The 142,388-nt window shown below is 47.3% G+C and overlaps 1 protein-coding gene across 7 annotated transcripts; it reads left to right on the top strand.

The window, feature by feature from the left end:
- The first annotated feature begins 4,044 nt into the window (after positions 1–4,044).
- Positions 4,045–98,537, top strand: Arhgap12 (Rho GTPase activating protein 12). Of its 7 annotated transcripts, none has more exons than XM_060380632.1 (19): positions 4,046–4,216; positions 20,949–20,985; positions 23,113–23,869; positions 58,504–58,764; positions 62,316–62,456; positions 63,651–63,731; positions 66,326–66,451; positions 70,768–70,839; positions 76,152–76,213; positions 81,048–81,129; positions 86,033–86,134; positions 87,662–87,760; positions 90,047–90,149; positions 91,352–91,468; positions 93,171–93,269; positions 94,684–94,761; positions 95,036–95,170; positions 95,401–95,503; positions 96,279–98,537. In XM_060380632.1, the coding sequence occupies exons 3-19, from the start codon at positions 23,195–23,197 to the stop codon at positions 96,451–96,453; spliced, it is 2,511 nt and encodes an 836-aa protein (XP_060236615.1). In that variant the 5' UTR covers positions 4,046–4,216; positions 20,949–20,985; positions 23,113–23,194; the 3' UTR covers positions 96,454–98,537. The 7 variants fall into 7 exon arrangements, with proteins under 7 accessions (XP_060236617.1, XP_060236618.1, XP_060236615.1 ...); XM_021664407.2 differs by having other exon boundaries at positions 4,047–4,216; positions 90,044–90,149; XM_060380634.1 differs by lacking the exon at positions 62,316–62,456 and having other exon boundaries at positions 4,045–4,216.
- The last annotated feature ends 43,851 nt before the right edge of the window (positions 98,538–142,388 follow it).

Below are 142,388 nucleotides of genomic sequence, written 5' to 3' on the forward strand. Positions count from 1 at the left end.
CTGCCTCTGCCTCCCCAGCAGTGGGATTAAGGGTGTGTACTCTATACCTGGCTTTTGAAAAGCAACATTTTAATGGCTATTTAGTGCCTTTATCTGACTTATATGTAAAACTACAATGTGTGTGCTTTTAATATAAAGGGCACAGCAGAGCAATTTACCAATGACTCTACCTCAGAACTACTAGCTGGCCAAGCATTGCTTAAAGTTGAAGGCTAATTACTAATTTTCTTTTCTTTTTTTTGTGTGTTCTTAGTTTTGAGAGAGGCAGGCCTCCTGCTTCAGCCTCAGATTGCCAGAATTAAAGGGAAGTTTTTCTACACCAACTTTCCTTCTGCAGCCCAGGCTAGGCAGCTTTGGAAACAGAGCTCCCTGCAGCAATTTACAAAGCCAATTATGTGAGTAAAAAAAAAAAAGTTAGGGAAATGGTGTTCTGTTAATTTAGTTACTACTGTACCCATAATCGTCCTGAGAATTTTAGAAATAAGTACAGTCAAATCTGAAACTGTGTAACCATGGAAACAAGAAGGCGATACTGCAATGTGGGTGAGAGAACAAATACTCAAAGACACACAGGGCCTTGGAGTTTTTCCCAAAGCTTTTTTTTTCTCTTGACCTTAATTAGCAGACCAAAAAAAAAAAAAATGGTCTGTGAAATTTTAATGTTAATGTTTACATCTGAGGAGCCAAGCAATTAAAACTTGTTTAAACAAGGCTCGGCTTAAACACTTGTGCAAACTTCGAGGGCCTGGGACTGAAGTGCTATGCCAGAATCCTTGCCTTCCTTCCATGGGCTCTAGCGCTTAGTCCTAGCAGTGGGAAAGAAAGCAAAGAAGTGAGAGAGCAGGGTCGGACACAGCCCCTGGTAGGCAGCCGGTTAGGGAGAGGGGCCCGGCCTAAGTAACAAAGGCGGTGAATTCCCACGGTGGCCAGCTTCCTCAACCTCTGTCTTAGGGTTTTTTCTATTACTGTGACCACGAAGCACTTTGCCCAAAAGCAAGCTGGGGAGAATAGGTTTTATATGGCTTAAGCTTCTAAATTACAGTCCATTACTGAAGGAGGTAAGGACAGGAACGCAAGGAGGCAGGAACCTGGAGGCAGGAGCTGATGCAGAGGCCGTGAGGGTGCTGCTCACCGGCTTGCTCAGCCTGCTTTCTCATAGAACCCAGGACCGCCAGCCCAGGGATGGAGCAACCACGCGGGCAGGGCCTCCCCATCAATGCCCTACAGACCGGCTACAGCCCAGCCCTGTGGAGGCATCCTCTCAGGGGCGGCTTGCTCCTCTCTGATGGTTCCGGCCTTCTGACTTGAGACAAAAGTCTCCCTGCTGCGCAGAGGGTCCATCTGCTTTTCTCCAAGCCTGCTTTGTGCCTGTTTCCTCAGCCTCAGCAAAAGCCTTCCTTTAACTGCTGATTCCGTGCGCTGAGCTGGAGAGGCCTGCGCTTTGTAATTCTTTAGCTGGCAGAGAAAATGAGCCTAATCAAGACCCCCGACTGAATCAGAAAGAAGGCACACGTCTTTACATACATTTGTTAAGAGACATACCTCGTCTCAAAAGTAACTGTAGTTTGTTTACTGAGTTAGCACACCCCAAATAAACTCATTCATAAACTGTACTATTTCTGCATTTTCACTTAAAAATCTTAGTATTAAACCAAAAAGAACTTTTTCTCTGCCGCAACAATGCATGTTAACTTCTCCTCATTATGACAAAATACAAGAGACAATTTAGGAAGAGAAAAGGTTTGTCTTTGGTTCCAGTGTTGGGCGTTCTAAGACACGGTTGGTCCTGTTGGTTTGAACTTGTGATTAAGCAGCACACCTGGCTGGAATGTGTGTTGGTGCAAAAAGCTGCTTCTTCTTATGTTTAGAAATATATCTTTCCAAGTTCACATGTGTTTGTAATTTTGATTCTGCCAGTTCCTGTTTCACTCGATCCTGGCCACAGTGGTGATACTGCACAGACAACGATGCTTTTCAGTTAGAAATGTGCCGGCTAAGTAGGCTTCTCATGAAAGAACTAGCAAGAAACTAGGACAGGTATATTCAGTAATTCAATTAATTTTCAGTCAGAAATACATCCAATAGAAATTTCTTTTGAATCTAACCCTTGTCAAGAGCTTTTAGGCACTTGAGATATTCATACACACCAACAATTCAAAGCCACAAAGTTCAAAGTTCCTGCCTGTGTTGGAACTTGAGTTCTACATTTTGAAACTCTTTGCTGCTTCTTAAGAAGACAGTTAAATGTCAAAATCCTGAGAATGATTTGTTGAGATTCGCCACATGGGAGCCAGACATAAGCTACAAAGTGTTATTTCAAAACCAACTGGGGCCATGGTTTCATCACTCCACCAGGTCCTCTTTCAACAACAGGCAAAGCAGAGAGCTCTTTTTATCCGACTCCATCTGCTGTTGGTAGTGATCAGCATACCGTGGGCACTGCGGTATCAGCTGAGATTAGGTTGTGAAATAGGAAGTGGAGTTACAAGCAGATTTGCAAGTGGATGCGAACTGTTCCCTTCTACCTCTTGCTGAAGCTATGGGTGCCGAACTCAGGTTTGGGAGTAGGCAAGATGGGCTGTCAGCGCATTCCTATCCAGGCACAGGCACCTCTTTGCACACTGTCCTTGTTTTGGTTTTGGAAAGAGATCAAAAGGGGATTCTACAGAAAGTAATCCCAGAAGCACACGACATTACTATGTATGGTAAACAGCGGCAGATTCTGTGTATGCTGAACAGGGCCTGGAACAGGGAACACGTTAGAACCTGGGGAGACCGGAATCATCGTGAAAGCCAAGTGAAAGAGCCAACAGCAAGTGCGAAGATACAGTGTAGTCTTGTGGTTTTAGTTTAAATTCTCATCTTGAGCATCTAAGGGAATTTCTTAGAATATCAGCTCCACCAGATCTAATAAGGACTCTAAGCTACAGCTGTTAAAAATTTTCCCAACATTCCAGTGGGATTTGTTTATCACCACTCCACAAACAATTGAGAGTTCGGCTGTGCTAAAGCCGCGAGCTCGAACCCTCTGCGGGCTGTCCCTCTTCACCGCTGTAATTGAAATCTGACCTGGGCAGCATAAATGGCACAATCAACAAGTGGTTAATGAAGGATTTCTGATTTCTTTTTTTTTTTTTTTTTTAGTCAACAGTCTTCACTTGACCGTGGAGGTGCAAAAGAAAAAAAAAAAACCGGTAGGAGCCAGGCCTCTGAGGATTCTGCTGCCAGCTACTCCCGCCGCAGGATCAAGCTCTCCCAGCGGGCCACTTCCGGGCGCCACGCTGCTACATCGCACCGGGTTGACTTTGGACAATGACGCCCGGGTGGCCCGGTGATTGCACACAGCAGGCCGGACGGAATCAAAGTCCTACATACTGCTGGGCCAGCACCGAGCCAGGCTCAGGCTCCCGCTGGCTGCGCACAGACCTGGGAACCCGCTCAGACTCCGCGGAGCTCCATTTCCTGCTCTCTCCTGCGTTCCCTGCTCTCAGTGGGGCTGCCAGGCTGTGGACCCGGGGCGCCACTGAGCCCAGACGGCCGCGAGCCTGCCGCCGCAGCCCTGTTCTCCATTCCCCCGCATCCGCACCGGCGTTTTCCCAACACTTCCCACTGGATGTTTACAAGGTGTCGACGCCCACTCTGCCGCCGGCTTCCGCGCCCTCCCCGATTCCTCCGCGCCGCCCAGCCGGCCCAGCCAACCTCCCTCCACCCCGCCCGCCCTGGAGCCCGCGGCCATTTCGCCCCGCGCGCCCTCTGCGGCCCGGGGCCTAGCGCCCCGCCCACTCCGGCCGTCACGTGACTCTCCCGCCCCTCGCTAGGTGCATTTGCCCCGCCCCTCCTGTCACGTGCTTCACACCGGCCCACCCACGGCACCTGCTCCGCCTCCTCTCGTCACGTGGACGATCCTCCCCGCCCCTCACTGGCGCCTCGCCACGCCCTCTCTCGTCACGTGGACACTTCGCCCCGCCCTTCCCCGGAAAACGCTCCGCCTCTCTCGTCACGTGACAAAACGCCCCGCCCTCTGCTTAGAGCCCGCCCCGCCCCCGCGCCGGCGCGCTCCGACGTGCCCTGGAACTTACCCTCCCTCGGAGACCAGCCTGCGGGGACGCCGGGCAGCGGCGGCCGCCGAGCGAGCGCTCCTCGGGCGGTCTCTCGGTCGCTCGGCCACAGCGCCGGGGGAGGACGGGGCTGCCCGCCGCGAGCTCTGCGACCCTCGGTAAGGAGGCCGGGCGCGGGTGCCCGCGGAACGCACAAAGGCGTTCGGGGGCGCGGACTGTGCCCGCCGAGGGCTGCGCCGGGGAGGGCGGCGGCCGCCCGGCCCGCGGGGCGAGCAGCTTCCGAGACCCTGCCCTCGGCCTGGGCTCGCCCGCTTCGGCCGGCGCCCAGCGGACTCCCGGCAGGCCGGCCCGCCCCCGGCGGGCACACCTGCCACCTGGGCCGCGGCGCGGACGGCGGGCGCGCCCTCCCGGCCCCGGGAGCGCCCGCTGCCCCGGCGCTGCCCCGAGCCCGCTGCCGGCGCGCCGCCCGCCCCCGTCGGCGGCGCCCGTTTTGTCTTTCCGCCGGGGCTGCCCTTGACACTGTGTCTTAAGTTACTGCAGACCCTCGCAGACAGAACGGCCACAAGGTGGTCATTAGGGAGAAAGGCACGCCCTTCACTTTCAGGGGCGGGTGCTGGGTGCTTTTTTCCCTGCAGCAGCACTTTAAATGCTTTGCAGAGATGAAAGCAGAATGCCTGCGATCCCTTTTTTGAAAGTTGGGATGCCGTTGCTGGTGAAGCGCCACGGGTGAGGGTTTTCAACGCCGCTTCCCAGGTTGGCCCTGTGTGGGTCGTGTTGACACGCGGAAGTAGATTTTATTGACCGCTTAGGCACACATTCCTGAAGGGAGGTGCAGCGGAGGACGGAGCGTTACCCAGGAGTCACCCGCGTTCTGGTTCAGAGCCCGCTGTCCGGCTTACAGGACTCGGACGCAGCGGTGAGAACCGCCCCGAGTGTCTGGCCCGCAGCAGTGCCTCTTTTGTACTCCAAAGCCGAGGAACGGTGGCCTGGAGGTGTGTGTTTGCGCACGTCCGGTTCTGCTCACCTGAGCTCCTGGAGGGTGCGCCGGGGAACGGATCGGCTTTCGATCCTCCGCCGCCCGGCTGCAGGTGCATTGTTTTCTGTGTTAGAGTCGCTCTGGACGCCTTTCCGAGCGGTTTCTGGAACGCAAAGGAGCAGTAGCCAGGAGGGGATCATGCAGCTGTGAGTTAAGCCGTGCCACGCAGTTAGGCCAACACGGCACACATAACTTTCCATCTTTCTGGGTGTTTTTCTGTCCAGGAAACAAAGCATAATTCATATTCATCCCCTCACCCTGTGTGTGTGCGCGCGCGCGCGCGCGTGCATGCGTGTGTGTAGCCCCTAGTATTTATTGACAGTCTCCTGTACTTTAGCAGCCGTGGGGGTTGGAGATTGCTTGCTATGACCCCGCTTGTGTAGATTAGTTGTGCTTATGTACTTATCAATACTTCTGGTTCCAGTTGTGAGGGATAAATGGACTATGTAAACGCTGCAGAACAGTTCATTAGTTGTAATCATTTGACTTTTTTAAATTAGAAAATACGTATTCAGTGCTTTTGAAAACTGGCCTGGTTGAAAAATGAGCTTTGCTAATTCAAGTCCTAAAAGTGCAAATGACATTACTGAGAGTAGGATAGTAATTTTATTTATTTGCTTACTTATTTTTTTAAAAATTGTGATAGGACCTCACTATGTAGCCTTGGCTGGTCTGAAACTCACTGGGTAGATCAGGCTGGCTGTGAACTGCCAGATCCTTCCCCTGGTGCTGGGATTAAAGGTGTGCACCCACCATGCCCACCTGAGAGTAATAATGTTAAGTGGACTAAAGTGAGAGAGTGATCTGTAAAGTCACTAAATAGTAGACACATTACTTATCTGAGAAAATGGACATTGCAGTTTTGTAGTAAACAATGAGAGAAAAGTGAAATTCAACTTATCACGCTTTGTATTTAAGCGTTCTAATCTTATTTGTGGGTGTGTGCTGCTGGAAATCAAACCCCTGGCCTTGGGGTGCTGGGTGAGCACTTTCTAGTCAAACCAAGAGCCCAGTAAATATTAGTTGTGATTGTAAAGATGTTCTTTTCTGTAGAGGAAGCCAGCAGTGGAAGTGAAGGTGTGTGACACGGGACTCACTGTACCTCAGGTCACCTTCACTTGAGGACCCCCTTGGGCTACCATCTTTCTTTGGTTAGCTGGTCTAACCATTGGAAACATGTGACTGAGCCATAGCCTTGTTGCTTTCACAGACAGTGAGTGTCCTGTGGGCTCAGGGTGTGGTGATTTGCCAGCAAATGCTGAGGCTTTATCTGCAAGATCCTCACTCCTATTGATATTCTATGGCTCCTCCTATCCTGAAGGATGGGGTCACCTGCCATTCTAGTGTGTGTCCTGTGATCTGCAGTCTGCCATTGGTGTGTTAGAAGTGCATTGCCATTACCTTGTGATCTTAATTTCTAGTACACATGCTACAAAAAAACAGGTGAGCAGAGTGTATAACATAAATTTATTTAGCCTAGCACATTAAAAACATTTTATCATACAGCTAACGTGAAAATGTTCTCATTGTTTTGATAGCTTATACTCGGAGCACCTTATTCTGCCCACATTTCAAATTTTCAGTGGTCACATGTCATTGGTGGCTACTGCGTTATAGTATATACTGTTGTTGGTCAGTCTGAACTCTGTGTTGGTGTGTTTGAGACAGGGTCTCATTATATGGTTCTGACTGGGACTCACTGTGTAGGCCAGGCCTGCCTCTGCCTCCAGTTGCTGGGATTAAAGCTTTGTGACACTTTGCGAGGCTGCTTAGTCTGCTTAGTCTGCACTCTGAATACGCTGTCCTAAATATGTTTGCAGGTTAGCAGAACAGTGTTGATCATGAAGTGTAGATTTGGGGGCATCAACTTCATGCTGTCATTAAGATTTCTAGAACCTGGGACTCAGTACTCTATGGCTGAAACCCTTTGCAATGACTGTGGACCGTCTGTGGGGTGGGATCCCGGATGAGGAGGGTGGGGCGAGGGTGGTAGGGAAGAACTGGGGAACCTGAGCCAAGTGTGCACGCTGTTATGCGCCAGTTGACTCTGATATTGATTTATCCAGCAGGAAAGTATGCCAAATGTAACATTTAATGAGGCAAATTGAGTCCGAGGCTCATGGGAACCCATCAGCACTATTTTTGTAGTAATTCAGTAAGTCTTTTTGAAACAAGGTTGTATGTAGCCCAGGCTGACCTTGAGCTTGCTCTGTAGCTGAGGGTGACCTTGAATTTAAGATCCCCTTGCCTCCACCTCCCAAGTGCTGGCCCTTGGTTGATGCTGGGAGTGGCAGGCAGGGCCTCGCGCATGCTGGCCGGCACTCCACCTGAGCTGTGGCCCGGACCTAATCCTGTGTCTTAAACTCTTCTAAAAGAGGAAATGTGCTAAAAAAAGAGATGAGCCTTCCCAGCCTTCCATTGCTCCAAGCGTGAGAGTCAGTGCTTTGAGCCCTGATGACTTGCCCTTCGCAGCTTGGATGGCAGAATGGAATTAAGCATTTTTGCCAGAGGAGATAAAATTTAGGAAGGACTTATTGTACTGAGTACCTGTGCATTTAATTCTCCCCAAATCTGGTCTGTGTTACTAAGCAGCTTGATGTGAATCTTGAAACAGGCTTGGAGACGTTCGCTGCCTTCTTTTAGGTGGCCGCTGACGAAACAGGGAGTTTCACTGTATTGGGTTTTTCTGCTCTTGACGTGCTTTCTATGGGTGTTGTGTATCATGTTTTAATTTACAAAGGTCTCTTTCTCTTTCACAACGATCTTTTGAGATTTGTTCTCTTTCTCCCTCTCTCCTTCTCTCTCCCTCTCTCGCTTTCTCTGTCTCTTCCTCTCTCCCCCGCCACCTTTCTCCCTCTCTCTCCTCTCTCTCTCAACGCTAGCATAGCCCAGGTATAAACCTTAGGCTCCGACCTTGAGTTCTGTGCTTTTTCTTTTCTCTCACACAGTTTAGAGTGCTATTTTTAGAGTGGTATCTTTGAAAAGTGGATGAGAAGCCCTTGTGCTTTGTTATGTATCATTACGTTTTTTTGACTTCACTTTTATTAAGGTAGAGTATATACACACTAACCCATGTCCTATTCTATAGAGCAAGTCATGAGTGGGAAGGAATAACTGAAACACTGAGGCATACTGAACCTTAAGTCACCTTCAGTTGAGCACCTGTCGGGCCACCGTCTTTCTTCACCTTTCTTTGGTGACGTGGTCTGATTGAGAACCTAGTGACTGGCCGCTGCCTTGTTGCTTTGGTCGAGCTGACTGTCTGCAGTTTCAGTTCATAGTCTTACTAAATCCTGAGGTCTGGATGGCCCTCCGCCTTGTTGCTAATCTAGGCTTCTCCAGGCCCGAGGAACAGCGGAATCACCTGCTCCCTGAGTAAGCCCCAGGTTGTGTGTATGAGGCGCCTCTGCCAAAGTTGAACTTGCTTTGACTGAGGTGTGATACACGTGCATTGGAAATACATGTGCTCAATGAAAACGAATGAGCGCATGTGAGTAAGTACAGTAACGCACATGCGCTTTGGAAGCATTATTCTAGATGAGGCACAGGGAACACACAAGGCTGTTTCACTCCCTGTGAGTTCTTTCTTATTTTTATTTTTTTCTGTGACGGCTTTTGCATCTTTGGGCAAGCAGTGACTAATGGGTACTCTCTGCCTTGCTTTTTAAATTAGTAGATACATTAGCGCACATTTTATCTTTCTGTTAGAAACCCTTCCTGCTTGTTCACTGTTTTCTAGAGGGGTGTACCAAAGTTTATTTAGGCATTCAGTGGTTGATTGACAAGCCTTTCTGTGGCCTGACATTGCCGCATCTCTTGGGCGGGTTACCGGTTTATACAGTAAGCATATGCTTATTTTCATCAGGAACTGACAACGTGTTTTATAGAAAAGCTGTGTGTTATTTTGTGTTCTCACAGTGATGAGTTGCTGCTGTCCTTAATCTTAAAGAATACTTTTTTAAAAGTGTGCTGGAACGTACCTTTCATCCCAGCACTCAGGAAGGAGGCAGAGGCAGGTGGAAGTGTGTGAATGCAAGCCAGAGTGGTCTACACAGTTTTAGGCCAGCCAGAATTACACAGTGAGACCCTGTCTATAAGAAAAAGCTAAGTAAGTAATGACGTTTGGTTGTTTGACTTAAAATGGGCAGATTGATGAGCTTAGTAATATATATGCATGTACCGTGGACACACTATAGTTTGAGCATATTTGCATTTGCCCGTGTTTTGGAGCTGGTTCCCAGTGTGGCAGTGTGGCAGGAACTTGTAGGTGTCTGCACCTTGGGTTGCAAGTGCCCCCAGAAGATAAGCTGTGGACCGGAGCGTGGTGGCGCACGCCTGTGAGCCCAGCACTGAGGAGGCAGAGGCAGGGGCCCTCTGAGTTTGACGACTGTCTGGTCCGGAGACCGAGTTCCAGGACAGCCAGGGCTACACAGAGAGACCCTGTCTTAAACAAAATAAAAGACAAGCTATGAAGGTGGCCTAAAACAGAATTGTAGTCTGACTTGAAACAAGATGCTTTGGGTGTGTGGTTTTAAAAATTCAGCCCCACGGTTGAGTGTGACCTCTGCAGCTGATGGCATCTGGTGGCAGTGATGGAAGATTGGAAGGTAGGGCCTCTCTTCAGCGCACTGCCTTCGGGAAGAATTCTCCTTGGGCCTGGCTAGTCTTGGAGAGCAAGCCTGGCTCCTCCTCAGTGACAATTTGGTTCTTATTCTGTGGTTTCTCCTTCTGTTCTCCTTCACCACGTTGAGGCTGTTGGTTACCGTCTTTGTCCTCAGCCTCGCCAGTGCCAGCAGCGCACCACAGCACCGCATCGTCTTAACTGCAGAGCCATGAGCTAAGGACCCAGCCTCAGTTACTGACTCAGGCATTGCTGCTGTCAAGACTGAGCATGCCTCCCGCCCCTCACTCTGCATCTTGACTTTGTGTGCCTGGCTCGCTGGCACCCCTCCCCCACTTTCTGTCACTACACGTGGTTTACATTTTCTGGAGTCTTGTGCAGATGGCCTCTCATGCACAGCCTTGGCATTGCCTCAGGACAATGACGTGGATTCACCCAGCTTGTGGCGGTGGTACTGGTTCCTCCCTCTTTATTGGTGAATGGCGTTCCTGAGGTGGGCGTCCTGCAACCCATCCATGCGCTGTTGACTGGTCGTTGGGTGACCAACTGTTGAGAAAACTGCTGTTGAGAAATGGAAACTGTGCTCTCATTTCTCTGGTAAATCCCTAAACGTGGAGCCTGTGTCATGTGTAGTTAAATTTTAAACACTACCTAAATGTAACAAGTATTTTTTCTTCTTGCCATCTTACATCCTTACCAGCAGTATAAGTCCTGCTGCTCCACATTCCCAGAAACCTCAGTGTGATTTGACTTAGCCCAGTAGATGTGTAGTGGCCTTGTTTTTTAAAAGTTTTGTTTTCCTGGTGGCCGACAATGTTGGTTATTTTTTCAGGAGCTTATTCAGTATCTGTAGAACTTTGTATATGCCTGCTAAAACTTTTTGCCTCATTTTTTGCTTTGTTTTGGTTTGATTTTTGTTGTTGAGATAGTCTCACTGTACAGCTCTGGCGGCCTAGAACTGTATTTTGCAGTGCACACCGACTTTAGATGCACAGGGATCTTTCTGCCTGCCCCTGCGATTATGTCGAATTGTCTGCTCATTAACTTTAAACTCAATTTCCCAGGTGAAGAGTTCTTTGTTGGAATATGTTTTCAGAAATCTGTAGCTTTCCTAATCAATTTTTTAGTGGTGTCTTTTTTTCTTTTCTTTTTTTCTTAAATGTACAGTGGGAAGTCTCTACAGTATGGTGACTCTTGGGATGCACTTTGCCATTGGGAATGATGGCCTTAAATCAGTAGAATAGACGCTAGCACAGGCAGTTAGAAAGTAAATCAGGAGAGTGAAGTCTGGTGGGGGAGCGGCGTTGAGTGGGACATCTTGAGGGTGGCCCGCTGCTGCAGGCAGCGTCACACACAGGCCAGAAGTAACGCCTCCTCCTTCACAAAAGGCAAGGAGACACACACGCCGGGTTCAGGGCAGTTCATCTCCCTATCCTGCCTTTGTCGCCGGGACTGTTGCCACATGCTGACTTACCCAGGAGAGCTCTAGCGGAAGGCTTCTCACTGCTGAAATCCAACTTGAATGTTGGCATTTTGCTGTTTTTGTTCATTAGAAGAAACTGCTGATGAACCCAAATGTCGTTGTATATTCCTGTAATTCCAGTAGTTGAGAGCTAAGGATGGTGAGTTTGAGACCAGCTAGGGCTACATGGTGAGACCCTGTCTCAAAAAACTCACCAAAAATCAGAATAAACCTTTGCCAAACCAATAATCAGTAATATTTTCCCCATTATAAGCTTTTTAAAGTCTGTGATCCATTTTGTTTTCCAAGAAGCATATGGTATAAGAATGCTATATGATGCCAGGCAGTGGTGGTACACACCTTTAATCCTTGAATTTGGGAGGCAGAGGCAGGAGGATTCTCTGTGATTCCAGAGCTAGTCCAGGACAGCCAAGGCGACACGGAGAAACCCTGTCTTGAAAAAACAGAAACAAAAAACCTGACGCTTGGATGTGACCGAGCAGGTCAAGGTGTCTGCTTCAAGCCTGACAGCCTGTCCGAGTCCTAGGACCCCTGCAGGGGGGGAGGGGCACCCTGTTCTGAACATCCCATACCAGAGTAGTGTAGTTCTTTTGTTTTGCTTTGAGACAGGGTCTCTCTCTATAGCTTTTGTTGTCCTTGGAACTCATTATGTAGATGAGGCTAGCTTCAAACACAGGGATCCTCCTGCCTCTGCCTCCTTGGTTCTGAGATTAAAGGTGTGTGTACCATGCCCAGTGGTCTATTTCTTAAAAATCATCGAACCTACTTTGTTGTGATCCCTGAGCAGTAATTATGTAAATAGAATTTGGGCAAATATAAGATGTTATATTTATCGGGGAGAGATGGCTTAGCGGTTAAGAGCACTGTCTGCTCTTCCAAAGGACTCAGGTTCAGTTCCCAGCACCTACATGGCTATCTGTAACACCAATTGCAAGGGATCTGACACTCACATTAAAGCACATAAAATAAAACTAATAAATTTAAAAAAGATGCTATTTATCCAGTATTACAATAAAATGCACCGTATTTTCACTACTCCAAAATCCCAGGTTCTACACCTGCTCTTCTTCCCTTCTCCTAGCAATGACAACTCCTGATTGCCTGATCTCCACCGTCTCTGTAGTTTGCCGTTTTCAGGCTGTTATACGGGTGGACTCATACTGCATATTTCATTTTCAGCCTGGCTCCTTTTAATTGACCATGATTCCTCCATGCCTTTGTGTGGCTTCATAGCTCTTTTTTTGTGTGTGTGCCGAAATTACATTGTACTAAAATTACTCTTGAGGCTGAGGCAGGAGGATGGAGAATTTGAGGTTCTGTCTCAACAAAACAAAACAAATTACATTACAGGTATCTCAGAGTTTGTCCACTTCTCTATGGAAAGGCGTTGTAGTTGCTCCTAGGTTGTAGTAATTATGGAAGCATGTGGTCGTCACTTGTATGCAGGCTAACTTCCTGTAGGTAAAATTCAGGAGCTGACAGGGCGGGGGCACATACCTTCAGTCCCCACACTCAGGAGGCAGAGGCAGGTGGGTCTCTGAGTTTGAAGCCAGCCTGGTTGTACAGAGGGAGTTCTAGGACAGCCAGGGCTACACAGAGAGACCCTGTCTTGAGCAACACAACAACAAAACCAACAACATAAAAACTCAGGAGCACAATTGCCGTGGCAGAAAGTATGCGTGTCTAGTTTTGAAGGAAACTGCCAGAGTGTCTTCATTGTCACTGTATCATTTCACATTCCACCAACAGTGAAGGGACGTTCCTGAGACTCCCTCCTGTCTGGACATTGCTGCTCTAATAAGTATGTTAATTTTAATGTGTGTTTCCTTGATGGCATGTGGTATGGATCTTTTGGTGTGTTTATTTTGTATCTGTATATCTTTGGTAAGGCACCTGTTAAAATCTGGCTGTTTTTATTTTAAGATTAATGTTTAGTTTTATGTCTCTGTGTGCACATGAGTGTAGATGCCTTTGGAGGCCTGTGCATTGGAGTCCCTGGAGCTGAGGTGATGTAATTGTGAGCTGCCCGACATGGGTCCTGGACACTAAGTGTGGGTCCTCTGCAAGAGTTGAAGTGTTCTGAACTGCTGAGCCATCTCTTGCCTATTTTTTAAACTGAATTTTTGATTAAATGGATTGTATTTTAAGCTTTTTATTATTTTATTAAATGTGTGTGGATGTCTTGCTTGCATGTAGGTCTGGATACCATTTGTGTGCCCAGTGCCTAAGGAGGCTAGAAGGCAGCCTTGGGATCCCCTGGAAATGGAGTTAAGTGGTCCTCAGCCACTGTGTGGGTGGTGCTGGGACTTAAACTGGGGTTCTCTGAAAGAACAAGCTGGTGCCTTGCTCCTCCTCTTCTGAGCCTTTTCTCCAGCCCGAATTGATTGATTTTTAGGTGTTCAACTTTGTACTGTACTTGGACTCATAGGTTATAATTGGGAAATGTTGTTAGAAGGTAAGCGTGATGGTACGTGTCTGAGTGACTGGATTTGGAAGGTGGGGTCAGGAAGATCAAGAGTTTGAGGTCAGCAGGCAGAGGGAGTTCCAGGCTAGCCTGGGCTACATGCGATGATGGGGGATCCAGTTTGCTACAGTTGGATTAGCAATTTTTATATCTGTATTCTTGGATGATAGTGGGCAGCACTGTCATTTTTTTTTTCTGTTTCAGTGTGTTTTATGTTGCTGAAAGTATAATGCTAACTTCATAGAATGAGTTTTTTTTATTTTTCACATTGATCTTTCATGAATTTTTTTGTAGAAATGTGATTTTTCTTTTCATTTTGAGTAAATTCACCAGTGGAACCATTTCAGCCAGGAGTTCTTCTGTGGTCAGTTTTTAATACTCACATTGTGTATGTCATGTATGTGTGCTTGTGTGTGTGTGCATGTGTGTGGAGGCCAGAGGTCCCAAGTTTTGGTTTGTTTGAGACAGTTTCTCTGGCCTGGATCACAGGATTAGGGTAGGCTGGCTGGCCTCCTGGCCCCAGCTCTCGGATTGTAAGTGTGCACCCTTGTGTTGTTTTCTAAATGGGTTCTGGGAATTTTACTGAGGTCAGATTGTATGCTTGGGCAACAAGTGACAAGCGCATCACCAGCTGGGCAGTCTTGACAGCCTGGGGCTAGTCCTTAAATAATTGCTCAGTTTGTTGTGGACGTTCAAGATTGTTCAGGATCTGTCTCTTCCAGAGTAAGTTGTGGTATCTTTTGTTTTTTAAGACTTTTGTTTTTGGGGCTGGAGAGATGGCTCAGTGGTTAAGAGCACCAGCTGGTCTTCCAGAGGTCCTGAGTTCAATTCCCAGCAACCACATGGTGGCTCACAACCATCTATAATGGGATCTGATGCTCTGTTCTGTCATGCACATGTACATGCAGATAAAGCTCTCATGTACATAAATAAATATATTTTCAACAAAAAAACCTAGTTTTATCGTAGTTATCAAACATACTGGTATAAAGTTTATAATAATTCTTTTATTTTCCTCCAGGTGTCTTAGGAGCAGTAAGTGTATGCCTAAGATCTTTTTTGGTTCTGTTCTTGAAAAGTGTGATTTCAAGATTTCAAGATACTAGTTTACTGCTTCTAAGAACCAGAGCTGGTTTTCTGATTTCTTCTGTTTTCCACTTCCTGTTGTTGATTTTTGCTGTGCTCTTTATCGAATCCCTCAGTTGATTTTGCATTCCATTAGCTTTCACTAGTTTCTCAGTGTCGTTTAGTAGAGATTTAACATGTTTCTTTTGTAGTAGCATTAAATAGTGTAAGTGTTGGGTACTGTTTTCACTTTGTGCACAGTTGAGCTCAGTTCAGACTTTCTGTCTGATTTCTTCTTTGAGGGAGTTATTTGGAAGTGTATTGTCTAAATAGCAACAACTTTACATTTTTCAACCAAAACCAACCACCACATGTACACCCAAAACACTGGCAGAGGACTGTGGGTAAAGGACATGGAAGAGCAGTTGCCAGAAGGCCTGGCCTCCCACGGGGTCACAGTCCTCGTTATCAGTCCTCGTTATCAGGATACACAGGCCAGAAGTCGTGGCCACTGCTCCCCGTGACTTTGATCACGATGACAGTGTGAACTGGGAAATCAGGAGACCCCAGAGGAGGCTGTGGTGTGATTTGGATGCAGAGCATGCGAGGAGGAGCAGCCTTGGTTGGCTCCTCAGCCCGCGTCTGCAGAGTGACGCCTCACTGACTCGGGCTCTCTTCCACACTGGGACCGAGCGCTCATCCGCTGTGAATGTGCTGCACCTGCTCTTCTCTAGTGGGTTTTGGTTTACATGCACTTCCGGCGATTGTGAATCGTGCTGCTGTGAGCATGGGTGTGCGGACACCTGAGTTAGTGCTTTCAGTTCTTTTGGGCGTGTGTCCGGAGGGGCACTGTTGGGTGGCGGTAATTGTGACGTTATTTTTGGAGGGGCTGCCACACTGTCCCCAGCTACACTTCCCCACCAGCTCGCAGCAGCCCCGACCGCTCTGCTTCACCAACCAACTGTTATTTTTAAAAAGTGTTATTACGCTGCGTGCCTGCCGTCCGAGGTGGGCTCGCCTTCACCACGTGGGTCCACAACAGTGATTTTCAACCTGTGGGTCACGGCTCCTGTGGGGCTGCAAATCAGCTGTTTACCTTACAGGGCACCACAGCAGCACGATTACAGGAGTGAGGTGGCAATGCAGAGATCCGTGCTTGGGCCAGCAGCGTCAGGAGGGCTGAGGCCTGCTGCTCCAGCAGCTCTCCCCGCCCTGCTCTCCCCAGCCTGCTCTCCCGGCCCCCAAGCTCTGCTAACTGCTGCTCAACAGCTTCCGCACCCAGCTCTCCCCACCCTGCTCTCCTGGCCCCCCAAGCTCTGCTGACTGCTGTTCCTCTCTCAGTTCATGTAAGTGAGGTCATGTAGGACTCATCTTTTTTTTTTTTTTATTTCTGGCTAATTTAACATATGTCTTGTGAGTTCCAGTTCATGTTGTCAGAAAGGACGGAATGCCACCATTTTTATGGGGAGCTACTTTATGGTTAGACAACATGTGTTTGTCATTGGTGTTGGTGGAAGCGGGTTGGCTGCTCCCCCTGGCCGTTGTGGATGGAGCTGAATAAGAACAGGATTGCGGCTGCTTCTTCAGCGCCTTTGAACAGGCTTTTAATGTTAGTGAGGTCCATTTTTTCTCCCTCGTGGAGTATGAACTTGTCACATGCTAAATCCCAGCTTGTATTCCAGTGTGTGTTGGATGTTCCCTCCAGCACATGTGAACTAAGCCTGGCACGTCCTGGACACCCTGATTATGACACAGCTCTAGCCATGAACTACAGCCAAGGAAAAGTCACTGAGATGACCCTGGTTTCTGTCTTTCACGGCACATGGGTCTCCAGTTGCCCCCCACAAATTTTCTCTTTTACAGTTTTAATTAACTTTTTCCTCCTTTTTTTGAGACAGTGTCTCATATATCATGAAAATTTATCGCGAAGACCAGGCTGGCCAGGCTGGCCTCGAACTCAGACATACTCCTGCCTCTGTTTCTTGAGTGCTGGGATTAAAGACTTGGTTGACACATTTCCTTTTTATTAAAATATGCTCATTTCCCCAAATACTTCTTTTGCTGATTCCTCGTTTTGTTTCGGTCTTGCTGTTGCATTTCCTTCTGGGTCTGCTCTGCTGCCTCCTTTACCACTTTACAGCTATCAACTTATTTCCTGTGTTCTATTTTTTCTCTTTTCTTTTTTTTTCCACGGCCAGAGTGGCTCATGGCATTTGCCTTTACTTCTTTACGATGCCTGTTTCAATTCATAGAAGTGTTTTTATTGTGTATCTGTCCATGCTCAGAAAGCCAGGATTATTCATTAAGAAAAACTTGGCTAATGATTAAAAATGTGCAACAGAAAACTGCTTGGTGGAACACTCTTTTCTGCTGGTACCTTTGTGGATTTTGTCGTCATGCTCGTTAAACTATATCTTATTTATTAGGTACTTGTTTAGGGATTGTTTTTTTAGTCTTTTCTCATTTTGTGGTGCTGCGGTACATTCTAGGCAAGTAAGCGTTCTACCAACTAAGTTACATCTCCATTTGTTGTTTTTTTGTTTTAAGAAATTAAAAATTGACTGACTTTTTGACAGTTTTGTACACGCATGGAGTATATTCTGGTCACACTTGTCTCCTCTTTCTTATCCCCACCACCTCCACTAATTCCCCAACTCCAGATAGCTTCTTAGTTTTTTGTTTTGGGGCCTCACGCATGTTAGAGAAATGTTGACTACTCAGTTGTAGCCTCATTATTATTTTAAAAACTGTGCAGAACATAGTGCCAAGAATTAGTGATTCAGCTGTGATGTTTTTAGATGACTTAATATTTACATGCTTGAGGCACATTGGCATGTTACCGGTCTGAGCACTAGAGCTTCAGAATGTGTTGTGCATATCTAGGCGAGTCTTCAATTACAGACCTCTTAATTATGGATGTGTTTACTCAAGTTTTTGCTTTTCTTAAGCTTTTATTTCTTATTTACTTTGTTTTGCATGTATCTAGTGAGATGTAGTTGGTTAGAACAGATGTCCTGGGGGAGGAAGGTAACATTTGCCGGGCTGTGTAATCTGTGGTAGGCTTCTTAGGAGTTTACATGAGAGAGACAATTAAAAAAATTAACAGATGGGAAAAGAGGTTATCAGATGATAAAGTAGCCTGGTTGAGTGCGGAGTGTGAGCAGGCTAGAGCACGAGTAGGTGTGGCGGGGCTCATCCAGGACTCAGATGGGAAACCTGTTTGGTTCCCAGCACCCACATAAACAGCCAGGCCTCATGGGGTACGCTTGCAAGCCAGCCTGGGGAGATGGGACTGAGGTGTACCCTTCTGGCCTGCTGGTCAGCCATCCTAGACTAAGTGCTGCATTCCAGGCCCCGGAGAGCTCCTGTCTCCAAAAAGAAAACAAAGCCTGGTGTGGGCCTTCCCAGCTTTTATCGGAGGCAAAGGGAGGAGGGTTTGAACTCTCTAGAGTTCAAGGCCAGCCTGGGCTGCATAGCAGTTCCAAGACAGTCCGAGCTGCTCAGTGAGACTGACTCAAAACAAAACAAAGTAGCAAGATGGAGGCGCCTGAGAATACCTGAGGCTGTCTTGGGTCTCCGCACAAGTGTTAGGCCCATCATACCAAAGGTGTATGTGTGTGCTGACACATAAAGAGGACGTGATTGCAGCAGCAGAGGAAGAGGACTTGGCCAGAGGCCTGAGGGCCTCATGTGGACATTTAAAATGCTGAGAGAAGCAAGGGGCCTCTTGAGCAGTAGACAGGGCAGCTGAATGTTCTGGCGACTGGGCGCTTAGTCGGTGTTGAGGGTGAGCTTGGTAGAGGCCTGTGGTGAGAAGCAGGGACTAGACTCCACTTCAGGAGCGTTCTGGTGAGTGAGTTCTCTAGTTAAGGAATAGAATCCTATGGGAAGTTATCAGAGTAAACATCCTTCGACCTAATCTAAGGAGAGGAGGAAGAAACAAATCCAAATCAAAGTAAGCCTTCATTTTAATATAGCTTGTTCTTAAACAAAATAGAATAAATGATTCACACAGTTGTCTATGATTTCCATTTAGATCTGTCTTCATCTCTCTCATTGTATACTTTATAATAAGACTTAATTTTACCCAAGTTTTCTTTCTTAGACTTGTTTGTAGTGTATAAGTCTGCTTTGTATGTTTCTAGACATTTCTCACTTTAACGATTATCTTAGGGCTTTCCAGTTTCGTTTCCACCTCTTACCTTGCTTTCACTAACTAATAGTTTATGTGTAGCGTCTGCTCTTCATTTCCAGGAGTCTTCTTGTTCATTTTTATTCTATACTTCCCTGGGAAAAGGAAAAACCCAAGTTAAAGGATAAAGTATAGTTATGCTTCATGTACCAGTAGAATTGTGAGAATTCTAATGGTTTTTGGCTGGTTTCCTTATTGTTAGAGTGTCAGTGTGTTTACACAGACCGGGACGGTCACTTTCCGTGGTCTCTTGTTGCAGGAATGATGCAGTAAACACAAGATGTGTGGTAGCTCTGCCAGCGTGGCATGGCACACTGTTGTAGAACCTGTTAAAAATAGAAAACTGGGGTTGGAGAGGTGGCTCAGTGGTTAAGAGCGCTGTCTGCTCTTCCAGAGGTCCTGAGTTCATTTCCCAGCAACCACATGGTGGCTCACCAGTCTATACTGGGGTCTGATGCCGTCTTCTGTGCTCATATGCATAAAACAAATAAATAAACCTTTAAAAAAAATAGAAAACTGTGTATGAGATGGTGGCTTCCAGAATACCGGGAATACAGTGTGAAACACGCGGTAATAGTCATTTATTATCACCTGGTATGGTGCCCTGCACAAGAGTTTATATTATGTCTTTTATTACCGCAGCATGATAGGTGTGTATGTATGTCAGTATTACTACAGACGTGAGGAATGTGCCACTCTAGGATGTTAGGACACTGTGACACTGTGATATACTTATTGTCTGCATCTGGTGTTTGCACTGCACAGGACTGATTCAGTATGAACTGGGTTTTTTTTTATGCGTGTGTGTGTGTGTGTGTGTGTGTGTGTGTGTGTGTCCATAGAAGCCAGAAGGGGGCATTGGATTGGATCCCTTGGCGGTCTAGATGGTGAGCCACGCAGTGTGTGTGTGTGCTCTTCTGAAGTTGGGAATGCTGGAGGAGCAGTGAATGCTCTTCCTTGCTGGGCGTGTCTGCACGCTCAGGATGGACTTTGAAACCTTGTGAAGACTTTGACTCTTCAGTGAGGGTGACCGCTGCCCTCATGCATAGGAGCAGAGGCGGAACAGCTGGAGAGGTGGGCGCTCTCTCTGCCGTCAGGATGTGGGGGTGTAGTTAGGACATAGTTTTTGGATGTGGTAAATTTTAGGTACTTCTGACCAACCAGTTTTGCTTATAAAAATGTCTAATCTTGAGGAATTTCTTCCCTTTTTTTTATTTTCATGACCTGAAGAGTTTAGTTCTGTCGTCTAATGGAACTAATGGAATGTCTCGCTTTCTGGATTCCTTGTTCTCTAGTAAATGTGTGAAGTGAAATATGCTTTTTTTTTTTTTTTTTTTTTTTGAGACAGGGTCTTACTGTATAGCTCTGGCTGTCCTGGAACTCACTGTATGGAACTCACTGTGTATAGACCAGGCTGGCCTCAAAATCCCCTGTGTCTGCCTCCCCAGTGCTGGGATTAAGGGGCGTGCCGATGTGCCCGGCTGAGCTGTCCTTTGGTAGGAAGCATAGATGACTGTCTGGCCATAGGTGTGTCTCCTCTTGGTATCCTCTGTCCCACCATTTGACTGAAAACCTTGTAAAGAAGCATTGCAGCTGGGTGCAGTGGTGTGGTGGCCACACAGAGAGATCCTTTCTCTGGAAAAAAGAAAAGCATTGCAATGTCTGTTTCTGTTTTTGTAGAGTGAGTAATCTGTAGGGAAAATGTGTCAGGATTCCTAACAGCGGTAAACATGTGTCATCATTCTCAATACTATAAGCGTAAAGAAACATTTTCTCAAATTTGTTTATCATATTATCCAAAAATGAAAAAAATCTTCCTGTGTATCAGAGTAAGAATAAGGGCTGTTGAGATGGCATACGTGCTCTCGATGGCCCCAGGTGGTTTTGTTAGAGGCTGGCCCTGAAAAGTCACTCCGTGGTCCATGTCACTGTCACAAACATTCTGCTTCCAGAATTCTGCAGTGTTAAATGATTAGCCTCTTAAGGAATCTCGGCTAGAGATAATAAAATTTTTTATTTAATTTTATAGGTTTAAATGAAACACCAGATGTTCGCAGCTTTCCAAGGTAAGTTTAATGTTTTCTGTTTTTGAAACAGTGTAATTGTGTGTATTAACTTGAGGAGCGTGTTCAGAAATGAATTGCAGTTACTGAAATTGTGTTGATAATGAATTTATTACCACCTCAGCCTACTGCTTTATCTTCAAGATGGTAGGCTCGGGGGCACAGTTGTTTCTACCCACCATGTACACTCAACACCTGCATCTGTGTTCACACTGACCCGTCACACGGGACCCTGCGTGTCGTTTTCCACCTGTGCCACGTTAGTGCTCCAAAAGCTTCAGGATATTTACGCGCTGGGTCAGGGAGACCCATGCTGCACTGCAGGTGGGTGGCCTTAAACAGCGGCCTTAATCTCTGTGCTCGAGGCAGGCAGGTGTCAGTGAGGTCGGCCTGGGCTATGTGATGAGAACCTTGCCCAGAAGTGTCAGGGTTAGTGTTGCCAGTGTTTGTCCTCTGCCCACCGTAAGAAGATCCTGCCTTGGCTAATCTTAGGTTCTGACGGCTGCTGGGAAGCCCTTGTCTCCTGTCTGACTCCTCTGTTTCCTTCTCTCCCTTCCTTCTTTGTCCCTTGCCCCCGAGTCAGGGTCTCTCATAGCCCAGGCCGAGGACAGACTTGTATGTACCCTGGGATGTGAGTGAAATGAGGATATGAGCGCCTCTAGGTACGGTTGAGGGAAGGACTTTATTGTAGACCTGAGGGGGAGCTCAGCCAGAGACATCTGGAAGGTCGAGACTGGACCATGCTGTGAGAGGAGAGAGAGGAAGAGAAGAGAGGACAAGCTGACCAAGAGCAGAGAAGAACCAAGGGAGCCCGTGGCCCAAAACTCAGATTTATGTAGGAACCAGGGCTACGCCAGCCCCTGGGCTGGAGAGCCTTAGGGAAGTTGGGAGGGTGTGCCGAGAGGAGCCACAGGTACTGAGTGAGCCTTGGCCTGGTGTCTTTGGGACCTGGCAGGGTGAACTTAAACTTCTCATCTTTCGGCTGCCCTCTTCCAAGTGCTGGAGTACAGGTTTCTGCAAGCACGCTTGGTTGATTAGCTGCGGGGAACCGACTCCAGTCCTTCCTTCGTGCTGCAGCACGTGGCCTCTGTCCCTGCTCCCCCACTCCCTCGCTGTGTTCTAAATCTGTAGCCTTCCTCTTTAAAGACATGGGAGGGGACACAGCTGGAGGGGGGAGAAGGCTGACCTGGCAAAGCTCCACAGTGGAGGACCAGAGTTCAGGCCTCTAGCCATAGGTAAGGCTTCTGCTGCGACAGCCTGCCTGTAACCCCAGCACATGGAGGTGTGCACAGAGAATGCTCAAACAGGTGGATTCCAGACTAGCCAAACCCCTGGGTCCAGTGAGCTGTCTTGGACAGTAACAGAGAGAGACGGATACCTTGAGATAGCTATGCAGGGTGCAAGCCACAGGTGAGCTCAGACACACGACATGCAGACGCCAGAACACACACGTGCGCTGAAACAAAGAGATACCGACTCTTAACAGACATGGCTGTCTTAGGGCTCCTTGGCTGTGAGAAGACGCCGTGACCACGGCGGTGCTTATAAAAGAAAACATTTAATTGAGCTTGAGCTCATCGTCTTCGCGGCGGGAAGCGTGTTAGCACGCAGGCAGACGGGGTGCTGGGAAGGTGGCTGAGAGGTCTACGTCCAGATCAGCAGAAACTGAACCCCTGGGCCTGGCCTGCGCTCCCGAAACCTCAGAGCCTACCCAGTGACACACTTCCTTTAATAAGGCCACACCTATTCCAAAGAGGCCGCATGCCCCAACCCTCTCAAATGATACCACTCCCTGCCTGCCCGTCGGGCTGTTTTCAGTCAAGCTACAGCAGCCTCGTCTTAGCTTTCCACCCGCGAAGACCATTGCTTTTAGGGAGGATGTTTTTAGGAGTCTGAGGTGAAGACTTGACTATGCCGTCTGTGGCCATTTATACAGTGCGGCCTGGTGGACCATGGGTAATGGAACACTTAGAACGAGGGTGTCTTAAACGGAGGGTGATGTGTGCGTTATTAGACATGCTTGTTTATGGGGCTTAGAGTTGAGGGTTGTGCTCTTTAAATGGTATGTTTAGTGTCTGTGAACATCAAATCTAGACCTGTTAATTTTACTCTCTCCTTTCTCCGTTTAAGTGGAAGGGTTGTGCCAGTGCAGCCAGGCCCCGGCACAATGAGGCGCGGCACCTGTCTGGAGAGGGGGCGCCACTGAGGGAAAATGGCGGAGAGGAGCGGGAAGATCGCTGCCGGCCAAGCGTACATCGAGGTGGAGTATGACTATGAGTACGAAGCGAAGGACAGGAAGGTTGTCATCAGGCAGGGCGAGCGGTACGTGCTGGTGAAGAAGACCAATGACGACTGGTGGCAGGTCCGGGCGGATGAGAGCTCCAAAGCCTTTTACGTGCCGGCACAGTACGTCAGGGAGGTGGCTCGCAAAGCGCTGATGCCGCCGGGGAAGCCGCTGGCCGGCCTGCCGGGTAGCTCCGGGAAGACGGTACCGAGCGTGCACCTGCAGAGGCCGACGGAAAACGTCAACAAGATGCCTGAGCTCTCAAGTTTCGGGAAGCCAGTGTCCTCTGCTCAAGGCACAGGTCTTATTCGTGATGCCAATCAGAATTTCGGACCCAGCTATAACTCAGGCCAGACTGCTAACCTCAGCCTGGACCTGAGCCACAATAACGGAAAGTTCATTGACTCGCACTCTCCCAAATCGGCCAGCCAGAACAGGACACGCCTGTTTGGGCACTTTCCTGGCCCGGAGTTCTTGGATGTAGAGAAGACCGGCTTCTCCCAGGAGCAGGCCTGTGACTCCGCTGGAGAAGGCTCAGAAAGAACACACCAGGACTCGGAATCCGGAGATGAGCTCAGCAGCAGCTCCACCGAGCAGATGCGGGTAAGAGGGGCTTGTGCCTGCACGCTTGCCTCAAGAGCCATGGCACTGTCCCTAAGGCCGGCGGGTTGCGAGGTGCTTGTTTTGCTTTATATGTTCAGAATGCATGGATTCTACTCTGAATTATAGAGCAGGAGAAAAAAAATGTGAACCAGCTTGTGACATTCCTAGAGAGGTGCCGTGCGGTGTCCAGTGAACACGCCTTGTGGGGCTGGAGCCGATGTGAGCTTGCAGAGCTCTCCTGGTGTGCCCTGGGAAGCGTGTCTTTAGTGGTGGCCGAGCCTCGCTCTGTTTCTAGCAGGTGCTCAGGTGTAACGTGTGTGAGGAAAGATGCCCTGACATGTCATTGGCCAAAGCTCGCAGCGCTGGAGCAGGATGTGCACGGTGACTAAATGTGCTCGCAGCCGTGTGCGCGTGTCCCAAGCATTTCCCCTGATCGTGAGGGCCCACAAAGAAATGCCTCGGTGGTTTGCTCTTTCCTTTTCCCCTGCCTGGCTTTCCTTTCAGATTGTGTTTGTTTGCTGGTTTATGTTTCAAATGACGTCATTTAAAAGCACATGTATGAACTTGAAACCTTGTGTATTTGGGCAATTCTGACTTTTAAGTGAATTTTTAATTTTAAATTTAAAAGTAACTATTTGGTTTGAAGTTGTGTTGCCCTTTGAGTTGTTTTTTGTTAGTTTGTGATGAAGAGAACCTCCCTTCCCCCTCTCCCTCTCCCTCTCCTTCTTCCCTCCCTCTCTCTCTCTATCCCTCTCTTTCTTCCTCCCTCTCTGCCTCTCCCTCCCTCTCTCTCTGTCCTTCCCTTCCCCCTTCCCTCTCTCTCTCTCTGTCCCTCCCTTCCTCCTTCCCCCTCTCTCTGTCCTTCTCTTCTCTCTCAGTGCTGAAAACTTAACTCTAGGTCTTGGGCTTAATAGGTATGTGCTCGCTGCCGAGCTAAACTCCTAACTCCTGTGATAAAATTATCCAGGTCAAGCCAGTAATTAGGCTGCTTGTGGGTATGGTCTAATTCTGTAAATTGTGACTCTGTTTAGAGCATTTTTGGAGGCTATAGGAAAATAGAAGATTCTGTCAAGAAACGTCCAGTGTTTGCAGTGAAGGCATAAAGTAGCACTTCTGTGGGCTCTTCAGTCTTACTGTGAAACCCCAACTCTGATGTCCAATGTGGAGTTTTTGCTGAGGCTGGATGTGGTGCGTGGCTTGAATCCTAGCTCTGGGGAGGCAGAGGTAGGCAGATCTCTGAGTTGAAGCCGGGATGGTCTATATAGCAAGTTCTATACTACCTAAAGCTACATAGTGAGACCCTGTCCTTAAAACACGAGTATATGTTTACATGTATACGTATTTACACACTTACATATATATGGACAGAGATCTTTCTGAAATTTTGCTTTATGTAGTTCCTTATGGAACCTGGAAGCCTTGGGAAAAGATGTGTTTTCTATTCCATCCAGCCATAATCATTGTCTCGCAGCTAAAATTATATTTTATATTCATGGTCACAAGCAATCCAGTGTCTTCTGGTTATAATCATCTTAAGTTCTCTGCACTGGAAGTTCATGGCTCTTGATCCCTCCCAGGCCTAGCACTGTTTGCAAGTCTTATAAAGAGTTCTTTGGCAGGCTCTTAGCTCTCCATGGCAATGCACTCAAACCTTTTGCTTTTTCTTCTTTTTGCTGATTCACTTATACTTTGCTTTGCTCCTATCAGATCACTTTGCCGTATACTTCACAACAGAAAGTAAATTTCAAACAAAACACAAAAAAGCGCGGTATAGAAATAGAGAGCTCATCTGCATAGTAGTCAACAGCACTGGCTTTCATTCTCCTCCAAGGCCAGCATTGCCAGCTGTGTGGTCACTGGGGAAATTGGCTGGTTTGACTCATTCTGTGATGCTCAGGGTGAGGCCTGGCCTTCCTGTGTCCTAGGCAAACACTGCCCTGAGCTATAGCCGAAACTAAGGGTATTCCATTTATTTCATGTATATGTATGTACATGTGCCATATGCATGCACACCTGATAACTGCATGAAGCTAAGGGTGCAGAGTGTTTGTCCTGGGAACAGAACCCTGGTCCTCTAGAGCTCTTAACCGCTGAGCCGCCTCTTTAGTCCTGAGGGGAGAACTCCGGAACCTGTGTTGAGTAGTCACAGGGATGTGGGTGTGTAGTAGGGCCGCTGCGTGTCTGTTCCTACTTATTCAACTACCAGGTTTGCCCGCCTGCCTTTCTCTGTGTTTGTGGGTCAGCACATCAGAGGAAGCTTGGCATCCCTTGAGGCCGCAGGCCTGGGCCACACTGAGATGAGGAATTGCGGGCAGTGGTGCTCAGTGTGGCGAGGTAGGCTCCTCACATGTGAGTGGAGCAGCACACTTCCCCAGAAGGCTCGGATGAGCAGGCGAGCATGGGGAAGCCTGCTGATGAGGCAGCCACCCCTTCTGTTTACGCGCCCCGGGGCTGAGTAAACAGGAGTTGAGGGTTAGTGAACCAATACCGTGGTGGTGTGTTAACAGAACTGTGAAACACACTTGCCCCCATGATTCTGATTATCTCTCCTGTTGCTCCCACCACCAAATCTGTTGACAATTACCTTTCTGCTGGTACAGTGGAAACATTTCCTATTCTGTTAAAGTGTACTCATCTCAGACTTGCTCTGTACTTTTCTGTGAGCTTTTGCAAAATACGATGTTATGTTCATCACAGATTCACTGTTAAGTCTTTTCTAGAAACATCATATATTAATATGTGTACATATGTATATATACACACACACTATTATAGTGTGCACACACGTGTGTGCATGTGTGGCACCCACATGCAAGGCAGAGCACCCTCAGCTGCCTTGCTTGCCTTACACCTTGTGTTTGAGGCAAGGCCTCTTGCTTACCGCTACCCTGTGTGCTAGCTTGCCGTAGGAGTGTTCTGGCATAGCAGATACTGCTGCTGCATCTAGCTTTTTGGTTGGTTTTTCGAGACAGGGTGTCTCTGTGTAGCCTTGGCTGTTCTGGAACTCCCTCTGGCTTTGAGCTCACATCACCGCCTCTGCCTCCAGGGTGCTGGGATTACAGGTGTGAGCCACCATTTCTGGAGCTTCTGTGTGGGCTCAGAGGAGCAGACTCCAGCGGTCTCAGGCTGGGCAGTCAGCGTGTTACCTCAGAGTGCAGATTTGCTGTGTTTTTCCCATGTTAGTAACAGTCTGTAAACGCTTTTCCTGTGCTGGTTCAGTGCTCTGTTCTTTACTGGCGGAGCCGTCTCCCCAACCCCTTTCCACTTTGCATTTCTACTGGGATTTGGGAGTTGGTACTAGTCTACATACTGAGTCACCTGTCCTGTAGATGCTTGCAGGGATTTCATCCCGTTGTTAGCTTTCCTTTACCCTTTGCTGGAGTCTCCCAAAACCAGGCTCTCATTTCGATGAGCTCCAGGTATCAGTTTTTTATGTGAGTCATGCTTTGTTTCAAGAGTAGGAGCTCAAGGCATAACAACTTTAGGTGTATTTGGAGAAACAAGCACTAGTGTGTGTGTGTGTGTGTGTGTGTGTGTGTGTGTGTATGTGTATGTATATGTATGTATATATGTCTATCTTCATAAGTACACAGGGATGTATTTTAAGCACTTGGTTTGCACAGGCATACAGGCCTGCAATTTCAGAATCTGTGGATTTCCTGGCACGCTGACACTCCAGGAAGAGTGTTGCTGCTCATGTGGTTGTTACATGCAAGAATCCATTGCCAATTATGAGATCATGAAGAATTACTCTGTGTCTTGTCTTCTCCTGACATTTTTATAGTTTAGGTTTTAATCATTTTGAGTTACTTTTTATGTAAAGTGTGAAAGAAACACCCAATTCCCATTTATTTATTTATCTATTTATTTATTTGTTTATTTATTTATTTTAACCCTTCAAGGCAAGGTTTCTCTGTGTAGCCCTAGCTGTTTGTTTTGTAGACCAGGCTGGCCTCGAACACAGAGATTAGCCTCTGCTGCCTGAGTGCGGGGATTAAAGGCGTGGCCCACCACGGCCAGTCTCCAGTCTCCTTTCGAAGGTGACTGTCTGGTCCTTAGTGCAGTTTGTTTAGTGACAGCTGCTTCATCCAGTAGCTTAGCACCCTTGTGGGAAATCCTTGCTCACACACCCGTGGCTTGTTTTGCTGTTCAATGCCGCCTGCTAGCTTACACTTCACACCCACGGGCCAGTCTGAGTGCTCCGGTCTTGCAGCACTTCAAAACTGTAGAGTGTTAGTCTTCTTCCTTTGTCCTTTTCTGAGAGTCGTATCTTGTCAGTTTAGACAAGTAAACTGGCTGGGATCCTGACAGGGCTCCCACAGTCTTTGAGGCTGTAGAGCTGTGTGCTCCTCTTTCCCCTCAGGGCTGGGGATTGAACGCCAGGCTGAGATCCTTGAGTTACTGGTTCAAGAAGAGGTTTTGGGCCGGAGGTTGGTTGCACAGGTGGGATCGCTGTCACGTGATTCACAAGCATCTGTAACTCCTGCTCCAAGGGCCATGACAACTCTTGTCTCCATGAGCACCTGTGCCCACCCGCACACACCACACACAGATACACACATACATAATAAGGCAAAGGCTAAGAAGACAGTATTTATGCTTCATGTTGATATGTGTTTTAGGTACAGAAATCTGGTTTGTTTGCTTTTTTGTTTCAAACTTTTCTTGTTAGCCTGGTTTCTGGAGAGAAGAATAATTCTTGTCTTTGTTCCTCTATAAAGATTTTTTTCTCTGTTGTCTCTCAAGATTTCCTTTCATCTTTGGGTTTTGTTTTTTTTTAAGATTTATGTATTTTATGTATATGAGTGTTCTATCTGCATTTACATCTGCCAGAAGAAGGAATCAGTTCACATTATAGATGGTTGTGAGCCACCATGTGGTCGCTGGGAATTGAACTCATGACCATTGGAAGAGCAGACAGTGCTCTTAACCACTGAGCCATCTCTCCAGCCCCTCATCTTTGGTTTTTATAGCTTGAATATGATATGCTTATATGTAGGTTTTTTTGGTCCTCATTCATTTTCAGTTTGGAAACCTTGTATTGGCATATCTTCAAGCCAGTTCTACCCCTAGCCATGTTTGGTCTCCTTCTCATACCGTCAAAATCATGTTCTGTTTATGTTACAGGGTTTTCATTTCTTGCTTGCATTAGATTCTTTGGTAGGAGCTCTCTCTCTCTCTGTCTTTTGAGACAGGCTTTTCTTATGTAGCCTTGGCTGTTCTAAAACTCACTTTGTAGACCAGGCTGGCCTTGAACTCACAGAGCTCCCCCTGCCTCTGCCTCCCTTATCTTTAGTTCCCTGTCTGGTAATTCTAGCATGTGTACTGTAGCCAAGTTTGATTGTTACTTGCTTTTGTTACTGTGTTTTTTGTTTGCTTGTTAGTTTTTTCTAAACAGGGTTCTCTGTGTAACCTTGACTCTCCTGGACTCACATTGTAGAGCAGGCTAGCCTCAAACTCAGCCATCTGCCTGCCTCTAGCGCCTGTTTTTAGAATTGGACTTTATTTGGGGTGTTAGGCTTCTACCTCCCTTCCAACCCCCAGCCCTAGGTAGGAGAGAGAAGGTTGCTGGGGAGAGGGGGCGCAGACCCCTTCACGTCCCCTGGCTGTCTAGAGTCGGTGGGACTTTGGGGCACACCAGTCTCTGTCAACAGCAGCCAGCATGCTCGTCCGCCACTGCACCTGGAGGGGAAGCGTTTCTCTGCGCCAGTCCGCCACAGTGTCCGTCAGTCTGGCCCCTCTACACTGATAAACGCTGCAAGACTACCCCGCACAGCACACCATCCCTTTCCAGGCTCCCATGGTTACAGGCTCAGAGCCCTAGACCGCGCCCCTCTCCGAGCCAGCTGGCAAAGGCCATGCTCTGCACGTGACAGTTATCACTGTGGACAAACTATAACCCAACTAAAACCCCACGCTTGGGACTAAAGCAAAAACATGTTTACATAACATAACTGAGTTTACAAGAAACCAAAACTTCACCACACATGTGTCAGAGAATAGTAACTGGAGTGAATAGGTTTGGTAGGGTGAGTGTTAGGCAGATCTGGCCAGAAGTCGGTCCGTGTTTGTTGTTGTAGTTGTCACAGACCAGACGTCTGAGGTTCAAGCATCTGTGGTTTTGGTTTTGTTGCTTTTGGGATTTTGGGGGATTCTATTCTTCTATGATGATGATGATGATGATTATTTACAGTTTATTCACTTTGTACTCCCCACCCTCATCTCCTTTCTTCCCCTCACCCCCAGTCCACTGACAGGGGAGTTCTCCTCCCCTACTGTCTGACCCTAGCCTATCAGGTCCCATCAGGACTGCCCGGATCTTCTTCCTCTGTGGGCTGGCTAGGTTGCCCCACCAGGGAGAAGTGACCAAGGAGCAGGCAACTGAGTTCATGTCAAAGACTGTCTCTTCTCCCCTTCCTAGGGACCCCATGGAGACTGAGCTGCCATGGGCTGCATCTGTCAAGGGACATAGTCCCAGTGTGGCCCACAGTGGCCCTAGACTTGCAAGACTGGCCCTGAACTTCTTGCTTCCCTCTGCCGTGTGAGGGCCACGGTGGTGTGGCACTGTGCCTAGTCCCTTGTAACAGCCCTTCTCTTGTGTACTTGCTTCCTGAGGTCTTTCCTCTGTGTACCACTGAAGCCCACAGCTGGGCGGAGTCACAGTGTTCAGTAATCCTGGGGTCAAATCTCACTCTTAGGCTGCTTGCTGTTGGGCAGTGAATCCCTGTTTCTCTTAGTTTTACTGTTCCCTTAGGGAAGACCAGATGCCTCTTCAGAGGGCCATGGAGTATGGGGAATGCTTTCTCCTGGCTGGATAAGCTCTTCTCGTTTTTGTTTTTTAAAAAAATTATTTATTTTTATTAACTACAGTTTATTTACTTTGTATCCCAACTGTAGCCCCTTCCCTTGTCCCCTCCCAATCCCACCTTTCCTCCCTCTTTTCCTCCCATGCCCCTCCCCCAGTCCACTGGTAGGGGAGGTCCTCCTCCCCTTCCATCTGACCCTAGCCTATCAGGTCTCATCAAGACTGGCTGCACTGTCTTCCTCTGTGGTCTGGTAAGGTTGCTCCCCCCCAGGGGGAGGTGATCAAAGAGCCAGCCACTGAGTTCATGTTAGAGGCAGCTCCCGCTCCCCTTACTAGGGAACCCACTTAGAGACTGAGCAACCATGGGTTACATCTGAGCAGGGGTTCTAGGTTATCTCAATGCTTGGCTCTTGGTTGGAGTATCAGTCTCTAAAAAGACCCCTGGGCCTAGATTTTTGGTTCTGTTGCTCTCCTTGTGGAGCTCCTGTCCCCTCCAGGTCTTTCTATCTCCCCTTTCTTTGATAAGATTCCCTGAACTCTGCCCAAAGTTAAGCTATGAGTCTCAGCATCTGCTTTGATACCCTGATGCATTGTTTTTGTTTTTGTTGTTTTTTCTTAAGACAGCAGCCTGTTGTTAGCAGGATCTACCTGGACTTAGGTTACTGGGTCACCTTTGCTTGTCTTGGAAATAAATCCCACCCAAGTTCAAGGTCTCTCATGGAAGCTGTCCCTATGGTCCATTAATTCATGATTCTGTCATGTGTTCCAGCCGTGTATAACTCTAGGAGTTTCTGTTTAGTTGCATCTCCTCTGCAGCTCAGGGTTTACTCCCCCAAATGTCAGGTAGTAGTTTGCCATGAGGCCCTGCTTGTCTGATGGAAAGCATGAATTGTTTGCGTTCTGGTTTTGTCTTGATGTTAAGAGAGTAATGACTTTGACATTTTCTGTAGGTTAGAACTAAAACTGGAACTTGATACGATTGTGAGTAGAAACAGATTAGAATTATTGTGTGTGTTGAGTGTGGGTGTGTGTTGCGGTCAGGACGCTGGTTTCCTCTTGCCGTTAGTCTAGGGGTCACAGTAGGTAGTCAGGCTCTTGTGGCAAGAACTTAACCAGTGCGCCATCTTGCGTCTTGTTGCTATTAATATTGTTGTTATTAATATATCATATCTTGGTTGATTTTTGAAAATTGACCATTCTTCCTAGATAATACCATTTTTGGTCCTGGTCACATGAATGATATACCTGGTTAAGGGTGTTATGCATTGCTGAAATCTATCTAGTACGTTTTCTTTTGCATTTGTACTAAAAAGATGTTTTGTGCTTGCTCTGTTGCTCATTGATCAAGATACCAATAGAGTAATCGGGGAAGTGCTCCCTCTGGTGTGTTCAGTGGGGGTGTCTAGTTTTGATAGTGTTCCTACAGATCCTCCCAGGTATTGTGTGTGTTTCTTTAGTAGTGTTGGAAACAGTAATCTTGGTATAGGACAAGGGAACACAGCAAAATGTATATGCGGCCTGGCACGGCATTGTCTTCTTGTAAAAAGGGGCACACAGCCTAGGCTAGTGAACACACCTGCAAAGATGTCTTTTTATCCCAGGTGGAGGTGTGACTGCAGCTCATCACGTGGGTGGGAGCGTCACAACGAGTTTATGCTGGCTGTCACTGCAGAGGGAAAGGCTCGAAAGCCCAGGGCTGGGTCACTTACTCACACTGGCCATTAGTGCCAAGGAAAAGGCTGAGAAAGCCCAGCCCTTGCTGGGTCACTTATTTTTCATAACCAAGGGGGGGAGGGGAAGGAAAAGGAAAGAATATTTCTTACAATAGTTACTGGGGTATTAAAGTTTATCAGTTTTATCTTTGGGAGATCAGGACATTTTAAGGAATTGTTAAATTTTATTGAAGTTACCAAATTTCTTCTGGCAGTGCTCTTTCGTTGCCATTTCCCTACACACAGTGTCTTCATTGATTGTATGTATCTTATTCACCATGTTTGTTTTTCTTTCTTTCTCTCTCTCTCTCTCTTTCTCTCTCTGTTAGTGTTGCAAGGGGTTTGCCACTCTTTCAAGCAGCCCAGTATTTGTTTCATTGATTTTCTTTATTTTCCTGTTACAAATTTCACTCTTTGTGTTTTTTGTTTTGTTTTGTTTTGTTTTGTTTTGAGACAGGGTTTCTCGAGCCCAATGACCTTGAATTCCCAGTCCTATGAACATTAGGCATTTCTCACCTTACCTAGCTACAGTTGTTTTCATTGCTGTGATCCTGTTCTGTTCCATGTTCTTGAGGTGGAAGCTCAGCAGATTGGTCTGAAGCTTTGCCCATTTTTAATAAGAGCATTTGTTGCTGTATATCTCCCCCGGCACTGCTTTAGATATCTCCAGGAAGTGTGCTGTATTTGTCTTCATACCATTGAATTCAGTGCATTTTAGAATTCTCAACACTTGCCTTGTTTGTTTATTTATTTTTCGAGACAGTTTCTCTGTGTCCTGGAATTCACTTTGTAGACCAAACTGGCCTAGAGCTCACAGAGATCCTCCTGTCTCTGCCTCCCAAGTGCTGGGATCAAAGTGTGTGCCACCACTGCCCAGCTTAAGATCTGCTTTTTATGCTCAAGGGATGTTTGGGGAAGTATCTTGTTTAGTTTCCAAGTGCTTGAAGATTTTTTTTTTCACTTTTATGTTACTGGTTTATGTTTTGGGTCTTTGTTCTTGGGTAACAGTCAGTCTTTGACCTAATTAAAAAATTGTTGAGAGTTGTTTAATGCCCAGGACACTCAAATAGTGTGTTACGTTGTTGGTCTGTAGTTTTGATGAGAGCCTTAAGTTTGGTGGTGTTGACTCTTTTGCAGTCTTGCTGATTTTATTGCTGCTTGCTGAAGAGTCCTGGTGGGTGGATGTGTCTCTCTCAAAGCTTTGTACTTGGGTTCATAAATTTCAGCATCATTTCTGCAACATACACTTCTCAGATTGTTACGCTTTCCTGTATATTTGCTGTCTTTATAAGCGTTCCCCTCAGTTTTTGGCAGCTTTCTTTGCTCTAAGATCTACTTTATCTGTTCTTATGGAAACATAGATAGGCCTTTTAAATTTTTTCTCTTTATTCTGCCATCCTTTGTCTTTTAAGGGCCACACACTGTTAAAATGCATACTAAAATATGTATAAATATATATTGACATATATAGAATTATTGATGTTGATATCAGTTACATATTGAAATATATATTTCAAATATATATTGAAATATATTTCTATATATGTATATACTTTTGACTATATATGCATATATGTAAAACTTAGTGGTTATACCTAGCTGTTATTGATAGCTCACCTTTACACCTGCCAGCTCACATTTATTTCCTGTGTCTTCTTTTACTGGCTTTCCTGTGGCATTTTCAGAGTTCTCTTTTGGCTGTTTCGTTGTGTTCCTGACATGTGTGTAGATGTTAGTGTTTGCTCCAGTTGTTGTATGCACTGGCATGGCTTGTCATTTTGCTGTTGTCATGGTGCAGTTTGAGTAAGCCGTGAGTTCGCACTCCCTGGATTCTTGTCATCTCGCCATGTGTCGCTGTCCGAAGCACGAGAGAAGCGCTCACACTGCATTGCTTTTGTTGCAGCTGTTAAACACAGCCTGGAGACTTGAGAGGTGAGCTCAGATCCCTCCTTGGCCTTTCAGGTTCCTCTTTTCAGCATGTCCATTTTGCGTAGAGAACCAGCATGCTGAATTATCCATTTAGGGCAATTTTTTCGTTTTCTGTCCTGAGGATATTTAGATTTCTCCATTGTTCCTGAAGAATTTTTGTTTGTTTATCTTTATAAATATGCACTTCTGGGTAGCTTTTCTTTTTAGTCAGCTTTTAAAAAATACTCAAGCTTTCTGGCTTCTGTGATTTTTGCTCAGTTTGGTTCTACAGGCTTCTCTACCCACAAGTTTGGTATGTTTTTGACATTCTACACATTTTTCAGCCCTGCACACACACACATACACATACACTCTCGCTCTCTCTTTCTTCCTCTCTCTTTCTTTTCTTTCTTCTCTCCTCACTTTTAAAGCTTTCTTTTAAGGATTTGTTTTTATTTGTTCATGTGTGAGTGTGTGTACATGTGTGTGCATGCCTGTGGAGGCCAAAAGAGTGTGTTGTATGCCCCGAGCGGTGGTGACTAGTGGTTGGGAGCCTTGTGAGTGGCACTGGGAACCAGACACCAGTCCCCTAAAGAGGAGCGGGCGCTCCCAACCCTTAAGTGCTGAGTTGTTTCTCTGGGTCTTTGCTCTCCTAACAAGCTTGCTTATTCCTGGCTCCTGTAGCACATCCTTTCACGGCAGGCTTCCCCTCTGCCTCATGGTTTCCTCTGTTGTGCGCATCACAGCTGTGATGGGTTTCTCTTTCTCCTGTCTGCAATCCCAGTCACATTCGCTTATGCATGTAGAAGGTGTTTCTAAGGTTAGCGTCTGGTATTCCTGCTGTTTGGCAGGTTTCAACCCCAAGATTGAGAGAGAAGTTGGAGACCCAGATGAACACCCCTTTTCTCTGCTTGGGGCACAGTACTGTAGGAGCATTGTTAGTTTATGTCACTTCTTGTGCGTGTGCCACGGTACACATGTGGAGATCATAGGACAACTTGTGGGAATTGGTTTTTCCTTCCACCATTTGGATCTTGGGGGTCTGGAGCAGGCACTTTAAGTCACTGAGTCATCTTGTCTGCCTGATAGCACACACGCTCTGAAGAAGAATGTTAGATGGAAATTGGGGGAAGAATTGCAGTTGATTGCAGAGATCACAGATCCTAGATCACAGAATTCATACTGCAAGGACTAGCCCAGGGGGCGCCTAATGTTGCAAGGCCCTCATCCCCACCCTCAGACACAGAGGTCAAGGCAGGGGCCCTAGCTGGCTGCCCTGCAACACACCTGGGCACAGATACACCATGTGTAGGTCTCCACAGGCTAGTGTGTAGGTCTGTGCAAAGTTCGTGCTGACGGAAGGGATGAGGATGAAACAGAAGAGAGGCCTGCTGGTGTGCCAGAGACCGGGTCAGGGTTGGGCTACATGCGAGCGCTGTGTCAGCCCCAGCACCACAGGGAGGATCTTGTCCCAGAACAACACAACAACCAAACAGAACAACCCTGAAAATAATGGTAAAAAATACATGTGTCCCCGTGCCCCTCATATTCTCACTGATACGCTAGTTGCTTACCCAGTCTTTCCAGTCTGAACAGTGCAGTATAGGCTTCCCTAGGAGGCTGGCAAGGTGCCAGGAGGACTAATGACTGACAAGGTCATATTTGGGAGGAAGATGGAAACACTATAAAGCTTAGAATGAGGCTGTTTAAAAATCTCATTCCAGAAGTCTGTAAAAAGACATTTATCCAAGTAGAATTTCCATTTAAACTGTATGAGGGATGTGATTTTTTTCAAGCTAGTTGCATTTAAAAAAGTAATAATGTTAAAGTCCTTTTTGTTTCAGTGTTTTAAAGATTTTCCCCCTAAGTCTGTTTCCTAGATCAGTGGTTCTCAACCTGTGAATCATGACCCCTTTCAAGGCGTGCATTTGTGCGTGAGTGAGTGTGGGAGGGTGGTGGCGGTGAATTACCTTTTCACAAGGTGGCCTAAGTTCATCAGAAAACAGAGATGTTTAGCCAGGTGCGATGGTGCACACCTGTGATCCCAGCACTTGGGGAGGCAGAGGCAGGTGGATCTCTGTGAGTTCAAGGCCAGCCTGGTCTATAGAGTGAGTCCAAGACAGCCAGGGCTACAAAGAGAAACCCTGTCTCGAAAAAAATGATAGATAGATAGATAGATAGATAGATAGATAGATAACAAGCTATTTATGTTGTGATTCTTAGCAGTAGCAAATTTTGCAGTTTTGAAGTAGCAAAAAAAAAAAAAATAAGGTTATGGTTGGGGGTCTCCACAGCATGAGGAACTGTGTTAAGGGTTGTAGCATTAGGAAGTGGAGAATGCTGCCCTGGTTGGTGCTAAATCTGACACCAGGTGTGCATTAGATTTGCGTAACTACAGCACGTAGTCTCCTTTCATGACAGTCCTGTTCTCCGCTGATCTTAGGTTCTCCCCACCAGGCTGCCCAGCTCAGTGGAGGCTCTTAGCTTTCCCTCAGTTGGTGACATGCATGTTGTCACCTGCCCGGCTTCACAAACTTGCTGCTTAAGGGTGCCTTCATTGCTTAGAACTGGTCCCAGTCAGGACTGTCAGCCTAGGACAGGGCTGCTGCAGCGCTGCTCCATGGTTAGGACGGGGCCGCTGCAGCTGCTCCCTGGCCCTCCTGTAGCACGACTTTGCTCACTTGATGAGTTTGTTTGAAGACCCAAACGTGGCATGGATGAGGTGATTTTGGTGCTGGTAAATTGCGGTGTTTCTAAGCTCTAGTTGTCGTTCTTAGGAAGCAGCCTGGTTAGAGATCGCAGTTGTCTCTTGAGCACGAGTGTAACTGCTGCACAATTTTCTTTTAAACTTAAGACAGAATGGTGTGTGAATCGGGGTAGGAGAGATGCAGGCTTTGGACATCATACTGCTTTGAGATACGACCTTCCACAAGCCATATGATCTCAGAGCCTCAAGCTTTTCTCCTCCAGAATTGAAATTCAGAGTTGTTACCAGCTTTAGCTGGGACCTGGTGTGTGGGTCTGGTACAGAAGGAGCTCTGTGCCATAGTGTTATTTCTCTTTACTACTCAGCAGTGTGCACATACTGACTGCAGTGTGGACATAACGACCAAGCGCAAGTGAGTGTAAAGGTCTCACTGCATAGCTTTTCTGTAAGGGGGTTACTGGTTTAGAACTTCTGACGTTCTCGGGTTTTAGAAGGGAGAAGGTAGGACTCAAGTGCAAAAGTGAGCTTCACATTCCACCCTTAATTAGAGCAGGCTCTGTTGCATGATGTAGCTTTTGTAGAGAAACTGAGGGAAGATGGCTCAAAAAAGGTGCTGTTTGGCTGGCAGAGCCTCGGGCAGCCGGTGCGGTGCTCTTCAGCCTGCAGGGTAGCTGTACGGTTGCCCTCTTGCCTGTCTTCAGTCACGCTAACTGTACTTGGCTCTTTAAAAGGTAGAAACAATTTGATACAGCCCTGCTTGTGCCTTGCATCTAGAGAAAGGAAAACTGGAAAAGCTGGAAACTAGAACTGGCCCGACATTTACTTTTTGTTTTTAAAAAAATAATGTACATTTTTGTTTGTGTGTGGGACTGACAAGAGCACCTAGCTGCCGGGCACGTGCGGAGGACAGAGGACGACATGCCGGAATTGGTTGTCTCCCCCACCACATGGGCCGTGGGGATTGAACGTAGGTCATAAGGCTTGGTGGAAATGCCTGTACCCACCAGGCCGTCTCTAAGTCACTAACAAAATAAAATACTCTAAGAATAAAGATGTCTGAAACTGGAGGTGTTTGCAGCAGGCCTTTAATACCTGCCTCTGTGAAAGAAAAAGCATTAATGTGCAGTCTGAAGAGGAATAATAAAGTAGCTTTGAGCTTTTAGGGTTTTCTTCATTAATTTTTCCACTGTTCTTTAACTGCACCTCTGAATTAATGTGGATGTTTGGCATTTAAATCCTGTTTCAGTGTCTGTACTACTTCTTTCTTTGTTCATAGAAAATATTAATGGGGGGTTAGGTGGAAAGAAAAAATCCATGATATTTCACAAGAATGTTCATGGTTTCTGTGCAATGAAGAGTTGGTTTTATTCAAGTTGAGTCTTACTTGAGTGCTATTGTAGTGAAACCTGAGACTAACAAAGTCAGTGATGCTTTTTTGTTTATTTTACTGATTTTGGTTTATAAACCAACCTAAGTGAGATTAAGCAAACCACATTAAGACAAATGTACTTTCCTCTTTGAATGTCATCTGTTATGGGTTTATAAAATTTATTATTGATTTATCTTTTTTAGTTAAGTAGTGGTTATTCCTAAACCAACTGTGTACCCAAATCACCACACAGAGATTGGGATTTACTTAATTAACCTAGAGCACAGTGCTGGGCAATAGCTACTCCATCCTAAACCTCCAAGCTTGCATAGTTTCCTACCATTCAGATTTTACCCATTATACTTTTAGTCAGATCTTAGGTCCAGTTCTTCCCTCCTTGTGGTTCCAAGTCCTCTCCTGCTAATCTTTCTCTTCTACTTGCTTCCTTCTCCTCCCCATCTGGACCAGGATGTCCCACCCTCTTCTCACCATTGCACAGCACTGGCTGGTTGTTTAATTGACAACACAGAGAACAAATGGTGGCATGTTTATACAAACTTGAGACAGGTGATGCTTAGACTAAACATCACAATGCAGTGTCTGGATTGAAACCAGATAGTGGGATAAAGAAATCAGCATCTGAATGAACAAGGGTGAATTCCATGAGAGCGTTATACCTGCAGTCATCCTGGAGATGCCTATTCTGTTTTTGTTCTGGACTGTAGGCATCTTCTGGTCAGATCTTCCTGCTTCATTAAAACAAGAAAGAACAGAAATTCTTAGGTTTTTATTTGGCTGTGTATCCAGAACATCAGAAAGCTTGACACTTCATGAAAACTGTGAACTGTTTCTCTGGAAATTCACATTTATCCCACAGACTACTGTAGTTGCCAAGTGTCCAGAGATCCAAATCAGTGTGATCTGTACAAAGTAATTACAGCAAAACCAGGGAAATCATAGAAGAGCAGGTGGAAGGAAGTTTGAGGTGGAGGAAGGCAGGCTGGATGGGGAAGCTGGCTCAGCTGGAGGGTTGTGCCCCTTTGGCAACACCCTTGCCCGGAAGAGTGCCTGGACAGCAGCTGTTCCCCCCCACCCCGCCCCCGCTAGGACTGGGGTGGGTGGGGAGGAAGGAGGGGAAAGGAGAAAACGCTTCCTTGCTTCCTTGTCCTCATGTTCCTTCCTCACTTGGTTTCCTAAGGTTCCTTCCTCGCTTTTTTTAGTGTCTAGCACAAAGCTGTAATTGTCTTTTTTATTTTTATTTATTTTTTAATATTCATTACAGGTTATTTACTTTGTATCCCAGCTGTAGCCCCCTCCCTTATTCCCTCCCAATCCCACTCTCCCTCCCTCATCTCCTCCCTGTCCCTTTCCAAGTCCACTGCTAGGGGAGGTCCTCCTCCCCTTCCATCTGACTGACCCTAGCTTATCAGGTATCTTCAGTACTGGCTGCAGTGTCCTCCTCTGTGGCCTAGTGTAATTGTCTTTTAAGTGTGTGTGGTGTGTGTGTACGCCTGTGTGCATGTGTGTTATCTGGTTTTATTAGTTCACAATCCACAGACAGCTGCCTGTATTCTCTCCCACCTCCTCACCTGTTGGTGGTCAGTGTCCCCTGCTTTTACCTCTCTCCAGCGTTCCCCCATCTGTTCTTCCATGCTCCTGGGACAGTTCTGGCTGGCCCTCAGCGTACCCCTTGGCCCTGGGTTTGCTCTGGGGCTGCATGTGTGTGCCCACCTGTGCTCTCTGCTGAGACGAGCGCGCTCTGCGGTGTCTCTGCTCTGCCCCTTTCCTTTAGCTTTCCAGGTGCGGTTGGCTTTCTTTTCTGTTTGCGCCCCCACACCTGGCTTTTCTGTTGGTGAACTCTCAGAGTGCTCACTAAAGATTGGATGCTCTTTCACACGAGTAGCTTAAGTCAAGGGCTATCTGACTTCTGAGTGAGCTACAGCAAGGGTGTGCCCCAGCGTTAGAGGGGTGGGCACAGGGCCCCGGCTCCAGGCCACAGCTGTCTGTCCGTGACACTGTCCTTCTTCTGAGTAGACTCGGTCCCCGTAACTTAGAGGCTGGGTGCCAGCCAGTGCCAGGTTCACCCTGAGTGTGTCTGTCTGTCCCTCAGTCTGAGGTAGCAAACCTGGATGAGCCCGGCTGGGCATGACTGGGGACAGTGCTTGTTGTGTTTCAGTGGCCAGGCCTCTGGTGGACATCCTGGGCATGGCTGCACGGGTCTTGGGCATGGCTGACTGCATGGCCTGAGAAGGAATGCCCTGAGAACCCGTGGACAGGCTCTCTGCAGAAAGGAGCGGGTGGCGGCGCCCTGGTCCCCGGGCGTCCTCCCCAGGCCAGGGTGACCCTGACGCCAGTGCTGACGGCAGGGAGAGCATGGCAGGAGGCAGGGCCCGCTTACTCTGCTTCTCACGGCAGCTTTTGAAGAAGTCAGTGCTGTAAAGTAAGAAAATAAAGTAACATGATCCGTTTGGATGAATTTGCATGTTTCTGTCTCCCCAAGTTATAAGTTTCTTGATGCCAAGTTTTGTGTTGTTTCCATAGTCAGTATTATAGAAAATAGCTCTCCTGTATAAAAGCAACATTAGTTAAAGCACAAGCAAACAAACCAACCAAAAACCCAACCTGTCTGGCTGAGGAAGTGGCCCTATACATTTGTGTAGGGACAAGGGCCAGAGTCAAGTGTGTGTGTGTTTGTAACCTCAGCACTGGGGAGTGGAGGAGGCAGTGTCCTGAGGCCCACTGGCCAGCACCAGGCCAGCGAGAGACTGAGTGCAAAACACAGGAGGGGAATGGTGACTTCTGAGTGTTCCCTGGCCTCCACACACAGGCACATACGTGCGCACACACATGTATCCACACACACAAGCACACACACACACACACCTTACTATGGCTGGTGTAATAGTTGACAATGAATAAATGTGATAGTTTTCTGTGCTGAGCCTGCTGGGCCACACTGCCCAGAATTTTTTTTTTTAGGAAGTTAGAGTCCCTGTATTTTTTAAAAGACTCACATCAGAGCCCAAGGGTGAAGGGCTGTCCAGGTAGTTTGGTGCTTTGTTATTCTAGATGTTTCCATGAGGTGTCTCCTGTGTGACAGACTTACAGATCTAGACTCTGAGCACACCGGGCCGGCCTCCTGCTGTCCGGGCAGCTTGGATGCTTGGGCAGAACAGAGGGTGATGCGGCCAGAGGGAGTTCCTGGAACTGAACCCCGGCACCCAGCTGCCAGGGCCTCCCTGGGCCGCGTCCGGCTGAGTCCTGTGGATCTGCCCAGCTTTTGGTCATGTGAGCCAGTTCCTGGAAAGAAACCTCCACCCTGTTGTGCATATTTTATGCGCGCGTGTGTGTGTGTGTGTGTGTGTGTGTGTGTGTGTTTGTGCACGCACATCCAGAGTGGTAAGCCGGAGCTGTCAGTGTGCTCGGCCTGCCTCCTCCTGTGTGAGAGCTCACAGCCGGAAGCTTTGTGTGTGTAGATGCCTGTGCAGCTCCTCAGGTGAGGCCACCGTGTGCTGGACGTGAGTGATCACTTACAGCTTGATTGCCGTGGTACACCTGACACTTGAGGGCCGAGCGGTACACAGTGCCGAGTGTGGCCTGCCGTCCAGGAAGGAACTGGCTTCTGAGGGCCGTGGGCTCTGGCGGGCATGCTGTTGGGCACTCGACTTCTGAAACCTGACAGGTGTGGTGGAATTGTGGTTTGTTTTTTTGTCCCGTCACAGCAGCATTCAGTGACTTGAAGTTGGAGTTGGGGGTGCAAGTTTGTGATCCCAAAGCTTGAGAAGCTGAGGCGGAGGGTCCTTGCTGTGAGGTGGAGGCCAGGCTGAGTACCAGGCCCGCCAGAGCTGCACAGCAGAACCAGTCTCCTGCTTTCCTCTAGACAGACGAGCTGTTAGGAAGGCTGGATGGGGACAGCAGGGCCAGTTAGGAGGGCTGGATGGGGAGAGACAAGCCCGGATAGGGAGGCTGGACGGGGACAGCAGGGCCGCTTGGCTTGGAGGCATACACTGATGTTGGGATTTGGTGGCTGCTCAGCGCTTTGGAGGGAAGGGACCCTGGCTGTTTTACCCTGTTCCCAGGGCAGAAGTCAGGAGACTTTGCAATTGGACACTTGCTGTTTGAACTGGGAGCTAAGCCAGCCGTTTTGTTCCGAGTGCCAGTTGTACCTGAGAGGATGACTGACAACCTGGCTATTTAAAACAGCACATTTGACACTTTCTCAGAAATGAAATACAGCTGCCACCTCAAAGAAGACAGTGACTTCTGTTAAATTATACCAATCAAGCCTTTAAGTGGAAAAGTAGAATTTCCTTTCATTTCTTGAGACAGGGTCTTACTCTGTGGCTCCAACTGACCTGGTAGATCAGGCTGGCCTTAAATTCACACTGATCCACCCGTGTATGTGTGTGTATTTGTGTGTGAGGGAGAGGTGGGGTATACGGGCACCCGTGACGGCGGGAAGAGTATGTGAGTTCTTGCCTCCTTTACACTGTGGGGACAAGTGTGCTCCACACAGGGTGAGCATGACTCTGCTTCTTTCAGTGGGCAGTGAGGTGGGGAGTGACCCTCTGCGCTTTGGAATGCTTTTGCAGCTTCCCGGTGAGGAGGGACAGACCCGGCTTTTGAGACAGTTGGCAAGTGAGAGTAGCCTCAGAGCAAGCATTTGATGACCCTGACATCGCTTGTTGGTTTTGACCTGAGTAAAGGAAATGAACAGGAAAAGTCAAGGCTTATGAATTGTGCTCCGAGATTTTTAAAAGAGACTTTGTAACTACGAAGCAAGTGTTTTCTGAATGTGTACTTTGTAAATTAGAATTAATTAATTCATTCATTCCTTCATTTTTATAGTAGCAAAGATTGAGTCTAGGACCTTACACGTGTCAGGCAAGCGTGCTACCATGAAGTTATACTCCAGCCACTGCTTTGTATTTTATTTTGCAGTAGAGCTTTGCGAAGTTGCCTTGCCTAGCTGAGAACCTGTGGTAATCCTCCTGCCTCAGCCTCTGGGTGGCTGGGATCACAGGCGTTATTTCCACACCAGGCTATCTTGTTGGTCACAGTGTGTTTGGTGAGCTCGTTGGCAGGCCGTGTGCTTTATGGGAAGGACACTCTCACTTGGATGCTCAGCATGTGAAGTGCGGGATGAGCTCGTCATTGCAGACTTCTCGAGGACAGGCCTTGGGTCTGCTACTTCATTCTTAAATTCAGGCCGGGATGTAATGGATATTGTTCAAATGAGAGGGGAAATGATGCAAGGAGTGAATGAACATAAAAACGCCACTAGTTTGTGTCAAGAGACACAAACTGCTTATTTTTCTTGCCCAAATAATGTATACTTAAACAAGAAGATTGTTTTATTTCCTAGCTGAAATATTTATGCTCTTTATCTAGTCTGTATGATTTTTTTCGAGAATTTGTAATTGTGTTATGTTTTACTTCTCATATAGCTTATAACCACCTTTCCTAATCACTGAATGTTAATTTTTATATTAAATTTATGGCTTTAATAAGCTGTTCATGCTTCAGTGAAGTGCTACAGGCAGGCTAGCATTTGAAAGATGGGGGACACGGACTTTGAGTCAGATGGCCTGATGGGTCACTTTCCAGGTTTCTGGCACTGGACAAGTAGCTGAACTCTTCCCAACTCTCTTTTCTTGTCCGTGTAATGGAGCAAATAGTGACATTTTCTGTTTCCGTTTCTGTAACTCTCCTCTTGCTGTGATGAACACCACTACTAGAGGCACCTTGGGGAGGAAACGGCTTGTTTCACCTTAGGCTTCACACTCCGTCACTGAGGGAGGTCAGGGCAGGGCTGCAGCAGGAGCTGAAGCAGGGGCCGCAGGGAATACTGCGTACTGTTTGCTCCCATGGCTTGCTCATCCTGCTTCTTTATATTTCTTCTTCTTTTCTGTACATGGGTGTTTTGCTGCTTTCTTGCACACTGAAGGACCAGGAGTGACAGCACACACAGTGGGCTGGGCCCGCCCGTGTCAGTCATTAAGAAAGCGCCCTGTAGCCTTGCCCACAGCTAGTCTGCTGGAGGCAGTTGCCCAGTTGAGGTTCTAACCAGCTGACTCTACTTTGTATTCAGCTGACAAAATCTAACTAGCACATGCAGTTTGGATGACACTAAATAGCGTCAGTTCTTTAAAGTGCACAGTAGAGGCTTTCTGTATTCTTGTTTCATATGTACATACACTTTTTGTAATGAGAGTCCACCATAAGGCACTACTAAGATATTCTGTGATATTCTTCTGTTTTTGACATTTTTTAAAATTGAAAATAAAGAAAGGAATCGTAGCTAAACTGTCAGGATCATGTTCACTCTGGACTCTCCCAAATGTCCCTGCCTCTGGCTGTGCTATCCCTTTTTTCTAGATAAACTTTCTCTTCCCTTTTTCCTCCCTCCCTCCCTCCCTCCCTTTCTTCCTTCTTTTCTCTTTCTTTTCATTCAGAGTGTGTATATGAATGTAATAGCTATAGGGTTTCGGTTTTGTATTTGATTGTTGGAGACACTGAGTATTTGGTGTTTGACATTAAGAACCGTGAGGCTGTTGTCTTAGTGATGTGAATGACAAGACAGTGTTGAAAACAGAATTTGCATGCTCTGGTTGGTGGTTCAGTCTCTGTGAGCCCCCATGGGCCCAGGTTAGTTGGCTCTGTAGGTCTTCTTGTGGAGTCCATGATCCCTCCAGCTCCCTCAGTCCTTCCCCTAAAGACTCCCTGAGCTCTACCTGACATTTGGTTGTGGGTCTCTGCCTCTGTTTCCATCAGCTGCTAGGTGAAGCCTCTCAGAGGACAGCTATGCTAGGCTCCTGTCTGCAAGCACAGGAGAGTATCATTAATAGTGTCTCTCCCGTGGGGGGAGGGGCCTCAGGTTGGGCCAGTCATTGGTTGGCTGTCCCCTCAATCTCTGCTCCATTTTTATCCCTGCCCATCTTGTGGGTAGGACAAATTTTGGGTCGATGTTTTTTACCAGCGGGTTGGTGGTCCCCTTTCTCCACTGAAGTCCTGCCTGGCTACAGGATGTGTCCACTTCAGTCTCAGGATCTCCGGCTGCCAGGAGTCTCAGCTACGGTCACCCCAGATCTTCCCAGGAGTGCTACACCTACGCCATTGTCGCCATAGTAGCACAAGCTACAGGGCGGGGGATATGCTTTCTCTGGAAATACGCCCCCTGGAAGGTCCCTGGCAAACTCATCCCACTTGGAAAAGAGACGTGTCTGAGATTTTTACGCTTCTTCAGTTGTGGCTCTGGGGCTGGAATAATGATTTCTTTGATCTTTCTCTGTGACACCTGAAACAGCACAACTAATTTTATAAAGAAATTTATTATTAGTAGATTGTTAAAGGCTTTAATAAAAATAATAAGTTTAAGGAAAGTAATGAATTAGATTTAGTATTAATAGGCATTAAAATAGTAAAAAAATAATAGGCTCCTTCTTAAGAAAAAATAACATGAGAAGTACAGCTGGCATGAGTTTACCCCTCCCTTCAGTGTCTTGTTCCTAGGGAAGATCATAAATCTTTAGCAGGACATAAGGGAGGATGGTTGACAAAGGTGTGTTAGACTTTGGCAGGTATTCGACTTGGCTCGGAGGACTATTACAGCTCCTGACTTTCCTCTTCACTAGTCAGTGATAATGAAACCGTAGTTTGAGGTTTTTGTTTCTTGTTTGCGTTGATCAGAAAGTTTCTAGGCAAAGATTTCTTGTGGGCACTGCCCTATGTTAAAACATAAACTTTGTATCCTTGGTAAAAGTCTGAATGTTCTGGAAAGCATGCCAATTTTAAGGTGCTTCCTTGTGAGATCACTATAAAAATACTAGCTTGACTTCAGTAAAGTTGCAGCAGGGTCAAAACCATCAAGGTGTCTCTGTCTGTCAATTCTTCGCCGAAACCGTGTCTTCCTGTCCAAAGCCCTGTTTTCCCGCGGATAATGGGAGCCCAACTGGGCCGGTCCATGGCACAGGAGCTCCCCCACCCCAGGTCTCCAGCTTGTCCCAGAGAGGCCCCAACACCAATTTCTCCAAGCCCTCTCAACTCTCATCCCCGCTATCCCACACCTGATCCCCCACCCCGTTCCCCTCTCCACCCCATCTCTCACCCAGTTCCCTCTCTCCTCCACTTCTGCTGTCCATGGTGTCTGTTATCTTTCCCATTCTTAGTGGGCTTCCGGCATCCTCCCTTGAGCCCTCTTTGTTACTTGCTTTCTTTGGGTCTGTGGTTCCCTGTACTGTGGCTGATACCCTCCATGGACTGGTCCTAGCCCCCTGTACATGTGACTCTGACGGGTGCTTGGTCCTCAGGTGGGTCCCTAACAACGGGAGCAGGGCTGTCTCTGGCTGGACTCTATTTGCCTCCCTCTTGATTCCGTTTCACTATCAGAGCTCCTTTAGCCCCGATGCAACTTGATGTGCCGGGGTGGGTGGCCCCCGGAGGTAGGTGGTCCCCGGGGGAAGGTAGTGGTGGGGCCAAGGGGGTTTGGGGGAAATGGGTGGGAGAGGAGGAGGAAGTGGGGTTGCAGTTGGGATGTGAATTGAACAAATAAAGAAAACAGAACCCGCACTCTCTTCCCCATATTTCAGAAAAGTTTGGTCCCATCAGGGAAACAGTTTTTGTTGTTGTTTTTGGAACTCACAGTCTATTGAGCACTGGGATTATCTGCATGTTCCACTGTGCACAGCAGGAAGCAAAAGTTTTGAACACATAATGTGAACCAAAGGTTTTAAGAAAACTGTTAGTTTTTTTCATACATTTGTTAAAATATTTTAATGATTTTTTTATATTTGGAAAGGAAGAGGGAAATAAAGCATAAGCCGGTTTCAGATTTATTTGAATAATTCATTACATAAATATCTGTTGAACACCAGCTGTGTACTTTTTGGGCCTTTTTTATTTTTATTTTTTGTGAGACTTGAGTTCTCACTGTGTAGCTCCAGCTGGCCTCCTCTTATATTTTCCTGTCCCTGCTCCCTAGTGCCGACTTACAGTTGGGGACCATCAAGCTTGGGAGTAGTTCTCTTTAGGTTTATTTATGTGGAAGTATTTTACCTGCATGTGTTTGGGTAACACACGACTGCCTGTGGTCTGCACGGGCACTGGGAAACGGCCAGGGTACACTTCCGGATGAGGAAGCACTCCAACCTCTGAGCTTGAGGGTACAGAGTAGCCTCTTAGAGAAGCTGGGCTGTGGGTGGCTGGAGCCTTAGGAAAGTGGACTATGGTGCAGCTTGCTGCTAGTCTTCCCCAAGGGAAGCACTGTGGGATTGCTTGGGGATGGGCATCCTAATTTTTACATCTTAGAGAGCAGAAAACACAATTTCCCACGTGCAAAGCAGCCGAATGGTCACAGCACCCGGAGACGTGTGCACTCTGAGTCCTGTGCTGTGTTCCGCCTGTGCAAGGTGCGTTGGGAGTGTCTCTGTGACATTCTAAAAGGCAAACTGAACGCCCGAGAGTGCTCTGTCTAAACCGTCTCCTCAGTCAGCTGTGATTATATTGCCATTTAAGATATCAGCAGGAGTTACACTAGAGTGATGGATTTCCGAGTTACTTGAGTTCTCTGTGTTGTCTAATTTGTTTTGCCCTTTGTGTATATATTTCTTACTTTTACAGAAAAGGGTGATGCTGCAGGCAGCTAATATATCGTTTTTTTCTAGTCATGCAATTGTGGCTTTAAATTTCGTTGTTTTTATTTAGATATCTTCTTTAAGCATCCAGACTTTCCTGCATTTTATTTTGAGTGCTGGTGTGGCTGAGGCATGGCCCAGGCATTGAGGGTGAGAGCTCGTGTTGCACGAGACTGGAGTTGTTTTCCCAGAACCTACATGCGGCAGCTCACAACTGCCCAAAACTCCAGCTGCAGGGAGCCGGGGCTCTCCTTTGGGCTCTGCAGGCACCAGCGTGCACACGGGCACACACACAGACAGAAACAAAGATGTTTATTTTGAATGCTCACTGTGAGAGGCCGTGTTAGATGCCGAATCATGGCTAGTAGTTGATGAGAACCCAGGGTGTGCACACACGGCTCACCTGTAAGGGAAGGACGCCATAACATTGCGTCACTGTCAGCCGGCTTCTCCTCTGTAAAGCTTTCTTTATGGTTTTAGAGACAGGCTTTCTCTGTGTAGCCCTGGCTGTTCTGGACTCACTTTGTAGAACAGGCTGGCCTCGAACTTACAGAGCTCCGCCTGCCTCTGCCTCCCAAGTGCCGGGATTAAAGGCGTGCGCCACCACACCCAGTTTAGGAATATATTTTGATGAGAAAAGGTGGGAAGGAATGTGATCTTGCGATCATCTGTCTAAGTTTAAAGACAGAATGGAACTTGGTAGGTGTTGGTGTCTGCTTAGTCATGACACTCACACTTGGGCGTGCACGGCAGTGTTCCGCTTCGTGCATCATTTTCATGCTCGTGCGCTCATGGGAAAGACTCCGGGAACTGGAATCGGAGAAGCAGGGGTGCTCTTTCCTGTGCGTGGCCTTTCTTCCACGGAGGAAGGAAGGAGCCGGGTGTCGTCTGCTTTTCCGAGTTCTGCATTCTACAGGGCAGGGGCGCCCCGGAGAAACTCTGGGCAAGCAGAATCATGTCGTAGCGGAATCTGGGTCTCCGCACAGGTTGAACCAGTGTGGTCCCGGTGTGTGCCTGGGCACCCGACTCGGCTGCTCTGGAACAAGCCAGCCTGTAGCTTGACTTAAGAATGTCTTTCATGACAAACATGGTATATACTCGCTTATATAGACCTACAAGAAATGATAAACATAATAAAGTCTATACACCTAAAGGAGATAAACAAGAAAACAGACACGAGGTAAGATGATCAATCCTCACTTAGAAAGACAAATGAGATGTGCATAGGACATATGACAGGAGTCTACTGCAGAAGGCATCTGAAAGACCAAGCAGCATTTCAAAATAGATACTAAGACTCATAACCAAACCTTCGGCAGAAGGGGAGCTAGTATGATGGGGAAACCATAGGAGCCCCACAAGGACCAAATATATCTGGGCACAGGGTTTTTTTCTGAAACTGTTTCTCCAACCAAGGACCATGAATGGATATAACCTAGAACCTTTACTCGGACGAAACTCGTGATAGCTCAATAACCAATTGGTTTCCCATAGTAAGGGGAACAGGGACTATCTCTGACAGGAACTCAATGGCAGGCTCTTTGACTCCCCACCCCACAAGGGAGGAGCAGTTCTGCTAGGCCACAGAGGAGGACTTTGCAGCAGGCCCTGAAGATACCTGATAAAACAGGGCCAGACAAAAGGGGAGGAGGTCCTCCCCAATCCGTGGATTTGGAAAGGGGCAGGGAGAAGCTGAGGGAGGGAGGGTAGAATTAGGATACAGCTGGGATACAGAGTTAATAAAATGTAACTAATAATAATAAACAAACAAAAAGAATGTCTTTCATATTTTGGACTCTTTTTTCAAAAAACCTGATTTAAGGGCCTTTTTTTTTTTTTTTTTTTTTTATGAGAAAGGAAGCTTGTAATAGTCCTAAGAAGTGAGTGAAGGCCTTGGGAGTTTTCTGTTTTGAGCACACACGGCTCCCTATAAGGGGGAGTTTGTGTGTTTCTTCACTTTCCCCCTGAGTGGAGGGGGTGTGAAGGGTTAAACAGTCACGTTGCCGTGTGTTTGGGGTGTGCTTGTGTGGAGGCAGGAAGTCCTCACCCTGGCTTCTGCCTCCGTCGCTGTCCCTGCTTTTCAGAGGTTCTCAGGGTGGCCTTAGGAGACCTTCCTTTAAGACCGCTACCCACACGTCCACTGTGGAGTCAGCAGCTCAGCAGCTGTGGACAGCGCTCCTAAGCACACTTGTTCATGAATTGGCGCATGTGCTATCTAGAAAGCCGTTTGCAAGCTTGAAGTAAAAAGTTTTTCTGTTCTTTTCCTTATAGATGATTGAACATTTTTGTTGTTTCAGAATAGTCTCAAAAAACAAAAGAGATATTGTGGACAGAAAAAGAGAGGACCTGTGGCATGCCTGGCATTTGAACCCATAATAGAAAGCTAGATTAATTTAGGAGTTTATAAAATTATGGGTCTACCAGAACCCCCGACTTCTAAGCTTAGACTTTCACAGGCACTGAGCCACTGGGATATCCTCCTGCCCGTTATTAGTCTTTAGTCTCCGAATGCTGATTCCAGAATTACCATTCAGATCTGTGGGTGGTAGAGCTGCAGTTGTGAATAGCGGGACCAGGCTTTGTCTCTGCCTCATCAGCAGAAAACAGCAGTCTTGCCACCTCTGCAGAATGTCCCGTTGGAGAATTGTGTGTGCTTTGCAGACCAACAAAGACAGCTTGTCTGAATGTGCTGTTTTAGCCTATCAGTGATGAAATTTTGTGTGTGCTTCTCCTTTGCTTTTCTTTTTCATATTCTAAAATACTCTATGGATTTTGAAAACAGTAAAGGAGAAAGTAAGGTTCACTGAAGTCCGTTACTTCTGTGCGTGTGCACATATAGTTGTGGGAGGTGTCACATCACAGCTCGCAGGTGCTCGGAGGACAGGCTCACTCAGTTTGAACCCGGGTCTCAGGCCTGCTTGGCTTTACCCACTGGCTTCCACCTTAATTTTTAAATTTTACTTAATCTAAGCTCATTTGTTGGGAAGTTAAGAATTTTGATTAATTTGAGTATGTTGTATTTTCAGTTGTAAGCAAATAAGTTTATGAAGCAAGTATAACTCAATGAACCTTAAAATCTAAATTGAAATATACCGTAAGATACATGCTACATTTCGAAAACATGAGTTTAAAAGAAATTGAATATATTTTGTGTTGAATGTGTAAGGAAATGGTAATCTTTTGGATATATTAGGTTAAATAAGCATACTATTAGTAGCTGTTTCTTGTTACTTTTTTAATGTGGCCACTGAAAATTTAAGATCATGTCCCTGGCTCTTGGTATACTTCTATTTGTGCTGTTTCAGATGCAAAAGAAATTTGTGTGGATTTTGCTTCTGGGGTCAGACTGTGGCTCAGAGAGTTTGAGCCAACTCTTCATTTGATTGTATCCAACCACAGGCATTTATGCTGTTAGAGAAACGAAAGCCCCTGGCAGCGAATGTGAAAAGCCCTGAGTGGCAGGGCACACTCAAGTCTCATCCAGAGCAGAAAGGAATGAGGAAATGCCACATCCCTGCTTTTTGTAGTCTTATGCGTGGCTTGCTGGGAGTGAGACATGTCAGACAGAGGTAAAGATTTTAAGATACGGGAGAAAAGTAGCCCTGGCTTCTGGAGGGCTTGAAGTGGCGAGGGCTGCAGAACAGAGAACAGCGCAGCGGTGAGTGGAGGTGGCCAGGGTGGAAGTGCTTACGGGCTTTGATGTCTGTCCTGGGGTTCGTGAGCAATAAGGAGTGTGCTTTCAGAGATTAGCTCGTGGTACTAAGTCTTGGACAAGACTAAGGAACGGGTCAGTGGGGCCGCTGCCACTTCAGTGAGAGGAGGAGGTTACTTTGGGTAGGGTGGAAGGAACCGAGGTGACAGTAGAGTGGGGAGAGTCACAAAGTGACCTGAGTAGATGAAGTTCTGTTGTTTGAACTGACAGTGAGGAAGCAGTTTAGAGCATCAGCTGTAGTCTGTCTTCACTTCCCTGTCTCTCAGGGAGAGAGATGTGTTGGAGGGAAAGATGTTGGTCTTGCTGGAGCAGTGGCGCTGGGTAAGATTTCCCATGAGACTTGTGAAGATAGCAAGAGGGACATGAGTTTTGACTCTGATCTCCACGGTGGCGTCTTGTCTTCCTTACTTGTGGAGTTTCTGCTGCAGATACACACTGTTTCTACAGATGAACCCTGGATGAGTGTTCGTCTGCACAGGCGCTGGGCTTCAGAGATGAAAGGATCAGCCAGGCAGACTCTGCCTTAGAGGAATCAGGTTCTGGGGGATGCAGACAGGAAGGTCTGGGCTGAGAGTGCAGGGAAGCCCTCGCAGAAAGCTGCCGAGCGAGGCTGGAGGACTGGTGCTTGAAAGGAGCCTTTTCTTTCCTTCTTGTCGGTCAATGGAAGCTCACGAGGCACCAATGGCCACTGCATCCAGGACCTGTGCAGCAAGGACCAGCGCAGCAAGTTGCAGTGACTTGGTTTCTGTTCCGGCTTGTGGGTGGTGTTACTAATTTGCACCTGTTACTGAGTTGCTAGTGCATAAATGGCTTCATTAGTGTCCTGTAGGATTTCTAGAAATGAGCATTTGGTGGGCTTCAGACTTTTTCCTGTTTGTTATTGTTGCTTACGTGTTACAAAGTAAACCATCAAGAATAGCACCTTGCTGTGCAAAGTTTGGAGCCTTGGTTAGGCTGTGCTTTAAGCTCTGTGTTTGGATTTCTAACTTTCTATTTCAGAACCCTTAAGTGGCTGCTATGTGCTTTTTCTAATCTCTTCCTTCTGTGAAGACTCCTTTGCTTTGGAGTTAAAGTTGATTTTTGCCGTGGTTTTCGTGCTGGCTGCTTAGTGCGCTTTCCTGTTTTGTCCTCTGTTGTCTGTTAACTGACCCAGTGTTACAATACACAGAACAAAGAGAAACTTATGTAAGCAACTAAATTATAAAGACATATACACACACACAGTTATTTGTTTTGTTTTTGAGCTAGTGTCTCACTGTGTAATCCTGGCTGTTCTGAAGCTCACTGTGAGCACCCGGCTGGCCCAGAGTTTGGGGGATTCCTTCTGCCTGTGTGCTGGGGTTAGAGGTCTGTGCCATCTCACCTGGCTAACACACACACGTATTTTTTGTTGCATGAATTAGAGTTAAAATAATTTAAATTCAGTTTAACTTAAGGAGCCTAGTCCTTAATTTTTGCCCCCAAATCAAAGCGATTATTGATTATTCTATTGATTTAATAATTAATCCTATAATAATTATTGATTAAATGTAGGGATTTTTTTTCTGCTCAGTAGTATACTTCTGCATTTTAGAGAAGTGGGGATTTAAGAATTAAACTGAGTAGCATATGTTGTTTCATAAATGTGTTTCTTCTAAGCTGACTTGGATTCTGCCATTCTCTGAAGTTTACTGTAGTGTAGTTCTTAAGCTGACATCAAAGGTAAAAAGACAAATAGTACTTCCTGTATTGAAATAAAACTTCAGACGCAGTTGAGGTTTAAAGCTCCCTTAGATGTTCTTCCCAAAGTTCCTTCCTGGAGATACTTTGAGGATAAAGTGGAACAGGCCAAGTCTTCTTCAAATATAGAATCGGGTCATGTGCAGCAGTGCTGGTCCCAGTTCAGTTGTTAATTAAGGACAGATATAGCAGGTACAATTTTTGTTCTGCTTTTAAAGGTTGATTTTTTTTCATGAAAAATTCACCATTGTCCGTTGATGACAACATACAAACAAGGTTTTTCTTATAAATGTTAGAAAATGAATTCTACTTTGTGTCCTACATTCTAAGTAAGCACTTGATTCTTGCTTAGATTGCTGTGTGGGAAGAGGCAGCTGGAGGTAGGCAGAAAAACTGTGCCAAGTGTTTACTTTTTCTGCTGAAGGGACTGAGGTCACGGTCTGTAAAACAGTGTATGTGAGAATTTAGCCCCGGTCTTTGCATGTGGATTCTTGACTATTCCCACCCCTGCCTGTGAGCCTCTGAGCCTGCCCGAGAGCGTCTCCCTGCGAGGTGGGTGAGATAGATATACTGAGAGTGCCCTCAGGAGACCATCCTAACAGCGCTCTTATGACCTTTCGGCCCTGTCCCCAGCCTGGGGCTCCAGCCAGCTAGTCTGCCTGAGGTGAGTCCTCCAGAGAACGGCAGGAGCTATGCTGAGAAGCTCTGCCTGCTCGTCCTCAGAGAAACTGACCACGGTTCCGGTTTCCTCCTGCTTTCCAGGCTTAGATGAGATTTACTGTGCAGGTTTATGTTCTGTTTTTCTTAATTTTTTTCTGTTTTAAATCATTTACACATGGCCTTTTTAATGCTTACATAATATTACTAGACAGTACTAACCATACCTTTGTTCTTAGGTATTCAGTTTGATTCTGCTAAGGAACAGTACAGGGGACACCTTTGCTAGGGAAGAATTTTTCTGTAACTAGAATTTTTTTTTTCTTTTCTTTCTTTTGGTAAAGGGTTCTAAAAATATTTGTGGAAGTCTTTTTAAAGGAATATATATATATATATATATATATATATATATATATATATATATATATTTAGAAAGTCAAGGGCTAGAGAGATGGCTTAGTGGTTTAGAGCACTGGCTGCTTTTCCAGAGGTACAGTTCCTGGGTTTACATGGCAGCTCCAGTTCTGGGAGGATGTGACGCCCTCTTCTGGCCTTCGAGAGCACTGTACACACGTGGCATCAATGTAAGATCTGTGTGTCCCTCCCTGCCTGTCCTGGAACTCTCTCTTAGACCAGGCTGGCCTCGAACTCAGATCCGCCTGCCGCTGCTCCCCGAGTGCTGGGATTAAAGGTGTGCGCCACCACGTCCGGCTAAAATTCCGTGTGTGTTTGCCTCACCTCCACCCCCCCAAAATCCCTGTTTGGTCTTTGTGCACATGCATGTGTGGACACCTGCGCCACTGTGCACACTTGGAGGTCAGCACGGTCTTGTGGAGTCAGTTCTCTTCCGAGTGTGCGTGTGTCCGGCGATGGCGCGCAGGTTGGTTGGGCGTGCAGAGCCGGCTCACTAGCTTCAGAAGTTCCTGAAGTACCCTGCCCAACTGTTCCCAAAATGTTTCCATAGCCATGTGGGATAGAAGAGAACCAGCCTGTGCGCGCCGTCTTCCGACCGCCACGTGCCACCGCCAGGCAAGCACCCGGACATACAAGTAAATAAAATGCAGTCTATGTGTGGACACACATGTATGTCTGTATGTGCCTAGACAAAACAAGACCTTATCAATCCTTGCTGTAACCAAAACTTGTTTTGTGTACATAAAAAATAATTTGACATTTTATACCAACTATTTAGTTATACCAAGAATTTATAATTCCACGAGTTCTCAAAATAGTTTGACGGATGATTTATGACAGTTCCTTTAAAATTTTTCATTGCTTTAGGAAATAACAAATATAGTTAATAATTGCTTTAGTTAATAACAAATATAAATATATTTAATTCTTTGATATTTGAGACTCAGGATTACACAAATTTTGGGTTCTGTTCTTTTTCTCTGCACTGCAAAAATGGACGACTTAAGCCTGGTGTGCTGGCACATGGTACTCTGGGAGACTGAGGCAGGAGGATTGCTCCGAGGTCAAGAGCTGCCTGAGCTGCGTAGTTCAGTTAAAGACCGCTGTGGGAAGGAGGGGAGGCTCAGCAGAGAGTGTGCTTGCTGCAGACCCAGGGACCCAGAACGACAAGCTGGGGCACCCCTACGGCTCACCCTGCTGTAGGGGGCAGAGCCATTGGCTTCCATCCGCTGCCTCAGAGGAGTAGCTGTGTGGCAGTGGAGGACAGCCTGTGCCCGCTTCTGGATCTTACGCGTAAACACAGATGCACACACCCCACCTGCGCACATGCTGTGCACATGCACTCGTGTGGACACTCACGCAATAAAGGAATAAATAGAGTTTTTTAAAGCAAAGAAATTGAAGATTTAAGTGGGTTATAAGTATGGAGTGGATTACAGAGGGCTGATGTTTTGGAACTCTTTGGCATGTGTGCATCTGTGTGTGTGTTCTGTGCTTGTGTGTTGGTCTGTGTGAGTCTTCGTGGCTCCTAGAGGTCAGCAGTGGGGTGTATCTCTCCTCTTGTGTTGAGGCAGATTCGCAACCACCCTGGATGCTCACTGCATTCTGGGCTTTCTGCCAGTGAGCCCAGATTCAGCTGTCTGTGGGCCACAGTGATAGCTACAGATACAGGCAGGTGCCATGGCACTGGCACTGAACTTTGGTCCCTGTGCTTGGCTACACCGAAACTGATGATTTCACATACATGGCCCATCCGTGTGATTGTTCAGCCTGGGGAGGTCTGACTGTGGCTCCACGTGTGCGCTCCCACCGCCTTCACTGTGGCTCTCCTGTCTCCCATCTTCCAGCTCATCCGAAGGGGGCCGTGTCAGGAGGCCATGCTGTCTGTGTCCCCTCTGAGAGGGTCGGCTCTGCTCAAGGAAACTGTGAACTCTCCTGCCTCTCCCTTTCGTGTACTGGGGCTCCAGGCACATGCCACCATGCTTGGTTTTGCGCTGTGCTCCGAGTCAGGCCCGGGCTTTGGGTGTGCTCAGCAGGTACTCCACCACTGAGGGACGCCCCAGCGCATGTCCTCTTGATGTTCTGTAGTGTTTGTTCTGGCCTCAGGCCCTGGGAGTTTCTGAACACCACATTGGATGGCCTCCATGCCAGTATTTCTCTCTCTCAGGGGGACCGTGCTCAGAGTTGAGCTCACAAGCTTGTGTGTGTCATCTAAGCACTTCTGAGTTGCACCGCCAGCAGCGTCAGTGCTTTTAAACGTGGCACACAGGCTGGCTTTGTTCTTCACTAATTAGGTAATCCTCAGAATTAAACGCCAAGGTTTCCCCTGGGGCTTCCTCTTGCTACTCCTGTCACACTGTGCGAGGGAGCTTGAGTGTGTGGCTGGTGCCATCCTGTCTCGTCTCTTTTCTTCTCTCCCTCCCCTTTGGAGATGGTCCCTCTCTGCAGCCTCGGCTATCCTGGAACTCACCATGTAGACCAGGCTGGCCTCAGGTTCACAGGGGTGCCCTGCCTCTTCCTGCTGTGCACTGGTAGGTGTAGGCGTGCCTGTCTGCTGGCCATGTGCTTTCTTCACACGTGTCCTGTCCCCAGCCAGCTCCCTCTGTGTCATCCCAGAGGCCAACTCCCTCATGCCCAGGATGAGTGTCTGTCCGGGGTAATCTCAGCATGTCTGTTACTATTCAAATGGCTAGTTTCACTTCACTGTGCTCCAACCGTGATCCTGGAAGACAGTTTTTATTTGTCCGTTCCTGCTGCTGAACGCATTTGGAGATGTTTTGTTCTGAGATCGGGGCACAGCCGACCATTCTTTCCCCACAGTAGGAGTGATTGCTCGGTCACATCTAGCCAGTTTCAAGTCCTCGCTGTTGTTTATGTGGACATTGTGTCTGCACACTGTGTTCATTCAGTAATTCCTGTTGTCTGCCGAGTGCTAATGCGCTAACCACACTGCGTGCCGAGACTGTGGGTTGATTTGTAGAGAATTGTATAGAATTGAGTTTTGAAATTAGGAGCGGGGCTTCTGTCTGTGTAGCTTTCTGTGGTGCTGCTGTGGGAGTCTGCAGTTTGGTGATTGCAACCACGCGGCCAGTCTTGGAGAGAAGTTTTTAAGTATTCTCACTTGGCTCCAAGATTTGTTTGTAAGTCCCCAACCTTTGTTTCCTTACTGTGAGTGGCTGTTTCTTTTTCCAGGCATATCTCCTAATTGTTTGTTATTTGTTGAATTGAGAGTGATTAGATCCTCATGTACCTGACTGAGGGTAAGACTGTAGAAATACGTTTTTTTTTTTAAATTGTCTGGGGCTGGAGAGGTAGCTCAGCGTTTAAAAACATGGCCTTCCAGGGCCCTCAGGTCTGTTTACCCACGGGCGTCCGGCAGCCCACAGCCAGCTCCAGGGAGTCCAACCCTCCTTCTCACCTTATGTTGCATTCACATAGACACGTACGCACGTGTAGGTAAATCTTCTTAATTGCCTGAAATTTTAGAATTGTCGAGCCAGAGGAAACCTTAAGTGGTTTAGTCCAGTCCTTTCATTTATGGGTCAGATATTTCGCTAGCGGAGAGTTGCAGTGGCCCCGGTGTTACACCTTCTGGCGTCAGGTCTTGAATAGCGCCCTCAGCTGTCAGCTGGACGTTGTTTTGGGGAGGTCTAGCAAGGTCACTTAAGGTTCTGTTTGAAGGTACTTATTTTCAGTCTGGCTGTGAATATTGAATCATACCATTAATGCCCATGTTTTTATAGATTTTTATCTTTCCTTTAGAATTTCTTGGTCATTTTCATGTGTTGTTTTGAAATTTTTATTTGCTTGTTTATTTTGTAATGCTGGCAGTCAGGCCTTGAGCATTCTGGGCAAGCATTCTAAGCTACACCCTTAGCTCTTGATATTTTCCCAGGTTTTAAAATACATTAGTATGGTTATTTATAAGTCTCTTTAATGTCATTTCAATCTGTAAATGTTAAGGCATTTTAAACATGGAACTTCGCTTTTGTCCCGCAGGCAACGACACCACCTAGTCAGGGAAGGCCAGACTCTCCAGTGTATGCTAACCTGCAGGAGCTGAAGATGTCGCAGTCTGCTCTGCCTCCGCTTCCCGGGAGCCCAGCCGTTCAAGTCAACGGGGAGTGGGAAACTCACAAAGACAGCTCAGGCCGCTGCTACTACTACAACCGGGCAACCCAGGAGCGAACCTGGAAACCGCCCCGATGGGCTCGCGATGCTGGCCCAGGCCGCGAGTTCCAGAGCCTAGGAGATCAAGAGGTGTGCGCACGCCGGGGCCGGGAGGCTCCTGCTTGCTTGCTTTGTTACTCAGAAATGAGGGAAAGGGTGTGTTTTCTAGGTGTCTGTGGTAGAGCACTTGGGTCTCTAGGATAGCAGACATTTCCCAGCTTCCTTCTGACCTCTAGCTAGTGTGCACGTGCTAGGTTAGGGAAGGCTCACTCCTTCCTGGGGGCCTGAGCTGTCCGCTGCCTCAGGAGGCGCCAGCGCAGCGCATGGGCGCTTGGCCGGCGGGTCCTGGCTGCATGGCAAGCTTGAGGCTGGCCCATTTGTAGCTCCCTTCCCCCAAAAGGATGCTTACTGCCTAAATCAGTGAAAACAGAGAAGGTCCATGGCTTGATCTAGCAGAGAAGTAGAAACAGTTACTTCGCTGAGCAAAACAGTCACTTTTCTTTCTTTGTGTTCTGGGGCATCAGCCTTCTTTATGGTTTCCTGCCATCAAGGATCCAAGCTGGCCTTTAATTCTGCTTACGGGAAGGAATGACGGTTCTCGTGCTGTAGTCGGGCTAGTCAAGAGTAGCACAGGGCTCTCACAGCTGTCCTCACCGATGCCCTTGCCTTTCCTCACACCTCTGCCAGGGTCAGAGAGGCCCAACTAGTTACATCTTAGTGAAGCCCTGGGCTTCTTTTGTAGTTAGATGGGAAGGGAAGAGGTGGATGGGATTGGTGGGACTTGGTGAAGGCCTGCCATTTTGTGCTGGGCCACACATGAGGGATACCAGCTCTCACAGGAGGCAGCTGGCTGCAGAGAGAGGTCCAGTGAATGTCCCAGGAAGGAGAGAGGTCATGCGTCCTGCAGTTAGCAAAGTCTTAAGAGCTCTGTAGCTAATATTCCCCTTCTTGTCCTACTTCTCAATTGGCTATTCATAGCTCTCTTTGATGGTGACTTACAGTATTCACAATTGAGAATAAAATAGAAATACCACAGCCAAAATGCTCAAAAAAAGAAAAGGTCGGGAGGGGCGGTGTGCTCTTACTTGTATCTGGATCACAGCTCTAGAAAGATTTGAAAATAACCATTTGTGTGTCAGTAGTAAAATCTTCATAATTATTAAGGAAAGGTTAAATTATAGAATAGTAGAAATTTTGAGGTGTACACAGGAACTTTTTATAAATTTCTTAGCTTCTAATTCTGTAAACGAAGGTGATCTGTCTGTTGGTCTCAGCTTACACTTTCTGCACGTACTGTGTAAAAATAGGTATTTCCAAAGTGTCTAGAGCACATCTTTACCACTTCTGGAGAAAGGGAGCACATGGGAGGTGAAAATGAGAGACCATGAGTCTGACAATGTCTTGTTCTGCTTTTGTATTTAATGAATCAAATGCTTGAGTATAAAATTCTATCTAGGTTGGAAATCGTTTTCTCTCACAATCGTAAGGTGTTCTGAACTTCACTTGAGTCTGACATCTGTGTCGGTTGCTTGACTTTCCTGTGGGACCCTGTGGGTCTTTCCATGTGGACTACCTGGTCTCTGGAGGTTTCAGATGTCCTGCCTACAGCATGGACTTCCAGGATGTTGGTGTTGGCATGCGGCCCTCAGTGGTTCTTAGTCCTGTACCCATCCTAACTGTTTTGCTTTGCAACTCAGGGTCTTCCTGATGGCCATCTTGAGGGGAGTAACTCCCACACTCCTTCTGGGGACATGCCTAGAGGATGGGCATGAAGAAAGGGGTTCTGTACCTTTAACCCTCTTGTCTTTCTGTCTGTATACCCTGACCTTCTTCTCCCCGCTCTAATCCTGTTGGTTCCCAATTCGCTGAGTAAGCGTGTTGTCCCGTGTCCCAGTGTAGACTGTGCTCTCTCCTGCATGGCTCGTTGAGGCGCTTGTTACCTCTAACTGCTCTCTAGGGCCTTGTGGGCGTGTGTCTTTTTAGACATAATTCACTGCAGATATTTTTATAAAATTTGAAAAAAAATTGATCATGCCTCTCTTTTCTCAGAGCAGGGGTTACAACCCTCCCAAGACTGGGACCCTTTACTCCAGGTCCTCATGTTGTAGTGACCCCAACCACAAAGTTACTTTGTTGCTACTTCATAGCTATAGTTTTGCTGCTGTCATGAATCATGATTGATATCTGCTATGCAGGAGGTCTAGTCTGTGAAAGGATTGTTTACTCTTACCTGCCTCAGGGCCCAGTAGGTGTAGAGGCTGCCTTAGAAGCTTGTCTGGTGTTTTCCTCCGAGCAGTGTCCTTTCCTGGTGACAGTGTTTACAGAACAGATGTGTTTTCTAGGACCTTGTCAGTGTAGACTGATTGTCACAATGAGGGAGTGCTGCTCTCTAACAGCACGAGTTCACAGCAAAGGCTGGCGGCCTGAGGACAGCGGTGCTGCTGCCCACGCTGCCGGGACATCCACCGTGGCTGCTTGATCACAGCTCAGCCTTGACCAGTGCTCCCTGGCCCTGCAGTCAGCTGCTGCAGGCTCTTGTTGCATATTTTATTTCTATTTTAGCTTCTCTGTTGTGAATTACAGCTCAACATTAATCTTCAATTTTACTTTTTTTCCTCAAATATCTTCTGTTTTCAGTACATGCTTTTAAGTTCCGATGTGAGCTTTTCTTAGTGATAGAATCTTTTATTTATTGTCCAGCCACGTGAGATGTGTGTGTAATTTTTTTTATTGGCATATGTTCAGCACACACAGGGTTGAGTTGAGTTTTATTTAAAGAACTAACATAGTTCCAAGTTGTCTATTGACTTGGTTCTTTTGGTTTGGTTTGCTAATTTATTCTCGTGTTTCCTGGCTTCCATTGTTGATGCTGAAAACTCAGCTTTCCCTTTGATCCTATGAAGAGTAGGCTGTCTCTTGTTGGCTGTCTCTTGTTGGCTGCTCGGAAGATTTACGTCTGTAACCTCCCAGGGATGTGGATGGTGAAGACCCCTTTGCTGGCCACCTTTCCACTGTGACACCATACTGCAGAAAAGCAAATTAAAAGGAGGGAAGGTCCATCTGGGCGCCTGTCTTCAGTCTGGCCAGCTGGGTCCTTTGTTTCTGGGTGTTTGTGGGGGAGAACTTCACAGGAGGGCATAGTGCAGGAAACCTGCTGACCTCAGGACAGCTGCCAGAGAAGAGAGAGGTGAGGGCTCAGAGGTAGACAGCAAGGAGCCAGGGACAGCTGCACTCTCAAATGCATCCTGCCTTTACCCGCTTGCTCAAGCCGGTCCTGCTTTTCCCAGCTCACTCCTTCTCAGCCCAGGTATGGAGGGTCTAATCCACACGGAGCTTTCTCCCAGCGGCACCGGGCTGGGAACCAAGCCTGCGCGCTGAAAGCAACAACTAATTGTTTCTATTTCCTGTCAGGACTTTTTCCAGGATTGCATTAATATGATAAAATAACTAACTGTTGTTAATTTTACTTCACGACTTACAATGTACTAAAGACAATTTATTTTGAAAAGTAAATATTTGAATATTAATATATTCAAGATATCCTAGTATTTATAGCTGAGTAAATTCAGTCTTTTTAGATTCTCATTCATTGCATATTTATATTCAAAGAAGAAAATCCTTGTGTTTCTGACCGTTTGTAGCCTCTTTCGTCAGAAGAGAACTACCACAGCGGTTGTTTGAGCCAGTCAGATAGTCAGTGTGGTTCTCCTCCAAGGGGTTGGTCAGAAGAGCTGGATGAACGTGGGCATACCTTGTATACCAGTGACTATACTAAGGAGAAGGTACTTGTCTTTTTCTTCTTTTTTTCCTCTAGCGCGCCTTTACAGACTCCTCTCATGAGAGAATGTGTCCTGAGGTGTAATAGTAACGAGTAAACTCCTCAGTGGCCTGAAGGAATGTAAATATAGCCCAGCACTCAGGAGGCAGGGATGGGCCCGTTGAGTTTAGGTTAGTTTGGACTGATCAGCGAGCTCCTTCCAAAACATCTCATGGAAAATAGTCCTCCTGGTGATTTTACAGTGGAGTGAGTGCATGGTAATACTATTGAGTCATGGTTTTGTTTGTTGTGGCCGGGGTGGAAAATGTGGCTTCACACATGCCACACCAGCACTCTGCCTCCAAGCCACACCCCGATTCAAGTTTAAACACGCTGCCGCAGTGGTGGTTTTGTGTTGCAGATGACCCTTCAGATGGACCTTTGGGGGCGGGCCTGCTGTCATTTGCCCACACTTCTTTAATACAGATATTTCTCTGTGTGTCTCTTGGGGGAGGGGGAGGCTCTTTCGGTGATTTTTCTCAACCTGCTGTTATTATACTCTCACACCCTTACGTCTCTTTTAATCAGGACCAGATCTGTGTAAAACAAAAACCATGAATCTAGTATTTTGTGATTAATTTATGAATGAATATCAAATTTTAATGCATTACCCATAAAGTCATGTTGGCTGGCTGATTTGCTAGCTGTAAGGGTAGGCTTCGGCAAATAGCCCTCTTCCCTGCTTCAGTTATTTAGCCCCAGAATGTATAGAACTCTTGGTTTTCACTGCTATAAGAATAAAGATTATACATTTATGTCACAGTAGTATTTTCCCCGTTAGTCCCTGTTTTTTATTGTGTGCAGTTCTTCTGTTATTGTTACTTACAATACATTGAGTACAATGCATTAGCTGAGGAAAATAATGTAAAATAATGAATGCAAATGAGGCTTATATTGTGAAGCCTTCTACCTGAAATTTGAAGAGCAGTTTTTTAATGTTTCAGACCTGTTCTTACTGTGCCCTCCGCTAGCAGGCGTGTCCCCGTGTGCCCGTGTGTCACACGCTTCTCACTCTGCTGTTAAGTGACACCTGAACTGCTCTCTGACGTTTGAGGAAAGAGGGAGCTGACTGGATGAAATTCCTGAGGAGTGTCTAGTAACCGTTAGCATGGGTGTCTAAGCACGTTGTTTCAGATGAATAACCCTGGGTGTTTTGCAGTGGCTCAAGCACGTGGATGACCAGGGCAGGCAGTACTACTACAGCGCAGATGGCTCCCGGTCCGAGTGGGAGCTGCCCAAGGTAAGGAGCTGCCGAGCTCGTGTGCCCAGTGTCCGGAGATCGCACTGACCTGTTGGTTTGCTTGTTTTAGAGCCGGTCTAGCTCTGTAGCTCACTCTGGTCTCAAGTGTCCTGTGTAGACCAGCGTAGCTCTCAACTTATCTCACAGATTCATTCTTAGCTTGTTTTATTCTGTAAAAATCAGAAGTCTGCTCCTTTCTGAGTTCTTTTGCAAACCTGTGATTCCCTAGCATCATCAGAGATGCGTGTTCACCACTTCTTCATCCTGGTTACTCTTACTCAGGATGTCTTTTGATAGCTTGAACCTGGTCTTTCATTATCTCCGGAAGTAAGAGTTCTGCCTGGTGCCAGTAGTGCCAGCCCTGTCTGGTTATCTGAGGTTCTGACAGGAGACAGGATCGTAATGGTATTCAAGATCATTAGTGAAGGTGCATTTCAGTGAATCAGTCACACACACACACACACACACACACACACACACACACACAAACGTACACACACATGACATTACCAGATAAACATAGTGTATGGTACAGAGTGTCACATTTTGCTGCAGTATTGTAAGTTTGTATCAATATTTCAGGCATGTAGCACAAAGGCAGTAATCACATGTAATGCATTATAACAGGGACTTGTCTGCGTGTGCATCACATAGTGAGCATTGCCGTGGTGGCCAGAAGAGGGTGCTGGATGCCCTGTACTTACAGCAACGGCAAGTCCCTCCGCGTGGGTTCTCTGTAAACACCCTTAACCTCCGAGCCATCTTTCTAGCTCCTTGAGAAAGATTTAAAAAATAGGAGCATATAAAGTTAAAAAAAAAGCAAGTTAAAGAATGATGGTTACATTATATAAAATATTAAAACTTAGAACCAATATTTTGATACTAAATTTTAAAGTTTAAACAACAATATGTTGATACTAAAGTTTTATCATGAGATACATGTGATGAACACGGGGCTTCGTCTTAGAGCATCGCACAGGAGGGAGGAGAGGCACAGCTGGACATCAAATTCAGAAGGTGTCAGTGTGTCCTTGATTCTGTGTTACATTAGAAGCACCTGAAGCAGACATCTTACGTTAAAATGGGAAAGCTTAGTGCTGGGTTCTTATTATAATCTATCTACATGTATATGTTTAAAATAATCCACAATAAAGTTTTAATTCCGATTTTTGAAAGTTTCTGTAAGGATTAGAAACATGTTGATGTTTGGTTGTCTTTTTTACACTCAGGGCGTTTAAGCTGTGGTTTTCTCTTCTTTTTCTGTGTGTGTACACTTGGCCATCGGTGTTTAACGTTTTGTTGTGCCTTCTTTGCTCCTGAGACTATTCTGTGCAGAGTAAATTGTGAGCACATTTAAAATTACGATTATTACTCGTACATCATTTTTTTTAGCACATGGAGAGGCTCTTTAAAGTGTAGTAATTACAAGCTCAAAAGCCAGGCAAGGTCTGTGACGTTTCATGTGCAGGCTTCCACGCCACACAGCGTTTGCCGTGTGACTGTTTTCAGAGAGGCCCCCGTGCAGCAGGTGGGCTCTGTACGTTTGAAATGTCTGGCCCAGGGTTCGGTGGGCTTTAAACGCCATCTCTGTTGGGTCTAGAAATGATAATCTGAAGACTGTTGTCAGAAAACACTGAGTTGAAAACAAATACCCATATGTGTTGACTGTCACTCCCCAATTTGAGTGTGAAGAAACGGGAAGCAGCTTTGTTAGGTGGCTTTTCAGCGTTCACTTGGAGAGTCAAAAAATAAGATACCATGCACAGAAAGCATACTCTAAGTACAGTTATTGAAGTTACAACCAAAGTCATTGAAAGCCGAGGTTTGCTGGGCTAGGTTTAGGGCTGAGGGGAGTTGTAGCCTTCAGTTTCAGAAAAAGAAGGCATCTGTGGAAAAGTTGATTTTTATTGTTATTTTATTACAGCTTAAAGCATTTAAATGCCTACATATGATAGCACACCCTCAAAGCTTTATAGTTCTCCATCTTTCTGTATGATATACTTAACATTCCAGACTCCTCCATGGTTAAATATTCCACTGATAACACATTAATTTCATACGCAACTTCCTTTTGGCAGCGAATGCCTGACCTGTTTTCTGCGGAGTTGGTATGTTCAGAAGCACTGTTCAGAACTCGTATTTAGAAAACCAGCAGTGTGTCTAGCCTTAAGTGAAACAAAGACAGATCCTTAAACCATTAAGTGTAAAAACTGTACATGTAAACCGTTTCTCAACCTTATGTTAATATTAACATAGGTATGTTAACATATGTTAACATATGTTAGTATTAACATAATCCTTGTACTTCAGTTACTCAGAGCAGCTCCGGGTGAGGGAACAGCTCTGTCCTGTCTTTTTCGAAGCTGAAGAACCATTTGGGGGAGTGAAATTCCAGAAGATGACACTAGCCAGGCATAGGCAGCTCTACCACCTGGGGTCTCGGTCGCGTCCCCGGGCTGCTCAGCAGGAAGGCGAGGCTGCACAGCCCTTGGTGTGCTCTCACTTGAGGATTGTCTCGTGGTCATAGGTCATAGGAGCTGTTGCAGACTCACGCTTGTGTTGTTTGCTTATGAAGTGTGTTTTGTTTTCTCTAGTACAATGCTTCGTTCCAGCAGCAAAGGGAAATCTTTAAAAGTCGGAGCTTGGACAGGCGGCTGCAAGAGCCGATTGTGCTGACCAAGTGGAGACACAGCACCATTGTGTTGGACACCAACGACAAGGTGAGAGCCTGGAGAAAGTATGTTGAATCTTGGCGAGTGGAATTCCATTGTTCACACTGGGTCCCACCCATTTGCACTAATATTTATGTAAAATATTGCTGTTGTTACATTCAATTCTTGGCTAAAACATTGATTTCCTTTGAACAAGTAAAAATTGTTATTTTGTTTATTTTTTTTTTTTTTACTATTTTATCCATATGACTATGTGGATAAAATTTGTTACATCACCCCTTACTAGCCTCTTGTACCACTGAACCCCATCTCAATAGCTCTCCCTACTTTCACCTTTTTGCTCTGACAGCGGACTACATTCAATTAGGGTTTCCCAAGTGACCCTGGGCTTTTTTATTTGGGCAAGGGCCACTTATCAGTGGCTACACCACTGAGGAGCCCCATCCCTTAATGGCCCACGGCCCCTCAGGAGGATAAGACCTCATGAGTCCCTGTGAGTGTTGGGATATGGAGATGCCTAGTCCTGCCAAGGCCTCTGCTGCATTGAGTTTGTGGGTGCAGCGGCTACAGCACATCCAGAAGAGCTGCGGAGCCTCCTTCCCACCCTAGGTCTTCTGTCCTCTTTTCCATGATGTTCCCTGAGCATCGAGGGGTGATACAGAGAGCCGTTGAGAGTTACTCAGTGCTCTTATCTACATGTGAAAATACTTCCTTAGCCACATGGCGTGAGTTTGTATTCAGCATCAGCTGTTAGGCAGTAGTTTTGGCTTTGGGTTTTCTCAAATTTTGTACAATAGACCAACTTTTTGTGACATACTGATGGCTGATGTATGTACTTGACACATTTGAGCTAGCGCATGTGTATATAATCATATATAACTATAATATATAGTATAGTTCTGTATTATAATATATAATAAGCATACATACACACACACTTAACACTACTTCAAGCCACTTTTGCTGTCTTTGATCTCCAGGAAGGTTCATATAGTAAAGATTTTATTTTCTCTGTCCCAGGAAAGGCTGTGATTCTTCTTACTTTATTCTTTCCCACAGCCTAAGGCATGATGTTCTATGTTTCTAATAGGGTATGGATTTTGACTCAGGTTCCAGAAGGGATACTTTTTTAACAACTTCAGTTATACTAGTAGAAAACCATTTCCTTGCAGGGCATGGTGGGCATTTACAGTCCATTTGGAAAACATCAGTCATACCCATTAGAAGGTGAAGGGATGATGATACCCAAAATTAGACACATTGTCTTTGCAAAGTCTTCCAGGAATCTTCTTTTTCTGTAAATCCACCATCACTTTTGTGCATAATTAAGTTTTTCCACATCTCCACCTTCCTTCCTTCCTTCCTTCCTTCCTTCCTTCCTTCCTTCCTTCCCTCCCTCCCTCCCTCCCTCCCTCCCTCCCTCCCTCTTTTTCCCTCTCTCCCTCCCATTCTTCCCTCTCTCCTTCCCATCTTCCTCCCTTCCTTCCTTTCCTCCTTCCCTTCCTTCCTCCCTCCTTCCCATCTTCCTCCCTTCCTTTCTCCCTCCCTCCCTCCCTCCCTGTAGGATCTTCCTCTCTGGCTTAGGCTGACTTGGATCTTGGCTGCTGTCTTAGTAACTTCTCTGGCTGTGAACAGACACTAGGAAGGCAGTCTTATAAAGGAAAGCATTTAATTTGGGGGCTCATGGTGAAGAGAACTAGCATCTGTGATCAGCAGGGTGGGGAGCATGAAGTACGCGGGCAGGTGCAGCCCTGGAGCAGTAGGTCGCTCAGAGCTTACAACTGACCCACTCGTGCGCGTGGAGGACCCCTACTTGCCCTCACACCTCCTCCAGTGAGGCCACACCTCCTCCAGTGAGGCCACACCTCCTCCAGTGAGGCCACGCCTCCTAATCTTCCCCAAACGCTTCATCAGCTGGGGACCACATTCAGATACATGGGGCCCTGACCTCCATTGACCTCCGACTGTAGCCTCCAGGGTGCTAGAGTATAGGCGCACACCACCATGCTTGGCTAAAGGGAGCCTCGTGGTCACTTCCCCCATGTTTGGCTACTTTCAGTCTTGAACCCTTTTGTAAACAATTGATTTCATCCACTTTAAAGTAAGATGTTTTGTTAGTGCAATTGAGTGTAAATTAGTCTTCTTATATAGACAAGGTAGATGCTTAAAGAGCGCAGTGTGCACACGCTCTTTATTTACAGTACGGGCCAACAGAGCAGTAATGAACGTGGGCCAGTCTCTAGTTTTTATATTTTCAATAATATTGCACAACTAAATGTAGAAGTCTAGAAGACGTATTAAAGGAATGGTGTTTTGGAATCTGTCATTGAAGATGTATTTGAAACTCTATTAGTATTGAGATTAGCCTAGGCAAGGGAGATTCCTAGAGTTGTTTAATAGAAAATACAGTCGGTTCCAAGGATTAGGGTGTATTTCTAGCTGTTTAGAAGCCTCTTAATAGCCACACATCATACGGCAAGGCAAAAGCCATTGCTGAGCTGCTTCAGCCACCTCCAATGAGAATGAAAATGAGTACTCTGGTTCCCTTTTTCAAATATCCCGCCATGTTCAAGGGTGTGTGTGCATGCGTGCACACACAGTTCTGTGAGATTCCGCTCTAGTCTGATCCTTGAAGTCACCCTTATGGGGTATTACTTCATGTCTGTTTTTATCTAATTGTCCTCGGGCAGCAGTAATGTGACTGTGCTGAGAACAGACATTTACTTGTTTTTAGTAGAAATCTCCCTCTTCCAGTTTACCCTTTGAAATAAATTCACAGCTAATTGCTTCATCGAGTAAATATTTCTATTTCTTTTTATCACCTAAATATGCCTTCTCAAACTAGGGCAGTCTTTGAGGCTATGAGGAAGAGACTGCACTAGCAAAAGCTTATATATAATGAGCACATATAATTTAAATGGAGTAAAACCCAGTGTTATATGGCAAGTCTGGTTCCCGTGACATGAGTCCTCGTCCAGGGCAGATAACCCTGGAGGCAGTTGTGGGAGTGTCTCTGTTTATTAGGTCTTGAGTGGATTTCCTTGTTCTGCTTATGTATGGTTTTTACTAAAACTATTCGGGGATGTCTGTATGCATGTGTTCTTACAGAGATACATAAATGCATATTGCTTCTTTATGAACTTATAATTAAGTGTTCATTATTACTCTTCTTTTGGTGTTATGTATGTGAGACCTGTATTGCTTTTCTTCAGTTACTTTGTAGTTTGTGGATCATCCAGTCTTTTACCTTTTCAGGCTGTTTTAATACACGTGGAGGTAATGACTGACGTCAGGAAGGTTACTCAGATGAGGCTAAACTGAAACCTGGATAAGCTTAGTTTGTTTCTCTGGGGTTTGTGCATAGGATTTTGATACTTTGTTGACTAGTGGTGTCAGCTTTGGTTGTTTGGTTGTAAGAGTGTCCTTCCAAAGGTTTCCTTGGAGATCTTGGTTGTTGCATTCTTTCTGTGTGTATACATTCAGGGTGCAAACTGAAGATGTTTTTCCAAGAGAATGAGTGTTGAGATCAGGGCTTTTCATGGTGACTTAAATCACTCTTAGGTTTGTTGTCAGCGTTTTATAGTGTCATAAGCACAGAGGCTGGAAGATGTGAAGATGAAGTTCGAAAGCATTGCCGGGTTGGATTGTGAATTAGCAAGGGGATTGGGGTGACGTTTCTCAGTCTCACGAATCTAGGAGAATGAGGAAAATTGAAATAGAAGTAGGTGTTGGTACGAGAATTTTTTTTCATTGTTACCCTTCATAAAAAACAATATCATTTAGTTTTGACCAAACTGGGTGTTATAGAACCCCTTGCTTCTTTGATTATGATATTCTTATAAGCTTAGACATGAAAATATTCTCCCCTCACCCAGTACATCACTGATCTTTAAATGCTAGATTTCTCTGGTGTATATTTTTATCTTTATAGCTAATTATTGGAGAGTAGCTGTACATTCCATTAATTCTGATAACAATTAAATTTATTTTGTCATATTGCTTTAGACTTAAATCCATTTTATCGGTTACCACTTAATTGCTGTGAACGGCCCTGATAATCACATCTGCCATTAATACACGTTGTATGTTGACTGATGTATAAGTACTTGTAAATAGGGTTAATTAAAATGATAATAGTACTATTTTAGTCGACACAGTTGCTGTACAGACATGCCATGGTTTGTGACCTTGTAATAGCATGAATGGTCTTCAGATGAGTGCCATCCTGCTTGTAGAGTGTCTGAGATAGAAAGCAGCAAGGACTCGTTCCAGTTGTTTGTCTTGGTAAGCTCTCCCACCGTGGATCAGGGAGAAACAGGTGTGTTTAAAATAGAGTAACGTTTTTCATTACTTATTTCTTGTAGGATTCTTCAACTACCACAAAACTCTGCTTACCTGAAAATGAATCTCCTACCTCATCAAAGCATCAAGATCCAGTTAGTATATTAGAAACATACAGAATAAATAGCCTAGTAATCGCTTCCAGTAAATTAAAAATTTTTAAATATAATGTTGAAGTGTTTCTCGTGCCACTATTAAATTTTATTGGCTTTTTTAGAAAAAAAATACAATTAAAACAGTTTTTAGAATCAATTTTTTTTTGTTTTAAAGCCCCTTTTTGCAAAAATATGATATTAACTTATATATTGTTTTCAAGTGACAAATTTATACCTGGTTTTTAAAATAAAAAATTCTAAGCCAGCTGGGATGGCACATGCCTTTATTCCTGCCATTTTGGAGGCAGAGGCAAGTGGATCTCTGTGAGTTCAAGGCCAGCCTGGTCCACAGAGTGAGTTCCAGGACAGCCAAGGATACACAGAAAAACCTTGTGTCAAAAAAACCAAAAGGAAACAACAACCAAACTCTTCCAGAGAGTATTACAAATTACACTTCACTTTCTTTCCTAGGCCTGCAGTCTGAAGGTAAGACACATGCCCTTGCTTCCAGCAGCATGGCTGCCCTTGCGTCTGTGATGTGGAAGAGCGTGTCAGTCGGGGCCAGGCAGTGCGCACTCAGCCTCCTTCCTCTCACAGGGAACCATGGTTTGACCCTGTTAGCACTCTCCTGCTCTTCCTCTCACTGATGTGCTGTTGGCTTGTGCTGCTGTCCCCTTGTTGGTGACACTGAACACCTTAAGGAGGACACAGGCAAGACCGCAGGCTTCGGCTCCATGTGTCTTCCTGCTCCGACTGCACCCTGCTTGTTCTCTCCTGCCAGTAGCTGGGGCATGTCCACCAGGGTCAATTCAGAGTGTGCTCTCAGAGAAGGGAGGCCAGTTCTCCAGGCTACGTTCCCTAGGCCTCCTTGCGATGCTCTTTGTAGCACAAATCCACGTATTTCACAAAATCAAGAGCAGCTACTGGTCCCTCTGTGACCCACCTCTGTCACTGTTGTGTCCAGCAAGGAAACACCATTAGCACAGATGGGAACACTACTGTTCCTACTGGACAGCTACGAAGTAGCTGCTTAGCAGGGGCTTGTTGAGTTAATGAATGCGACTTTAATACTTTAAAAGACAAACTTTCATCAACACTATTTGATGAAATTAGGCCGAACTTATTTAATAGACCTCAGATTCTGTACAGGAACAGATCAGTTATTTCCAATCATTCCTGATCTTTGTGATCCTTTTTCCTAGTGTGCGTGAGTGTGTGCGTGCGTGCACGTGTGCGCATACACACACACACACACACACACACACGTACATGTGCGGGTGGTAATACATATTTATTTATTTTTTATTACAGTTTATTCACTTTGTATCCCCCCTGTAGCTCCCTCCCTCCTCTCCTCCCAACCCCACTCTCCCTCCCTCCTCTCCTCCCAACCCCACTCTCCCTCCCTCATCTACTCCCATGCCCCTCCCCAAGTCCACTGATAGGGGAGGTTCTCCTCCCCTTCCATCTGACCCTAGCCTATCAGGTCTCATCTGGACTGGCTGTAGTATCTTACTCTCTGGGCTGGTAAGGCTGCTCCCTCATCAGGGGGAGGTGATCAGAGAGCCAGCCACTGAGTTCATGTCAGAGACATTCCCTGTCCCATTACTAAAGAACCCTCTTGGGCACTCAGCTGCCATGGGCTACATCTGAACAGGGGTTCTAGGTTATCTCCATGAATGGTCCTTGTTTGGAGTATCAGTCTCAGAAAAGATCATGCAAATCAAAATGACCCTGAGATTCCATCTTACACCCATCAGAATGACTAAGATCAAAAACTCAAGTGACAACACATGCTGGAAAGGATGTTGAGAAAGGGGAACCCTCCTCCATTGCTGGTGGTAATGTCAACTGGTACAACCACTTTGGAAATCAATCTGGCGCTTTCTCAGACAATTAGGAACAGTGCTTCCTCAAGATCCAGCTATACCACTCCTAGGCATATATCCAAAAGAGGCTCAAGTACACAGTAAGGACATTAGCTCAACCATGTTCGTAGCAACTTTATTTGTAATAGCCAGAACCTGGAAACAACCCAGATGTCCCTCAGTTGAGGAATGGATACAGAAATTGTAGTACATGTGTATTTTCTTGTTAAATATTGTTTTCAATTGTAGATTTTATGGTTCCCATCACATTGTATATACTTTCTTTTTTTTTTTTAATAAGCAGTAAGCAGAGCTTTTCTCTTTAAACTTAGTTTAAATTTAGTTAATTCAATTCACAGAAATGTTTTTATAGACTATGTTTAATAAAGAGGGATTTCTAGGTAATCGCAGAAATAAAAGATTTTGTAAATCTACATATTGCTTAACTGCATTGTTGGCCGATGAGTTCCCTTTTCATTGGACAGCCATTAAACTGTCCTGGACGCAGGGTGCCCTCTGATGGTCACCACGGGCACTGCCGCACCATCGGGCCTTCTGTTCCAGTCCTCTTCTAACACAGAACAACTGTGTTGATTCTGCCGGGGCTTGTGTTTGCACACACAGGCTGCTGCTCTCCCCTCTGAGCACCTTTTCTGCTCCCTGGCCTCCTGCCTGGCCTCTTATCCCTTTGACCTCTCTTCCTGACGTCTGCTTTCCAGGCCTCGCCTCTGCTGCCTTGCTTCCAAGAGCCCGGTCTCTTCCACTTATACCTACTCTTCTCCCCCTCTGTATGCATTACATTTTTGGGTGTAGATATTTAGTGGAAGTAAAGGTACAGATTTACAAGGTTTTCTAAAAATGTGACTTTGGAACAGATTCTTCTTTCTAGTTGCTTAAATTTGGCACTTTGCTTAGTATCCTCCTTTTCCCCTCTATGCCACCCCGACCCTATGAGCTGTGTCTCTCTGAAATTTAGCCCCATGCTCACTGCCCTCAAGTTTAGACCTTTGGCATTTCTTCAGTGTATCGGTAGCTGCCATGCTACTGTCTCTTAGTGTCTCTCTTCCGCTTCTCTGCCTTGCCACATGATTGGAGGAGGAGCCTGGGATGCACTCTGTCTCTCTACTTCGTCTTCATCTGGTTGGCTTGAGCTCCTTAGGTCAGGGGTCAGCTTTTAGAACGCTGCTTGGATTCTGTCCTTCCTTTTCCAGGCTGAATTCAGTTCACCTGTCTAGCTTGAGGTGGGGTCCACTTCTCAGAGCATGTAACATACTGTGTGATGATTAGTTTGGGGATTTTCTGTACATTTGGATGCAGCAAGTTTGGAGAGTGCTTAATACTTAGAGCCAGTTTTTTTCTCTTATTCCCTGTGTGAAATTTGGGGAAAGCTCTTTTGAACGGTGTGTAAACAAATGCAGCCTTTTGTTTTGTTTTGTTTTTAATTAGTTTTCTCCCTCCATTGACTCTGGCAAGAATCCCTGATTCAGGTTCTTTCTCATTACTGTGCTTAACCTGTCTGTCGCTGCTGCTGCTCCATTCATTGTCACTTTTTATTTGATGCCTGGCTCCCTGTCCTGTTGCTGCTTCTGTGCTGTTCCAGCTGTCTTTAGAACGGTTGAGAGTCTCACTGCTGTCCATTCACGTTAGGTGGCCCATCCAGAGAGTTCATGTTGCTACTCTCATTCTGTGAGAAATTTCTTGCAGTACCCTATGAAAGGACAGTACATTAAGAAGGCTCTTATAGAATGTTTTATACACATTTAAAGTTACAGTTATGTAATATCTTGTACATATTTAAAACTGTGTCATTGACATTTTGCTGAAAGGCATTAGGATTCTTATGAAAAGTGTCAAATTTGCATATCTGAGATCAGACAGTGATGTTTTCTAAAACAATTGCAGTAAAGTTATGAATGAATTATTTCCAAGTCTTCAGTGTGGCAGCAGTAGGAGTTAGCAAGTTTCCAACTAGAGATGCAAAGTTTCAAACATTACATTGTAAACATTGTTAAGATAGTTAATATTATGTTTATACGCCATGCAAAAAAAGATTCACATTTCCCGTTAAGGTACCTAGAGAGAATTTAGTGAGGAACCTGTCAAATAGAAATAAATTTGGGGGCTGGAGAGATGGTCCAGTAGTTAGGAATGCTTGCTGGTCTTGGCTGAGGACCTGAGTTTGGTTCCTGGCACTCATCAGGCAGCTCACTGCCTGTGATTCCAGTGCCAAAGGATCTCTGCTGGCTCCTGTGGGCACCTGCACTTGTGTGCACAAACGCAGAGGCATGCCCACATGCCCACATGCAGACACATGCATACGCATGATTAAGAACAGAACAGTTTTTTTTTAACAAGAAATATATTCTGAACTTATTTTCTTTGTGTTTGAATATGTGTTTCAGTTGCGTTATAAGTGGCTGTTGTCTCATGCCTGTATTGTTTGTAGTGTTGATAATTATAATAGCTACCAACTCATTTTGATTAATCTCATTTGTATAGGAAACTAATACAGGGAGAAACTATTACTTCATTTTTACTTGCAAGACTTTTAAGATGACATCAGCTAGCTTTTGCTTTCATGGTGGTTAATGATAGTTTCTGTCACTTTTACATTTTTAGCATAACATAGTGAGTCTAGTGTTTTCAAGGCCCAGAGCACCCCATGGTAGTATGTTCAGTGAAGCACATACCCACATTTCTTTCTATGACATTAGAGTCTGTGCATTGTACTAGGGGACTTTTGAGTAATTTATTAGTGGCTTCATTAGTTCTGCCTAGTCCTTATTAAGTTCTGACATAATCAAGGTTTTTTCAAATGTTAATTTTTGTGCTATTTATCACATCACATCATATCACATTCTTTGAACAGGCTCACTAGTGAGCCTGGGATCTATCTATTTCCTTCACCCTAATGTGTGTGTGTGTGGGGGGGGTTCCAGGCACACCTGGCTTTTTTACATGGGTGGTGGGGATTTGAACTTGGGCCTTCACATTTGCAATTCAAATGTCAAACATTTTCTGGTGACTACTGGTGAAACTCTTAATTGCTAACACAGTATCTACTGACTGCTGGGACTTAAGGAGAAAAAGATGTTTTGCCAGTGTGGTTGGGCATGTCTGTGATCTTCTACTATCTGTGAATGGTAGAGGAGGGAGTTCAAGGGTAGGCTTGGGTGTTTAGCAAGTTCCAGGCCAGCCTGGGCTATGGCCCTTTCTCAAAATTAAATTAAATTAAATTAAATTAAAAAGTCCTTAATTGCAAATTACTGACAGTACATTACAAAAACGTCAGTACTCTTACCATGCTGTAGTAGTAGGCTGTTGTATGCTAACTGATCTTTTCAGTTTTTAGACTGTAAAGTCGTTTGGATTCCATTGATTATTGCAATTTGGACATTATTACCTATATGAATGCTACATAAAAAGTGTCATTTTGTTTCATAGGGTCAGGAGAAATATGGATTGCTAAATGTAACAAAAATTACTGAAAATGGAAAAAAGGTTCGGTAAGTATGAAATCTTTAATATTCTTACATATTTAGCTGACTGAAGGAGATGAGAGCTTACATTCCAGTAGAACCGATAGAACAGCTTAGAGCCGTTTTCAGTCATGTATCTTCTAGTGAGCTTACTGTGAAGTGTTTCCTTTAACACGTTTAAAAATAGTATTCAGAAATAAGAAGAGGGACCTGAAGAAACATTGCTTTTTTTGGTATTCTTTGTTCAGCAAGCAGTTGGTGGGGCTTGTAATGAAAAGCAAAGATGACTGGTGACTGTAGCGAAGCCTCCACAGCGTCTGTCCTCCCTCAGGGCCATGGGCATGCGCGCTTTCCTCCAGACGGGGTCTACATGAGCATGCGTGCCTTCCTCCAGGCGGGGTCTACATGAGCATGCGTGCCTTCCTCCAGGCGGGGTCTACACGTGGGCGTTTGCGTAGACATTGACAACTCTCTTACAGAGACGGGGTTTCTCTGTGCAGCCCTGGCTGTCCTGGACTCACTCACAGCCATCCACCTGCCTCTGCCTCCTGGGATTAAAGGCATGTGCCACCATGCCTGGCTCTAGGTGACATTATTGATCATGGTCTGTTGTACATCTGGCTTGGAGATGGATCCATGTCATTACCTCAGGGCTGGCACAGCGTGTGCCACTACGGTCTAGTCAGTCATTAGCGCGTTAGTCACTCTCTGTGGAATGTTCCTGAACCTGCTGCCAGCAGACATTTGGGGTGCACACAGTGTGTGCTATTGCATGCAGTAGTCCACTTGACGTTCTTCTTAGTTAATTTTGCAAATGTATAAATGAATGGTTCAGTGGGTAGACGTGCTTGCTTTGCACATGGGAAGGCCTGAGTTCAAGTCCCCACCACCCATGTGAAAAAGCCAAGTGGGGCTGCACATGCCTGGACCCCCAGCATTGGGGGATAAGTAGGCGGATCCCAGGGGCTCACCAGAATGAGCCCCTGCAGAGTGAGAAACCCTGTCTTAAGGCAGGAAGGCAGAGGGCGCTGGGAGAGGTCACCTGGCCTCCTGCTGTGACTTCTGATGTGCACGTGTGGTCATGTGCGCACCTGCATGCAAGCACCACACTCACATACACACATGCTTTGTAGTCATAATTTAACTTTTATCTTAAAAGTTCCGTATGTACACTGAAGCGGAGAGGCTATTGTGGTGACCTGCCCATTGCTGACCTGCAGAAACGGTCACTTTTTACAGCTTTTTTCCTCTATTCCCACCAGCATTTTTCTGGGATGTTTTGCAGAAACACAGATACCAAAGTCTTTGTTTTCCTTTTGAAAGTTTTATATTCTTTTAAAAATTTTATTCACTTTATATCTCAGTCATAGCCCTCTCCCTCTTCTCCTCTTGGTCCCCCCTCTTCCCCTACCCCCTTTCCCTACTTCTCAAAGAAGGGGAGCCCCCCACACACCAACCCACCCTGACACATCAAGTCATCAGGATGGAGCACATTCTCTTTCACCGAGGCTGGGTGAGGCAGCCCCACCAAAGGAAAGGGATCAAAAAGCAGGCAACAGAGTCCATGTCAGAGTCAGCCCCCGCTCCCCTCACTAGGGATCCACATGAAGACCAAGCTGCCTGTTGGCTACATCTTTGTAGGTCCAATCCATGCATGGTCCTTGGATGGTGCTTCAGTCTCCACAGGCCCCCTGGGCCCTAGTTAGTTGGCTCTGTTGGTCTTCTTGTGGCGCTCCTGTCCCCTCTGGGTCCTTCTGTCCTTCCCCCACTCTTCCCCAAGACTTCTTGCACTCTGCCTAATGTTGGCTGTGGGTCTCTGTGTCTGTTCCCATCAGCTGCCGGGTGAAGCCTCTCAGAGGACAGTTATGCTAGGCTCCTGTCTGCAAGCACACCAGAGCATCTTTAATAGTGTCAGGAGCTGGCTCTTTCCCATGGGGTGGGTCTCTGGTTGGGCCAGGCACTGGTTGGATATAACCTCAATCTCTCCTTTAACCTTATCCCTGCACATCTCATAGGCAGGGTAGATCTGGGTCGATGTTTTTGAGGGTAGTTTGGTGTTCCCCTCCTCCACTAGGAGTCCAGTCTGGCTAGAAGGTGGCCTCTTTAGTCTTTGTCTGGAGTCACCCCCATATCCTCCCTGTCGAAGGTGTCCAGCTTGCCCTGGGTTTCTGCCCCTGCCCTCGGTTCCTCTTCTCTCTCTGAGCCCTCTGGCCTTCTGACCACATCTGATCCCCACCTCGTTTCCCTCCACACCCCCTTACCTGCACTGCTTCCTTTCTTCACCCACTTCTGCTGTCTAGTGTGTTTCCCTTCTGAGTGAGAGTCAAGCACCCTCCCTTGGGCCCTCCTTGTGACTTAGCTTCTTGGGGTCTCGCACAACTGTTTTCTTAAAGAAAAGAAAATAATTCTTCCTTTTACATACAGAGTTGGAAAGGGGAAAAGCATCTTTTGGAGTAGAGAGGGCATTATGAAATAGGTTCAAAAGAAAGTGAAAGTCATCCCAAAACAGCGTAGAAGACGTCTACACAATGAAATAGAAAAGAAATTTTAATAAAGAGCGTTAGACTGTAACTATGTCTAACATGCAGATTGACTGTTTGGATCTTCTAAAACAGAGCACTGTGCTTAAAAACAGCCTCATGTGATTTATGTGAGCTCTGAGCAGGGATGTTAAACTTTAAATAGAAAGCAGGATCCTAGCAAAAGGGAAATGAATTTGAAAGAATTATTAAAACATGGATACTTTGAAATGGCAGAGAGACAGCTCAGTGGGAATGAGTGCTTCTCGCACAGCAACAGGGACCCCAGTTTGAATCCCAGCATCCTTGTCAGAAGCCAAGCGTGGTCTCACCCTGTACAAAAGGGGCAGAGACAGGAGGGCTGCTGGGGTTTGCTGGCTGCCCGCCTCACCCCTGACAAGAGCTTTGGCTTTAGGCAGAGCCCTGGCCCTGAAGGCGTAAAGAGGAGAGCGACAGGGGAGAACACGCATGTGTGTACATACACTCACACCCAGGCACATGTGCTGCGCTCTCTCTCTCTCTCTCTCTCTCTCTCTCTCTCTCTCTCACACACACACACACACGTACATGTACGTGTGCATAAAAATAACAGCAAGTGAATCGGTTCATGGGGAAAACTGCTCGGTGGCAGAGCCATGGCTGGCTAAGGATGTGGAAGCTCAGTGGCGGCCGTGCGTACTCCACAGACACAGGCCGCAGGTGTGCCCCCAGCACTGCAGGTGGACAAGGTCAGAAAGGTCAAGGTCGTCCTTGGCTACATGTTGTTTCCATCCAGCCGCAAGGCACCTAAGACCTGGACGGAATTATACTTTATTGGGCAAAACACAACAGACAGAAAGAGTGTGCAGGAACTACGGGCAGTCAGTGGAGAGGTGGCCTCATGGACAGGTACCGGATTCTACATTGTGAACAAGGCAGCGGAGCTCAGTGCTCGCAGGGCTCCCACAACTGGCTGTGGCTGGACGGGAGCCAGGCAAAGCTGTGGAGCACGTGGAGTTAACGTTCTTTTCACCCTCCCACCAACTGAACTCCTTATGAGATAATGCTGTTTTTTTTATTAGCAAATATTAATTTGTGTTTGCTACTTGAAAAGAAATTTCTAGGCCTGAAGTAGATACAAAAATAAATTTTCAAATAATGTAAAGCTCACTCCAATGGGAGAAACATTTGAGAAAATTAAAATCCTCCGTGGAAACCGTAAGAAGCAGGGAAGTTGGGCTGACCCTGCCGGACTCTGCTGGCAGGCCCCGTTAAAGCTGTTAGGGCCACCAGGAGTGTTTCACGCTACTGCGGACCTTGCCTGTGTGTCTGGAGACAGGGCAGTCAGTCCGTGGGCAGTATTTTATGTGTATGAGCGTTTAGTCTGCATGTGTGTATGTGCACTGTGTGTGGGCTGTGTCCAAGGGTGTTGGAAGAGGACTCTGGGTTCTCTGGAACTGGGCTTGTGGCCAGGGGCTGCTAGGAACTGAACCTAGGCCTCTGCAAGAGTAAAACACGCTTTTAGCCTCAGACCACCGCCAGCTTCCAGTGGATAGTGTTTGAAAGACCCACATGGAGGGCTAGGGAGATGGCTCAGCAGGAAAAAATCCTTGCTGCCCAAGCCTGCAAACTCCAGTTGGACCCCAGCCCCCGCATAAAGGGGGGAGTAGAGAGGTGACTTTAGAGCCGTCCTCTGACCAGACATGCACAAGCATGAGTGACTCAAAACAGTGTTCGAAGAAGACCCACATGACGGAACACCCACTTTTGCTTGTCTCTGGAACATGAACTGGGAGAGAAGTGGGAGTGTTTTGACAGTGCGCACATGGCAGCTGGAGAATGTGGGAGTTTTGTCTTTACAGTACGTGGGTCCAGGAGATTGAACCCAGGTCACTGAGCTTCGCAACAGGTGCCTTCACCTGATGAGCTACCTCCCAACCCATCTTTTACACATTCTTAGAGTCTGAACATGTATGTGCTGCCTTTGTAACTTAGTAATCTTTAAAATCTCATCTTAGTGAGCAGTCTGTAATTTAATATATCCTCTTAACAGTATCTAGTACGTACTGCCTGCTTCTTCAATATGTTCCTTCGTAGGACTAAAATAAATGAATGTTCTTAATCACAGTGTACTAGTGAAAACACTCGGGTGCTTAGGTCACCGTTATTTTACTTGTTTACCTTTCTGACCAACCTCATTTGTTTTGTCTGATGCTGTCACTTTGAGCACTAACATGACTATGGATGCCCTTAGAACCCTATGTCTAGTATAAATAGTTAAATTGTGGCTAGCAGTGATGAGCACTAAGTAGCTGCTGGCTTCCGGGGTTTGATCAGTGTTATTTCCATCTGTGTAATTTCAGGAAGAACTGGTTGTCTTCTTGGGCAGTGTTGCAGGGTCCATCTTTACTTTTTACGAAAACTCAAGGAAGTAGCACAAGCTGGGTAAGTATCTCTCTGTGGAGGTGTTATACAGTTAAATTGTGGGGGCTGGGGAGATGGCTCAGGGGTTAAGAGCACCATCTGCTCTTTCAAAGGACTGGGGTTTAATTCCCAGCACCCACAAGGCAGCTCACAACTGTCTGTAATGCCGATTCCAAGGGATCTGACACCTCTCACTAATGCACATAGAATAAAATTTAAAAATCCTGTGAGTGCTGTAATTTCTGAATGTCAGGGGTCTGAATCTCCGGAGTTCTTGACATCAAGCACTGTGTGTCTGTATTAGAAAAGGCCTTTTCCTGAAGACGTGCTTGGACTTGCTGTTGGAAAGGTCTGGCTGGCTGCATTAAACCAGCAGCTGGCATTATCCTGTGACCAGCAGCTAGCGGCCTCAGCACTGTGGGATGTTGGCTCCTTCCCAGGATGTGAAAACTTCCCTGTTTTTAATGATCATTTCAGATAGTTAGCAAATAGGCAGTCATGTGCCTCCGCTGGCCTTTGCCTGTTGGACCCTTTGGCACCTGGAGCTGACTCAGGTGTGGCTGCACTGTGACATCAGGCAGCGTTTAGGAGGAACACAGATGGGGCTTTTTGTGGGCTGCTGACACTATTTATTGTGGTGTTTTCTGTTGTTGCTCAGTTATTACAGTTATGGTTACAGTTGCTACAATGTTGCCGGGTTGTGACTTCCAGTTGCTAACATTTTGAATGCTGGCATGTTCTAAGTGCAAAGGATGATGTGCACCTTAGCCCTCTGCTCCAAGACAGTTGTTTCTCTTGTCCGTCCTTCCTGTCATAGATAGGACATGACAGTATCAGACATTCAAGGAACTAAGATTTGCAGGGTGCATACTTCTGGTATTTCTGGAACTTTCGGTAACTATAATTCAAGTGTCAGTATTCAAATAAAATTGGAAGTGACATTATTATAAATGTCTTTTATCCTGCCATAACCAGAATTTTCTTACAAATACTGATTTTTTTCAAATTGGCCTAGGACCTGTATCTTCTGTTTGAAGAGAGAATCCCAGCTTCTCTCTGCAGCCAATTTTTGTCTCTGCATTTGAGACCGTGCCGAGCGGTGCTGCGCGTGCCCGAGGGCCCAGTTCTTGGCCAATCTGAGAACGGCTCTCAAAATCCAGATCAGCCTCGCGTGATTGTGAGCGCTCTGCAGCGTTTCTGGTTTTGGCTCCCTAACCGTGGAGTTCGCGCTCTGTCCAGCGGTGTAGTGGAAGTGACTAGGAAATGACGCAGATGCACATTCATGTCGAAGGTGGAAGTGCTGGCTTGACCCGTCTTCCTGAAGTAGACTGATAATTGTGCTTCCCTCCTTTTCCTGCTGCCATGGAGTGTGTGGGGCTCTTTGTGTGAACGCATTTCTGAAGAATTGTGTGTGTTTTCTTCATACTTGTGGCTCAGCGTTTGTTAGGAACTGACTGTAGAAGATGAGTGCATGGAAGAAAAACGGACAGGCAGTTAAGATAAGCAGTGAGCCAGTGCCAGACAGCTGCCGAGTGCCCGTTGCTTAACTAGTGAGGCCTGGCCACTGACGGCTGCAGTGGACGCGCCTGAGAAAGTAGCCGGCCGCTGTGCTGAGGGAGCTCACTGAGACGTGTGTGCGTGTGCAAGCGCGTGGGTGCCATGCTTGAACGTGCTAACAGAGGACAACTTTGTGGAAATTAGATTCACGTTACCAGCTCACACCACAATCCACTGAGCAGCCTTGTGTGTGACTTTTAAAAAATATGAACAACTTTGGAAGTTACAGGTATCAGGTAGACACACCAGCCTACAGTCATTAATAGGATACTTGTATTCGTTTAAAGTTTTGCTGTTGAGCACTTTACACAATTCAGAACCCATTGTTAATATCTGTTAATACTGACAAGTGCAGACACGTGGGCAGCCTTTTTATTCCTCTGGCTACTATGCTGTAGTGGAGAAACAGTGCTCAGAATTCACTAGCTAGCCAATTTGGAAGTTGTAGGATCATTAAAATTTTCATTTGGGAGATTTATTGTTTGAACTTTCATCTTAAATGAAGCTTTATTATTGTTATGGTCCAGTTCACATATTAAGAGAATAAAAATGGGTTAAATGGTTCAATACAAACAATTGCGTTTAAATAAGGAGTATAGGAGTGGGTATGAAATATTTTGTCAGTACATCATAAATACCAAGGATTGGCAGGATGTGTAAGACCGCTCTTAGGATCGCTGTGCACGATTTGAAAGAATTCTGCTCAGTCGGCACCGGAGTGAGCGTGTAAAATGTGTCCCCTCGTGCCGTGGGGAGCCCCTGCCTCGGTAAGGAGCTTCTCTGCCCGCAGCAGGCGCTGTGCTGAGGCTGTGCCTCCCAGCCACCTGTGCCACCTTGCTGTTGAGCGCTGGTCACAGTTGAAGAGAAGTGTCGTTCTTTAGAAGTTGTGTCCACACTAAAATCCCCAGCGATCAGTGGAAGAGGTAACAGCCTTCACACTTCTTCTTTCTAAACCATCATGTTCCTTATTACTTTTTTCCCTAAGAGCAGATACATACACAAAATACATACATTCCACCTGCAATCCAGAAGCTGCACGCACACACGCAGATAACAGCGCTCAGACATCAGTAGTTACTGAGACATTCTTGCAAACTTATTGTTGATTTCTGTGTAGGGGGAGTAGCGAGGTGGGGCGGGGGGACTGACTGTGAGCGAGCGCAGGCGTGCATGGAGGGCAAAGGACAGCTGGCAGAGCTTGCCCCTCCGGGTCAGCTCAGGGCACGGAGCTCTGGTCGCAGGCCTGCTCAGCAAGCACCTGTGTTCACCGAGGCACTTCACTAGCCCTTGAAGCACCCTTTTCTACTGTTAAATTCCCCCAGATGGAGTTATCTTCAGGACCGTTTTCTGTGTTGCGAGTGCCTGCTCTGTGAACTGAGGCTTTACAGGTGGCCGGCACCCCACTCACCTCCCTAGAACCAGACACTGTCAGTTGTCCCTCAGAGGACAAGCTCCCTGCTGCCCTAGTGCGCTAGGGAAGGAGAAGAGAGGCGACATAGACACACCCAGGAGCTGACGTGGCATTGTGTGGTCGTCCTCAGAGGCTGGTCAAGGCAGCGGGGTCCTCCTGTGAGCCCCCAAGTGCTCTGTTGTGTACAGCTAGGATGCGCTTATTCATGACAGACTTTGTAAACCATTCATCTTAAACATAGACATGGACTTTTGTGATGACACAGTACTCTATGCCAAACAGAGTTCAGCTATAATAGTGTGGTGTTTGCTTGTGGAATTGTGGTCTTCTGCTACCTGGTTCCACTGTGCTCTTTCTTATGTGTGCCATCACACTGTTGTGTGTTGTTATGAAATCATTTCTTTCCTCAGCCCATCAAGTCCTTTTGTCAACAGGGCTTAATCTATGAGTTCTTGCTTATTGCGCTTTCTTCTTAGAGAAAAGCCTGTCCATCATCAGATGTAAAGTCTGACCTTGTCTCACCTGTCACTGTGTCTAGTTGTGTCCCCTTACTCCTGGTTAGGATTTTCGTTGTCGATTTTTGATGCCATGACTACATTGACAGGTAGGGGTTTCCGTAAAGTGGTACTATGTTTTGAAAAAGAATGAGAAAAAAATGTTCCAAACATATCAGTTCCATTTTCCTCTCACTTTTCACACCACTGTTTAGCCTAACAGGTTGGTTACATGTGATCTTAGCTCCTTCTGACCATCTACGGAACATGCTGGCCACAGAGTAAATGACTGACTCTGTTTTACTAAGTGTATATTCATGCCCTAAGAGATTTGGGGTGTCTCAGTTCTGCTCAGAATGTTACTGTTTCTGTGTAGGTTTATAGTTGATTGCTTGAGTTACAGTGGTAGAAAGGTTAAAAGTGAAAGTTAGCCTTATTTTTGTTGTAGTGGTTGTAGTGGTTTCAGCAGTAATTCCACTTGGCCCCTGTTTCTTGTTTTGGTACAAGAACATTATGTAAGTCTGTACCAGTCACTGAAAAATGCAGTAGCTGAAGTCTAGTCCTTCCTTCAGGGCGAAGCTGCTAAGTGGATCACTGCTGTCACAGCAGTGGAAAGTTGTCCTACAGTGTTGGCTTTGATGCCAAAGGCGAGTGCAAACTGACACAACGTTTTACCAAATGAAACTGCTTACATCAACCCCGGAGATGTTTGTGATCGTTATTACCTGTAGATCACAGTTCTTAGACGTTGTAAAGTACTAAACCATTGCAGTCCCATAGGGATACTTTCTCTATTCGTACACAGCAGAGTAGAAATTTCAAGTTATTAGTGGCATACCAACAGAATAAGTAAATATTTAATGCACATTTTCTTTCTTGTGTAGTTAACAAAACATAATAAGTAGCTAAGTGTTTTTTCTTAACCACCCATGCCATCTATTTTCCTGCTCTCTTCATGCTCTTGTTATGTTGCTAAAGGCGTTATAGCACCTGACTTACAATTTCTAGCAAACTCTGAGTTAAATGATCGGGCTTAGGGTTTCTGTTTCTGTAAGTCTGTAGTTATGGGCAATATAAATAGTCTTGAAAGGATGTTAGAAAATGCACATGGCATCTGCTTGTGATTTACACACATATGGTGGTCAGGCATTGCCTTTACCACATAATCTTCTGTATGGTCACGTACAGTGTGGCATGAGTTCTAAGAAATAGAACCGTGAGGCTGCAGACTATGTCCACCTGTTTGCAGATAATAGCATTACCTGGTTTCCTTCTGTGGGAGTTACCATGTTCGGAGCCATTGGAGCTGAGATCGGATTTAAGTATACTTAGCCATTTTTAAATCTGAAAATAGAAGGATTTAAAATTATCTGTTCAGTAAATGTGGTTGGTCTTCATTTTGAACACACGTAGCTATGCATGTGTATCGCTCAAAGCCTTCTCTCTTTTTCCTAAAATGAAGTTTGGAAGTAATCAATCCAAACCAGAATTCACAGTGGACCTGAAGGGGGCATCGATTGAGATGGCGTCGAAGGACAAATCCAGCAAGAAGAACGTGTTTGAGGTAAACAGCCTACATGCTTCCTTTAGCATGTACGTGTTTAGTCTTTTGTTGTGACACATACAGGCAAAGTTTGTGACTAAGTCATTTGTGCCATAATGTTGTAAGGACGGTGTGTGTGTGTGTGCAGGCGTGCGTGAGGCCCACTGCAGCAAGCTGGAGGAAGTTCTGGGATGTCTTTAAGCAGGGCCTGTGTGACCTTACTCTTTATTGTCATGCCTTGTGTACCAACCCACCCCGATCTCAATGCCACAACAGTCATGCTATTAAAAAAAAAAAAGCCTTTAAAATATGTACTTTACTGTACTTTGCTTTAACATCACATGTACACTATTGTAAATTAGATGGATTTGTAGATTATTTCAGGGCTCCGATTTGTTTTGCTTTTAAGAAACTGCTCTGACTTTGATCGGGACCCTCTCCCTGTCTATAACTGTGTGTGCTCAGTGCTGGGGGTGGCTTGACCACTGTCTACAAGGATGCAGGAAAGGATGCCATTAGTTCCTGAGTCAGCTTTGCAGTTCAGTAGCTGGTTCCTGGGTGAGGAAAGGAGCCATGGTCAAATACATTTTGGGGATAGTATGTATTTGATCCCTATTTTAGACAATTTTAATGTTTTCTAGATGGTCAAACTCCTGAGAAATCTCAAAGGAGAGCATCATGTTAGACTTTGGCCCGGTGTTATTCAGATTAAAATGTCATAGTATCTTAAGTTTATTTTTTTTTTTTAAGAAATAGCTTTACTAAGTAATACTTGTGAATTGTGGATGAAGTGATTCTCAGAGCATTGTTTGGGAGAAAACTACCAAATGTTCCTCTGGAAAAACAAACTGAGTTATCAGCCAGCGAATGTGAGGGATATTTTCACAGTTTACATTAAAGTGTGAAAAACTTAGGCCAAAGAGATTAAGTTGTTTTTGGATCTCATGGAAAATACTGGATATTCTTATTTCAGTTCATGATTGAACAGTTAGCTATACACATACACAATAAATAGGTGAACTAAATTTTAGGTACATATATAAACATTTTAAAGGAACGTGACATTATTGTCATTTGTGCCTTGTCTTCATACTTAGTATCACTGTCTGTTAAGTTGGAAATGCTGAAGACCTAACTTACATAGCCCTTTTTCTATATTTGTATTCATAACAAGATCAAGGAAATTCTCAGGCTGTGAAAAAGTTCCTAAGCCGTGTGCAATACTGCAGACTGCTCTTTCTTTACAAATCTTTCAGTTTTAGTTGTAACTGCATTGCTTTTAGACGAGTTTATTTTTAAATTATAAACTATACTACTTTGGAGTCCTGAGTTACTAGATTTTTATTGAGAATTTACTAAAATACCCAACTTTATGTTGTGTACAATCACTGGCCTGGTACTGGCACTGGTGTCAGGCATTCCCTGGTGCCCTAGCACCTCTGCTGCTCTCAGTGTGAGACCTGGGGCGGTGCAGACTGCAGGCTGGGACGCACGTTTTCATGCACTGTGGAAAAAGCACTGACTGTTTGTTCCTTCTTTTCTCTACAGTTGAGAACTCGCCAGGGCACAGAACTGCTAATTCAGTCTGATAATGATGCTGTTATTAATGATTGGTTTAAAGTTCTCAGTAATACTATCGATAACCAGGTATGTATTCGACTTGAGTAAAATTTTTATTGCATAACCAGGTGTGGTGGCACACACACTTTTGATTCTAACACTTCGGGGGTGGAGGCAGGCGGATCTCTGTGCATTTGAGGCTAGCCTGGTCTACAAAGTGAGTTCCAAGACAGCCAGAGCTACGTTGTGAGAGCCTGTCTTATTTCTTTTTTAATTGGAGAGCTGTTTTTCTGGTTTTCTAATTGTTATCTGCAGATTTCAGATTATAGATGTAAGACTGAATTCGTGCATGCGTGTGCTAACCAAGGTAGACAGGGAAAGATCATGTTAGCAATCTGTGTCTAGTGACTAAACGTCCTCACGAAGCGTTTGTGTCAATGACTTTGCCGCAGTGTTTACATTGCACATTGGTTCACGCAGAAGGAACAAACAGTGCTTAGTGCATGGTACTACACAGTGGGTGCCTGGATGTGGCGGGAGGAGTGCTGTCTGATGGGAAGGGACCAGAGGTCAGGCTTTGATGTACGCAGCTGCAGCCCCATCAGTGTGTGCTTTTCTGCCTCTTCTCTGCTGAAGGTGTTCATTGTTGCCTTAGTGGCCACCGAGAGCTGTGTGTTCTCTGCATCCTTAACCTCTTACTCACAGCGGGAGCCTTCTGGCTGAGAAAAAGGAAAGCTAACACTTGTTCTAGCAAACAAATCAGGAAACCTTTTATAGTATAATATTGTATAATAGTTTTACTTTTCTCCCTCTGTCTCTGAAACCATGATCAATTTTATTTTCATTCGGAAATGAGAGTAATCTTCTAAACTGGTTTCCTAATGTAACGTCGTGATCTGTCTGTCCATCTGTGGGTTTGTTTGCTTCTCTGGGTGTGTGGGTCAGCCTTGGCCTTGCGCTTGCCGGGGGAGCACTCTTTGCTGAGCTCGTCGCTAAGATGTGATTGGTTTTGGTAGCCGGTAGTTCATTCTTAGAGCTGCCTGTGACCTTCATTCAAGTCCAGCAACTTGGGCCTGTCAGCGTCTGTTCAGGCTGTTCCCTGGCCGTACAGGCTTCGTCACTAGTCACAGTCTGAGCAGCGTGCATTTTCCGAGTCCGTGAGTGCGTGTGCACTGGGCAGAGCTTCTTGCAGGTCATGGTCAGAGGCAGAGTAGCCAGCCCTGGGAGTCTGCACGCGCAGTAGGGCGGGAGGGAGTGCTGTGCAGGAAGGGTAACCTGTAGAGCGTGAAGACGGGCTAGCCTGGGGAAGGCGTGCTGCATGTGCGTGTTCTGTAGTTGAGGTCTCCAGAAGCAGGGATTGAGGCAAGTGAAGAAAGAGGAGCATGTTGTTTTCCGTGAGATGTGACGGCACCTGCTGTTTCCATAGTGTCAAACAAGGAAGAGCCGAGGCAGCCTCTTCCTGACAGCCCAGCACCCGGAGTAAGGCAGGGGACTGCAGCAAGTGCGCACCCGCCGTGGAGAGAGCTGACTTAAACAACCACAGATGTTTCTGAGAGACTGAGTCTGAAGTCTCACTAAGATTCCAAGTAGCTTCAATTTGAGAACCTTATTCTAAAATTCGTTTATAGATAACAGGAGCTAAAAACACCCAAGACTTTCTTCACCGACTGTGTCACACGCTAGGACTTTATGAACCTGTGTGACGCAGGACACTTCATATCTGAGGGCGCACACACAGGTCTGTGCACACTTGACGCTGGGGGCAGAGCTGGAAGAAAGCACTTTCCAGTGAACGGTGCTGGGTGTCCAAGAGGAAACGGCCTTCCTTAGACCAGAGACAGGGTCATTTCGGTGGCGCAGACCTCAGGGAGAAGGGCCACGGTCCTGAGCGTTGGGAGTCAACTCAGTCCACCTTTCGTCCTGTGCAAGGTGCCTGGGCGAGGCGGTGGACTTGTGGGCTTTGCAGCACCTGACACGGTGTCACCCTGGTGCTTTTGCAGTGCGACAGTGTGACAGTGTGCTCTTACACTGTGTCACAGCTAACATGGCTTCATGTCCAGGAGAGGTCTGACCCTCTGCCGCTCTATCCTTACCTCCCGACTTCCTGTCACGCACACGCACTGTCAGATGAGGCAGTGATCCCTAACCCCGTGAGCTAGCGCCTAGATTTCTCTTTAAGCCCTGAAGGCTTGTGTCGTTAAAGGTGGAAACATACTTTAAAGAGTGCCAAATTCCTAGAACACACTACTGTATACACTGTTCCCCAAAATCCCCGTGCGAGTCGTCCTGAGGGCGTTCATTGTGCGAGTGCTGCTGGGCAGCTGCGGCTCCCCTAGCTGCAGCTAGTAACGTGTTTGCGAACCTCACCAGCAGGCCACAGAGGCCGACGAAGCAGCTGAAGAGGACGCGCCCGAGTTCACCGGCCTGGAGAAGCAGGACAAAGAGAAGGACCAGAAGGAGCTTAAGAAGCTACGCTGTGAGTCTCTCCTCATTGCTGACTCTGAGAACTCTCAGCGTCTCCTGGGCTTAAAATGCCTGTGTGAAAGAGCACTCTCCAGAATTAGAAAATGGACAGGGCCAATCAAGTACTGTCTTGTCAGCTCACTGCCCTCTTTAACCACTGCATGCACCCTTATGATGTAATAGCAAGGTGCGACACTCCAGGAGAAAGTACGGTGTGCTTCTCTGAGGCCTCTGGGAAGCAGAACTCTACTGAGTTAAAGTATAGTTTTGTATAGAATCCTAGACTTTTGGAAGTCCAGAGTGCAGGGATCATTATCCCTCAGCCCCACCGCTGCCCAGGCGCCAGGTGGCTCACCGTCACATTCTCATGCACAGCCCTGTGTGGGTACCTCCCCAGCACACAGCCGGAGAGCTGGCCCTGGGGAAGGACATCGTTGGTGCTGGCCATTAGCTGTGACTCCACACCTTTCCCCTTAACCAAGCCACGTGCTTAGCTAGTTGAGTGCTAGAGTCAACTTTTTTTCCCAACAGTATAATGACGATCTTACACACACACACCACCACGGCCACCACCACCACCACCACCAATTGTTGCCACAGAGTGTTGTGACTTGAGGTGGGGTTCTGCGTGATACAGGCTGTCTTCAAGCTCCCCGTGAAGCCCGGGCTTTGTGCTCTTGATCGTCCTGCCTCTGGTTATCACGTGGTGGGCTTACAGACGCACGCCACCAAGGCTGGCCGGAACTCTCAGTTCTTGACTGCTGTATCCTGTGCTCGTAATGCTCCCAAACACAGTTATTTCTAACAAATGTAGTTGAGAGTTCCCTGTTACGGTAGCTCATAAGTCAGGATGGAAGGGAACATGAACAGCTCCTGCATGCTCCGTGTTGATGGCAGTGCACAGAATCGCGACAGCGTCAGACGCAGACTCTCAGACCCCTCTGCCGCTCTGTGGTCATTTCACCTCCCGACTCTGATGGAAAGTAAAATCGCTTGTTGAGATCTTGACTTGTTCCAGGAGAAGTGCAGGCACACTACACTTTTAGTTACAGGAATGAAAATTTTGCTTAAATTTAGAGTAACCATTTTTGCTGTCTGTTTTTTTTTTTTTTTTTTTTTTTTTTTTTTGAGCATAGGGTTGATGTTTTGAGTCATCTATGGAAAAACCTTTATTAGAAAAGTTTCCTGAAATACCTAATATCTGTTTGTATTAAGCAATGAAAGGATCCAGCATGGATTCTTCGGAGCAGAAGAAAACTAAGAAAAACTTAAAGAAGTTTCTTACCCGACGCCCCACTTTGCAAGCTGTTCGTGAGAAAGGTTATATCAAAGGTACGTAGAAGTGGCCTCGACGATAATGAGCGTCTGCCGAATCAGAAAAAAAAGGTGTTTGAAATTAAAACTGAACATTTCAACATTTCCATTTTTTTTATTCAGTTAAGTTTAGCTATGAGATGAAAAGCATTAGCGCGTGTGAACAGTGCACATATAAAGGGTAGCTGACACCCAGAGCCCGGCATAAATCCCGAGAAATCTGAAGTCTGTGTCACAGGACAGATGAGGTGCCGGGTCAGGGCAGTGAGGCTCGGTTCTGCATCACAAGGTCGTGACAGACAACCACTAAGAGCATGAGAGAAAGCGAGGACAGACAGACAGCTCTGTCCCTGCTTGTTTGCCTTTACGCCACTTCAGGGTAATTTTACAATTAGTAAAAAAATGTGTCTTAATTCATTTATGATCACCATCCTGCACCAACAGATGGAAAAGTGCTCCGTAAAAGCACGTGTCTTCGTATACCTATACCTGCTTATACTTGTGTTTGATTCTGAAGGTTAAAATTTTTAATATGCGACCCAAGCCAGCGGGATTTATTCAGAACTAACGGTGAGGGGTATACATAATGTGCGTATGAGAATGAGATTTGTAGCAGATCATCACTAGACATACTTGCAAACCATCTTCTCAGTTGAAAAAGAAAGATGGATCCTGTGAAGGACGTATATAAGCCTTCTGGACCATGGAAAGATTGGCTGGTTCACGTTAGCAGCTGTACGCAGGTGCACATCCTGTATCTCCGTGCTTGGGAGGCGAAGGCGGAAAGACCAGAAGTTCATGGTTACCCTTGGCTGTGGAACCCAGCGTGGGTTAATTGAAACTCTGTCTCAAAAACAAACAAGGAAACAAAAACTGAAGGATGAGGCTGAGTCAGTGGTTGATAATGTCCTGCCCCTGCAGCAGCCATGCCAAGCAGCTTACAACCTCCTGTGACTCTGGAGACATAAAAATAACCAAAGCCCCAGCAAAACAAGGTAGCAATCCTAGGGGTTATGGTAGGTTTGCTGTTTAGGGCCTTCAAAGCAGCAACAGGAGGTCATAGAAACAACTGTTAATTTGTTCATCAGGCCTTTCCACTGAGAAATCCCGAGCTGTTGCTTGTGGACTTGTTCGTAGCTTCAGACATCTCCTTGTCCTGAGTACTTAGCACCTACAGACTGTCTAGCTTAGCAGGTTGATGGACGCTTTGAGCATATTTTGTGGAATTGGGTGTGTGCACGGGAAGGATACGTGGCTGTTCTGATGGTTTTGAAGTTACTGGGGTGTTTCTAAGTGCTGCCCGTGAGCGTGGGAGCCGGGAGCAGTGGCTGATGGGAGAACCACAAGGCTCTGGTCCTCGGGATGCGCTGCACTGAGGCACACGGCTCGTGTGAAGATGATATGTGTGCAGAGCCCTCCACAGCACTCAGTAGAACGTGACTGAGATCTATTAGCTTAGTCGTGGTGGTCAGGCTTTTCTGAAGTGATTTTGCTTGAGATCAGAACGAAGAAAGAGAACCATGTTCAGGGAGGGTCGCTCTGCAGGAGGAATAAAAAGTACAGTGCTTTCCTGCGAGAGGAAATTGTGCCTGGAGTCCCTTCAGGAAGACTGAGGCTGAAGGGGGCACACTGGGGAATGGTGTTGCCATCCCTGTTGTTCTCTGAAGGACTTTGTCCCTTCCCGAACTGTGATTCATTTTAAAACATACATCTTTTTCAGATCAGGTATTTGGATGCAATCTTGCTAATCTGTGTCAAAGAGAGAATGGGACAGTGCCAAAATTTGTGAAATTATGCATTGAGCACGTTGAAGAATACGGTAAGAAAATGTTCCCAGTTGTGTTTTCACATTAGTGGAAACAGCGCATTGTTTCAGCATAGAATTCTTAGGTCTGGGCCAGCAAAATGGCTCAGCTCTGGCTATGAGGCCTGAGGACCTGAGCAAGGACTCTACAAGGAGTCCTCTGACTCCCACACGAGCAAGCAGCACCTTCGCACACACACAGTAAACAAGTGGAGTAGAAGCCCTATGGGGCTTTGTGAGTTTGAGTGAGGCAACCAGAAGCTGCTGTGGCCCCGAAATGTGTAAAAAGAGGTGAAGCATTCTGTTTGCAGAAATGCTGTATACTTTCACCCGTTTCAAACTAAGGCCTTCAGGCGGCAGTCGGTGCTTGCTGTGTCACTGCTCTCCGCCCAAGTGTTTGGAGTAGCCAGGGCTTCAGTGTGAACTGCGCTGAGGGTGAAGCCCAGCTCAGGGCTGGCGTTCCCTCAGCAAGAGAACCCTGTGTTGTGATAGGAAGGGAGCTCAGCTGTAACGTAGCTGGATAGGTCCTGTAGGTCATTTCCCGGAGTGAGCCAACTGGTGGAATTTCTGTTTAATTTCCATGCATAGTTCTACTAGCTTCTCGTGACTGATGGTGCACTGAATACAGCGCAGCGTGCAAGTATCCGTGTGTCAGGGGCACTCGGCACGCTTAGCACTTGTGTCCGTGTGTAACTTCTGACAATTTCAGCTGTTTTGCTCATTGTCAGCAGTGCCAGTCAAGGCTCTGGCAAATGATCAGTAGCACACCAGAAATGTGCTTTGTTCAGTATGTGCAGCTTTAGTATTTAATGACTATTGTTTAGGTTTAATTATGTGAATTTCAAATGATGCTGGCCCCTACCTGAAAGGATAAAAGTGTATCCTGTGATGCATTCTCTACAGAATCACTAGGTCCTGGCGTCTCCCAGAAGCATTGGTGTGACAGGAGTGTTCAGGGAGAGCCAGCTTCTTTCGTGTTGCATTCACATTGTAAGACCCTGTGCAAAAGATGGCTGGGCTGACCGAAGCTTCACTTTTTAAACTGCCCAGGCGTCACCAGCTTTCTCTCAGTTGTTGGGATTCTGAGTTTCATGATTCTGTCTTTCATGAGCTAAGCCACAGTGTGCATGATAAATGGCTGCTTGGTAAACAGAATCCACAGTAATTGCTACCTCATTACCCCGCCAAGAGTCTAAGAGGCCGTTTAGAGGAAGAGAATGTTTGCGCATGTGATTTTCAGTTAATGCCAAGAACATGAGTTCTGAAGCTGCGTGCTGTCTCTGCTCGGGCAGCTGAAGCAAAGGATTGCTTGAGCCCAGGATTTTGAGGCCAGCCTGGGCAACATGGTGAAATCCCCAAATGGAGACATTTGTGTATCTTAGAAGCAGCAAATGAGTTTATCTCAAACATTGACTGTCTTTCCTCGTAGGCTTAGATGTGGATGGTATCTACAGGGTGAGCGGTAACCTCGCCGTGATCCAGAAGCTGAGGTTTGCGGTCAATCATGGTAAGAACGCACTCCCGACTTTTACGTCCAAAAGCATCACCCTACCTTTAAAATAAGGTTTATGCCTGCATGTGTGCCTGCTCTCCAGAAGAGGGCTCTGGATCTCACTATAAATGGTGTGAGCCACCATGTGGTTGCTGGGAATTGAACTCAGGTCCTCTGGAAGAGCAGTCAGTGTTCTTGACCTCTGAGCCACCTCTCCAGCCCATTGCCCATAACTTTAAGAATTGGTTCAAAGCAGTTTTTGAAATTGTCTGTTTCTGGTGTTTTTCAGATGAGAAACTGGACTTGAATGACAGTAAGTGGGAAGACATTCATGTCATCACCGGAGCACTCAAGATGTTTTTTCGAGAATTGCCAGAACCTCTTTTTACGTTTAATCATTTCAATGATTTTGTTAATGCAATTAGTAAGTATGCTGTTCTACCCAGTTTTTTTCTTGATCCTGAAAAATTGCTTTACAAATTAAGCTATGGCATTGTTGAGTCTTTTTTAAACAGGTTTTTCAACATATAGTGTAAGAACTTTAAATTCAACCACCAGGTGTCACTGTGTGTCACCAAACGCGGGCTTTCAAACTGTCATTGCCTTTCGTTCTGTAAGAATCTGCTGCAAACTGTCTGCTGGTCTCTGTTTTAGAGCAAGAGCCGAGGCAGCGCGTCCCTGCTGTGAAGGACCTAATCAGACAGTTGCCAAAGCCAAATCAAGATACAATGCAGATTCTGTTCAGACACCTCAGAAGGTAAGAAGCTGCACGATAGGGGGTGTGGGGTAGCACCCACAGGAATGGGGTCACACAGACCTCATCCTGTTCCCAATGCGTCGCTTGCTGTCTCTGGAAGTCCTGAAGAGAAAGTCAGCTTAGAGTGTGTGTTAGAGTTCTTCTAGTAGAATGCTCTGCTGTGAAGACTTTGTTCAAGTGTGTATTGTGTGTAAAGTGTTCGTGTAATGCTTGTCAGACAAGGCCGCAGCTCGTCGGCATGAAGACGGGGTGGCCTAGGCGAAGCCACCCTCGTGGCTCCGCATGTCTCCTGCACTGCTGCTCAGTAAGGATGTTGTCCCTGGCACACAGACAGTGCCGGGATAGTAGAGCGGCCTGTCAGGCATGCTCTGGCCAAGCTGAGGTCCCCCTTCAGTCCCTAGGACCCAGGGTAGAAAGAGATAAGAGATAACTGGCGCTCCCGGCTTGTTCTCCAACTTCTCACGTGCACTGTGGCATGTGCGCGCACACACACACACACACACACACACACACACCAAATAAAAACTAAAGTACCACAGAGACAAGTGTGATGCCATTTAATTGAAGCCGCCACGCAGAGGATAGGTGACTGTCACCTGGTTGGCCGCCGTGCGAAGGGCTGCCCCTGCGGCTCTTAATTAGAGACCAGCCTCATGCAGCCCTGGCCTGGAGTCTCCGTGGTTAACCCTGATGTATCACCCCGCACGCTGAGGGCCCTTCTTGGTGCCGGCCGCTCGAAGTTTTCCTGTTTCCAGTAAGTCTGCTTTCTCCCCAGGGTCATAGAACATGGAGAGAAGAACCGAATGACCTACCAGAGTATAGCCATCGTCTTTGGCCCCACCCTGCTGAAGCCAGAGCGAGAGACGGGTAACATAGCCGTTCACACGGTGTACCAGAACCAGATCGTGGAGCTGATCCTCCTGGAGCTGAGCACTGTCTTTGGACGCTGAGGGCCAGGGAAGACAGCCTGTGGACCGGACGGTGGTGCCAAGACTTCAAGTCCTGTGCCTGGTGTGTTTCCTTGTGGACCAAGCAGTGGTTTTGACTTTGCACTTTGTGAGGGTCAGAGGGGAAGAGGAGAGTGAAGGTGCCAGCTGGCCCTCATCTGCTGCTTTGCTCAAGCAGACAGCAAGCTGTGACTGTGTGATTTTGGATTCATTTTATCCTGGATGCTTGTATTTGTATCATAAAAATCAAAACTCAAAAATCCCCCCCAGTCAGACACACTGGATAACTCAGTAAGGAACACTATGTGGGTCCCCCTGTGTCATTGTCCTTGCTGTCCCCAACCTCGATACTGTGGAACCCTTCTCATGGCCTGTAAGCTCTTCACGTGGTACACTGGTAGTCACTGTCAGTCATTTTAAAATGCTCTTGGGTGAGCCCTGAGCCCTGCTTTCTTGAGGGCTCTCCGTGAGGGGCAGCCTGAAGTGCTGCAGCTCATCACCCAGGCAGGGTCCCTCGGGGATGGTTTGCCGTCTGACTTTCTGTCTCACAGCGCCCTTGCTGGACACCGTAGTTGCTCATTGGGGCAGCAACTGACAGTACTTAAAACACTGTGAGACACTGAGTTCTGGTTAGGCTAAGTCAAATCAGGGTATGTGGTACCTGTCGGCTGTACCGAACCGTAGCTGACGATCCTTATTCTATTTAGTGCCATATTGAGTTCTTGGTATGACCCTGTGGAAACACTGATGTAAATATGGGGTAAGGAGTTAATATAATTAGTATCTGTATATAACTGCTGTATAGGCTCAGAGTACATCTAACCTCGTGTTTCCCATGGCCTTGTTAGCCGTTTCCATGAACATTAGGCTTCCTCCAGAAACAGGCCATTACTGGAAAGTTAAACTGTGCACTTTTAGTTTGAACTCCATCACTTCAGTGAGAACGGTACTGGGAAACACTGAACAGCCTGGCCAGCCAGTCAACACTACAGGAGGCAGGTAGGAAACTCACTCCAGAATTCTCACCCCACTGTGGAAACCTGTGTAAATTAGAGGGTGTTGGCTAGAAAACGACCCTGCAGAATTCCCGTATTTTCTTTTTACATTACTAATGACGATTGATTTGTATAATAAAGCAGAGTTTGGAAGGTTTTGTTACAGGGAGGCATGGTCTGTTGAAGATTTTTAAATGTATTTTTCTAGATTAACTGCTGTATATGAAATGTCTAATCTAATAAAGAAAACTATAAGATGCTTAGAGATTTTTTTCCCATTGGAAATGTGCATTTTGGTTCTTAATTTTGTTGTTTTGTTTTGTTTTGTTTTTATTTACTGGCATAATTTTATACCTCATTTTAGAAAATCAACCAAATCCATATTTCCTGTGGCAGATTGACTTTTTCACTTTCTGTGTTTTCTCTTCTTTCTGTACCAACATCTCCTTAACACCACACACCACTTCATCATTGAAAGGAAATGATTTATGACCATGATTCTTCTTTTTCCTAGGATTGCATTTATAATTTTCAGATTGCCTTCCTGGGGAACAATTTGTGTGTGTGTATGTATGTGTATGTATGAGTGAGATCTGTCCAGAACCTTTCTCCTAGGTTTTGTGGTGAAGATACTGTTGTACTGTTGTAATCTTCTTAATAGGCTACGCTGCTTGACAGCGACAGATCTTTGGGTAGGGAGACGGTCCCAATCAGAACGTGTAGACCTAAGATGCCATTCGTAACCAGTGTGCTTTAGGGCTCCTGTGTCTCGACTGTGTACCAGGAAGTCATTAGACTCAAGTCCGTGGCCTGTGGTGTTTCCTCTCGGTGGTCATGAACATGTCAAAGGTTTAAAAGTGTCCCGTGATTCTTGTTTCGCAGTACACGTGTGTGCGCAAAGTCTTCAATGTTGTATTGCTGTACCACTAATAATTGTAATAGTGTGTGTGTGTACAACGAGGTCAGTGTCTTGTGTTCTCATCCGTTGTGAATTAAAAATGATCAGTTTTTGTAATAACAAAACCAGTGATATTTTCCTGTCTTAACAACTTGTTTTTTTTAGCAGAAAATATATTAAACGTTAGAAACAAATATTATTAGTGGAATTTCATTCATTAATGGTCTTTCCTCAAAACATCACAAAAGAGACAATTGAAAGGGAGCATGTATTCAAATCTGTCAAAATTCTAGTTAGAAAAATGCTGACTTACATTTTGTGTCAGTGTCACATTTTCTCTTTTGCTCTGAGGAATGTGAAATAGCTCTGAAAAGACGGTGTGATTTGGGTAGAGATGAATCCATTTCTCTCCTTTTGTGAATATTGCAGATGATGAACTCGGCCAGACTTGAAACTTCATGGCATACAGCGTAGAGCCATACAGACACACGCACATGTGTGTGCAGAGCTGTTGCCTGTGGAAGTTAACACTCACCGGAAACAGTGGCCACTGGCCACACCCATGACTGCTCAGTGTCACACTTGCCTCTTTGGAAGTTGCAGCATCGGACAGTCAGTCTGTAGCAGCAGAAAAAGTTACTCGGTCCTTGTGCCGAGAGTATTTTTCCAGCTAGTGAGAGAAACTCCTAGGTCCATTCCACAGGGAGTGGGTGCAGAGCACAGCCGCCCTCGCTGCTGCAGTGACGTTCCAGGGCTGCCCGTGACAGGGTGCCTGCAGCTCCGCAGTCCACCCCGCGCCTGAAGCTGCAGCCGAGGCCGGTCTGGTGGGCCTCGTGACCACAGGGGTCATGTAATGTGCCTGCTGCTCGGTGTGTGTCCCGGCAGTTGTGCGGACATTTTCTAGAACAGCTACTAGAAAATCACTTCAGCGTGTCCAGGAAGCCAGCAGCCTCGTGACAGTGGTGTTTGGAGTGTCTCGGAACGTCGGGCCACGCCGAGCCAGGCCGAGTGTTGGGAAAAGGGAGGCACAGGATGGCGGGTGAGATGCTCTCTGCCCTGGCGGGTGAGGAGACGCGCCGTGAGTCCCCTCCATGCACTGCTGTAGACCCAGGGTGGCTGCAGCTGAGTGCATACTCACGCGAGAGCCTTCTGCAAGTCTGTACTTGAAGGAAGCCCTTTGTTTTCGTGGGGCCGCGTGAGCAGAAGCCCCTGGTAGAACTCGCATGCAGCTCCTGCAGGACCCGGTGGTGATGGGGCATTGCCACTGTAGTGCACACTTAGCCAAGCCTGCTTCAACCCCCCCCGCCGGTGTGCCGGCATGTTTGAGCCAGAGCTCGGCTGCCGTGGCTCAGGCCTGTGCCACCGTCCTGAGCCACACCCCGGGGAGCTGCGTGGGTGCTCAGGCTGTAGCGGCCCGTCCAGGCGGAGTCGAGGCTCCGTGACTGGAGATGATGCCACCTCCTCGGCCTCCGACCTCTCCCGGAGGCTCGGGCACTTGGAAAGCCAGTCTCTAAGTGAAGGATGAAAGGCCGGGCCTCATAGCCCCGGGTTTCCTCTGTAACAAGCCTGGGGGCCTGCGGATGCCCAAAAGTGCAAGCGCACCCCTCAGCTTCGGTTCCTTCCCCGCAATAAAAAGTATTGAGTTTATTCATGAATTCTGGGCTGTTTGATCAAAATCGTTCATTAACATTTTGTGTGGTAGATTTCAATCATGTTTCTTAACCCTCTCAGATTCTTCCCACCGTTCTACCCGACTTGATGTTCATTCTCTCTCAAAAAAGAACAAAACGAAAACCAGAACAACCAATAAGACCCAAAAAAACCCCACAAAACAAACAGAAATCACAGAGTTCACTTTGTGTCGGCCTCTAGCTGCGAGAGCACCGCCCTGAGCTGTGGGACACACCCGGCTTTTCCCTGTGCGGTGGGTGTCACTGCAGATGGCCTCTGGGTCAGGGTGGGCCTGTGTCGCCTCGGGGCGTGGCGAGGCTGTCACTGAGTTAGTCCTTGGATCATTCTGCCGAGCCTGGCTTTGAAGTCATCCCCTGCCTCCGGCACTCCACCTCCACCCTGCTCTTCTATCCTATCCCCTCTCCCGCAGACCCGGAGCCCTGAGGGCCTTGCTGGAGTCATCCACCGAGGCCTTCCAGGAACAGCTTTGCCGGCGACGAGGTTGTGCACTCGCAGCACTGTGGGGCAGAGCAGCGTGACATTAGCCAGTGTTAATGATTAACCGTTAATTTAACGTGATCAATCCGGGTTAACCTGTCCTGCATTCAAGCAGGCCGCCTTGGGGATGCCTGAAGCCTCGGGGAGGAGCAAACTATCTCTGTCTATATTTATGCCTCTCCCCTTTCACATGCATTTGTTTCTCCTGATGTGGGTCTGGATTTGTGGATTCGGTTAACCACTGACCCAAAATAGCAGCGTATCAGAGATTTGCTTTGTAAGTAATCAAGATGCGTAGGCTTGGCGCGGTGACACAGTGAGCACCGTCGGGTTAAGGGACTCGGGCCCCTGGATAGCGGTGTCTGCCAGGGAAGAGAGTCTTAGACCTGATCCCCGGGGGCCCCGAGGGATGGAAGCACAGGTTTCTCCATTTCCCTGAAACCCTGCCAGACACCCCAGCACGGCTCTGTCTGTTTTGTTTTTATGACTCAGCGTTTCCTGCGCATTGCTGTGCTTGTACTGTGGGGCCGTCGTTAGGTAAATGAGGTTAACTTGAAAGCAGACACTGGTACCTGCAGTAGCGACCAGCTGACACAGGGTTGTGCACACTGGGTTCGCCCGATGAAAGGGTGGTTTGTGTCTGGGGCGGGATAGAGATGTCATCCTTCTACTCGGTAGTGAACGAAGTTGGGAGTGCTTTTGTTTTTCCACTTGATATTTTTGAGCTGCCACTGTACATTTTGTCGGAAGCAGCTGTAGTCACAGGAAGAAATAGCAGGAAAGGAGAGATTACTGTAAGGTGCATTCAGGCATGAGCTAAATACCATTCGTGTGTGTGTGTGTGTGTGTGTGAGAGAGAGAGAGAGAGAGAGAGAGAGAGAGACTTGTCTCATTTTGTGGACTTACTGTCAGGTGAAGGTAATTTTATGTGACACTGAAATTCTATTCTTTTACAGATGCTTATTAGGTAGGTAGTGTGGGGCAGGCCCTGGATTGTGCCATCTCTTCATCCTGGCTGCATGGAAAATAGACTAACTCTGTCTCTGTCTTTCTCTCTGTCTCTTCCTCCCTGCTCCTCTTCCTCCCACCCCCACACCCCCACAAGCAGCTTGAGGGTTCTGTTGGTGTCCGTTGACATTCCTGGACAGGCCGTGCGTGTTCATCTCTGTAGTGTGCCTGGGCTTTCACTTCCGTGTAACAGGGCTGTCCAAACAGTGTAGGTGCCAACCCAATGTGGACATTCTTTGTGGTAGCACAGAGCTTGCTCTCCTAAGTGTGTAACTCCTAGCTGGACAGTCGCAGTGTGTAGCCAGCTGTCCCGCCTTTACCTGACTGATGGCTGTGCCCGCTGAACAGTGACCTCTGCTCCGCCTCGAGGCCTGCCCCGTACATTTCTGTTTCCTGGCTCTAGTTGTAACTGATTCATCTAAATGCGGTCGTACAGCGTTTGCCTTTTATGACTGGCTTGTTCGTTTCCTCATGCCTTGGCGGTGCTTCCATTTATAGCATATTGCAGCTTTCCCGTCCCTTCATAGGCTGAGTGATGTTTTGTTAGGCGTTGTCTGTCAGTAGGCAAGGTGGATAGCGCGTCCTGGTCTCTGTGCAATGTAGGAGACAGTGTGGGTAACTCACTGTCTTTTTGAGACTCAGCTCTTGGTGGGAGGCAGAAGCAGGAGGCTCAGCAACCAAGCCCATTCTGCACAGTGAGAACCAGCCCTGTGAGGCCCTGACTACCAGCAGCACAAAGGACTCTTTGCAGGGGTGTTATGTCCGACCCCAGAGACAGCAGGTAAGACAAGCTTTACTTCGTGACATTCAGTGAATTAAGTCAACAGAAAGGGGCACAACAAGAGATAGAATATTTACAGTCGTGTTTGGTAAAGAACTGAGCTGCGGGGCTGGGGAGGTGGCTCAGTGGTTAAGAGCACCAGCTGCTCGTTCAAAGGTCCTGAGTTCAAGTCCCAGCAACCACAGGGTGGCTTACAACCATCCACAATGAGATCTGATTCCCGCTTCTGGATGTGTGTGAAGACAAATCACTCCTACACTTTTAAAAGAATGAGATGCAAAACAAAAACCCAATTCAGAACAAGCAAAGGACTTGAGTATGTTCCCCAAAGATCCGCAGTCAGTGAGCCCAAGAAAAACGGAGTGTCTGCTCAGCTTGAAAAGACAGTTTCTTACCACTGCCTGAAGGAAAAGCAGAAGTAAGGATGTGAGAAGTGGGAATGTCTGTGCCCATTAGTCCTGTGTTGAGGATGTGAAACTGTCACCCCAGAACGGTCATTCCTCAACAACGCCTTAGTCACAGAGGCCACGGTTCACGTAACATCTGTGGACAGCATTATTTCATCCTCAAGAGGATATCCTGGAAGATTGGAAGTGAAGAATAAGTAATTACAAAACTTGTTTGTTTTGGTCAAGTTCTTAGATCTGAGAACTAAGACGTAGAGTGTTTGGTCCTAAGACACGAGAATCTAACATTAAGGAGGGAATGCAGATGAAATAGAGGGCTTCCCAGCCTGAGGACCTGTCACAGCAGAGGCCTAGGTGTTGGGCTGGCCGGCTGGGAAGAATGTGGCATGGTTCCAGGTACAGCTTTACCAAAGACATTGAAATTGTCTTGAGGGATTCTCTTCAGGGGGTTACGCGTGTGCTGCGAGAGCCTTTCCCGAAGCCGTGTTGCAGGCTTATACTCAAGAAATAGGAATTTCTGCTAGAAACTCTGTCGGAACAGCTGTACGCACTGCAGGCTGCAGGGGTGTGCTGGAGAGGGCAGCGAGGTCTCTAGATGCCTGAGCTCCAGGCATGAATAAAAGAACATGGTTGGCGTCACTGGGCCTGCACATGCTCGCTGAAGCGTAGACTGCAACCTCAGAGGGCTCTCAGAGCAGGCGGGCAGGTCGTACTTTTGTTTTTCATCAAATTATTATTTGGTTTATGTTGATGATTGTCAGTATTTACTATTGATGCATCTTTGAGTTAAATTGTGGTTCTTCCTAAACCAGCTGTATACCCAAATCACCACACAGAGACTAGGATTTACTTAATTAACCTAGAGCACAGTGCTGGACAATGATTACTCCCTCCTAAACCGCCAAGCCTGCATAGTTTCCTCCCATTCACATTTCCCACATGATGCTTGCTTTTAGTCATATCTTAGGTCCGCTTAATTTCTCCTGACGTTTCCAGGTGCTCTCCTTTCAGATCCCTCCTCCCACTCGCTTTTCTCTCCTCCCCTCCTGACCAGGATGTCCCACCCTCTTCTCACCATTGCACAGCACTGGCTGGTTGCTTTATTGAAAGTACAGAGAACATGGATTGCTGCAGCCATGAATCATCTGAAGGAATGGGCGGGCATGGGAGCGTTAGCAGGCCTTCTGGTGTTGGTCTCCTTGGTTTGCTTGTGGTGTATATGCAAGATGAGAGTCTCACAACAGTAATGCAGCCATGATCATTCAGGCCTTTGCAGCCATTGAAGCAGGACAGTCTCCCCAAGCATGGTTGGCTACCATAAAAAGCTAAAATGTTATGCTCATTTTAGTGCGAGGCTAAGCACTGCACTCAGGGTCAGCCGCTTTCGACCCAGAGAAGAGCATGTCTGATTGCATGCGGGTTGATGCCCCAGGTCCCGCCTCTGAGAAAAAGCTATCGGACGGGTCTGATGCTCTTTGGGTGGATGACACCTAAATGAACATCGGTACAGTCCCAATTTATTTCTAATATCAGAGATCAGACCTCTACTCTTGTCTGATGCGTCTAAAACAAAAAGGGGGAACTGTAGAGAGCTGCGTAATGCCGTGCCTTAAAGATGAAGCTGGTTTCCGCCTTCCACCTTCCCGATGGTGAGTGCTCTCTGTCACGAACAACTCCACATTTGGCTAAGGCCGAGGATCTGGCTTGCTTCCATGTATGTGGACCTATCTGCATTGCCCACGTGGCACGCTGGGGTTGGCTACCCAGAGGCTATTTAAGCTGTGGGCTGGCTTTCCCCAGGGTCAGAAGATTGTTCAAGGTTCCTGAATAAACTGCATTGAGAAAAAAATAAAATAAAATAAAATAAAAAGAAAATACAGAGAACAAATGGTGGCATGTTTACACAAACTTGAGACAGGTGATGCTTAGACTAAACATCACAATGCAATGTCCAGGTTGAAACCAGATAGTGGGGGAGAGAAATCAGCATTTAAATGAACAAGGGTGAATTGTATACATTAAGAACATTCTACCAACAGGTTTGTTTTAAGTGTGCAAAAGCCATGTTTCTCCCACGGAGGGAGGTAGTTCTCACGCGTAGTTAGCACACAGTGTTTCAGTGCAAGAAGCTTCTAGGCTATATTTCCAACCCTGTTCCAATATAGACACGGTTCTTTAAGTCTGGGAAAAGGATGCTGGGCAGTCAGTCAGCTGCTTGTGTTTCGGGCAGACTGGGATCTCGGGATGCGGCTTTGCACTCTAGAGAGGTGGCTCAGCCTTGCTTCTCACCAAGTGCAGGGGCGTGTGCAAAGCTTGTCACCTTCTCTTTCCTTCTCTGTGTCCATTGCTGGCTGCTTTTCAGTCAGCTGAGTTGCTGCCCCAAGGCTGTTTGGGACTTCCTGAGGACTCTTGAAAGTGTTTTTCCTGGAGAAGATGGACTCGGTAGACAAAGTTGTGGGAGATTTGAGGTGCCAGGGTGGGTCAGCCTGCCTTGGGGGCTCCCCTTCTCTGAGAAGAAGGAGAAGGGATTGGGGAGAGGGGGCTGGGATCAGGCTGTGAAGGGCTTAAATATATTAAATGAATGAATGAGCTCCCCCCAGGGTAGAGCATGGTGGCACACACCTCTAAATGATGAACAGCAACTTCCCAGAGCTCAGGGTGAAGCCTTTACTGAAAAAAAAAAAAAAAGTGCTGGAAGTGAGTAAGGGAGGAGAGCCGAAATAACAGGGCCGATGTGGATCAAAGTGGGAAGGCGAAACAGGGACCAAGAAGACGCTAAAAACAAGCTGCAGGATATCTGAACACGGTGTACGAGCAGCACCAGGATAAACTGGTGGTGACAGGCCCTGGGTCTAGTCTCAGTGCTTTGGGGAAGCTAATTTTGCATAAGCATAAGCAAAAATAGAATCAAGGTCACATCCATAAGTAGAACAAGGAGCAGAGAAACACATCTGTGCACCTCCAGACCGATCAGGACCCCCAGGAAACCTCAGCAGACTACTGCAGACAATGGCACAAAACAGCCGTGGTTAGACACGGCCCGGTAAGATGGCTCGGCCAGTGAAGGCTCCTGCCGCCCAGCCTGATGCCAAGGGTTCAATCCCCGGGACCCACTCAGTGGGAGGACCGGCCCCACATGTTATCCTAACAGGCCCCTGGGCATGCACACCCATGCACTGCATGATAAAGAAAGGGTGTAAAAGGGATTAGATTGAGAGAACCTAGAGGGGATTTGGAGATAAAATTCACAACTGCAGAGTAGGACCATGAGGCAGAGAGAAAGTTGTGTCAAAGGAGAAGCTGCAGTGAGGATATTGTAAAACAGAAAGCTCCGTTCCAGGGAGCATGCAGGGGCTCGGGGCGCTCCAGCCCTCGGCAGGTGGTCACAGGTCTCCTTATGACGGTTCCCAACAAAACTCAACCCTCTGGTCATGCGGTTCACCTTCGTGCCAGGCTGAGAAGGCGCTGAGGTCCGCTGTGGCGTGTGCCTCAGGGCTGTGATGTCTCCACGAACCTCACAAAGCCGCCTGAAACCACTCCTAGGAAAACACCTGTAATGAGCCTGTAAGACAGCAGAGCTGTCGGGAGCAAAGTGAAGAGACATTTTTGGTGACGGTGACTGGGCAACGCCCCCTAAGACATTGAGAGCTTGTAAGACAGCAGAGCTGTCAAGGATAGAGAAGAAGACACTGGTAGGAATAGTAACTAAGAATGCTCTTAAGGCAGCTGACGTGTGTGTGTGCATGCGTGTGAAAGAACTATAAGCCAAGCGAAGCCCCCCAGAATGTATAAAAACCACAGCCAGAGCCCACTCAGGTGCAGCAGGCCAGACTCTTTGGTGAGTACGCCAAGAGACCGCCACCAACCAGCCAATTCCTGAAAGGCTGTTTGAAAAGCCCAGACCACCTTAACAAACCAGTTCTGAGAGGACCACCTTATCAGACCGGCCCTGGAAGGCAGCTCCTGAGCAACTGCAGCTTCCTTCGCATCTGAGGCCTGGCCGGAGCAGAGAAGCTCCCAGGCCTGTCAAGTCATCAGAAGACGCTTCTGAGGTCCAGCTGGAACTGCGACGTTCCGGGGCCTAGAAGACAGCCAAAGCCGGAGGCAAAGTGTCCGAGCCCGTACCTGTGGCCAGGTTGTATTCCCCATAGGATGTATAATGTGCTATGCAACTCTTAGATATCTGTGTGATTTGTGTGATTAAAGCAGCATTCAAAAATCGTTCTGCCATTGGCTTTTATCGATACCTTGCCGCCCTTTGTGGCATCTCCGTTAAAGTCCTCTGGCATAACTAAGTGCTCGTGACAACACCATCTTGGAATAACTGATTTTCCTGGTGGTTGGTTAAAGTGGAACACACTGGTTGCATTTGTCTTAGGGTTTCCGTTGCTGTGATAGAACAGCGTGACCAGAGTGCCGGGAGGAGAGGGTTTATTTCGGCGTGCATCCCAATCACAGGCATTAAAGGAGGGCAGCCAGCGCAGGAGCTCAAGGCCAAGACTTGGAGAACGGAACTGAAATGGAGACCTCACAGACACCGCTTGCTGGCTTGCTGACTTGCCCCTCACGGCTTGCTCAGCCTACTTTCTCTCTCTCTCTAATATAGTTTTAAATTACATTTATTTATTTACCTATTTTTCCATTAATTAATCCACCTCACAGCCTGAGGGAAGCCCCCCTTTCCTTCTCTCTCTCCATTCCCACCCTCAGGCCCCTTCCCCCTTTCTCCTTCCCCTTCTCCTCAGAGAAGGGGAGGCCCTGACACATCAAGTCTCGGCAAGACTAAGCGCATCCTCTCCTCTGAAGCCAGACAAGGCGGTCCAGCTAGGGAAAGGGATCCAAAGGCAGGCAACACAGTCAGAGACAGCCACCGCTCAGTTGTTAGGGGCCCACATGATGACCAAGCTGCTCATCTGCTACCTGTGTGTAGCAGTCTGCATTCAGTCCGTGCATGCTCTTTGGTTGGTGGTTCAGTCTCTGTGAGCCCCCATGGGCCCAGGTCAGTTGACTCTATAGGTCATCTTGTGGAGTCCTTGATCCCTCTGGCTCCCTTAATTGCGCCCCCCAACTCTTCCATAGGACTTCCCGAGCTCTGTCTAATGTTTGGCTGTGTGTCTCTGCCTCTGTTTCCATCAGCTGCTGGGTGAAGCCTCTCAGGAGACAGGTATGCTAGGCTCCTGTCTGTGAGCACAGCAGAGTATCATTAGTGTCAGGGGCTGCCTGTTTTCTGTGGGGTGGGTCTCAGGTTGGGCCAGTCATTGGTTGGCCATTCCCTCAATCTCTGCTCCATCTTTATCCCTGCACTTCCTGGGGGCAGGAGAAATTTGGGGTTAAAATTTTGTGGGTGGGTCGGTGCCCCCTTCCACGCCAGGCTCCACGCCCCCTGCTGCTAGGAGTCTCAGCTGCGGTCGCCTCCACAGACTCCTGGGAGCCTCTCGTGTCCCTGAGACGCTCCAGCCGCCTTTCTTATGTACCCCAGGACCCTCACCCCAGGGTGGTGCCACCCACAGTGGACTGGACGCCATATCAGTCCCTAACTAAGAAAATGCCCACAGCCTTTCCTCCAGGTCAGCCGTGTGGAGGCGGATGACTCAGCTTGTGTCAAAAGGGCAAAATGGGACACGCGTTGTCATCCTCCGAGCGTCGAGCCTGCTTAAAACTTCAGCAATGCTGTTTTTTATTGCTGCGATGCTTAAACTTTTTCTCTTAGATAATGGTAGATTTTGTGGAGAATAATTGTGCTGTCAGGTAAAGGAAGATAAACATTAAACACTGGTGCAATCTCCTCCGTGCTTGTCTAATTTGGCCAGCTCGGAACGCACCGAGGCCGGGCTGATGAAATCAAGCAGGAATGGTAAATTACCTGTCACATTGATTTGTCTGCTCTGTTCATTATCTTTGGTGCAAATACACTGCGAAGGCTCTGTGTGTACGTGTGTCTGCTTGTGCGTGTGTGCTCATGAATGTGTGAGCACCGGTGTGTATGTGTTTGGGTTTCCAGGAAGGTAGCATAGCCTGGAGATACCTCTTTGCAGGAGGGATCCTGGTATAATTGCCCCAAAGCTGTCCCACATTCAAAGCTGATGGAGCCAGCTCCTTTTCCTTGGGTGGTTTCTTACCGAGTCTAAGGAACCATTTGTCATTGTCACTGTTTTTCTTAAGGAATCCTGCAGATATGCATGAACTCATTCCGAGGTTTTCCCTGTTTTTTGGATAGTTGAGCTTGAGAACCACCTTGTAAAGTGTGCTCACAGGCTTTCTGCAGCATCCGGTGGAAACTGAAGCCCAACTCCGTAATAACTAATGTTGCTGTTAAAATATCGGGAGCAGTGCCTTGGAATGCAGAGATAATGACAGCGGTTTTTAAATGTTTTTGTTTTAAGGTTACCCAGCTTGAAATTATGGTCAGCCCTCTACAACAACACAACGCCCGATGCCATCTACTTATAGAGAGATCTGGTTTACGTCTGCGTTTTATTTGCTTTAAAAACAAACAAACAAACAAACAAAAATGATGTGCTTACGTGCATACACATGTGTGTCTGCGTGAGTGTGTGTGCTCACACACAGAGACCAGAGGAGGACATTGGGTCCTCAAAGCCTCCTGCTGCCAGATTTCTTAAACTTTGAGGACTTGAGTTTTCTCATAAGCAGGTGATAGATGGACGTGTCTCCTCACGGTCTGAAGAACAATGAGTTGCTATCTGTGACACGCCCTGCACAGCGCTTCCTTTCTAGCAAAACTGCTCTAGCTACAGTCCCGAAATAAACTTCCCTACTGTCTGTGCGTGTGTGCGTGTGTGTGTGCGCGCGTGTGTGCAGGGGCGTGTGCTTGTCTAAATGGCTCTCCACCTTAGTAAACAGGCTTGTGTCCCCAGCCCTGAGGAGGCTGGATTTCCAGAACCCACCCTTGCCTCTGGTTCATGGTAAAGCTCAGGGCAGGAACTACACCTCTCAATGCTCGTCCTGATGCCAAAGCAGAGCACGGCCCAGGTCAAGCATCGGCTGTGTGGCTACGCTAGTGAAGTGACAATGAAACAAAACGTCACCAGTTCAGCGCTTGAAACAGGGGAGACAAATCTCCAGCGGGCGGCTCTTCAGCTCTGTCTGCAGCTGCCTCATCGTCCACAGCTCCAGGAGAGGGCGGCTGGCTCTGCAGCCATGCTGGCCATGCCGACACCTCAGAGAGTAGGGGAACAGCTTAGGGACCACAGACTGTAGGAGAGGAGGGTGCGGGGAGAGGCAGCAGGCACCATCTTTGCACCAGCGGCTCCTGGGCAGCCTGCCTCCTGAAGTAAACATCATTTGGTATTTAAAAAGGCACAATTCGTTTTGACAGTTAATGATGGCCTTCTCTAAACCACGGGAAGTTGCAGGTTCCTGTGGCCATACAAATGCCACTGAAAGGCTGAGAGTGGCCAATGAGATGGTCCGTGTTAGAGTCCTGAGAGGGTAAGGAGAAGAAGGCAGGTAGGTAAGAAAGATGGCCAACTGCCGGCTTGTTCTTCACCCTGCTGACCTAAAACAACAGCCTAGTATTGGGAGGCCAAAGCTGATGGGCTTTTCCTCCCAACAGGAGAACCCAACAAGCCTGCCGAGCTCAAGAACACAGCCTGTAAACCCAGCACTGGGAAGGGTGAGGTAGGAGGAGCTGAGCCAGTGTGCACCTGCCCAGAACAAAATAAAGAGAAAAACAAAGAAGGAAAGAGAAGAAACATAAAAGGAAGAAAGAGAAGATGATAGGAAGAGAGATACGAAAAGAAAGAGGGAGGTAAGGGGAGGGGAGATGAAGGGAGGGAGAAAAGTGAAAGCAAGGGAAGGCGGAGAAGGGAGGGAGGTGGAGGGGAGGAGAGATAAGGAGAGGAAGGAAAAGAGAGGAGGGGAAAAGGAGAGGAGGGGAAAAGAGGGAACAGGAGGTCAGGGGAGGAGAGGAGGGACAGGGAAGGGGGTCAGTTGAGCCAGACTGTCCCAGGAAGTCTCAGCTGTGGGAACAGAATTACATAAACTGGAATGATGGAGGAGATGTGCCCTGTGCCCCATTTTGTAGATGAGTTACGTCAACTATGGCCAGGTGGGTTTCTCTGGAGTTACCCAGCCTGAGAGAAGCAGCTGCTGGGATGGTAGGCCTGGGGCTGCAGTGGGGCCTGAGGCTGCAGTGGGGCCTGGGCCTGCAGTGGGGCCTGGGCCTGTAGTGGGGCCTGGGGCTGGGGTGGGCCTGGGCCTGCAGTGGGGCCTGAGGCTGCAGTGGGCCTGGGCCTGCAGTGGGCCTGGGCTTGCAGTGGGGCTGGGCCTGCAGTGGGACCTGAGGCTGCAGTGGGTCTGTGGCCTCAGTAGGCCCACAGCTGCCACTGTGCACACAGCTGCCCCCCCAACCCCCGACTGTGTTTGGTGGCAGGTTCCTCCTGCAGCCGAGGGGCCCTCTCTCCCCTAGCATCCTGATTAGTGCTGACTGTCTCCACACACCCGCTGCTCCCGACGGCCCGTGAACACACAGTGTCAGATTAGCAGCCGTGGGCGTCCATCAGTGGTGAGTTGCGGGCGGCAGCTCTCAGAACTCATAATCAGCTCTGCAGATGGCCAGGCAAGTTTGTGCGGGGCTTCCCGGCTCGTCCCTAAAGCAGACCCCAATGCTGGCAACAGACAAGACGCTTGTCTGGCTTAAGGACCCTAAAGCAGAGCACGGTTCTTCTAGTGGGTGGGAACCTGGCCACACACACACACACACACACACCTAGCGCACCTGTCTGCCCCTCCACGGTGGATGTCAGCGTGAACCTGATCGGCGCTTACAGTGACCTGCAGGCCACACCCGGCCGGATTCCCCAGAGAACAGGACATGGGGTTCATTTCAGTCCTCACTTCCCTACTGCCTGGCCAAAGACCCTGAGAAAAACGGCCTCCCTCTCTTCATTTACGTGTGTGGGTGTTCTGCCTGCATATACAGCCATGTGCGCGCACACACCACACACACACATGTAATCTAGTACATGTGTGTGTGTGTGCATTGCATGTAGCAGTGCACACGTAGCATGTGCACACACAGATAATACATTGCCTGTGTGCGTGCGCGCGTGCGTGCGTGTGTGTGCGTGTGTGCGTGTGCGTGTGCGTGTGTATGTGTGCGTGTGTGTGTGCGTGTGCGTGTGTGTGTGTGTGTGCGTGTGTGCGTGCGTGCGCGTGTGTGTGCGTGTGTGTGCGTGTGCGTGTGTATGTGTGCGTGTGTGCGTGCGTGTGTGTGCGTGCGTGTGTGTGTGTGTGTGTGTGTGTGTGTGCGTGCACGTGTGTGTGCGTGCACGTGTGTGTGTGTGTGCGTGCGTGCGTGCGTGCGTGTGTGAGTGTGCGTGTGTGTGTGCGTGTGTGTGTGTGTGCGTGCGTGCGTGTGTGTGTGCGTGCATGCGTGCGTGTGTGTGTGCGTGTGTGTGTGCGTGCGTGCGTGCGTGCATGTGTGTGTGTGTGCGTGCGTGCGTGCGTGTGTGTGCGTGTGCATGTGCGTGTGCGCGTACATGTGTGTGCATGTGCGTGAGTGCGTACGTGTATGTGTGTGTGTGGACGTGCGTGCATGCGTGCATGTGTGTGTGTGCATGTGTGCGTGCTCATTACACGTAGCGGTGCCCAGAAGAGAGAATCAGACCCCTGGAGCAGGATTTGCATGTTGCTGCACGCCGCCCCGTCTCGGGTGCTCAGAACCAGGTTCTCAGTGGGAGCAGCAGGCGCTCTTAGCCCTGAGCTGTTTCTCTTGTCCCTGAGACTGGTTTCCTAAGTTCTGAATTCAATTTCCTGTGTAGAACACTGAGGTGGAAGAGTGCGCCCTCGTGCACCCTCGTGCGCCCTCGTGCGCCCTCGTGCGCCCTCGTGCGGACGTTCACCGATTGTGAAGGATGTGATGAAGGTCCTGATGTCATTTTCAGTCTCAACACCTGCAGCTAACGTGAAGAATATTATGCCCTCACACTGTCTTTGGCTCAGAGCTGCAGTCTAGGAAGGAGAGACTCCTGAGCTCACGTGTGTAGGAAGAGCCCAGTGCCTGCCTCGGTGGCTGGACCGCAGTCCCTCAGGTTTTATTTGCAGGTCTTACGGGGAAGTTTTATGTAGCAATTCCTGAGAGAAACCGTTCTGTCTTGTAGAGAGAGATGCCTTCAGACACAGGGTGTTCCACAGGGAGGTGGGACATCCGTCCTCCTGGGAAGCTCCCTAAGCCCAAGGAAGTAAACCACACAGGGTTTCAGGAAGTCCCTGAAATTGAGCAGATCCACCAGGCCACTTTCTCCCTTGTTGGGAAGGTGTGATGGTGTGTCCCTGTATTGTTAATTGCTGTTGGGGGAGCTAAGTGCTGGCAGGATATTTAGTGCTGTGCTCTCTGTTGCCCATCACCAGCTTTCTATGAGTGAATGCTTGTCCTTCGCCTACCCAAAAGGTGACTCTGAGATTATGATGTTAAAAGGCAAGCCTCCATGAAGGAGGTCAAAGGGCAGCCCAAAGAGATGGCTCTGCGTTGTCCTGCTACTAATTGGTACAGACGGGACTGTGGCTTTTTGCAGAATAAAGAGCTGGCAGGGTGGCTGGAGCAGGGGACAAATGGCAGGAAGAGGAGAGGCTTCCCTAGTGCTGGAACATCTTGGACATCTGCCCTCCCTGTGGTGACGGCAGAAGGGCACCCTGACTGCCCACCGAGGCTGACGGTCAGGCAGGTAGCTTCGGTGGTCTTCCCGGGGCTCCTGTGAGTGCTTAGAAACCTGCTGAGCTAGAGAGAGGTCATATCAGCACTGAACAGCACTGTCAAGAGATCAGAGAAAGCCCAAATTCAGAGGGTGACTGGGACACTGAGGGGCGGGGCCAGAGGGGTGAGAAGCACCCCTGAAGCCTGTCTGGGCCTGTAGCTGTGGCCAGTAGCCAGCCCAGTTTCCAGGGTTTCTCTGTATAGCCCTGGCTGTCCTGGACACCCTTTGGAGACCAGGCTGGCTGGAACGCACAGCGATGTGTCTGCCTCTGTCTCCCGGAATGCTGGGATCACAGGCGTGCGCCGCTGCACCTGGCAGAGACCTCTTTAGCAGGCCCTTTAAAAAAAAAAAAAAAAAAAAAAAAAAAAAAAAAAAAGGTTTCACCATAGCATCCTGGGAATCCAGCTTTTAACAAGTCAGCCCTTGAGGGACGCGTGACCATCCTCAGCCAGGGAGCTGTGCACTGGGTGTGGTTTCCTGGCTTTCATCTCCACGCTGATGAAGCTGAGGCAGGAAGGTTAAGAATTTGGAGCTGCACAGCAAGCTCTTGGCTTGAAACAGCAACAAAAAAAACCATGCCAGGAAGTGGTGCATGCCTGTAGTCACAGCACTCAGGAGGCAGAGGCAGGTGGAGCTCTGCATTCAAGGCCAGCCTGGTCTACAGAGTGAGTTCTAAGACAGCCAGGGCTACACAGAGAAAGCCTGTCTTGTAAAAAGAAAAAGAAGAAATTTAAAAACATAATTGTGCCTATACAAAGTCACACTGTGCTCTGTAAGCTAGTTATTTTGTAATATTAATGAACAAAATAAATTTAAAGCATTGCTTAAACTGTCCATGGTATGAATTTAATATGCTGCAATATTTGTAACTTAACAGTACTGACATAGTTTATTTAAAACAGATGTCTTTATTAGTAGCACATATGGAAAAATATTAATTTTGATAAGGTTATGTCATGACTCAAAGCACAAGAGAGGTTAGATCTCCTACTATTAAATAGTAAATTGGTTCCAGCACTGCTACTTTTTAAATGACGCAGCACACACCATGAAGGGCGTTTGCCCAGGCCTGTTTCTTTCCCGGGGAGACTCCTGGAAGCCGGGACAGTGTGTCAGAGTAAACCGACTTCAAGGCCCTGTAGGTGAGTATGGCGAAGGCTCCTGACACCTGCAGACCAGGAAGCCAAGAGGGTGGGACGGAACCGGGCTGCAAGCAAGCCTCCTCCTGCGACCCGTGCCCACCTCCGAGAGGTTGCAGGCCTTTCCAAAGCAACAGCCGAGGACCGAGGGTGCTCAACACACAGGCTTGGAGAGGCCCTTCTGGGTTTCAGACCACAGGCACCCGCCAGCAGCAGAGACCCAGCGTCCCCCAGCGCTTGGCTGGTTTTAACCTGACCGTGGTGCTCCCAGGGGCCCCGAAGCACAGGGATCTGAGTGGAAGCCGCATGACCGCAGGAGCTGGCCACAGGGCGGCCTCAGCTTCAGGCCTCTCTGGGGTGGCTGGCTAGAGCAGGGCTGGCTGGGGAGGTGGTGCTCTGTCAGAGGAAGGATGGGACTCCGGCTGTCTGAGAGAGCATGATTGCTCATGGAACGGGGTCTGAGGATCGAAAGCGAGTGGGAAGAGCCTCCTCCTTTGCCAGCGTTTGGCTCCCCTGGAAACTCTGCAGAAGAAGGGAACCCAGTCCTTGTGGACCGCCCTCAGGCCCTGACCAGGCCCTGTGGCTGCGTCTCTCTGCCTGTGCTGAGAGCGGAGCAGGGCTGCCCCCATCAGGGAAGCAGACTTCATCGGCAGCAGGCCCCCAGCCCGCAGCAGGGCCCCCAGCCTGCACCAGGTTTCTTTTGCTCCATTCAAACAAGCATCTTGGCACCATCGATCCGTTTAGCTTGTGTGTCTCTGTGCAGCTGTCGTTGGACTTACTGTTGCTCCTTTGACTGACTGTTAGCACTCTGTCTGAGTTATTTCCTGTAAGATAAAGACCTCCAGACAAACTTGCAGGAACCAGCCTCTCCTCTCCCTCCGCCGTGGCCCCCATACATAGTCTCATTGTACAGCCTTGAATTCCTAGTGATCTGCCTTCCCCTGCTTCCTGAGAGTTAGGATGAAAGGCATGTGCCACCATATCCGGTTCAAAATCTCTTGGACTTTTTAGGTATCCATTAGATTCTCTACCCAGGAGTGGCTCCTGCCTGCCACTTTTCTTTTTAAACATGATGTCGTATGCCCTAGAACTGAGCATGCCCAGGAACGTGTAAAGACGAATCTGTCCTTTAAGAAAATATGTGAGTTTCCCCACAAAGCCCTTTGTTTTGGAAGGCACCATTTTGGGAAATCCCATCAAGGTTGGCCAAAACGCCGTGATGCTGTCTACCACACTGGCACACATAGCCCTACTTCTGTGCAGGGGGAACGCTGGGGTCAGGGGTAAAGAGCACACCTCTGGGTTCTCACCCTATGGGGGTGTGTGTGAAGGTCTGGGGAGTCAGAGGCAAAGGGCTTGGGGAGACTGGTTCTGCCTCCGGCCCTTGCACAGGTCTTATTCTCTTCCTTTCCTCCAAAAAAACATGAAAATGCATTAATGCAGATGGCTAGCTGTACCTGGAGGTGGGTGAGGGTGGGGAGGTGTGGAAGGGGAGAGAGCTCTAAGTTAATGCTTCTGTGACCTTACAGGTAGGCAGAAGTTGGGTTCAGAATCCAGTTCACTACTTCATAGGTCTAGAAAGTCAATTTTATTCATTCACCCAGATTCATTCTAACAGGTCCTAAGACACTGAAGGCCATAGACCAAGCGTTCCAGGCCTGACTGCTCGAGCTACTTCCTGGGACAGAGTAAAGTCAAGAAGAGAAAGTCTCCTCAGGCTCCCTGAGAGGCCTCTGCCCCTCTTGTCCCAAGGAGCCCCGTCTAGGTCGTGCTTATGATGGTTAGTATTATGTTGATGATAACTTTATGTTTAAAGTTTTTGTGCTTCAGAGACTGTAAAGCAAAATTAGAGTTCCTCATGTTAAGTGCTACTAAGGGTTAATTTTTGTAATGGTCATAACAAAACTGCTGTTTCTGCTTCCATAAACTGTAGTAGAAGCTTTGGTTATGTTATGTAAATATGTGGGGGTTTTTTGTTTGTTTGTTTTTTTTTTTTTTTGGAATCCCAAGTGTGGGATATGGGGTATGGGATATGGGAATGCCTTTTGTTTATCCACAGCTAGTAACAGCCTCGTGAGAGGGCACATGATTTTTGTCAGCTGAAAACTGCCTTTTTGGGGGGACGTAATTTTTGCCAGATGGAAAACATCCTTGTTCAGACTCTGAGAGGGTATAAATAAGAGGAGAGAGAGAGAAAGAGAGAGAGGGGGGCTTCAGAGAATGCTTTCAGTGCTGTTGGCTGTTTGTCTGGACTGCTGACAAGGAAGAAAGGAATTGAGTCTAAAGAGGTCCACATCTCCTGTCCCCACTAATCTTTTTCTCTTACCCATAATCAGGGTTTTGAAGGGAGGAAGAGGCATTTTGGGAACATCAAATAAAGTAAAAAAAAAAAAAAAAAAAAAAAAAAAATCAAAGCCTACAATATACAAACGTTTGCTTTGCCAGAGGTGCCTTTTCTGCTTGTTGGAAGACAGAATCTAACTTTGTATTCTTTGCCTTTAAAAGCCAGTGACTGGGGTGACTGGGCGCAGGACTGGGGGGTCCTAAGTCCTCGGTGTCGGCCAGGAGCCACCATATGAATGAAAGTGACCCAGACCCTTAACATTTGGGAGCACCTGTGGGATTTGGGGGTTCAGTTAGTTCCACCTTCATTTTCTGGCCAGCCTTGGGCCCCTGGGGCCAAGAAATCAGATAGGCCCAGCATTGGGAGGGAGCTATCAGCAGGTTCAATGCCCAGACTGTGGGGAAGGAGGCAGCAGAGGTGCAGGTAAGGGTCCTGTTTGTCTGAGCATCTTGCAATCCAGGGAAAAGCTGGCTGAAGCGCTTCCTTAGTGGGAGTGACTGCTGGGAGGCCTCTGGCCCTTGCTGGAAAAGCCAGGAGGGAAATTGGCTGTTGTGTGTATGAATAAAATCGGCCCCCAAATGTTTGTTTTTCTGTCTTTTTAATTCACTCCGGTGTGTCTGTAAGTTTGCTGTAGATGTGGGATCCGGGAGCTAGTTAGAGTGAGGGAGTGCGTGTGTTACAGGGTGTAGCTCGGCTCCCTCTGCAGCTGTCTGCTCCTCTCCTCTATCTAGAAAACAAACTGAAAAAGCAGTAAGTAAGTAAGTAAGTAAGTAAATAAATAAATAAATAAATAAATAAATAACTTTCCCTGTCTCTGAGCTTCTTAGTTCTCCGCTGACTTTGGTCCTTCCCCTGGTCACTGGGTTCTGTTTCACAGGGGTTCTGGTGTCTTTCAGGTGTAGGCGACATTGAAAATGTTGTTCATGTTGTTCTACTTCAGTGAGGTTGGCTCTGGAGCTGGGTTATGGCTCCCGCTCCTCTAGACCCAACCATACTTGTTTAAACGTTTCCTCCAAAATCCCTGCCTTGTATCAGGTGACTGTGACAGGGAAAGGAAAAAACAAACAAACAAACAAACAAAACAAGAGAAGAGAGTATTCTCGGGATGATGGCCACTCTCCTCGTACTCTTTCCTGGTTTCATTTGATTTTCTAAAACTTTTGCTAAAGGTATGAACCTTATCTTAAGATCTCTAGGACTATTGTGTAAACTTTCTATTTACATAAGTTTGTGAGTTTATTAGTATGGTTAAAAGTCTGTAGAATATATAACAACAGTTAACTTAAAACTTTTAGCAAGAGGGTTGCTGGCCGAAAACCTGTACGTAGGAAATCTTAATTTACTAAAATGTGCTGTATGTGTTACTTGGATTCAACTCCTGTTTTCAAAGAAATTGATGTTTTTAAGTAACAGTGGATCTCCAAGATATTTTGGATTGGGATGGATTTTTGTGTTCTGAGAATAAGAATAACAAATGAGGGGGGAAAAATCACAAAAGCAAGGTTTATAAAAAAAAATTAGGAAACAACACTGAAGAGACTAGAATGATTTAAAAATATAACAATTCTTAGTTCTCAATCAAGGCAACATAAATGAGGTTTTGTTTACTGTGTTCAGTAACTCTTTGCTTTTTTTAAAAATTGCTAAATAACTGCTCCTCAGGATGTCATAAGTAAGCATGTTTGCCCTTGAGTGCTCTAATGTTCTCGAAATTTATTGAGTTTTCCAGCATCAGTGGTTGGATATAGGCAAAGATTTTTTTTTTAGAATTTTGCCAGTTTAAATAGAGGGCTATGGCCAGACACATATCTGAACTAACAGAATACACCAGCTCAGGGGCTCGAGTTCAGGGCCTGAGAAAGCATTTAAAAGGCCAAGACAGAGAATGTTGCCTAAAGCAGAACCAAGCAGGAAAGCTCCAGAAAGGAAGAAAAAAATCCTAGGCTTCCTCGCTATGGCTACTTAGCTTTGGCCAAGTTTTGATGCCAACCTGACAGACACTATCAGAGACTGTCATCCCCAGTCGGTCTTCTGTTTATGAATGACTTTAAAAAGACCAGCAGAGGTTTGATGTCCCCAGGTAGATCTGGCCAGAGATTTGGACCCACTAAGATGTCACAGAGCTATATTGTGCTAGAGAAAGGGTAACAGAGGCTCAAGAAGCAGAGAGAAGTTGGATGAAAAAGGATGAAAGAAAACTACAAAATTATGAGGAAGAAGACGAGAAGCCAAGAAGTTGGGCTACAGCGATGAGCACCACAAACTGAGATGTTCCTGTCTTATGATGTAGCATGACAGTGGCCCAAGCGGTTTGGCCAAGAGCCTGTAGAGCGGCTGTCCTTACCCAAAGTCTGCTCAGGCCAACAGAAACTGACTAGAAAATGTAAATGTGGACTTTTGGTCTTTGCTAACTTTGTGAAGCTTTAGCTATTTGGGTAAATTGAGTCGTACAAGAAAGATGTGCTATAAAAGGATCTTTAAGAGTAAGATTCTCAGTCTCCCTGCGGGTTGCACTTACTGCTTAAGTCATATTTTGTACTAATAGCGCTTCACTTCAGGAACTGTAATTCTTTTTTTTTTTTTTAAGATTTTATTTATTTATTTTGAAAGCTCTATATGTAAACCCATATGCCAGAAGATGGCATTAGAAGGTATAGATGGTTGTGAGCCACCATGTGGTTGCTGGGAATTGAACTCAGGACCTCTGGAAGAGCAGACAGAGCTCTTAACCACTGAGCCATCTCTCCAGCCCAGGAACTGTAATTCTTAAGGCTGTAATTGGGACACGAATGTTAATAGTCAGTCACCTTATAAATGATCAAATTCTTCAGCATGCTCAGAACTATGCTTATAGTCGTGCCAAGAACAAATGTAATTCACTGACAGGGATAAACTTTACTTAACCTTCTCTGTATGTTTTCAAAGTAAGCCTAAAACAAGTAACTAAAACCAAAGTTTATTTAAAGTCAGATACACATAATAGATGGCCTTCAAAAGCTCTTCAGAGATCTACTGAACATGGCATTTAGAGTGTTTAATGAAAAAGGCTACACTGTGTATTCTTTCTTCCACCATTTTGGTAGACAGAAAGGCCAGCTCCCAGCAGCAGCCCTACGGTCTCCTCTGAAGGAGAGGATGCCGCGTGGGCTGAGGTCACACTAACCACCAGACAAAGCTTCCCAATACATGGCTAGCCTCTAGGACCCCACCAAGACTATGGACACGCAAGACACTGAAGAGCTGGTTGCCCCTGTGCGCTGACAAGGTAGGCCAGTCTCAAATCCCTCCTGCAGAAAGGGCTCTCAGGTCTTTTGTTGTCTGCCAGCTGAAGGCTGGTGCTGCCCTGGAGTGGGAGTTTTGGAATTTTGGTGTGCGGATGTGGGGCCACTTTGCAGCAGCTGACCGGCTTGCCTTGTGTTCCAGCACAGGCGAGGCTTTGCCAGCTACAGCCACTTTCTGCGATTGTGTGATGTTTGGAATTCTGGGGACTTTTCAGAGGGTGAATGCTAGGGCCCCTAAAGGCGGTGTGGATTGTTGGTTGGTTGTTGTTTTCTGTTGGTTGTGGTTTGTTAAGTGGTTGTATGCAAAAAAGAAATGTGAAGACAAGATCAGATATTCTGACAGCAAAGATCAAACTTGCCCCAAGGAGCTTGATGCCCCTGGTCAGCAGGAAGCAGTCTAAGGATAATGCTGTCCCCTTCCTGACCCCCTGACTTTAATCAGGGATTCTTTCTTTTCTTCTCTATCCTTTTTTTTCCCCCTCATATCTAGTGTTGGGGGTTGAAAGGGAAGAGGAAAATGGGTAGAGGAGGGTCTGGAAGAAAGAACACACAAGGTGGTCAAAACTTTCTTACACAGCCCTGTGTGGCGGTCAGAGGGTTAATGCTGCCCTGTGTGACTGCTGGAGACTGAAGCCACTGCCTCCAGGAGGGCTACTGGGATTGCTTAGGAGCAGCAAGCCAGGAAGCCAAGAAGTCAAGAAGCCAAGAAGTCTCTGTCTTATAAGCTGCTATGTTGTAGACTATTTATTATTTTTTTTATGGCTTTTCTATATCCCATCTAGCTCCCAAATAATTGAGACAGAGACCTACTGATTTATTTAACAAGCTGAAGCACAATAACTGGGCAGGTACCATTTAAGCAGTTTTCTAAACTAGTCTGTTACTTTCCAGCCACACTCTCTAAGCTACTTGCCAATATTCATCCTGTCTGGGCTGTATCTCCTCCATTAGGCCTGGTTCTTTCTCTCCATCTTCCTCATTCCTTCTCCTCCTCTCCCCTCCTCCTGACCTATGACCTCTACCTGAGAGGCCTGGGAACCAAAGCTCCACCTACCTTTCTTCTGCCCAGTTACAGGTGGTCCAGCCTTTTTTATTAACCAATCAGAGATAATTAGAGAGCAAAGTTTACACAACAAAGACAGTATAGAGAGAATGCATTCTTCTGGACTGCAACCAGACCTTGGGTGCCGGAATTTAGTATCTGAATACACAGAGCACCAGACCAACCCCCAACATTGGTAACTTTGATTTATACTACTTGCTCAAATGTACCCTTCTCAGATCTCTGATGGGGTTGATGGCTAACTATAGCTTTATCAGTTTAGCAACAGCTACCTGATCAATGCATTTCATGAGTGAAAATCAAGTCTTGCTTTTTCTAGAGGTCTCCTGGTGAGAAAGGCAAACTCAAAAAACACAGTTTTGTTTTGAAACAGGGTCTCTCTGTTAGACCTGGCTGTCCTGGATTCGCTTTGTAGAGCAGGCTGGCCTCGAACTTAGAGATCTGCCTGCATCTGCCTCCCCAAGTGCTGAGATCACAGGCATGGACCACCATGCCCAGCATAAAACAAGTTTCAACATAAATTTTTACTATTTCTCTATTTAAAAGAACTTCCTTTGCAATGACTGCTCTCAGTAATTGGTCAATGTGTCTCATGGTAAATGATTGAATGGAAAAAACAAAAAGGTTTGGGGCCTATCTAAGCTGTAAGGGTATGAGAAAATAATTTGAAAAATGAAAAATAATAATAATGAAGCTTAAAGATGATATATGTTGAGACTTGGATTCATCTGTCACAGGTCAAATGGACTCCAAATCAGTATTCCTGTCGATCAGCAGCCTTATCTTTCCCACTTACTGCTTATTCCTGAGGGGTGAGAGACCAAAGAATTAAAATTTAGTTTTGTTTTGTTTTGTTTTGTTTAAAGTTTAAAGCACAAGCCTGAATGAAGGCCAGCCAGGTAGAGACATGCTCAGCCACTGGGGGGGAGGACCTAGCCTTACCACATTCTTTTCCTGCCCACTAGAGATACTGTCTCTTGGCAACCCACCCAGATGGCCAGGCCAGAACCATTTATGGTCTGGCCTAAAGTAAACCAATCATTTCAAAAGTCAGTTTCCCTTACCCAATCATGTAATGCCAAGGCATGTAACTCCCTGCTTGTGGTTTTGCCCTTTAAAAACCTTGTTCCCCTAGACCTCACTGCCACACTTCTCCTCTTCACCAGGGAGGTTGCTGCAACCCAGGCTTGAGCTTATATTAAATAAACCTTCATGTGTTTTGCAATGGACTCGACTTCTGGTGGTCTTTTGGGGTCTCGCAATCTGGGTACAACAATTGGAGGTCCCACTGAGATTTCAGGACCCCGCCCCCAGAATTCCAGAACCTTGGTCCAGAGGGTCCAGTACTGGCTAGTGAGTGTTTTTTGTCTCAGTGTCTATGTATAGTGTCTGTGCGTCTACTTTCTATTCTCTGAAAAATCCTCTAGGTGTTAGTTTAAATGGCAAGATGTGACTAGGAGTGGTTGTACTTGGGGGTCACAGCTGTTGGGGGTCCCAGGAGACATCCCTGGCCCTGGGGTGGTTGATGGAGGAGCCCATTTGCTGTTTTTGGTGGATGAGGTTGGAGTGGTTGATGGAGGAGCCCACCTGCCTTGTCTCTGGGGTAGTTAATGGAGTGCCCACCTTGGAGTTGGTTGACAAAGGAGCCCACCCACCAACTGGAGAGTTTTGGTGGATGTGGTGAAAGAATCAGACTAGCCTTATAACTATATTTTTAAATTATAGGCTCATGTCAAACTGGTCTCCCAGTACTTTTCCAGAGAACAGGAGAATGTAACAGCCCCTCCTGACCCTAGCCATCTCACAGATGGAGATAAGGAAATGAACAAGCAAAGACTTCCACTTGGTTGCAGAAGAAAATAACATTGTCTAGCAGTGGATCCAGATTGTCCTAATTCCCCTCCCAAATAGCCTTTTGACTAAAGGCACGTAGCCCCGCTTCTCAGAGAGACCACAGGATGAGCAAATTGCTTTTCCCACCTTTAACAATGGCCTAGTCTGACCATAGGTACTAATTCTTTACCCACCTTTAACAGTAGCTGAATCTGCACGTATACCATAGATGGGCTCCCAAGCTGTCAGACCTCTAACCCCCTCGTCTACTCCTTTAAAAACCTGAGGCTTCTGTAAGTTGCTGCTGACTCCAGCCTGAATGCAGAGTTAGCCCCTGGGCGCTGGTGTGAATAAACCTCTTGTTAATTACATCGATTCTGGCCTCTGAGTTTCCTTCCTAGCAAGCCTTTTCAGTAGTTAGGCTCCCTGCTGGACCTAACAGTGGAATCCCATTGTCTACTCTCCTCTCTGTGCTTTTGGCCTCCATGGCAGGGAAACCAGAGCAGAAGTCGGTGTGCTTGTCTTTCTATTTTGTTATGGGAAACCTTTTCCAGGCAATGTTGTTCCTGTCTCAGAGGAGGAATCTGTTTCTGCTTTCACCTTTCCTACCACAAGCGAAAGCCTAGCACTTGGTTTCATTGTTTTAGGTTGTGGAGCAGCTACTTTGTGCTCATTTGTCTTTCTGTCTGTTGTGTTTGTGAACCTTTGTTTGTATTGGACTATGGGACTGTGACAGACACTATGGGACCGACTTTCTCCAATCTCTTCTTGTCCCTTCTGGCCCTTCAACCCGAGGGTCGTTCCATCTCCCTGCATCTCAACCACAGCAGTATCTGCAGAAGCAGGACTGAGGTCGCTCCTCCTGTGGCCAGCACTCTGGCTGTCAGTGGGAATGCAAGGGTGGGGCTGGGAATGAAATGGTCCAGCTGCTGCTGAGCGCACTCAGTGGGGGATGGCTGCGGGGTGGTGGCGGGTGTGAAACTTCCACCGTGGTGATGCACACTACTCTTTCAGGGTCAGCATGAGAGGGCAGAGGTAAAGAAACAGGCCAAGCGATAGTGTGGCACCCCAGAAAATGCTGCCAGCAAGTCCTAAACTCTCAAGGGCAGGGCAGGCTGTGTGAGCTTGCCCAGGCTAATGGGACAAAGTGCTTGAAATTATGGCTGGATCGAGTAAGAACAGTTTTGTCTGTCTGTTTAAATGTACATATGGCCATTACATGTTTTTCTCTGACTGATCTTAAATGGTTAACATGCTCTGTATGTCTTGGTTATAGATTAACAGTTATTGGATATGTTTAAAGGTTAAATTAAAACTCTTGTTTACAACATATATGTGTGCATATATGTTTGTAAGATCTATAGAAGCACTGATGTTTTTAAATAGCAATCATGTGGCTTGACATGCCATGTGATGTGATTCCGCCATCTTGAAATTGCCTGTGGGGCAGAACAAAGGAAAAGAAAGATTACAGAATCTCTTAGTCACAATAAATTCTATTTATCATCCTATTTCCTTTTAGATTAAGAAAACAAGTCTCATTTTAAATTGTTATTGATTTTAGAGGTTGAATTGTTTACTCTGGTAAAATTTGGTTTTAAAACTTGGTTTTGACTTTTAAAATTATGGTTATGCTTTGTGATGTCACTCCTAAAAAGGGTACTTTATTTTGATGCTGCAAAAACAGATTTCTTAAAAAAAAAAAAAAAAAAAACAGATTTCTTTTAAAAATGTGTTCAAGGCTATGAAAAATTTTTAAGTTTATCAGGCATTTAAAATAATGACCTTGGGCAGTCTAACAAAGAACTTGGAACAGTTTCTCAACCCTTTGGGGAAGGACAAAAGATTTTGGTATTTATTTTATTAATTTTACCAAATGAAACCAAGCTATACTGTTTGAGCCAATTAAGAAAATTGCAGTTTTTACAGTGTATCATGTCAGAATGTTAAAAACCCATGGAATGACTTAGTAAAGAAATGATGAGAAGGACTTTGATGAAAGTTTTTATGTTGTCTGAAAAAGAATGTTATGGAAGTTCAGAGTATGTATGGAAAGCCAGAGGGCATATGAACGATATTTGTTTTGGCTTTTCATACGATTTGAGAAAGAACTGTGTATGTTGTTCTTCATTTAAAAGGCTGGTGATTCTTCAATGCAAAATGTTTTCTTATGCTCTTCAATGGGGGAAGAGGACTGCAGCTCCATTTTAGCCCAGGGTTATACAGGGTTGTATTCAAGTCATAGTAGCCATTATATGAAATATATGCCTGACTGCCAGTTCCTCAGTGAACGGATTAATGCTGTTTTTTTTTTTTCTGGCTGATAGGTTTGATGTGGCCAGAATAGTCCAAGTACAGTTTTAAAATTGTTCTATGCTGTTATGTTATGCAGTTGGTTCTAAAACTTACTTGATTACAGTGTTAGAACTTGGTTACAGGAAACTGTGAATGTTCCACAGTGTTATACTGTGGGAGATAGCAACACCATCAGCAAAATCTAGTGGCAATGTTTTAAATTGCCGGCCTTGGCCTGTAGCAACACATGGCTAGCTGCCGTGTTGGTTCAAGGATAAAGAAGGTAGATCTGTGGTTTTACCGCCATCTTTGCTGAGGGCTGCCAGCTCTGTTCAGCTTTCTGTTTAGTGCAAAGTGCAACATTTGTCCTTTAATAAGCTTTTTGTTGTTCAGTCTTAATGCAATGTGGTAGGATCAGCAAGATTTGCTAGCCCCTCTATGAACTGTGTCTGATTAAGAGTTTTGCTTTGATTTTAGTTCAGAAAGATATTTAAAGTTATGCTAATGACTACAGTTGGTTACAAGATTGAGCTTTAGCTACTCTCTCATCTGTGTTTTCAAGGTTAAGCCTAGGATGGGTAACTATGAAGTTTGCCTGTGTAGAGCTACTTGAAATAGATATGATCCTAAAACACTCATCTAAGGAATATGCCAGAATTAGAGACTATAGAATTCTGTTTTATAGGATGCAGTGTAAAACAGATGATAAATATAGACAATGAGTAATGCAGATATGCTGGCCCTCAAGCTTGTCAGAGATTTGATGAATATGGCATTTAACATGTGTAAACTTATTATGATAGTCTCAAAACCTTGGCAGAGCTCCCCAAGGTCTCCAAGAAGATTTGGGCACAACACAACTCTGGATTGTAGTATGCTAACCACTGGGCAAGACTTCCCCAACTGGGCCACTGCTAGGGTCCAGCCTAAACTATGGACAAAGCTGTGGACACCTGGAGAGTCATTGTTTCACTTTTGCTGAAATTGAGGTGAGGTCGATCTCTCATATTCTTTTTTTCCACAGAAAGTCTCTCATCTTCTGTGCCTGATGGCCAGACTGCCTCTGCTCATGATGTCATGAGACCACAGGAGCCAGGGACAACTGCCTAAGTGGTGGACTGACTAGTCATCTCTGTTATTTTTATTGGTACATTTATTTGGCTTATATTTATCCTTCTCAGGTCTCTGACCACATTGATGGCTAAGCTAAACTAATGGTAACTGTGCAGCTAAAGAACAGACAATTAGATCCACTGTTAGTTCATTGGTCAGTTCATTAGCTAGTAAGAACTATCAGGTACTAGATCTCTTATTTAGAAAGGCAAACAAACAGATTTGCCTTGCTTACAGGCTTCATGTTAGTTGCCTATGTCTTATGATCAATAACTGGATAAAAATATGTAAAGTTTATATAAGATCTGAGGATATAAAAGTTTAAATTATGAGAATCTAAAAGTATTGTTTAGGGGTCTAGGAAAATGTTTCAAAGTTGGTAAATGTATGGAAGACTGGAGTGTCTAAATAGATGTTTTAAGGTATATGAATGTAAGTTATAATGATATAAGAAAATAATTCAAGGCGTATGGAAAATGGGAGATATTTCAAATCCCCCTTTCTGTTACTGTTGTGCTCATGTTGTTATAAGATTTCAGAAGTTGAGAGTTTTGACATTGATCAGTAGAGTTCTGATAAGCTGATGGAGCACTGACTGCTTATTATCCAGTCACAAGCTTGAGATTTTAATTTCCTTTTGGCTGTCTTCTGGAGATAGACTTAAAGGTTCATCTCATCATGCTAAAAAAACATCTGTCTAATGTGTATATCTGACCCCAAAGCCATAGCTTTTACTAGGTATTAATGGCATGAGTCTACTCTTGTTTCCTTGTAGACACCTGTTAACTGCTTTTTCTAAAGTAAGGATCTCAACACAATGGTGATACTAATATGAGTTTCAGGAAACCAAAGTCAGAAGCCCTGGATCTGGTATAGCTCAAATGGACTGCAGATGAGTTTTTCCCTTGGTCTTGGGATTCCTCACTTCCCCTAATTACTAGACAAAATTTAACTTCTGTCTCTAGTCTGAATTTATCTTAGCAGATTTTCATCTGGTTGACTCTATTCGGGGATCACCTATAGACTGCAAGCTGAAATCTGGACTTGATGGAAGCTGAAGTAAACCAGTGCAGCTTTACTGGTTTAGTAAATGTGATGTGATGTGATGGCTCCATGTCTCTTCAACTGGATCACTAATTAGATAGTGCCCATTGCCCAGCCTTTGGCTGGCATTTCAGCCTTCCTAGCCCCTGATGCCAAGGGTCCTGTTGTCAGTACCTGAAGACCTGGCAGGCTTAGTCAAAAAGGGCTCTCTGACCTTTGCTATTATCTATTTGCTATTGCTTAGCCAGAGTAGAAACTGGTATTGCAGCACTGGATGTACAAAGACAGAATAATAACAACTTAAAGGTAGATATTGATAAATATATTCAATGCCTTGTGAACTCAATCACCCATTTAGAAAAGAATGTTGATTCCTTGGTAGAAATAGTGTTGCAAACAGAAGGGGCTTAGATCTGTCGTTTTTACAGCAGGATGGGCTATGTGCATCCCTTAGAGAGAAATGTTGTTTTCATGTAAACCAGTCAGGAATGATTAGGAATCCTTAGCAATAATAACAAAAAGCCTGGAGAGACCCTAGAGAGAAAAGATTCCAGAGGATGGTTTAAATTCTGGTATAATAGTTCTTCTTGGCTTATTACCCTTATATCCACCCTGAAGGGACTGCTACTCATTTTAATTTTTACTTTTGGGCCTTATATTTTAAATTGCTTGATGGCTTTCATGAAAGGGTGCTTGGGAGTGATACACTAATGGTACTCAGTTCCCATTATGGAAAGGTAAATCTGCAGGACACCAGGGGTCATATCTGGAAGACCCAAGAGTGGGTCTTCAAATGATCATGGGAAGGGGGAATGAGAGACCAAAGAATTAAAAACTAGTGGTTTGGGGGGGGGAGTATTGGTTTAAAGTTTAAAGCACAAGCCTGAACGAAGGCCAGCCAGGTGGAGACATGCCCAGCCATGTGGGGGGAGGAACTGGCCTTACCGCATCCTTTTCCTGCCCACTAGAGATACCGCCTCCTGGGAACCCACCCAGATGGCCAGGCCAGAACCATTTATGGTCTTGGTTCTTAAAGTAAACCAATCATTTCAAAAGTCAGTTTCCCTTACCCAGTCATGGAATGTCAAGGCATGTAATTCCCTGCTTGTGGTTTTGCCCTTTAAAAGCCTTGTTCCCCTAGACCTCCCTGCTGCACTCTTTCTCTTTACCAAGGAGGTTGCTGTGACCCGGGCTCGAGCTTGTATTAAATAAACCCTCATGTGTTTTGCAATGGACTCGATTTCTGCTGGTCTTTTGGGCTCTTGCGATCTGGGTACAGCAGGGAGAAGTCCTAAATATAAGATTTCTCATTTACATTCCTAAGCTTTAACTTCTGTTCCCATCTGTATCTGTCCCAGTAGATTGACAACCAGGCTGACATTACCATCCCTGAATCAGCTCAGACTACAAACTGTTCCAAAAGGCATGCAGTCCTGTATTTGCCGAAAGCTGATGTTTCTGCTTCCACAAACAAAAGCTTGCTTCGCATGACTTGGCCTCTGCTTGCTGGTAGATCATATGTAACTTTGTGTTCTTTGCTTTTAAAAGCCCCTGGGGTCAGGCTGGGCACTGGAATCCCTGGTCCCAGGTGGAGACCAGGAGCCAAAATTTATTAATGGTCAGACTGGTGAGTCTTTGAATGACACTAGACCCATAAAAAGCTGTGACCACTGACCACACAACAGCCATCATCCATGAACATCCATTGGAGCTTCTCCCTAACTTGGACCAAGGCATTTTTTTTTTTTTTTTTTTAAAGAGGACTCCATTTCCTTGCATCTAAGTACAAGGGTCTATAAGGTGTGGTCTGTCTCTCCAGCCCCCCTCTCCAGCTCTGCACTCCTCCTTCCCTTCCAAGCTGAAGGCAGCACATGGTTCCAGCATTCTCAGCTCCCTGGGAGACAGTGAATGCTCTCACTGCCTGCCTTCCCACCCAGGGCCAGGTGGGTGCCTGAAGTCTTGATTAAGTCTTGACACGGCCAGTCAGTGATGGAGAACTGTCTTTGAACACAGTGGGGGAAGATTCTGAATGGCCGGTCTTAAGTGGGGTGAGGGTGGGAAGGCCAGCTCTGGCTACAGGGAAGTCACAGCTTTCAAAGGTGTTTCAGAACCATGGACCACAGGTAGTTACACAAACAGGCATGGCCAAAGATCACAGGTGAGACTGAGCCACCCCGCCCCAGGGAGAAGACAGGCAGCCAAAGACCTGTTTGTTGTTTGGCTCCTCAGTCATTAATACTTAAGCACTAGTGTTGAGAAACTCTCAGACCACTGTGTAAATCTCCCAGGTAGGTCCATCCAGGTTGTTCTTAAAGGCTGTCTCACCAAGCCCCCAGAGGCCTGAGGGCAGGCACTTTTTGTGAAAGTAGAAAATGCCTGAATCGTTTGAGGAGGGCGTGGAAGTTCTGTTAACACTTGGTGCTGGACTAGAGGAGGAGGCTGCCCGGGGACCGGGAAGTGACTGGGCTTGGTGAGACTTGTTCCTGAGTGGCTGCCAGTTTTTACAGACACCAAACCTGGGAGATTTGGTGTCGTTTGGGAAAGAAGAGAATCTGGCCATCAGTTGCCATGCTGCCAGCTCCTAGCGGCTTTGAAGCAGTGAAACTGACCCCAGCGCTTCAGAGTCAAAGCCCACTGGTGGCAGAGCTACTGCTACAGCAGAAAGGGCACTGAGTTCTATCTGGGCTCTTAACATTTTTTTTTTTTGTTTTAAAGTTACACTTTAATTTATTTTGCGGGAGGCATGTCATCAGAGAACAGCTTGCGGGAGTCCGTTCTCTCCTTCCACCACGTCAGGCTCAGGACCAAAGTCAAACTAGCAGGCTAAGCAGCAACTGCCTGACTGGCTGAGCCGTCTCACAGGCCCCCTATCTGGGTACTTGACAGATGGGTGGCCTAGCATAAGTCTTCTCCCAGCCTCCTACTCAGCTGAAAAGCCTGGGGATGGGACCGGATTTACGGCCCTGCGGGCCGACACCTGGCAGCCCCATCAATCCTCAGCCCAGAGCTATTTGTTCCACATCTCCCTTGCAGATTAAAAACCTATCGATCTTTTTTCCTCTTTAGCAACGGGGAATGAGACAGCGATTTTTCTCCCTGCAGAGGCAAAAAGAAATGAATGAATGAATAAATAAACAGTTCAGCTTCGAGCAGGTGCTTTACGGGTCAGGCCCGAATGCTAAACAACCCTGTTTTAGAGGTCTGGAGTTAGCGCCTCTCTGCACAGCCTGGCTGTCTTGGAACTCGCTTCGTAGACCAGGCTGGCCTCTGATGCAGACAGCAGGCCTGCCTCTGCCTGTCAAGAGCTGGTATTGAAGGTTTGGTTCTGGGACCAGGCTGGAGGCTCAGCCTGACGGCTCTTCGCCCCTGGCACTGTCAGGGCTGGTTCCTGGGGCTCGGGCACTCACACTGCTCCCCCGACCGATGCTGCCCCGTAACGCTGCTGCTTTCGGCCCGCTTTCTCCGGTAGAGCACCCCTTCGGCCACGAGGCGTCCCTCCACTCTTGGCAGCGCGACGCGAAGAGGATTGGCAGCGCCGCCGGCCAATGGGGACCTCTGGAGGGCGGGGCTTTCTGGTGGGAGGAGCCAGGACCCGCGAATCAGCGAGCGGCCGGATGGCCCGCCCCGGCCGTGGGCCTCGGCGTGGCTGCTGTGCGGGGAGCGCGTGGGTACCGCCCTGCCCTAGCGCTGGCTGCCCGGGAAGAGGCCCGGGACGGACGAGCCCCGCGTCCTCGGACCGGCCCCGGCCGAGCAGAGACACCCCGTTCCGCACGGGGGCCAGGCCCCGCCCACCCGGACAGCCGCGCAGACGCACCTGCTACACAGGGCCCCCGGGCTCGGGCAGGTAGCCGCGGGGCGGTCCCTCCGCTGCCGCTCGCGGCCCCGCCCACCGCCCTCTGCCCAAGCCGGGGCTGTGTGAGGATGTCAGAGCCTCCCGGGGCGCCGTGCTCAACCCCGGATGACCCCTGCCCCTGCACCCTCCAGTGGGGACTCGGGGGGCTCAAAGCAAGGGACAAACCACCCTTCCCGCGTGCTTTCCTTCGGTCTGTGCTTATGACCCCCAGGCCTTCACAGCTCTGCTGCGGCCGGGCCTACCCGGCCCACTCTCCACCTTCGGGTACCTGCCGACTCCACAGTGCAGACATTGAGGCCGATGGGACAAACCGGGGCGCGCGACGGTAGCCCCTGCCTTGCAGAGGTTAACGTCCTCCTTCTCCTGAAGTGAATACTCCCACCCAGAACCTGCCTCCAGTCACAGCAGCTGCCGTGAAAGAAAGCGGTCTGGGTCCTTGGATTCCGCAATTACTCCCTTTTATCCTGGCCTATCCTTAGCGGCTGTGCAGGCCGACTACAAATTTTATCAAGCAGAAAGTGGATCTATTTGAAATACCTTTATCTTGCAGTCTTGAGGGGCAAGAATGAAGGGGCAGGAATGCCACCAAAGGCATCTCTTTCAGGTTGCACTTGCGAACCTTTCAGCAAACCCAACCTCCTCTGTTTCCATACTTGAAAGACAATCCATTCTTGTCTTTTGTGTTCCCAGAAATCGCCGCTCCTGCCAGGCGTGGTGGCACACACCTGGAATGCCAGCACTGGGGAGGCAGAGGCAGGCAGATCTCTTGTGAGTTCGAGGCCAGCCTGGTCTACGGAGCCAGTCCAGGACAGCCAGAGCTACACAGAGAAGTCCTGTCTCTAAAACAAACAACAACAACAAAGCCGTGGTTACTGGTTTCACCCTTTCAGATGGCAGGCCTAGTCCAGTTCTGGAGAGAGCTCCATTTCCCTCGGTGTCTGCCTACTTAGAACCGGCCTGGCTCTGGACTTCATGTGCCTTGTGGGGTTCATCTGCAGTGAATGTGCGGGTGATTCTGGCACTGTGATGGAATACCCAAGAAAGTTAAACCTACAGGAGGAAAGCTCTGTCTGGGCTCAGGGTTTCAGGCATGGCCCCCTGGCCCCCTTGCTTGGGGCCTTTGGAGAGGCAGGACATTATGGCAGGAGTCATTTGAAGAATCAGGCTGCCCCTGGCCTCTGGGGAAACCGTGAGAAGGACAGGGAGGAAGCAAGGGTTCCAATATCCCTTTCAGGAGCTCATCTCCAGTGACTTAATTTCCTTTTCGTGAGCCCGTTTAGTTACTTTGTCATCATTTTGACCAAGTACCAGACAGAACAACTTATGGTAGGAAGGGGTGCCTTTAGGCCACAGTTTCAGAGGGCTCAGTCCAGCAGAGCAAAGGCTGGGGGCCTGGCACCATAGTCCTGCCGTCAGTTATCTCTGGAAACAGGCACGCCTCAGGGTGTGCCTCACCAGCCTCTTGGTCGGTCGTAATCTAGCTGCATTAACAACAAAGAGAAACTCTTCCGAGCCCCACTCTGGAAGGTTCCTGCTCTTCCCGGAGTGCCTCAGCCGCCTTCAATGCAGAAGCAACCGAGGAGCCACACAGCCAGCGGGAAGAGCGGGAATGAGGGTGACAGCTCCCACCAGCACCTGCGGCAGCTGATCCTGTTTGGGACTTGTCCCAAATGCCATCGTAACCTCACATATGGCACCAAAATCATTTGGAGAGCTGTGTTTTAGTCTGTTAAATTAGGACTGGCCGTGTCTGGCCTGGTAAAAGGTAGAGGAAACAGGCCAGGAGCAACTTGCCAGAAGACTCTACAAATAACGGCTGAGTCTGAAACGGTCAGATCTGAAATGGCAATTAGTGTGGAAATGAAGATCTTTTCAGAAAGGAACCGGCTCCAGAGCATGTCCCTATTGTCTGTCCTTTCTCTTGGCTCCCACCCAGGCGTCCTCGAGACAGCCCCTTGGCTCAGAGTCCTGTAAATACCCAGGCAGTAGGGAAGGAGAATGGTCGCCATCTTTACCCCTGGCAGAGCACACTGCCCGCAGAAGGGAAGCCCAGGGCTTTGGAGGCTGGATGGAGACAGGCTCAGCTGGGGGAGGATGCGTAGCCCTCGTATATACAAACACACGGGCAGAGCTCATTGCACACTGTGTTCATTGCATCACTGAGTAAACTTCTTGACAAGAAGCTCCCCATGGAAGGAAAGATGGGCTTGTGAGTTAGAGTTTCAGTGCATGAAAGCGGGGAGGCCTGGCAGAGTCACCCCTCTGTGGTGTTGGGAACATGAAGCTGTTCCGTGTCAGCCAACCACAAAGCAAAGTTTAGGTGTAGGGTTTAATCTGAAAAGCCCACCCCCCAGGCCTTACCTCCGAAAAGCTCTAGTACCTAAACCACTGGGGACCCTGAATGTTCAAAGTGAGAGTCCAGGGGTCACCTTTCAGATTCAAGCCATGACACAGATGCCCGAAGGCGTGAGCTGTAGCTAGCCCCTGGCTGTGGTGCGTGCTGCTCCTCAGAGCTGCCCCTCACAGTTTCTGTGGGATGGCAGGGAAGGTGTGCCCTTTAAATCCCGAGACCCTGAACAAAGTCAGAGGCCTTGGGCTCCTTTCCCATTTTGGTCCGACAGAAGACGGGATGCCACCTCCTCCAGGCCTGCGCTTGTTAGGAGAGCAAGGGCAGGGTCTCGCCCGTGTAGCACGGTTGCGTGAGCTCTGAGCAGGAGGCAGAGCAGGGAGGGGCCTGGGATCCACAGCTTCGCTTCATCCCACATCCTCCGCGTGAAGCGAGACCTGGTGTCACGCCAGCGCAGTGCAGAGCCGGGCAGTGTGGAATGCTGCCCACCCACTCCGAGGTGGGTCTGCTAGTCCTGGTCTCACCCAGCTCGCCCAGAGTCTCCAGCCGTCTGTGCTTCCTTCTTATGCCCCGAAGGTGGGCTTGGAGCCGGACAGACCTGGGTTAAGCTCTACGGCCACCGTTCTTGCGTGTCGCCTGAGTCAGGCGTCCTAATGTAAGGGGAAGGAATGTGTCAGGGCTACCGCCAGGATAAATGGGCCAATGCTACAAAGGGCCCGGCAGGCAGTTGCTCAGTAAGGCCTCACAGGTCTTATTTCCTTTTCTGTCAATCACATTGAGAAACCGGGTGTAAGAGATAAATGCAGAAAGCAAGAAGGGAACATGGGATGGGCAAGCCCGGGCCTGGACCAGCTCTGACTGTCTGTGTCGGCAAGACAGGGTGAGCTAGTTAGTGTTTGTCAACTAACGAGAGCCACTGGAAGGAAAACCTCACCTGGGGAACTGTCTCCATTAGCTGGGCCTGTGGCCACGCCCGTGGGCATTTTCTTGATTATTACACGAAAGGGCCCAGACCCTTTAGGCAGTGCCCTTTTTAGGCCTGTGGTCCTGGGTTCTGTAAGAAAGCAAGCTGAGCAAGAAAAAAGAAAGCAAGAGGAGCAAGCCAATGAGCTACCTTCCTCAGTGGTCTCCGCTGCCGTTCCTGCCTCCAGGTTTCTCCTTGAGCCCGAGCCCTGGCTTTCTTCAGTGATGGGCTGTAACTTGTAAGCCAGGTACAGCTTCTTCTCCCATCCATACTCACCTCCACCCACCCCCAGCCACCCTTGGTCATGATGCTTATGACAGCAACAGGGTTCTACCACCTCCGCCTCTGCTTTCCAAACCCTGCAGGTAAACACCGCTTTAACCCCTCGGTTGCCTTTCAGCCTCACTGTCCTGGGAGCTGGGTGCCCCTCGAGTGGGGTCATTTTCACTGAGCCCCTTCACGCAGAGGGAATCTGCGGCAGGGGCTCATCCCATAGCACGAGGGAGTCTCCAGGACCTGCTGGGGATTTGCGTTTTTACAAACAGTGGCCTTTGAGCGGCTACATCTGAATGAAGGGCAGGGACACCCCTCACCATGGCAAGCCCCTTCTCCAGCCCTGAACCCCGAGCGGGCCTGTGTGAGAGCAGAGGTTCTGAGGCCTGCCTGTCAGTGCTCACCAGCATCTCTGGGGGGCTCAGGAGTCAGTACTTAGCCAGCTGGCCCATACCGGTGATTCTTGAGGACACGTGGCTTGGGTCATCATTGCCGGCAGGAAGTTCACGGTGGGCAGGAAGCACGCTTTCCGGTGTCTTAGTCGTGGCGGAAGCTGTCCCAGTGGAGGGAGCCTTCAGGATGGAGACTGACCTCCAGAGCACAGGCCCTGTGGTCTGATGCTTAGCTTTGAGAACTTGCTTCTTGGGCAGTTTCTGAAAACTTGTAGGACTAGTCACTGAGGCCCAGCTAATGCAAAGAGAAGTAGAAAGGCTGGGGTGGGCAGAGAAACAGTCTGGGGGACTCCAGCCCCAGCATCCACCTCCTCACAGTTCTAGAGGCCAAAGGTCAGAGGTTAAGGTACCTAAGCGCTGACTTCCTCCCCTCTGGCCTGGTCTGTGTTTTGGTCTCTTATAGACATACAGGCTACAGTGGAGGAGACCTGCCTCCTGACGCTCTCATTTTAATTTAAATCACCTCTTCAAAGGCCCCTTCTCCAAGATATAGTGACATTCTGAAGTCCCAGGGGTTAATATTTCAAAATTTGAATTTCACATGGTGGGGGTGGGGGGACAGCACACAACCCAGCACATAGTAGGCACACAGGAAGGGAGCGCATAGTAGGTACACAGGAAGGGAGCCCTTGGTAGGTGCACAGGAAGGGAGCAGCTGAAGGGGAGGCAGGCCAGGGTCACTGTTCCGAGGCTCTTCCCACCCCTGTGGTTCTTCCTGCCTGGCCCCTGCGGTACACAGCCCAGCGCTGTTGAGGCTGGGTTGGTTGTTACCACAGTGTTGGTGAGGCTCCCTCCTGGGTGTCACCCGCCTGCACCTCACAGTGGCCTGTGACCCAGGGTGGGGTTCCTTGTTGTCTCTGGGGAGTTAGAGGTTGTTGGTTTATAAGCGGCCTTCCTAAGGACACTATGAGGGTCACCTAGATTTCTTGGTTTTCGTGTTTGTTCTTCTCATACCAGGTCATGCTCCGCACATAGCCTCTGGGAGGATAGTCCTACTCAGTGTACATGGCGAGGGCGCTCCCTGTTTCATCATGTAGCAGCAGGACCCCTCTTGTTTTGGTGCAGACTGTGGGAAGGGTTCGAATCCAGGGAGCTGGGGGGAGCCCATGTTAGGCTGTGATCAGGAGCCTGGACGTTCATATTTGATCTGGGAACTGGTGGCCTGTGGAGAGTGTCTCAGCAAGCCTCTGGATGCCACAGGGAGAGAGACATCAGCGGCTCCTCGGCTCCTCAGCTCCTAGAAAGGAACTGACCCGCTGCACACAGTGGTGACCCACGAGGGACTCCCGGCACACTAGTGACGCCTCAAAATGGATCCGGGGCCAGGGCGGTGACTGCTTCCCGCTTCTTTATGGCAGTCTCCTAAGGTGACCTTGCCCTGGCCCCCTCTCCCACATTTCCTTGTAGTCTCACCAACCTGCTTGATTGTTACTGGTGCTTGAGGCTGCCATGGCCCTTGTAAAGGCCCTTTCATTTCAAGGCCTTTACGCTGGACAGTAAAGTTAGATCTGCTTTGAGTCTGGTCTCTGGAGTCTGGTTCCCGGATTCAGCGCGGGCTCTGTCTCCTTTTACTCCCTTCCCCTCAGCTCCTGATCTCCGCAGTGGCAGAGACAGAGGACTCAATCTACTTCGCAATCCTGGCAAGTGCTGGCTGTCATAGGTGATGGCTTGAATACTGCCCCTGCTGTCACTTCGGGGAACTACAGGAAGAGGCATAGCAGCTTGAAGACAGGCAGGTCTCCAAAGTGATGGAGCTGTGAGCCCAGGGAGGGGGATGAGGGTGGGTGTGAGGGATGGAAGGGGGGTAAAGGGTGGGAATGGAAATGGTGGTGGGGGTGGGGGGAGGGGCCCCAAGCATTTAAGGGAACAGTTGACACTTGTCGTCTATTATTTTGAGATTTACTTTTTATTTTTAATTTTGTTGGTGTGGATGTGTGCACGGGTGTGTAGGTACCCCAGGGAAGCCAGCAGAGGGTATGAGATTCCCTGGAGCTGGAGTTACAGAGAGCTGTGACCTCCATGACGTGGGTGCTGGGAACTGAGCTGGGGACCCTGCAGGAGCCAGCAGCTTAAGTACTGAGACGTGTCTGCAGCCAGACGGGCCGTCGTTCTGTCAGCTCGAGGCTATGCTAGCTTCTGAGACGCTAGGTCCCCACGTGGTCTGAACTGTGTGTGTCTCCTGGAACGCGCACAGCAGCAGATTCTACGATACCCACGCAATCTGCAGCCACACTCAGCGGCCACCCGTGTGCTGCAGGTGGCCGATGACCCTGCAGGGATCGTAGGTAGGGGAAGGCTGGGCTGCTGGCGAGGAGCATTTCTGCCCGTCTCTGAGTCAGCAGGAGTGTGGGAAGGAAGATCAGAGCCAGGAAGTCAGCGGGCAGACTCCGATGATAAACAGGGGCAGGGGCAAGCTGCTGGCAGCGGGGCAACAGAGCCAGGGCTTTGTCACTGCGCTGTTGAGCTCCGAGGGCACATCTATAAAGGAGCATCTGTGGGCTGCTTATGCCAGCGGGGCAACACTTTGTGGTGGATGTAGGTGCCACTGGCACAGGGACAACGTCTCTGACTGAGCTGGGAGGCCGCTTTCAACGCTCCCCCTCAGTGAGATGGTTGCAGCAGCCTATGCGGGTGAAATAAAAATTATAAGCTGCCTGAGGGCTGTGGCCTTCTGTCAGTTTATAAACTGGCGAGGCCAGGACGGTTTGTTTCTGTTAAATCAGAGAGCACAGGCTTCCAGTCAGGCTTGAAGAAACGGCTTTAGGTAAATTAGTGCCCACCCCAAATCAATTCCTTCAGTTCACAGGCGCTGCGGCCTCAGAGGAGCGAGAGCAGGGCAGAGGGGCTGCTTTCTCCAGGCTACCGTGACATGCTGTGGGGAGCCAGGCTCCAGCTCCGTGATTTAGTGAGGATCCCAGCCCAGTCCCTGTCCCTCTGTCCCCCTGTTTCCTGAGGCAGCTGCTTGGCCTGCAAGGCCTGAGTCCATCCATCCTGCCAGCACGTCAGACTCGACCACGGAAGTCAGGAGGTGTCCTCTACCGACCTGGCCGGGACCCAGGGGCCGCCTGGGGTGGGCTCAGGGGCTCACAGTGCGAGTAGAGGCCGAGCTGGGACAGCTGCCAGCCGGCAGCTTTGTTTTCTTGTGACACTTCTTTTTGCTGAGACGCCAGCTGACGTGGGGGTGGGAGGGGAAGAGACAGGCATTGAGAGGGACAGGCTGCAGCCACCTCCAAAGAGCCAAAGAGCTGCCCGGCACCCCACCCCCAGCTCCCGCTTCCGCCCTTCAGATCTCCCGGCCAGGGGAGCAGATGTCTCGCTCCCACCTGGAGCCCCCTGCCCACACTGGCCTCCCCTCTTTTCTGAAGCCTCGAGGAGGCCTGCCGGCTGTTGAGCTCCCTTGGGTGCTGGTCCTGGCCGGGCTCTGTGTGTGTGCCGGGTGCCAGGTGGGGCGCTGGCCCTGCAGTTCCGAGCGAAGGACTGGAAAGGCAGGGCAGGGCAGGGCACAGGAGGAGGAGGCACTGGTAGACGTGGGTAGGCTCAAGGGCAGACTGCTCTTCCGGGCCTGTATTTGGAGGGCTTTGGCAGGTCTCCTGATACGAACAGCTACAAAATGGACCGGCTGCCAGATGGCTAAGGGGATAAAGTTTTGAGAGAAACCTAAGATTTCACATAACTCAGTTATCAGAAGAGAAAGCCAGGCTCCGGCTGTGGGCTTTATCCCAGCCCCCTCACCCCCCGGACTGCCCAGCACTTTCTGGCCAGCCCTGCTCTCTAGGGAACCCTGGCTTCTGCCAGGAGCCCCGAGAGAAGCAGCTGGCTTTGCGAAGTCTGTGGTCAGGACTTGCAGAGGCTTGGACTCAGCTGGAGCTGCCCACTGCCCACACCCTCCCCGGAAGCCATTCGAACACCTTTGTGACAGTGGCAGGGCAGCTGCTGGGGCTGTGAGGTCGCCATGGTGATGGTGACAGCCTGCGCTCTCCACCTGCGTCCTGTTGTGGTCCTGGCAGGCTCTTCGGATGTAGAGGGGCTGCAGGTCAGAGCCTGCCCACCAGCTGCCCTGAAGCTGCCGTGAGCACCACAGTGCCCTCTGGGAGCACCAACTCAAAACACGCTACAGACAAAGCGGTGGGAAAGCACATGGAAGAGTGGAGGGAGGGGTTACACATGCAAGTGACTGTTCTTACAAATGAAATCAAACTCATTACTCAGGAGCCAACAACATGTATGATGTTAGAAAGAACAGAGCCACTGAGATGGTGAAGGCACTTGCAGCTAAGCTCAAGGACCTGAGTTCGATTCCGGGAACCCATATGGAAAGAGAGAACTGAGCTGACTTTTACCAATTGTCCTCTGACCACCACACAGGTGGCACATACAGGCACACAGAGGCGCATACAAACTAAACAAACAGATGAGACAGAGAGAGAGAGAGAGAGAGAGAGAGAGAGAGAGAGAGAGAGAGAAGCAGTGTGGCTCTGCGTATTTCCCAGGACCTGTGGTTGCTCACCCATCGGTTCTTCCTGGCATTGCACTGAAAGTGTTAAGATTGTTCGCCGTGTTCGCTTCCGTGTTGGCGGGAGGATGAATAACAACCCGATTTCTCAAAGGTCTGCTGCTACGTTAAGCCCAGTCAAGTTTTCTGTTATAGCAAGCACTTTTAAGTGACTGAAAAACTCTTTTCGATTGCCGTTAAAATAGATAATTAATCAGTTAATGTCCGCTGGGTTCTTCGGTCTTTGTAAGTTCACTTGTCAATAAAGGCAAGACCACAAAGAGGTGGAGGGAAAGCAGGAAAGGCATTTTACGGTTTTGATGATGGGGCAGTGCCCGCCTTAAAAACTGTTGTTTTAAAGGAGGACCAATTTCCTACCTTTATAGCCAGGCCGTGGTGGCTCACACCTTTGATGCCAGCACTCAGGAGGCAGAGGCAGGAGGATCTCTGTGAGTTTAAAACCAGCCTGCTCTATGGAGCGAGTTCCAGGCCAGCCAGAGCTACATAGAGAAACCCTGTCTTGAAAAATAAAAAAGCACTTTATTATTTATATTTAATAATTATGTTATATAATTTTTAATTATCTAAACTATTAGTAAATAATATGTTTATATCATTTATAATGATAAATATGATTGATTGATTGTATGGATCCCATGGTAGGGTATGGAGGCCAGAGGGAGTTGGTTCTGTCTTTCCATCATGTGGGTTCTGGCGATCCTCAGTCTTGGAAGTAAATACCATCTCGATAACCCTGTTCCCCACAGTCGCTATTGCTCCCAGGCACCCTTTTCTCTTTAGCATCCCTTATCCCTTCCTAATCAGGGCCTTTTGCTGCACTGTGGTAGAACTGTTTGGCTGTGAGTAACTCGGGCATGCCTTGGGTGCAGCCCAGGGGTAAGGTAGCTTGGTTTTATTTGTTTTTTTAATTTTAATTTATTTATCTCTTGTTGTTGTTTCTAGTAACACAAATGTGTTGCTTTATGGAGTTTGTGGTCAGCCACTAGGATCTTTGCGGATGTCTTCTGTGCTGCCAGGGTCAGCCCGCCCAGTCTCTTTGGGTTCATAAGTCCCTGTGCCACCTCCCTTCAGAATTTCCCACCGGGACATAATAAACACAGATTGAACACATACATACTGTAAGAGGAAACTTGATAAATTTGTGCCGAGGATGGCTGTGTGACCATCACTGTCCTTGGCCTTCCCTCAGAAGTCCTCCATGTTCCTTTGCCATCCTGGTCTCAGCCAGTCTATGCTAACCTCTGTGTGTGTGCTAATGCCAACAATCCACTTCACCTGCTTTTATAAAGATGTAGCGACACACTGTTCCTTACTTTGTATTTCAGTCTTTCTCTCTGCCACTCACTTTCACTCCCTTTTGGTTGTTTGTTTTATATTTATCAGATCTGGAAGGATCAAGGCCTCTAAGAACCCAGGCACACCATCCTAGCCCTGACTGCTTTGACTGAGACTGGGTGGCACAGTCCCTGTGCTGTGCCAGATCCTAGAATTAGGTTAGGTGTCCATGTGTCTCTGTGTGCACTCACGTCTCCCCGGAGCTGAACCTAGGCCCTTGCTTGTTATGGCAGCTGTTCTGGCACCGAGGCACCTCCCAGCCCTAGATAATTCTACCTGAAGTATTTACTGGTTACTTTGTTCTCTTTACTGCTCAAAACCAGCCACTTTCCCCACAGGTAAGATGTATTCTTACATCGGGGAACTCCAGAGGACACAGTGTGTGCATGTGCGTGTGTGTGTGTGTGTGTGTCTCTGTGTGTGTGTGTGTGTCTGTGTCTGTGTATGTGCACATGCGTTTAACTGCCCTAGCAGGCTTTTTCTGAACCAATGAGGGAAGTGGCTATTTAGAGTTAGTCTCTAATTCAGGAGTGCAGCTCAGACTTAATCCATAGTCATCGTTCATACATATGCTGGGCGGGGCCGGAGGCAGAGGAATGAAGCCGTAGCCTACTTCATAAGGCATGGCAGGAAGTAATCGGATTCATAATATGGAAATGGAAAGAAAGAAAATGGAAGAGAGAGTTTTGTAGGGGTAGGTGAGAACTTGTAAGACAACATTGAACAATTATTCAAATGTATCTAGCTTTAGAGCTAATGTGTAACATTCATATTCAGATTTACATTTAGCAAACATGTTTATTATGCATTTATATTTAAAGAGATGCAAAGCAATTTTTGGCAATGCAGGAGTGATCCTCAGTGAGAAGAATCTTAAATTCAAGTTAAGGTACTCCTCATCTATTATTGTGGAATAAAGAAGTTATGGCTTTCAAAGCAATCACTCATTGTTAAAGTGCTTCATCGGCCATGTTGGGCAGCAAAAACGAGGAACAGCACCCCACACATGACAGAAATGTTTAATGGGCAGGGGTGTGGGGGGCTGTGGAAGCAGCGTGCCTTCTGGGGGCACGCCCGTGTGGCCCTCTCGGGCTGTGGGCCACGCTTTTGGCG

This window comes from Meriones unguiculatus, chromosome 3, assembly GCF_030254825.1.
Source record: "Meriones unguiculatus strain TT.TT164.6M chromosome 3, Bangor_MerUng_6.1, whole genome shotgun sequence".
NCBI lineage: Eukaryota > Metazoa > Chordata > Mammalia > Rodentia > Muridae > Meriones > Meriones unguiculatus.

Bases quoted from the DNA above. Each gene is read 5' to 3' on its own strand.
- Arhgap12 (XM_021664407.2), top strand. From the start codon at position 23,195: ATGGCGGAGAGGAGCGGGAAGATCGCTGCCGGCCAAGCGTACATCGAG. The intron at 76,214-81,047 runs GTAAGTATGAAA...GTGTAATTTCAG, and splicing joins GAAAATGGAAAAAAGGTTCG to GAAGAACTGGTTGTCTTCTT. The intron at 90,150-91,351 runs GTGAGTCTCTCC...GTTTGTATTAAG, and splicing joins GGAGCTTAAGAAGCTACGCT to CAATGAAAGGATCCAGCATG.